Source organism: Heterodontus francisci, chromosome 14 (genome assembly GCF_036365525.1).
Source record: "Heterodontus francisci isolate sHetFra1 chromosome 14, sHetFra1.hap1, whole genome shotgun sequence".
NCBI classification, from domain to species: domain Eukaryota; kingdom Metazoa; phylum Chordata; class Chondrichthyes; order Heterodontiformes; family Heterodontidae; genus Heterodontus; species Heterodontus francisci.
Window position 1 is genome coordinate 57115486 of NC_090384.1, and position 144179 is coordinate 57259664.

At 44.9% G+C, this 144179-nt stretch overlaps 1 protein-coding gene across 1 annotated transcript in view; it reads right to left on the reverse strand.

The window, feature by feature from the left end:
• c14h11orf58 (chromosome 14 C11orf58 homolog) overlaps positions 1-1346 on the reverse strand; it is a 13285-nt gene extending 11939 nt beyond the window's left edge. Inside the window, exon 1 of the mRNA XM_068046280.1 lies at positions 1172-1346. Within this exon, the coding sequence (XP_067902381.1) occupies positions 1172-1252 (81 nt within the window). The 5' untranslated portion in view covers positions 1253-1346. The remainder of the gene's footprint in view (positions 1-1171) is intronic.
• Between the last annotated feature and the right edge of the window lie 142833 nt (positions 1347-144179).

Consider the following 144179-nt stretch of genomic DNA (forward strand, 5'->3'; position numbering starts at 1 on the left):
GGTGGTTGATGGTCGGCACAGACTCGGTGGGCCGAAGGGCCTGTTTCAGTGCTGTATCTCTATCTCACAGTTCCTGTGACACTTTATAGGCAATTGCATTCCACGTCGGTTGCACATAAAAACTTCATTTATTCCACACAATTACCAGACATTATTGTTTGATACAAAATATATCAAAAAACATTTTTCTTACAATTTCATAACAAAAGCTTGCTATTTAAAAGTTTAACTGTTAAGACAGTCATTAAACATTGCTATAAAGGAAATCCAGCATTCTTTCAATAATTCAGTTATTATATTTGTAGCTACTATCTAAATTAGTTGATGGCACTGATGTCAAAACAGGGTGGTCAAAAAAATCCTACAATTTTACCTTAATATCAAAAGCTTTGGTGGGGGGAGAAGAAAAGAGAAAGTGGTGAAAAAGAAAGGCTGTGCATTGTGCCTAACTCCAATTGTTATTCAGTGGTGCATGTTCAAAAGTGCACAAATATATACATCAGAGTGAAGTTCAACTTTGTGGTCAAATAGTCTCTGAACAGGCAGAAGGTATTTTGACAAAAGAGGCATGGACAAAATAACATATCCATGGAGTAATACCAGTGATGCAAATGGACAGGAAGGTGGAATAAACACAGCTCCACCTGTTTAATTGGTTTACAATCTCATGTACAGCTCCAATCTCATTCGACCCACTGACAGCTCTGCAATTCCGCCAAAACTCATCAAAACACACCCCTTTCCCAATCAATGGGAATATCGGTGAGGGGTGGGGGTAGGAATTCAGCACCCATATAAAGCAACATCCCTTCTTTGGATGACAAGTTGGATTTGGCCAAATTTGAGGTCAGAGTAGGAGCCAGGCTCAATGCACGTCGTTCCAGTTTCCGATTTTAACTTGCTTAGAAACAAAAGGTGGAAACAAAATAACCCCCAGGAGTTAGGGCAAGGGAGAGCCCCGAGACACAGCCTTAAAGCCGAGACAGTAAAAAGGGTCTTGAGCCCCTCCAAGAGGCACAAAGAGACTGTGAGCTCCTCCCCCTACAAATATAACTGTCGTGAAATCCCCGGGATTTACCCCCGGCCCGACCTGAAATCACAGGCCTCAGGCTCCCAGTGCCACCCCGAGCTGAATTGAACCGCGCCCGCCCGAGTAGTAAAGGTGCATTACATTGGGTGAAGCGGGCCTCTTAGCGCCGTGTTGCTCGGCTTGGGCCCGTTGTCTCGGTTTATCACTATCTGCCGAGCTCATGGCGTATTCGTGTCTTTATCCGCGTCCGTCTCAAACGCAGTGCCGGAGCCGCGGCCTGGCCCCGCCTCCCCGCGCGCCTCGCTTTAAGCCTGGGCTCGCTCTCCCGCCGGCCTCAGCGCGCCGCTCGGCCCGCAGAGCACCTTGGGAGTTGTAGTCCCACTTTCCCCACACTGCAGCCGAATCGCCCCTCTCCAGCACTACAATTCCCAGCTGCACAGGATGAGGCTGCTGTGTTTGCAGCCCAACACAGGTAATGTGCAGAGTGAGCCACATTGCCAACTTCAAATTAACCAATAAGACTGATGTTGGCTTGCAACAATGTCACGAAAAGAAAGACAACTACGTAAGTGTGCCTCCAAACTGAGGAGGCAGAGCGAGTGTAGTTAATCTTAAAATCTAATTAAGCTGGAATAAACTCACAATTTAAATTAGAACTGTATCAATGTTGATAAGACACTCTTATGCCTTGTTCTTCTACTACAGGTCGCAGAAGGCCGCAAAATATGTTGCAAACATTTCTGTGAAGTTCCGAGGGACATTTTGTAACGTTAAACGCGCCGTATAAATGTGTTTTGTGACCCAGTTTGCAAAGCAATTTAACACATAAAACTGTTAATTATGTAAAAATACATGGAACTGAAAGGGAAACAAAGTTTTATAAATTTGATTTATTTATCTACCTATCTTTTTCTTTCTTTGGCCTCCTTGTCTCGAGAGACAATGGGTAAGCGCCTGGAGGTGATCAGTGGTTTGTGAAGCAGCGCCTGGAGTGGCTATCAAGGCCAATTCTAGAGTGGCAGGCTCTTCCACAGGTGCTGCAGATAAAATTGGTTGACAGGGCTGTTACGCAGTTGGCTCTCTCCTTGCACTCCTGACTTTTTTCCTGCCAACTACTAAGTCTCTTCGATTCGCCACACTTTAGCCCCGCCTTTATGGTTGCCCGCCAGCTCTGGCGATCACTGGCAACTGACTCCCACGACATGTGATCAATGTCACAGGACTTCATGTCGCATTTGCAGACGTCTTTAAAGCGGAGACAAGGACGGCCGGTGGGTCTGATACCAGTGACGAGCTCGCTGTACAATGTGTCCTTGGGGATCCTGCCATTCGGCTCACATGGCCAAGCCATCTCAGGCGCTGCTAGGTGTATATGCTGGGGATGTTGGCCGCATCAAGGACTTCAGTGTTGGAGATACGGTCCTGCCACCTGATGCCAGGGATTCTCCGGAGGCAGCGAATATGGAATGAATTGAGATGTCGCTCTTGGCTGACGTACGTTGTCCAGGCCTCGCTGCCATAGAGCAAGGTACTGAGGACACAGGCTTGATACACTTGGACTTTTGTGTTCCGTGTCAGTGCACCATTTTCCCACACTTTCTTGGCCAGTCTGGACATAGCATTGGAAACCTTTCCCAAGCGCTTGTTGATTTCTGCATCGAGAGACAGGTTACTGGTGATAGTTGAGCCTAGGTAGGTGAACTCTTGAACCACTTCCAGAGTGTGGTCACCGATATTTATGGATGGGGCATTTCTGACGTCCTGTCCCATGATGTTCGTTTTCTTGAGGCTGATGGTTAGGCCAAATTTGGTGCAGGCGGCCGCAAACCTGTCGATAAGTCTCTGCAGACCCTCTTCAGTCTGAGATGTTAATGCAGCATCGTCAGCACCTATCTACACCATTGTTTTTGGAGCGGTGTGTTTTTTAAGAGTAACATATATCAATAATGCTATTTTTCCCTTCAGCTGACGGTACTAACTCTTGTTAAGGTATAGTTTCACAGGTTCTTGCATTTCCAAATCAAAATTAGTGGTTGTGTCCCCGGTGATAAATAAAGCTCATTTTGAATTGTTAGAATTTTCTCTGTTTGAATTGCATGACTTAAAACAATTCATGTTGGTTTTAGATTTTGCAACCAAGTTTTTTCTTGAGGGGATAATGTTGTCTTTCACAAAAATCTTGACATAAAACTACATTTAGCTGGAATTTACTAAAGTCAAGGGTGAGAAAAGCAATTCAGATCATCAAATCTATTCCCTCAAGTTCATTAACTCTCACATTGTGACATCTGATTGTACTTGAATAGCACCAATGTTTTTACTCATAATTCCTTACTTGAAAGATTGTTCCAAACATTCATCATTCTTTGGGTATAGAAACTTTTGCAGATAGTTCATTCTAAATTTACTTTTGAAATTTCTTTTAATAGTTTCAATGCGACAAATCTTTTATGCCAGTGAGTTAAAGATATAGCCAATTGAGGGCCCAATTAAATGCTTGAACTAATCTCTAGTAAAATAGCATCTTGAGAATGTCAAACTTAGACTAGAACTTAATTTTGCATTAATAAAGGAAGTCAGTTCTCACTATTCTGCTAAATGTAATGGTGAAAATGATGGATCACACAATACTGATGAATGTGCAGTTATAATTCATCTATGAATGTCATTTTACACTGCTTTACAGTACATAAACCTTTGTGCATTACAATGAAAAAAACACATTAAAATGGATAAATGTACAACAGGTGCTTGAAAAAATAATTGGGCTTTTACAATTGGCATCAGGTGGGACACCCTTCATGAGTAGATTGTCATCAATATTCCCAAAGGAAAAGTCCACGCAATCAAACTGAACAGTCCTAAAACAGTTAATTCCGCCCTGGAGAGTAAATGGCTATTGAAATAAAAGGGCCACACAATATACAAGGGGAGTTGGAATGCTGCATTGAAGCACAAAAAATAATGAAGGTGTAGATGAGAAGGAAAATATCTTTACCTCAACAAACATCACAGAAAAATAAAACATTGCTATTGCGATGAAAAGTAATATATACTTATTTGTGATTATAGAATCACAGAACTGTTACAACACAGAAGGGGGCTATTTGCCCCATTGTGTCTACACTGGCTCTCTGATGGAGCAATTTACCGAGTGCCACTTCCCCACCACCTCCCTGTAGCCCTGCACATTCTTCCTTTTCAGATAACAATCCAATTTCCTCTTGAATGCCTCGATTGAACCTGCCTCCACTACACTCTCAGGTAGTGCATTCCAGAATCTTTAATCAGAATAAGTTTTTCCTCATGTCACCATTGCTTCTTTTGCCAATTACCTTAAATCTGTGCCCTCTTATTCTCGATCCTTCCACCAATGGGAACAGTTTTTGCCTATCTACTCTGTCCGGACTTCACCTGATTTTGAATACCTCTATCAAATCTCCTCTCAACCTTCTCTTCTCCAAGGAAAGCAGTTCCAACTTCTCCAATCTATCTACATAACTAAAGTTCCTCATTCCTGGAACCATTCTCGGGAATCTTTTCTGCACTCTTTCTAATGCCTTCACATCTTTCCTAATCTAATCTAATCCTCTCCTCCCCTTCCCCTCCTTCCCACTTCTCACCCCAGCTATACAATGTTCACTATAATAATTCTATGCAAGTGTGTGTTAAAAAAATTGTTTGCTACCTTTTGCAACCCCTCCTCTTCCCGCTCGCCATTACTTACCTCCCTTCCCTCCGCTTCTGCCTATTCTATCTTCCTTCCTGCCTCTCTTTCCATACAATCCTCCTCTCCTTCTGTCCTCTCCCCATTCCTCCCCTTCTCACTTCCCCTTCCATCCCACTTATCTTTTCTTTCCTCAATCCCCTCTTGCCTGCTCTTTTCCTCCCCTCCTCTCTTTCTTCTTTCCTCTTCTTCCTCTCACCCTGTCCCCAGTTTCCTTCCTCATTTTCATCCTCTTCTCTCCTCTCTCTCTCTCCTTTCCTCTCTCCTTTGCCATGCCCCCACAATCCAAACTTATGAATTATAAACTGAACTTATGGAAGTACGAAACAGACACTTTTGTAAAACAAAATGGAGTAAGAGGTCAGGTGACCTTTCCTTTTCTGCTAATACACACAGAACAACAAGAACCCTGAGCTAATTTTCATCAACAACAAAAACAAAAAGTGCTGGAAATACTCAGCAGGTCTGGTAGCATCTGTGGAGAGAGAAGCAAAGTTAATGTTTCAGGTCTGTGACCTTTCATCAGAACTGGCAAAGGTTAGAAAAGAATTAGGTTTTATGCAAGTGAAGGGGAGTGGAGTGGGGGAGAGAACAAAGGGGAAGGTGTTTGATAGGGCAGAGGGAGATTAAATAAAAAAGCTGTCCTGGGAAAAAGGCAAAGCGTGTGTTAATGCTTGTGGTGAAAGACAAATCATTAGTCCAGAGAGACTGTTAATAGCAGAATAATGAGCAGCTCTGACTACATGAAAAGCAGGCACATGGTTAAAAAATAAAACATTAAAAAAAGGCCTGTCATGCTCTGAAGTTATTGAACTCAATGTTCAGTCCACAAGGCTGTAGAGTGCCTAATCCAAAGATCAGGTGCTGCTCCTCGAGCTTCCTTTGATGTTCACTAGAACATTGGAGCGGGTCAAAGGCAGAAATGTTGACATGATAGCAGGAGGGAGTATTGAAATGGCCAGCAACCGGAAGCTTGGGGTCATGCTTTCAGACTGAGCGGAGGTGTTCAGCTAGGCAGTCACCCAATCTGCGTTTGGTCTCCCCAATGTCGAGGAGACTGCATTGTGAGTAGCGAATACAGTATACTGAATTGAAAGAAGTACAAGTAAATTGCTACTTCACCTGAAAGGAGTTTTTGGGACCTTAGATAGTGAGGAGAGAGGAGGTAAAACTGCAGGTATTACACCTCCTGCGATTGCATGGGAAGGGGCGAGTTGTCGGGGGTAATGGAGGAGTGGACCATGGTGTCACGGAGGGAATGATCCCTTCGGAATGCTGACAGGGGATTTCATGTCTGGACAAGTCTTGGAGAAGTCATTAAAATATAAATGACCTTTCTCGATACATCCCTGAGAAATCATTAAAATACAAATGGCCCTTTCTGTAGTAATGGCTGCTTTTCTCCAACTGATTGGGTTAACAATGATGTTGCAGACTTTTTGACTCCAAACCAAATTCCAAAGAATAGGTGTGAAAAGCTTTACTTTATCAAGGTGAGATGAGGATAAATGACACCTGGACTCCATTGTCTAACAATAGCCTCACCATCAGAAACCATTTATGAGGACAATGGAAAGAGAAACTATGGTCGCATGACAGAAACTAGGTTTCTGATAAGGAACTTTAATGAAGGTATATTCTGTGCAGACAAAGGAATCCATCTATGTCATCGAAGAGAATGGACCCTGCCTAAGATTACCAGTTTTGTATTATATGTAGGCAGTGACCGGAGTTGACCTTGAACTCCCTACCAGAGAAATCGTTTCAGGACTTCACCATTGACATATGGCTGGAATATAACAAGTGTAGTCTGCAACAGTGCATCCATCTTTCTGAACTTCCCAAGACTATCGTCAGTGAACAACGGAAAAGATTACAGACCTGCTCCGTTTCAAGTCTGCACCCCGGGTAAAAGCAAGTTTAGCAGAGAACTCTTCAAAATCATCAAAACTAATGCATGTTATCTTTATAATCTCGATCTTTCCTTGAGTGTGAGAGTGGGTGTTGTTGCGTAAATTTTGCGTGTTGTATAATAAACATTGATCTTTCTTTTAAATGTTAAAGAAAACCTGTCATTTGTCTGTTCTTGATAATTAAAGCACTCAGGTTAAAAAAAACTTTTTTAAAAATAAAAGTGAAATATTTCAGATGCTGGACATACCCAGCAGGTCTGGCAGCATCTGTGGAGAGAGAAGCAGAGTTAATGTTTCAGGTCAGTGACCCTTCATCAAAACTGGCAAATATTAGAAATGTAAAAGGCTTTAAGCAAGTAAAGTGGGGGTGGGGCAAGAGATAACAAAAGGGAAGGTGTTGACAGGACAAGGTCATAGAGAATAACTGACCAGAAGGTCATGGAACAAAGGCAAACGGTATGTTAATGGTGTGCTGAAAGACAAAGCGGAAGTACAGAGAGGGTGTGAATAGACTGTAAAATGAACAGCCCTGCTCCAAGCACAAACATTTAATAAAACAATAACAGTGGGTAGGCACAGTAAAAACAAATTAAACAAGCTAAAATAAAATAAACAAATAAAAAATAACTAAAAATAAGAAGGGGGACCAGTCATTCTCTGAAATTATTGAACTCAATGTTCAGTCCGGCAGGCTGTAGCGTGCCTAACTTATTTCTTCCTATCTTGACTCTATCTTTTCTCCCCTGATCCAGTCTCTTCCTACCTACATCTGTGACTCTTCTGATGCCCTACGTCATTTTGACAATTTCCAGTTTCCTGGCCCTAACTGCCTCCTCTTCACAATGGACATCCAATCTCTCTGCACCTCCATCCCCCACCAGGTTGGTTTGAGGGATCGCCACTTCCTCCTTGAACAGAAGCCCACCCAGTCCCCATCCACCACCTCCTCCACCTTGCCGAACTTGTTCTCACATTGAACAACTTCTCCTTCAACTCCACTCACTTCCTTCAAGTAAAAGGTGTTTCTATGGGTACCCGCATGGGTTCTAGTTATGCCGGTCTTTTTGTGGGATATGTCGAACATTCCTTGTTCCAGTCCTACTCAGGCACCCTCCCCCAACTCTTTTTCTGGTACATTGATGACTGTATCAGTGCCATTTCCTGCTCCTGTCCGGAACTAGAAAACTTTATCAACTTTGCTTCTAATTTTCAGCCTTCTCTCACCTTCACATGGTCCATCTCTGACACTTCCCTTCCCTTCCTTGACTTCTCTGTCTCCATCTCTGGGGATAGGCTGTCTACTAATATTCATTATAAGCCCACCGACTCCCACAGCTACCTCGACTACACTTCTTCACACCCTGCCTCCTGTATGGACTCCATTCCATTCTCCCAGGATCTCCGTCTCCGACACATCTGCTCTGATGATGCTACCTTCCACGACAGTGCTTCTGATATGTCTTCCTTTTTCCTCAACCAAGGATTCCCCCCCACTGTGGTTGACAGAGCCCTCAACCATGTCCGGCCCATTTCCTGCACATTTACCCTCACCCCGTTCCCTCCCTCCCAGAAACGCGACAGGGTTCCCCTTGTCCTCACTTTCCACCCCACCAGCATCCACATCCAAAGGATCATCCTCCACCACATCCACCACATCCAGCATGATGCCACTACCAAATGCACCTTCTCCTCCCTTCCCCTGCCACATTCTGAAGGGATCGTTCCCTCCGTGACACCCTCATCCACTCCTCCATCACCCCCACCATCTCGTCCCCTTCCCACGGCACCTTCCCCTGCAATCACAGGAGGTGTAATACCTGCCCATTTACCTCCTCTCTCCTCACTGTCCAAGGCCCCAAACACTCCTTTCAGGTGAAGCAGCGATTTACTTGTACTTTTTTCTATTTAGTATACTGTATTCGCTGCTCACAATGTGGTCTCCTCTACATTGGGGAGACCAAACGCAGATTGGGTGACCACTTTGCTGAACACCTCTGCTCAGTCCGTAAGCATGACCCCGAGCTTCCGGTTGCTGGCCATTTCAACATCCCTCCTCCCTGTTCTCATGCTCACATCTCTGTCCTGGGATTGTTGCAATGTTACAGTGAAAATCAATGCAAGCTTGAGGAACAGCATCTCATTTACCGATTAGACATGCTACAGCCTGCCGGACTGAACACTGAGTTCAATAATTTCAGACGGGCCCCCTTTTTATTTTTAGTTATTTTTTCTTTTTTCTTTTTATTTGTTTATTTTATTTTAGTTTGTTTAATTTGTTTCTACTGTGCCTACCCACAGTTTTTATTTTTGTTAATGTTTGTTCTTGGAGCCAGGGCTGTTCATTTTACAGTCAATTGACACCCTCTCTGTACTAACGCTTTGTCTTTCAGTACACCATTAACATACTGTTTGCCTTTATTCCACGACCTTCTGGTCAGTTATTCTCTGTGACCTTGTCCTATCAACACCTCTTTTGTTATCTCTTCCCCCACCTGCGCTTTACTTGCTTAAATCTTTTACATTTCTAATATTTGTCAGTTCTGATGAAGGGTCACTGAGCTGAAACGTTAACTCTGCTTCTCTCGCCACTCATGCTGCCAGACCTGCTGACTATTTCCAGCATTTCTTGTTCTTATTTCTGTTTTTTAAAAACACTGTCTTTGGTCAGTCGAGAGGTGGAAAAGGGGGGAACCATCACTATCATCTCTCACCTGTCTGTAACACCTCTTCTCCCACTTCCACTTCCTCTTCCTTACCCACTGTCTCTCCACACATCTGTTGCTCTTTTCTTTCCTCCCTCTCCCATCTGCCTACTCCCCTCCTTATTTTGTTCAGTTATATCCCTGCCCTCAAATTCTGCCTGACCTGAAAGGCACCCTGGGTCTTGCCTCCCTATTTGCAACACCACAGAAGATAAACTACAGCTTTAAAAAAAACTAATCAAGCATTCACTCCTTTTTTTCCACAAGTCCAAGAGGGAATGCAACCTGTAACACATTTATTCACCACAGTATCACAGAATTGTTACAGCACAGAAGGAAGTCACTCGGCTCATCATGTCAGTGCTGGCTATCCTTAAGTGCAATTTCCTAGTGGCACTCCCCTGACTTCTCACCATTGCCCTGCACATTCTATCCTTTCAGATAACAATCCCATTCCCTCTTGAATGCCTTGACTGAACCGCCTCCCTCTACACTCTCAGGCAGTGCATTCCAGATCCTAACCATGCGCTGTGTGAAAAGGGGTTTCCTCCTGTCGCTGTTGCTTCTTTTGCCAATTACCTTTTTTACGGTCAAGTGAGGAGAGGTTGAAGGCCTTCCCTCGTTTCCCTCTCCTTGTTAGACCACAACAGGTTTAATTCTTCCTTAAAGTGGATGTACTGGCCAATTCAGTTGATGCTTGCCATGATAATAACAAGAACCAATTGGACAGGTTTTCTTGAGTTAACAAAGAAAGAGGTTAACTTTATTGTACGTAAATTGAACTAATAATGAACACGCCAACCTTCACTCACACCCACTCTGGAGGTCTACACACACACACACACAAATAGGTTACAGAGTGGGGAAAGGTAGATTGGTTGAGTTAGTGTTCATAAAAAAGGTATACAGTCTGTGGAGTTTGGTGATTTGGCTGGCTTCTAGCTGAATTCAGTGGTCCTGAGGCTTTTAGTTTGAAGAGGTAGATGACTGGCTCGTTGATTTCTTAGAGATAGCAATGTGGATGATTTCCTCCAACAGGGTTTCTGATTGTAGCCGGAGTATGGAAAAATGCTTAGTCACCAAGCAGGATTTGAAAGTTTCAACCTGGAATGGAGAGAGAGAGAGAGACCCCTACTTAGGGTCTGCTCATGTCAGAGTCCAGTTGCATCTCCTTTGCTACAGAGAAAACACCAGCTTAAAACCACAGATGGGGTGGGGCTTGTCACATGACAGTCACTCAGTGATTCAAACATAGCAGTTAGCAGTATTTCTCTGCTTGTTGAGAGATCAGGTAGTTCCTTTAAACCTCCTGGGTCTTGGTTCTTGCTGGGGACTGAACAGACGTTTCGTCTCTCTCCTCACAGTCCTTTGCAATGTAGGATACAGTGTAGCAAATTAGGTGATCATCTTAAGTAGAAAGGATGACTTTGCTGGCAGCTTGTCTTTTAAAAATGTCTTTGAAAAAAATACAAATTCTGATCTCCAGCCAGTGGACCAAAGAAAATTATCATTCAACAAAACACATTAGCGTAACACGTTAATCTGTGCCCTCATGTTCTCGATCCTTCCACCAATGGGAACAGTTTTCCCCTATCTACTCTGTCCAGACCCCTCAGATTTTGAATACCTCTATCAATACAACCATACAACCATATGAATTAGAAGCAGAGTAGGCCACTTGGCACGTCAAGCCTGCCATTCAACAAGATCGTGGCTGATCTGATTGTAACAATGACTCCACATTCCCGCCTACCCCCGATAACCTTTCACCCCTTCCTTATCAAGAATCTATCTACCTCTGCCTTAAAAATATTCAAAGACTCTGCTTCCACTGCCTTTTGAGGGAGAGTGGTCCAGAGACTCATGACCCTCTGAGAGAAAGAATTTCTCCCCATCCCTATCCTAAATGGGCAATCCCTTATTTTTAAACGATGACCCCTGGTTCTAGATTCTCCCACAAGAGGAAACATCCTTTTCACATCCACCCTGTCAAGACCCATCAGGATCTTATATGTTTTAATTAAGCTGCCTCTTACTGTTCTAATCTCCAGCAGATACAAGCCGAGTCTGTCCAACCTTTCCTCATAAGACAACCTGCCCATTCCAGGTATTAGTCTAGTAAACCTTCTCTGAACTGCTTCCAATGCACTTACATCCTTTCTTAATATTGTACACCGTACTCCAGATGTGGTCTCACCAATGCCCTATATAGCGGAAGCATAACCTGCTTACTTTTGTATTCAATTCTCCTTGCAATAAACAATAACATTCTGTTAGCTTTCCTAATTACTTGCTGTACCTGCATACGAACCTTTTGCGATTCATGCACTAGGACACCCAGATCCCTCTGCATCTCTCACCATTTAGATAATATGCTTCTTTGTTATTCTTCCTGCCAAAATGGACAATTTCACATTTTCTCACATTATACTCCATTTGCCAGATCTTTGCCCACTCACTTAACCTATCTATATCCCTTTGTAGCCTCCTTATGTCCTCTTCACAATTTACTTTCCTACTTATCTTTGCGTCATTAGCAAATTTAGCAACCTTACCTTCGGTCCCTTCATCCAAGTCATTTATATAAGTTGTAAAAATTTGAGGCCCCAGCACTGATACCTGTGGCACATCACTCGTTACATCTTGCCAACCAGAAAATGACCCATTTATGCCTACTGTCTGTTTCCTGTTAGCTAGCCAATCTTCTATCCATGCCAAAATGTTACCCCCTGTACCATGAGCTTTTATTTTCTGCAATAACCTTTGATGTAGCACCTTATCAAATGCCTTCTGGAAATCTAAGTATAGTGCATCCACAGTTCCCCTTTATCCACAGCACATGTTACTTCTTCAAAGAACTCCAATAAATTGGTTAAACATGATTTCCCTTTCACAAAACCATGTTGACTCTGCCTGATTACCTTGAATTTTTCGAATTGCCCTGCGATAACGTAATTAATAATAGCTTCCAATATTTTCCCTAAGACAGATGTTAAGCTAATGGGCCTGTAGTTTCCTGCATTCTGTCTTCTTCCCTTTTGTGAATAAAGGAGTTACTTTCGCCATTTTCCAATCTAATGGAGCCTTCCCCAAATCTAGGGAATTTTGGAAAATTAAAAGCAATGCATCAACTATCTCACTAGCCACTTCTTTTAAGACCCTAGGATGAAGTCCATCAGGACCCAGGGACTTGTCAAGCTATAGATCCAACAATTTGCTCTTCCATTTCCTGATTTACAGCTAATTCTGGGTTATTAATTTTATCCTCTCTAGCAAAGACCGATGCAAAATACCTGTTCAATTCATCCTTATTTTCCATTATTATTTCCCCATACTCACTTTCTATAGGACCAATGCCCACTTTGTTAACTCTTTTCTTTTTAAAATTTCTGTAGAAACTCTTACTGTTTATATATTTCTAGCTAGCTTTCTCTTGTACTCTAATTATTCTCTCCTTATTAATCTTTTAGTCATTTTATGCTTTTTTAAATATTCTGTCCAATCTCTGACTGTCCACCCATCTTTGGACAATTATATGCTTTTTCTTTAAATTTAATACTATCTTTAACTTTTTTAATTAACCATAGATGGTGGATCCTCCCCTTGGAATTTTTCTTTCTCTTTGGAATGCATCTATTCTGTGTATTCTGAAATATCCCCTTAAATGTCTGCCACTGCCTCTTTATTGACCTATCCCTTAACCTAATTTATCAGTTCTCTTTAGCTAGCTCAGATTTCATGCCCTCATAATTGCCCTTATTTAAGTTTAAAATACTAGTCTGAAACCCACTCTTCTCTCCCTCAAACTGAATGTAAAATTCAATCATATAATAATCACTGCTGCCTAGGGGTGCCTTCACCATGAGGTCATTAATTAATCCTACCTCGTTGCACAATGCCAGGGCTAGTATAGCCTGATCTCTGGTTGGTTCCAGAATGTGTTGTTCTAAGAAACTATCCCCAAAACATTCTATGAACTCTTCATCCAGGCTACCTTTTTCCATCTGATTTTTCCAGTCTATATGTAGATTAAAATCCCCCCATGATTATCACTGTACCTTTCTGACAAGTTCCCATTATTTCTTCCTTTATACCCTGTCCTACCATGTGGTTACTGTTAGGGGGTCTGTACACCACTCCCACAAGTGACTTCTTGCCTTGATCATTTCCCATCTCCAACCAAACCACTTCTACATCCTGGTTTCCTGAACTTAGGTCATCCCCCTCTATTGTGCTAATACCATATTAATTAACAGAGCCACCCCCTCCACCGTTTCCTAGCTTCCTGTCCTTCCTAAATGTCATGTACCCTGCAATATTCAGGTCTCAATCATGTCCTGCAGCAGCCATGTCTCTGTAATTGTACTTATTTATTTCTATTTGCGCTATCAGTTCATTTGTTTTGTTTTGAATGCTATGTGCATTCAGATACAGGGCCTTTAGTTTTGTCATTTTATTATTTTTGTAACCTCTAGCCTTATCTGCTGATTTACTCTTAGATTTGTACTCTCTGTCCCTTCCTGTCACAGTATGTTTATCATTTCCCATGTTAATACCTTTCTCTCTTGCCTTGTCTCTGCTCTCTAGTTTACCAGCTCTTCCCAAATTTGATCCCTTGCTCCAACTATTTAGTTTAAAACCCTTTCTACTTCCCTAGTTATGCAGCTCGCTGGAACACTGGTCCCAGCATGGTTCAGGTGTAGACCATCCCAACGGTACAGCCTCCACTGTCCCCAGTACTGGTGCCAGTGCCCCACGAATCAGAACCCACTTCTACCACACCAGTCTTTGAGCCACGCATTCATTTCTCTAATCTTATTTACCCTAAGCCAATTTGCATATGGCTCAGGTAATAATCCAGAGATTATTACCTTTGAGGTTCTGCTTTTTAATTTAGACCCTAGCTGCTCATACTTCCTCAGCAGAACCTCTTTCCTAGTTTTACCTATGTCTTTGGTACCTACATGGACCACGACCATTGGACCCTCCTCTTCTGACTATAAGTTCCTCTCCAGCTCGGAGCAGATATCCCGAGCCCAGGCACCAGGCAGGCAACACAGCCACCTGGACTCTCGCTCTCGGCTGCAGAGAACTGTGTCTATTCCCCCTGACTATGCAATCCCCTACTACCACTACATTCCTATTTACTCCCCCCGCTTGAATGGCTTCCTGTACCATGGTGCCATGCTCAGTTTGCTCATCCACCTTGTAGCCCCCGCTTTCATCCATACAGGTTGAGAGAACCTCAAATCTGTTAGACAATTGCAAAGGCTGAGGCTTCTCCGCTTCTACGTTCTAGGTCCCCATATCTGCCTCACTCACAGTCACACCCTCCTGTCCTTGACCATGGACCAAATCAGAAGACCCTATCCTAGGGGTGTGATCACCTCCTGGTACAAAGTGTCCAGGTAACTTTCAACCTCCCTGATGTGTCGCAGTGACTGCAGCTCGGCCTCCAGCTCATTAACTCTGAGCCGATGTTCCTCAAGCTGCAGACACTTACTGCAAACATGGTTGCCATGGATCACACTGGTGTCCACTAGCTCCCACATACTGCAGCTGCAACACATCACCTGCCCTGTCATCCTTATTGTATTTTAAATAACTAATTAATTATTTACTTAATGAATGTATTACTTGATGGCTGTCCTCACCAGTACTTACTATGACAGTTTAAACCTTGGTAATACAATAAACCTTACTGCTTAAAAATAAAACAGAACAGTAACTCACCAGCTTCTTACTTCCCTGATGTCTGTGTACCTTATTTAATTATAAGGTAGATACATAAATTTTAGCAGTGTATTAATCTAGCTATTTACAGATACGCCCTAACACAGTTACTCACCAACCAATCACCTTACAACTTTCCTGTGATGTCACTGTTTGAATTTTTTTCAAACTCAGTCAGCATGCGCCGACTCCTGAAGAGGTCAAACTGGTCTCAGCTCCCGAAGGTAAGTGAAGGCCTTGAGCCTGGCACTGTATTTATTCTCCTAATTCTGGGTGCTCCCTTACAGGTCCGACTGCTCTCCACTCCTGAAGCCTGTCTCAACCTTCTCTTCTCCAAGGAAAACAGTCCCAACTTCTCCAATCTATCCATGTAACTGAAGTTCCTCATCACTGGAACCATTCTCATGAATCTTTTCTGTACTCTCTCTAATGCCTTCACATCTTTCCTGAAGTGTGGTGCCCAGAACTGGACACAATACTCCACATCACTTCCTTGCTTTTGAACTCTATGCCCCTATTAATCATTCATGGGCTGTGGATGTTGCTGGCAAGGCCAACATTTAATGCCCATCCCTAATTACACTCAAGAAGGTGGTGGTGAGCTGTTTTCTTAAATTACTACAGTCAATGTGGTGAAGGTACACCTGCAGTGCTGTTAGGGAGGGTGTTCCAGGATTTTGACCCAGTAATGATGAAGGAATAGTGATATGTTTCCAAGTCAGGATGGTGTGCGATTTGGAGGGGAGCTTGCAGTGGTGGTGTTCCCACACGCCTACTGCCCTTGTCCTTCTAGGTGATAGAGGTCATGGGTGTAAGAGCAGCTGGCAAAGGAGACTTGGCGAGTTGCTGCAGTGCATCTTATAGATGATATACACTGCAGCCACGGTATGCTGTTGGTGGAGGGAGGGAAGGTTTAAGGTGGTGGTTGGGGTTGCCAATCAATTGGGCTGCTTTGCTCTAGATGGCAATCAGCGTCTTGAGTGTTGTTGGAGCAGCAGCCATCCAAGCAAGCAGAGAGAATTCCATCACACTGCTGACTAGATGGTGAACATGCTCTGGGAACTCAGGAGGTGAATCACTCACCATAGAATACCTAGTCTCTTGTTAAACTCCAGAAAGCTGGCTATGGAAGGATAATGCTGGAGCCTATCTTTACTGAGTTTCACATTTATTGTACTGAGTAAAAGGATTAAAAACATGTAGCTCCTCACTCAAAACCGTCCACCAGTCTCAGTAAATGTCTGCTTATAAGTGCTCAAGTAAGACCCCAATTAACACCCTCAACCTGCATAATAAGTGATACACAATTAACAGATTAACATCTCTAACCTGCTTTTGTAGCCACAGCATTTATGCAGCTGGTCCTGTTAAGTTTCTGGTAAATGGTGGCCTCCAGAGTGTTGATGGTGGGTGGTTCGGTGATTGTAATGCCATTGAATGTCAAGGGGAGATGATTCGACTTTCTCTTATTGGAAATGGCCATTGCTTGCCACTTGTGTGGTGTAAATATTACTTGCCGCTTATTAACCCAAGCTTGAATGTTGTCCAGGTTTTGTTGTGGGTGGGCACGGACTACTTCATTACTTGAAGAGTTGCAAATGGAACTTAACACTATGCAATCATCAGCGAAGATCCCCACTTCTAAACTTATGGTGGAGGGAAGATCATTGATGAAGCAGATGAAGATGGTTAGCCCTAGGACACTACCTTGAGGAACTTCTGCAATAATGTTCTGCAATAACCTCCAATAACCACAATCATTTTCCTTTGTGCTCGGTATGATTTCAGTCAGCTGAAAGTTTTCCCCCAATTCCCATTGAGTTCAATTTTACTATGGCTCCTTGATGCCACACTCAGTCAAATGCTGCCTTGCTGTCAAGAACAGTCACTGTCATTCACGTCTGGAAATCAGCTCTTTTGTCCTTGTTTGGACCAAGGCTGTAATGAGGTCCAGAGTTGAGTGGTTCTGGCAGAACCTAAACTGAGCATCAGTGAGCAGGTTATTGATGAGTAAGTGCTGCTTAATAGCACTGTTCATGACACCTTCCATCACAGATGATGGGACAGTAATTTATTGAATTGGATTTGTACTGCTTTTTATGGACAGGACACACCGAGGCAATGTGCCACTTTGTGGGTATTATGGACAGGTGGGTAATGCGTGGCTGGTTTCCACTGTTCACCTCCCAACTGACGCAGAGTTTTTGTGTTTCTAGTGTTTCAACCCCTGTATTTTACTTGCCAAATAAACAGACAGCAACAGGTTTTCTTGCAGATTTAAAACAGAAGATTAACTATTTACTAAACAATATTCATTCCCCGAAATATTTGCAACACAACTCAAGCACGCATTCACTCCCACATGCACCCTCGAGACTGTTCTTCCATTTTTTGTTAAATTTTTGAAGACTTATATTTAAATTGTGGAATTGGATTCTTTTTTGGAGGCTGAAGATTTCATAGTTACTGAACCTCTGTTTAAAGTTCATCGAGGGGATACTTGAGATGTTGTTGTTGAAAACAACTTTTTGTTGGAAATTATGTGATTTAAGATAAATAAACAACAGAAACCTTGGACTCAGGTGAGATGTTTTCAGAGTTGACAAGGCAAGATTTATGAGGGTCAGGGGTTTATGACCATCTGTTTGAAGTTTCACTTTTGGAGAGATTGTTTTTGGTTTCGCTTTGGACAGGGTTCGGGGTGTGGACAGTATTTAAAAAAACAGTTGGAGAAAACTTGCCAAGGGAACAAACCCCAACTCAGCTTGTTCCATCTCTTTGAAAAGGCTACCAGATTTTTGATCTCTTTGAGAAGCTCTGAGAAGCAAGTGTAAGAAACAGACTGAAACTGTTGCCGCATTCCTCCTGAAAGGCCTGCTAAACTAATCCTCAACGCGCCTGAAAAAAACTGTTCTAGGAAGATCCCAGTGACCAGCTGTCTACGCATATTTGGGTTGCCAAACCAGTGAAAGGACATCTGACATCTTTCCATATCTTTTTTTTATTCAAGAATTAGCACGTATTTTGCCAAAGTATTCTTTTTCTGCATTTTTGTAATAGACCTCTAAAGAGAAAATCTCTATTTTTCAGTTAACTGGTGTGCGTGTGTGAGAGTCTAAGGTAGAAGGGAATTTTCATGTTTCAATCTGTGTGTTAATGCTTTGCTTCATTACTGGTTATGTCTTGTTTTATAATAAACTGATAATTTTGATGTGTATTTTCTTCAGGGATAAAGAGTAGAGTCTATGATTGTCTGTATCCGTAACTGTGTAAACATTTAAAAATATGTTGTGATCTGTGGAGAAGTGGAACTAGAAAAGACTGTGTATTCCTCCCACCTCGGTCGTAACATATAATTGGGGGCTCTGCGGGATAACCCAATGCTGCGACGTGCAATTGTAAGTGGGATAGTAATAATTGAAAAGAGGAAAAGTAAAAAAATACCTAGGTTTCTTGTGCATTAAAGTTTACACTACCGGAATCTCTTCGCTAGTTGCTAGACCTTTCTGGGGATGGAGGACGTATCCCCAAGTGATTTGAGAAACTTAACCGAGGTTAGACTAAAGGATTTGGCAGAAAACTTGGTGTTAAAGTTAAAACCAGGAGCTAAGAAAGCAGACAAAATTGAAGTAATAGCACAGCATTTGCAATTGGAAGAAGAAGGCAAGTGCAGTTGAATTAGCTAAAACTCAGTTACAGATGAGGCTTATTGAACTTGACAAAGAAAAAGGAATAGAATTGGAAAAACCTAAGCTTGAGCAGGAAAGAGGTTGACCATGAAAAAACATGAAATTGCCAGAGAGGAAAGGGCAAAAGAGAGACCATTTCAAAGAGAAGAGAAGAAAGGGAATTTGAAGTTAAAATGCTGGAACTATACCAAACAAGTGGCCTTGGCTCCAAGGAAAATTCTGGTGAGGAAAGATCTGACTCCAGCCCAGGACCCAGTGGAGACCTGTTTAAATTTGTACAAGCCCTCCCAAAATTTGAGGAAAGAGACGTAGAGGCATTTTTCATTTCTTTTGAAAAGATAGCCTGACAGATGAAGTGGCCGAAGGAAATCTGGACACTGCTTACGCAAGGCAGGTTGATGAGCAGAGTTCATGAAGTCTATGCCTTGCTTTCTGAGGAGGCTTTTGCAGATTATGCGATGGCAAAAAAGGCTATTCTCGCTGCTTATGAGTTGGTCCCTGAAGCTTACCGGCAGAAATTTTGGAACCTCTGGAGACAATCTGAGAAGACATATATAGAATTTGAGCGGGTAAAGCAATTAATTTTGATCATTGGATGCAGTCACTAACGGTAGATGCCACGTATGAGAATCTTAGGGAAATAATTCTCCTGGAAGAGTTTAAAAATTCACTCTCTCTGTTGGTAAGAATCCATGTAGAGAACCAGAAGAATCAACAGCCAGACAGGCAGCTGAGATCGCTGATGATTAGGAGCTTGTTTATAAGCCCAAATCCTTTGTCCATCACCCCCACAAACCTGAAAAGGATAGAAGGTACGAGGGTGAAAGGAAGGCAAGTAGCCGGCGACAAGAAGGGACAGCTAGGATCGCCCTGGGATCTCTTTCTCAGGCCAGAAAGGAAGATGCTGAGGGTGGAAGTGAAGTCCGCAAGCCTAAGTGTTACCATTGCCACAAGGTGGGACACCTTTGTGCAGAATGCTGGAAGTTGTGGGGTAAACCCATTGGACTTATTGGGGTACACGAAGCCAATGCAGAGAAAGGGGCCCTGACCGAGAGTACGACAGATCAGGCTGTAGCTCTGACTGCAGCTGTAAGGCCAAGTACAAAAACCGCTGTGAGTGTGGGGGTGTGAATAAGATACCTGAGAGTTATAGGGAATTCTTATCAAAAGGAAAAGTAACTCCTTATCCCTCAAGTGAGGCAGATAAACCTATAGTTATACTTAGGGATACAAATGCCACCCAAACTCATTTGTTGGGAAAAGGCATAACCTTTCCACCAGAGAGCGCACTGAATGCTAAGGTTTTAGTGAATGGTATTGGTGGGAGTATATACCTGTACCTTTGTATCGGGTGTACCTAGAATGTGACTTACTGTCTGGAATGTTAACTGTAGGAATTGTCCATAGTTTGCCTGTAGACGGAGTTAACCTACTCCTGGGGAATGATTAGGCCGGAGTGAAGGTAGTAGCTTCACCAGTCATCACAGAAAAACCAAGTGATGTTAAACAGACAGAACAGTTGGAGGAAATGGTTCCAGGAATTTTCCCTTCATGTGTAGTGAGCCGAGCAATGGTTGAACAAGTTTCATTGTCGGAGATAAAATTGGCACCACAGTCAGATAGTCGAATATCTGAAACATTCTTCGGGGATTTGGATACTCCGAAGGAAATGTTCAGCAATCTTCTCTGATCAAGGCTCAGCAAGCTGATCCAGAGTTAAATAAAGTAGCACGATCAGCTGTAATTGAAGCTGAGGCAAAAGGAGTTCTGGAAGGATACTGTATTAAAAATGGGATTCTGATGAGGCAGTGGAGACCGCCTCACAGACCTGTGGATGATGAATGGACGGTTGTTCACCAGATAGTGGAGACCGCCCAAGAATTGCCAGGAAATATTAAGGAGAGTGCATGTAATTCTGATAGCAGGATATGTGGGGATCCGGAAGATCCAGTCATGTATAAGTTGACATTTTTACTGGCCAGGTCTTTCCAAGGACATGGTCCAGTTTTGTCATACGTGCCAGATTGTGGGAAAACTTCAACCTGCCATAAAACCGGCACCTCTAATTCCCATATCAGTTTTTGGGGAACCATTTAGCAGGGTGTTGTTAGACTGTGTAGGACCTTTACTGAAAACAAAAGCGGGACACCAATATATACTCACTATCATGGATATGGCTACTCAATTTCCATAGGCCATTCCCTTGAGAACAATTTCTGCTAAGGTAGTGGTAGAGAAGTTAACCCAGTTCTTCACTAGATATGGATTACTGATTGAGATTCAGTTGGATCAAGGTTCCAATTTTATGTCTAAAATTTTCAGGAAGTTATGGGCAATTTGGCTGTAACAATATGCCTTCAGCATACCACCCACAGACACAAGGGGCTTTAGAAAGGTACCATCAGACACTCAAAACGATGATCACGGCATACTGCCATGAATATCCCCATGATTGGGATAAAGGGCTAGAATTTCTTTTGTTTGCCACTTGGGATTCACCGAATGAATCTATTGGTTTTAGTCCTTTTGAATTAGTTTATGGACAAGAGATAAGAGATCCTCTAAAGCTAATTAAAGAAAGGTTTTTAGAACAGAGGGACGAATCTTCTGTGTTAGATTATGTATCTGTTTTCTGTGAATGGCTCACGCGAGCCTGCAAAGTGGCTCAGGAACACCTAAAAGCTTCCAAAAAATTATGAAGAAATGGGCAGGCAAGCGTGCCAAGACCCGAACATTTCAACCAGGGGATGAGGTATTAGTATTACTGCCTTTATAGGGGGAACCACTGAAAGCATGGTTCAATGGTCCATATAAAGTGCTCAAAAGAATTGGTAAAGTAAATTATTTATTGACACCCCAGATTACTGGAGAAAGAATCGGCTGTGTCATATCAATATGTTGAAACAATATCATTGCTGGGAGAATAAGCAAGCACAGGTATGTCAGGTAATAGGGACAGTAAAGGATGAAAGGAATAGTGAGGATGAGGATGAGGCAGAAGGAGACTTAGACAATTCTCAAATTGAACCTCCTACTATCCAGTTAGCTAATACTGAATTGTTAGGGAGATTGGACACTATGCTTTCCTATTTAGATGCAGAACAATAGGAAGACCTAACAAGGCTACTCATGGCATTTATAGGAATCTGTAGGGACAAGCCAGGTGGTACAACCTTATGTGGATGTGGATGTAGGGGAATCCTTTCCTATAAAACAGAATCCTTATTGCTTAAGTCCAGAGAAACAGGCCCAGGTAAAAACAGAAATGCAATAATGCTGGAAAACCACCTAATTGAACCCAGTCAAAGCAGGTGGAGTTCCCCAGTGGTGTTAGTGCCTAAATCTGGTGGTTCAACTGGGTTCTGCAGAGACTACAGAAAGGTTAATGTGGTAACAAAGGCAGACTCCTACCCAATTCCTCGCATGGAAGACTGTATTGACAGAGTGGGCAGTGCCACATTTCTTACAAAAATAGATTTGTTAAAAGTATACTGGCAGATTCCTTTAACACCCTGAGCTAAAGAAATATTGGTCTTTGTCACACCAGACGGTCTTTTACAATGTTGAGTGATGCCATTCGGGCTACAAAATGCCCCAGCCACTTTTCAGAGACTAATGAACCAAGTGCTAACCAGTGTTCCTAACAGTGTGGTTTACCTTGATGATGTGCGGACATACAGTGACACTTGGAAGGATCACTTGGAACAACTAGAAGCTTTGTTTAGGCTGATTTAGTGATAAACCTTGCCAAAAGTGAATTTGCAAAAGCCAGAGTAACCTACCTCGGGCATATAGTAGGGCAAGGACAAGTGTTGCCAAGAACAGCGAAAGTGCAAGCATTGGTGGAGTTCCCCATCCCTGTGACTAAGTGAGAAATCATGAGGTATTTGGGGATGTGTCATTTCTACTGCAAGTTTGTACCAAATTTCAGTACTATAGCTGCTCCACTGACAGATTTGCTACAAAAAAAGAAAACCAAGGTAGAGTGGATAGGGGAATGCCAAGCATCTTTTGAGAAGCTGAAAGCCATTTTGATTTGTTACGACCCACCGCTCCTGTCAAAGCCCACAATCAAAATCTACAATTCTGATTGTGGTGGGACCAATGGACTGTTAATTCAATCCCGACGTTCCACAGATAGGCTAACATATCATTTAAAACTTTCCAAATTAAAGAAAGACCAGCCAAATTGTACCATCTATTAACCCCCGAATGAGGCTAACCAAACCAGGTGTCTTTAAATCAATAAATTAACACTTTAATTGGAAGAACTAAATTCTTAAACACTATGAAGATATAAACAACATTTAGAATAGAAAAAATTAGAGTCCTTGCAAATTTATAGTCCAATGTTGCTTGAAATCCTCACAGGATGTTGCTCGAAGTCCTCATAGGATGTTGCTCAAATTTCTCACAGAATGTTGCTTTCCTTCTCCAGTGAATTTCAACAATTAACGACTCGCAAACACTTTCAACAGAATCAATCTGACTTTAGAGTTTTTGAGGGATAAAAGATTGTCACAGTCTAACTTCCCTTTCTTCAATTTAAATTACCAGAGATCTCTGTTTTGGCTTGACCTTTTTAAAATTTTGAGAGATAATCATTAAACAGACTAAAATCCTTTTCCTTCAGTTTAAATGGTTGAGAGCTCTTTTTCAGGTGTGCTCATCACAGCTGTGTCCTCTGTGTCTGTGTGTTAGAATGAACTGTCTTTCACCAAAGCCAGTTCAAAAACTGAATTGTAACAAATGTATCATGAGTCTCACTCCCAGTGGCTGTTTCCATGGTATCAAGAATGCACCCTTTGAATTGCAGACTCCAAATGGCTGTTTTTAAGGCAACGAAAATGCACCTTCCTATAACTTCTAAGGCTTGCCGGCTCTTAAAGCAATACTGATCCCTTGCAAGCCTTAAAGGCAAACCGCATATTGTGAAAAAACTACAGGACCATGACAGATTAATTAACCTGTATTGGCTGCATCAAATTTCACTAAGCCCCTCAAGGTAGTGATTGATGCTAGTGACCTGGGGGTTGGTGCACTCATACAAACATGCGAATTAGGAGCAGAAGTGGGCCATTTGGCCCCTTAAGCCTGCTCCGCCATTCAATAAGATCATGGCTGATCTGTTGTGTCTCGAATTCCACACTCTCATCTACCCCTGATAACCTTTGATTCTCTTGCCTAACAAGAATCTATCTACTGCCGCCTTAAAAATATTCAATGACCCTGCCTCCAACACCTTCTGAGGCAGAGAGTTCCTGTTACAAGACAATGAATCAGGCATAGAAAGGCCAGTGGGATACTTTTCCAAAAAGCTAAATCGACACCAGAAAAGATATTCAACAGTGAAAAAAGAAACCCTGGGTTTATTACTGGCTCTTAAGCATTTTGAGGTCAATGTCAGCCATGGCTACACTGGTATATACTGATCATAACCCCCTAGCATTTGTGGAAAAATTCAAAACCAGAAGGCCAGACTATTCTGATGGAGTTTACTATTGCTACCCTATCACTTAAAGATTATCCACATTGCGGGGCAAAATAATGTGATTGCAGATGCTTTATCCAGATTTTAACGTTGCTTTGAATTATCTGAGTCCAAAGATCATACAAAGCAGAACTGTATTGGCTACAGGTAAAGAATGAATGAGAATGAATGTGTAAATATGTTTTAAAATGTTTCATCTGTTTTTGCCATACTTTGTAATGAAATGCATTTGAAAATGGCATTTTTTTCCTCCAAGGATGGAGGTGTTATGACAGTATTTCCATTTTTTGTTAAATTTTTGAGGACTTATATTTAAATTGTGGAAATGGATTCATTTTTTTTGGAGACTGAAGATTTCATAGTTACTGGACTCTTTTTAAAGCTCACCAGGGGACACTTAAGATGTTGTTGTTGAAAACATCCTTTTGCTGGAATTCATGTGATTTAAGATAAATAAACAACAGAAATCTTGCACTAAGGGGAGATGTTTACAGAGTCAACAAGGCAAGATTTATGAGGGTCAGGGGGTTTATGACCTGCTGTTTGGAGTTTTGCTTTTGCAGAGATTGTTTTTGTTTTTGCTTTGGACAGGGTTCGGGGTATGGACAGTATTAAAAAAAACAGTTGGAGAAAACTTGCCAAGGGAGCAAACCCCAACTCAGCTTGTTCCATCTCTTTGAAAAGGCCTGCCAGATTTTCGATCTCTTTGAGAAGCTCTGAGAAGCAAATGTAAGAAACAGACTGAAACTGTTGCCGCATTCCTCCTGAAAGACCTGCCAAACTAATCCTTAATGTTGCCTGAAAAAAAACTGTTCTAGGAAGATCCCAGTGACCAGCTGTCTACACGTATTTGGGATGCCAAACCAGAAAAAGGACATCTGACATCTTTCCATATCTTCTCTTTTTTCTTCAAGAATTAGCACGTATTTGGCCAAAGTATTCTTTTTCTGATTTTTTGTAATAGCACTCTAAAGAGAAAATCTCTTTATTTTTCGGTTAACCGGTATGTGTGGGTGGGGGGAGGGGGTGGTGTGGCTAAGGTAAAAGGGAACTTTCATATTTCAATCTGTGTGTTAATGCTTTGCTTTGTGACTGGTTATGTCTTGTTTTATAATAAACTGATAATTTTGTTGTTTATTAAAGAAACCTGGTTGGCGTATTTTATTCTGGGCTAAAGAGTAGAGTCTATGATTGACCATATCAGTAACTTGGTAAACATTTAAAAATATGTTGTGACCTGTGGAGAAGTGGGACTAGAAAAGACTGTGCACTCCTCCCACCTTGGTTGTAACGATAGATGGTAAAAGGTAAGAGTTCAAGGTGTAAAAGTCTGTTGTTTCAGGTAAAAACTGTGATATCCTCAAGATGAATTTTACAGTTTCAGGCCTGGTGCTGATTGTCATGTAATTGCTGGGCTGTTGTAGCCTTCTGGTAGTCCACTTTGGCTTGAAGGTGGTGCTGATGGCTTAGTTCAATTCTCACAGGTAGAAGAGTAGTTTTTATAAAGGAACTCTCTTGTCTCTGTTATAGTTGACTTCCTACTTGTCTCAACAGCATTCAACTGTGTTGACTGTGATACAACCAGGTGACAAGGGGTCTAGAGGTTCCCTCTCAGCCCTTCCCTGGTTTAATTGTAACTGGGTTTAATTTTAGAAACACCGTGTTTTTAACTCTCCCTCAGTGAATCCTTGTTCACTGCTCCAATTGTACGGCAAAGAAATCAGACAAGTTTCCTTAGATTTAAACAAGAAAGGTGGAAGTTTATTAATTTTAAACTCTAATCCAGTTAACGACTATGAATATGCGACGCAACCATGCTAGCATGCATATGCGATGAACATACATACAGATAGAGACAGAAAAGGTAGAAAAAAATAAAGGGGAAAGGTTTGAGGCAATAGCTAGATTATAATTACAGTCCTTTAAGTTCAATGTGGAATTGTTGGTTGCTGGTAAGTCCTGCAATTCGTTGGGGCCCAGTGCACGCTTCAACCTGTTTCGATGTCAGAGTCATTTCTCTCTTGAGGTTTACATGTCTTCCGTGGGTCCGGTGGCTTGGGAGACAGCGAAAGAGAGACAACCAGGAGAGAGGCTTCCTTGTTCCAGCTTCAGTTGCAAACAGCAGTCTCAATTCAAACGGTCCTATCTCTCATTCAAAAGCCTGGATCAGCTGGTTAGACATGTGACCAGCTGGTTTAACCAGTCCTGCCTTTTGTGGATTGAATCATTTTAGCAGTCCCTGGAATACGCTTCCTTACACCTTCAATGTCTGGTGATCAAAATCCATCTGGGTTAATTGGCCCAGGGAGTAGTTCATTTGTTTTCACAAGCACCGTCTGTTAGTATGCAAATGTTCTCCAGTCAAAGGTCTGGTGATCTCTTTAGCAAGTCATTTCTTCCTCCAGCAAAAGTTTAAAATCAATGTTCATATGACGAAATGAATATGCTTCATTCTTGGCAGGTGGGGGTCTGCATGACAACTGGAACTGATCTCTCTCTCTCTCTCCTCTCTCAGTCTTGCTGGAATTCAAGATGGCTTTAGCTGTTTTTCTGTGTGGCTGAGGAGAGACCAAACTGATCTTGTTACCTGAAGTTCCATACTGGCAAGACCTCCTTTGTTCCTCAAAACGATTGCCTTTTAAGGTGAACTTACAAGTGTTAGTTTTGCCCATGTGACTTTAGGTTTCAGTTCTTGTTGGGCTGTACAATTGCCTTTTGATGACCCTATTTTGAGGATATGAGGACTGTTTACACTCCATTATGATGAAAGTTAGTTGGAGATGAAAAGTCTGGGGAAGGCCTTTGTCTTAGTTTGTTTGACTACAGCTCACATCCATGTGTGATTATCTGTCTTATTTCCATGCAGACAGGTTTGATTGGTTTTCAGTCTTACAAGACAATGGATGTGGATTACAGTGCAGGAGGTGGTATGAGTCATGACTTGTCTTCCATTTTGTTGACAACTAAGGTCCCAATCTTTTAAAATTGTTCTAAATTTTATAATTTTTCGGTTTGTTTCTGTATTTTCATTGTTATACTTCTGGTGAGTGTGACAGTTGGGTAGATTCCATAGTTGTAGCTTTACTAGAACATCTTGGCTCGAGGCACATCTAGTTTTGGAGCACAAATCTTCAACACTATAGCAGGTATGTTGTCTGGGCCCATAGCCTTTTCTGTATCCAGTGCACCGAGCAGTTTATTGATATCAAGTGGAGTGAAACGAATTGGCTGAAGATTGGCTTTTGTGATGGTGGGATCCTCAGGAGGAAGCCGAGATGAATGATCCACGTGGCACTTCTGGCTGAAGGTAGTTGCAAACGCTGTGCCATCATTGAGGATGGGGATATTCATGAAGGCTCCTCTTTCTGTTAGTTAGAGTCATAGACTCATCGAGTTATACAGCACAGAAACAGGCCCTTTGGCCCATAGTGTCTGTGCTGGCCATCAAGCACCTATCTATTCTAATCCCATTTTCCAGCACTTGGCCCATTGCCTTGTATGCAATGGCGTTTCAAGTGCTCATCTAAATATTTCTTAAATGTTGTGAGGGTTCCTGCCTCTACCACCCCTTCAGGTAGTGTGTTCCAGAAATTGTTGAATTGTCCAACACCATTCACAACCATAATGCCTTTAACGTAATAAAACGCCCCAATGCATATCACAGAGGCATAATAAAACAAAATATGACACCGAGCTGCATAAGGAGATATTAGGGCAGATGACCAAAAGCTTGATCAAAAAGATAGGTTTTAAGGAGTGTCTTAAAGGATGAAAGCGAGGTAGGGAGGCGGAGAGGTTTAGAGAGGGAATTCCAGAGCTTAGGGCCTTGGCAACCACAGACATGACCACCAGTCATGGAGCAATTAAAATTGGGGATGCTGAAGAGGCTGGAATTAGTGGTTGCAGATATCTTGGTGGGTTGCAGGAGATTACAGAGATAGGGAGGGAGCAGGCCCTGGAAGGCTTTGAAAACAAAAATGAGAATTTTAAAATTGAGGCATTGCTTAATGGGGAGCCAATGTAGATCAGTAGGCACAGAGGTGATGGATGAACAAGACTTAGTGCGAGTTAAGACACAGGCAGCAGAGTTTTGGATGGCCTCAAGTCTACGGAGGGCAGAATGTGGGAGGCCAGCCAGGAGTGTGTTAGAATAGTCAAATCTGGAGGTAACAAAGGCATGACTGAGGGTTTCAGCAGCAGAAGAGCTGAGGCGGGTAAGAGTCGAGCGATGTTACGGAGGTGGAACTAGGTGGTCTTAGTGACGGCATGGATATGTGGTTGGAAGGTCATCTTGGAGTCAAATATGACACCAACATTGCAAACAGTCTTATTTAGTCTCAAACGGTTGCCAAGGAGAGGTATGGAGTCGGTGCAAGGAAGTGGAATTTGTGCCGGGAAAATCATGGCTTCAGACTTTCCAATATTTAATTGGAGGAAATTTTTGCTGATCCAGTACTGGATGTCAGACAAGCAGTCTGATAATTTAGAGACAGTGGAGGTGTCAAGAGAGGTCGCAGTGATGAGGTAAATCTGGGTGTCGTCAGCATATGTGTGAAAACTAACAGTGTATTTTTGGTGATTTTGCTGAGGGGCAGCATGGTAGACAAGAAATAGGAGAGGGCCAAGGATGGATCCTTAAGGGACACCAGAGGTAACAGTACAGAAACAAGAAGAGAGACCATTGATGGAAGTTCTCTGGCTACAATTAGATAGATAAGAATGGAACCAGGCGAATGTAGACCCTTTCAGCTAGATGATCGTGGAGAGGCATTTAAGGAGGATGGTACGGTCAACTGCGTCAAAGGCTGCAGACAGATTGAGGAGGGATCGTTTGCCTTTGTCACAGTCAAAGGATGTCATTTGTGACTTTGATGAGAACTGTTTCAATACTGTAGCAGGGCAGAAACCTTGGGCATAAATTTGGGAGGTAACAACACGTTTAACAGGTTGGGGCAGGTCTATAGAGCTTTGATCTGATCCGTTGGTTGTGGGATCTGCTCTGCTATAGAATGCTGCTTCTGCTGTTTAGCATGCATGTAGTCCTGTGTTGTAGCTTCACCAATTTGGCATCTCCATTTTTAGGTACTCCTAGTTTTGCTCTTCTACACTTCTCACTGAACTAGGGTTGGTCCCTTGCCTTCATGGTAATGGTAGAGGGATATGTCAGGCCATGAGATTACAGATTGTGATGGAATACAATTCTTTTGTTGCGGAATGAAACCGGACGAACCACCCGGCATCGACCAAGGCACCGGAAACAACAACGGCAAACCCAGCCCTGTCGACCCTGCACAGTCCTCCTTACAAACATCTGGGGCTTGTGCCAAAGTTGGGAGAGCTGTCCCACAGACTAGTCAAGCAATAGCCTGACATAGTCATACTCACGGAATCATACCTCACAGACAATATCCCAGACACTGCAATCACTATGTCTGGGTATGTCATGTCCCACCGGCAGGACATAACCAGCAGAGGTGGCAGGACAGTGGTCTACAGTAGGGAGGGAGCTGCCCTGGGAGTCCTCAACATTAACTCCGGACTCCATGAAGTCTCATGGCATCAGGTCAAACATGGGCAAGGTAACCTCCTACTGATTACCACCTACCGCCCTCCCTCAGCTGCTGAGTCAGTACTCCTCCATATTGAACATCACTTGGAGGAAGCACTGAGGGTGGCAAAGGCACAAAATGTACTCTGGGTGGGGGACTTCAATGTCCATCACCAAGAGTGGCTCAGTAGCACCACTACTGACTGAGCTGGCCGAGTACTAAAGGACATAGCAGCTAGATTGGGTCTGCGACAGGTGGTGGGGGAACCAACATGAGGAAAAAACATACTTGACCTTGTCCTCACCAATCTGCCTGCCGCAGATGCTTCTGTCCATGACTGTATTGGTAGGAGTGACCACTGCACAGTCCTTGTGGAGACGAAGTCCCGCCTTCACATTGAGGATACCATCCATCGTGTTGTGTGGCACTATCACTGTGCTAAATGGGATAGATTTCGAACAGATCTAGCAATGCAAAAATGGGCATATATGAGGCGCTGTGGGCCATCAGCAACAGCAGAATTGTACTCAACCACAATCTGTAACATCATGGCCCGGCATATCCCCCACTCTACCATTACCATCAAGCCAGGAGACCAACCCTGGTTCAATGAAGAGTACAGGAGGGCATGCCAGGAGCAGCACCAGGCATACCTCAAAATGAGGTGTCAACCTGGTGAAGCTACAAGACAGGACTATCTGCGTGCCAAACTGTATAAGCAGCATGCAATAGACAAAGCTAAGCAAACCCATAACCAACGGATCAGATCTAAGCTCTGCAGTCCTGCCACATCCAGCCGTGAATGGTGGTGGACAATTAAACAACTAACTGGAGGAGGTGGCTCCACAAATATCCCCGTCCTCAATGATGGGGGAGCCCAGCACATCAGTGCGAAAGATAAGGCAGAAGCATTTGCAACAATCTTCAGCCAGAAGTACCGAGTTGATGATCCATCTCTGCCCCCTCCTGAAGTCTCCAGCATTACAGATGCCAGACTTCAGCCAATTCGATTCATTTCGTGTGATATCAAGGAACGACTGATGGCACTGGATACTGCAAAAGCCAAGGGCCCTGACAATATTCCGGCAATAGTACTGAAGACCTGTGCTCCAGAACTTGCCGCGCCCTAGCCAAGCTGTTCCAGTACAGCTACAGCACAGGCATTTACCCGACAAAGGGAAAATTGCCCAGGTATGTCCTGTACACAAAAAGCAGGACAAGTCCAACCCAGCCAATTACCGCCCCATCAGTCTACTCTCAATCATCAGTAAAGTGATGGAAGGTGTCATCAACAGTGCCATCAAGCAGCACTTGCTTAGCAATAAACTGCTCAGTGATGCTCAGTTTGGGTTCCGACAAGGTCACTCAGCTCTTGACCTCATTACAGCCTTGGTTCAAACATGGACAAAAGAGTTGAACTTAAGAGGTGAGTTGAGAGTGACTGCCCTTAACATCAAGGCAGCATTTGACCGAGTATAGCATCAAGGAGTCCTAGCAAAACGGGAGTCAATGGGAATCAGGGGGAAAACTCTCTGCTGGTTGGAGTCATACCTAGCGCAAAGGAAGATGGCTGTGGTTGTTGGAGGTCAATCATCTGAGCTCCAGGACATCACTGCAGGAGTTCCTCAGGGTAGTGTCCTAGGCCCAACCATCTTCAGCTGCTTCATCAATGACCTTCCTTCAATCATAAGGTCATAAGTGGGGATGTTCGCTGATGATTGCACAATGTTCAGCACCATTCGCAACTCCTCAGATACTGAAGCAGTCCGTGTAGAACTGCAGCAAGACCTGGACAATATCCAGGCTTGGGCTGATAAGTGGCAAGTAACATTTGTGCCACACAAGTGCCAGGCAATGACCATATCCAACAAGAGAGAATCTAACCATCTCCCCTTGACATTCAATGGCATTACTATCGCTGAATCCCCCACTATCAACATCCTAGGGGCTACCATTGACATGAAGCTGAACTGCAGTAGCCATATAAATACTGTGGCTACAAGAGCAGGCCAGAGGCTAGGAATCCTGAGGCGAGTAACTCACCTCCTGACTCCCCAAAGCCTGTCCACCATCTACAAGGCACATGTCAGAAGTGTGATGGAATACTCTCCACTTGCCTGGATGGGTGCAGCTCCAACAACAGTCAAGAAGCTCGACACCATCCAGGACAAAACAGCTTGATTGGCACACCATCCACAAAAGTTCACTCCCTCCACCACCGACGTACAGTGGCAGCAGTGTGTACCATGTACAAGATGCACTGCAGCAACACACCAAGGCTCCTTAGACAGCACCTTCCAAACCCATGACCTCTACCACCTCGAAGGACAAGAGCAGCAGATGCATGGGAACATCAACACCTGCAAGTTCCCCTCCAAGTCACACACCATCCTGACTTGGAACTATATCGCTGTTCCTTCACTGTGGGTGGGTCAAAATCCTGGAACTCCCTTCCTAACAGCACTGTGGGTGTGCCTACCTCATATGGACTGCAGCGGTTCAAAAAGGCAGATCACCACCACCTTCTCAAGGGCAATTCGGAATGGGCAATAAATGCTGGCATAGCCAGCGACGCCCACATCCCATAAATTAATAATTAAAAAAAAGATGGCCCACAGCACCTCATGGATGCTCAGTTTTGAGCTCCTAGATCTGTACTGAATCTATGTCATTTAGGATGGTAGTAGTGCCACACAACTCGTTGGAGGGTGACCTCTGTGGGAAAATGTGGCTCCGTATCCACAAGGACTGTGAAGTGGTCACTCCCACCGGTACTGTCATGGATAGATGCTTCTGTGACAGGTGAAATGAGGTCAAGTATGCTTTTATCTGCTGCAGGTCCAGTCTGGCAGCTATGTTCTTCACTACTTGGCCAGCTTGGTTAGTTGTGGTTCTATTGAGGTTCCCCACCCAGAGTACATTCTGTGCCTTTGCTATCCTCAGCGTTTCTTCCAATTGGTGTTCAACATGGCACATGATTGATTCATCAGCTGAGGGAGGGTGGTAGGTGGGAATCAGCAGTGCCCATGTTTGGTTTGATGCCATAAAACTTCATGAAGTCTGGACTCAATGTTGAGAACTCCTTCCTGGCTGTGAATCACTGTTCCACTACCTCTGGTGGATCTGTCCTGTCGGTGGGACAAAACATACCCACTGATGGTAATGGAGGAGCCTGGGAAGTTGGTGGAAAGGTATGATTCTGTGAGTATGACTATGTCAGGCTGATACTTGATAATCCAGTTTTGTTTCATGCTCACCCCTAGCTTTTTATTTCAGATTTATTTAATTCACTGGAATTGAATTCATATTTGCTGTGGTGGGATTAGAACTCAAATTACTGAGCCATTAGACTAGGCCTCTGGGTTATTAATTTAGTAACATAATCACTATGTTACCATACCTGTTATTCAGTTGATGTTGTAAAGCAAATCAGTGAGTAGCACACTCCACAATAGAGCCAACTTCTCAGAGAGTGCTTTGTCTCACTTTGTCACCTCCTTCCCCATAACATGTTACAAATTGGGAAATCAGTGGACTATTTCTAAACCTCTATCCTACCTCTGAAACACAGCATCCAGATCTTCTGATTTACTTCAAGTCATTTTTGAATGATAGTTTAAGGATTCCGCTGACAGTGTAGCACATAACTATTTGAACAGTGGCAGTTCTTAAATAATAACAGGAAACCTACAGTACATGACAATCCATCAGAGCCACACTTGTGAATGATGATGAATAAGGCCTTAGATGGTACAGTGGCTGGGATATTATCGTGCCACCTCGGCCCTTTATCAGGCCCCTGTTGGAATCTCACAGGCAGGCAATTAACTGCCTGTCTTAGGGGACACGTGTCCTTAAGGAAAGAGCTCCTGCCTCTAGAGCTGCCGGCCAATCAGTGGGCTGGCAGCTCTGCAGTACGAGCAGCACCACTAGGAGCCATGGCCACTGCCAGTATTGCAGGACACTTGCAGTGGACAAGTTGTCGGAGACCTTGGGATGTAGGTAAGTGGGGTGAGGTCTGCCGGGGCCATGAGACAGGCTCTGGCAAGGGTGACGGGGGTTGTTGGGGGGGGGGTGGTGTTGGTGAAGGGGGTCTTTCCATGGGGCGACCTTTGCTGTCAGGGCAGCCCTGGAGGGGCCATGGATTGCTCCCAGAGGAGGGACCGCTCCCCCAAGATCCCACTAGGAAGCTGCCAGGTCTCACCTGGCAGTGTCTCCATGTGGCAGCGGGCCCCTCCAACTTCAGTAAAATTGGAGTAGAGGCAGGAAGGTCATCCTCGGCCTTTCCAGCCCCAGACAAATGGCATGGGGCGAGGACAACGGCGGGCACACCGCCCAACCCCACCCCTTACAAGTTTGTGTGCCCCCCCACCTCTGTTCCCATCTCCAAGGGCAGGATAAAATCATGCCCAATGCCTCTGCCAATGGTTTAAATCTGTCCCCATATTTTAGGCATTCACAGTTGCATTTAGGAACTTATTCAAATTGAGACATCAATCAAGCTCACGCCACAGCTATGGCACCAATCGAAGTGTGCTGTCATCTGCTCTGAAGGACCCTGTCAGCACCTTGACTGTGCCTACATGCATCTCTATGTTGCCTTTCACTCTCCAGTGGGCCCATTGAGGCTCTGTAGCTTGCTATGGATCTTCTCTTCATTGGTGCTGAACTCTGAGCTCTTGTGGTGGAAGGCGAGTGTGTTCCCAACCCCATTAGGCACCATGGCATCAGACACCGTCACAGCAAGACGGAAACCAGCGACTATACCACTGCCATACTTTGCTCAAGCTAATGACGTAAGTGCCTGGAGTAATTGATTTTATTTTAAAAAGTTTCCCAGTGCTGTGCTCGTGCTCAGGAAAACAAAGATGATATATTAAGATAAACTTTCCCCATGGAGCTCAGAGACACTCAGAAGCTAAACCTTTATAACATTAAAAAAATCCATCGAGCTTCAGATCTAGGAACATCGGAACTGTAGTATGCTCTTCATCCCCTAGAGTCTGCGCTGCCATTCAATTCAGCATGGCTGATTGATATTTAACTCCGTCTACCTGTCTTGGTTCCGTAACCTTAAATATCTTTGCCCAACAAAGAAAATCTATCAATCTCAGTTTAGAACTTTTCAATTGATCTATTTTCAGCTGCTTTTTTTGGGGGGTGGGGAGTCCAGATTTTCACTACCCTTTATGTGAATAAATGCTTTCGGACACCACCTCTGAATGGCCTAGCTCTAATTCTAAGGTTGGGTCCCATTATTTGTGATCCCCCACCAGAGGAAATAGTTTCCATCTGCCCTATCAACTCCTTTGATCATCCCAAACACATCAATTAGATCACTCCTTAAACTTCTATCATCAGGGGAATGCAAGCCTAGTCTATACAAGTCCTCATAATTTAACCCTGATGAATCTGCTGGATCTGATATGCAAATATTAAAATAATTTACAATATGGAACTCCACAGACTCTGAGGTAGGCTGACTTAAAAATAATAGTTTTCTCTGGGATGTATTCAGTTGTCGGAGGTGTTGCTGTGTATTCATGGTCAGTGTGCTGTTGTGTAGAACACTCACAAAAGAAAACTCTAAAAGTGCTAAAACAAGCTATTCATTAAAATGACAGTTTATTTTATGTGGACTTAGACATCTGTTTTAATGACATTTTAATACAAAGGTTTCTCTTTTAGACTTAAAGTGTTGGACCCTACCAGTTCAATTACACCAACTGTGTAGGATACTAGGCTGGCTCAATCTGTGTCAGGCAAAGTATTGCACCATTAACACCACAGGGCCAGTGGTTCAGAACTAGATATGTAAGCAGGCAGTGGAAACATTATGGATATGATTAAGAAATAGAAAATGATTTGAGACTGTATTTGGATTTTTGTAAAGGCCACCTGGTAACTGTTGTGAAGCAGCAGAATACATAAATGCAGAGATCAGTCAAGCGTGTAGCAAAGGCAGACTGGTTTTAATGGGGTTTTTAACTTTCATTTAGATTGGATAAGCAGACTAGCTTGGGTCAGAAAGGTAGAGCTGGATTTTTCTGATTTTGTCGGCACCCTGACATCAGGACCTCATACTTTTAAACTCTGCTGCTCTGGCTCTGCTCCCTCACAGGCCCGCTCGTTTTAGCTCTGCCACTCTAAAATTTATTGGGGGATTAGCACCACTTCCATATCTTGCCTATTATTGCATCCCGAGTGTCAACTCACCCTTTCACTTGCCTCATGGTGGATGTTAATACAGTAATAGGGCTCATTGGGTGGATGAGCAATAGGTGGCTGTGTGGTTGAAGGACTACTCAGTACAAAGGCAGGGGGATAGTGGGGTTGATGTGGAAGGCCTTGTGGCCAGAGTGAACTGCCGGATTACCTTTCTTATGTTTTGCTGCGTAAGCCAACGTTAGGTGAATCTTTGGAACGTTAGGGCATCCTGGCATCCTGGTCAGCAATGTAAGTGTCTAGTCTAGTGATGGGTGCCCATATTTATTCTCATCTTCATCCTGCTCCTTCTCTTTCTCTATGTTCTTCTCAGCTGAGGATGAATGATGAGCCCTTTCATCCTAATTCACCTCAACCCCTCTGCTCTGCAATGTTGTGCAGGATGCAGCACACCACTATTATCCTGTACACCCTCGCCGGTGAGCAGGGCTCGGCACTGACATGGTGCACCACAGACATCTGGCAAAATTATTGACTCAGCCATGGACACGGAGGCAATTAATCTGTATATAAGGTGTATAGCCCATCTAATGCCATCAAAACACAGTCCGATTTAAAACACATTTCTCCCTATAAATAAAGTAGCTAAGCATACAAACTTGAATGGAGAGCAGTACAACTCTATTAGCCAGCTAGCAAGCAAAATAGTATGCAATGCCAATGCAAATTACTTTCGTTGGCAGAATAGAGCTAGCTACATTATGTCGTGGGGTGGTAGATGGACCTTATTGGATGACCTTTGTGGATTCATACTGTGTCAGGAGTGCAAGTTCATCAAATGAACCATGAAACTCAGGGAGAGGATTGTTATTGTGGTTATTGAGGTGAGGCAATAGAAAAATCAGCAATAGGAAGCCAGACCATTTCTCACACTGCTGTTGTCATAAGACAATTTAACCCGTGGTCAATGTTTGTGCAAATTCTCCACCTGCTTGTAATATGTGTCTGAAGACAGGGCAGCCAACAAAAGAGCAGTGATTTCCAAATCAAGAGAATTTTATAGGATGGAGCAGATAGTACTTCAGAAGAGTCATGTAAAACAGAAAAGAAGAGTGGGACAGGAAGGGGCAGAGAGATTAATGTTAGGTTGGCAAGACTAGCTTATTCATCTTGACTGGCTGTTAAATCAGGTCCTGGATTCTAAGATGCAGAAACAACAGAATCTCTCATGGACAAAATCTCATTTTCTCACCAAAGCTAGTGACAAAATTAGATACACACAATTACAAATAAAGAGTGCCTTTCAGTTCCTCCAATAAAGTGATTCTCTTAAATTTATTTATGCCTAAATCTCAGTTCATCACTGTCAATTCCAATTCAGCTCTGACAAGATGATTATTAACAAAAAGCTTTTCTGCAAAAAAGTTGAGCGGTTGGTACTGCATGTATTATTCAATTACAAAATGTTTAATCACTATCTGTGAGATTGTACTCCAGACTAACCAATTTATGTCCAAGCCAAATCTCATACCTGTTGGCAAAAATGCACTTATAACTTAGTGTCACTATATGATACAGACAACTTTCAAATGAAATTGGACACTCAGGTTATCTTCTCTCAAACTGGATAGTAATTGATGCACATTGCAGTTACTGATCTTTGACATATTTGTGAAACTTGTCCATTAATCCAATTTGCAGCAAAAAAAATCAGTTAATGACTGTTTCTAATATGCTCATTGAAATATAATAAATTTTTACTATGTCCTCCCTGACAGCTTTTAAAACTACAAACGCAGCATGGATTTTGTTAAGGAATTGTAAACAATTCATCATAGATTAAGGTTTATTAAAGCTATGTTACATTGTATTTACTAACTATTGTATATGGGTCATTAGCATCCTGTTCTTGTCACTATTACTCAGCCCTAATACATTGTACTCTTTTATTCATGAGGTACTTATAATGTTGACTTCTGGATATTCCTTGGATTTACTTGCCTGTTTTCCCCTCAATGAATTTCTGGAACAATGTGATTCCAAATGGATAGCAGCAGAATTGTGACATTTATATCGAAATAAAAGTCCAGTAACTTTCGACATGTCACTGAGCTTGTGTCCCAATTGAAAGTAAAGCGTGCCTGAGTGTAGAAATTGAGATATTCCGTAAGTGACTTTTGCCATTTTAATATGAGTTTACATAACATAATCCTTTAAACTTATGTTTTAAAATAACTTACCTGCTGAGTTATTTTAAAACACAAGGTTAAAGACTTGGAGCAGGGTGTCCAACATTTTTGCACGGGGGTGGGGCCACAGGTTGCCTTTGTCGGTGGGAGAGGTCATTGCATCCCACTGGACAGCTACCGCCCACCTCAAACCGGGCAGCCCCCGGTCAGAAAGGTTCTGTCCCGCCACAGTCCACCTGCTTCAATGGGTGCTTGGAGCTCAGGGTTATTGGCCGACAAGTGGACTGTAACACCGCACCAAACAGCACGACCAAAAAAGGAAAGAAGCCCTTCGTTTTGCAAGCTGAAACATCAGAACTATGTGTCCTGGCCTGTCGGAAGACCTTACACAAATCAACGACTCTCAGAAGACCGCCATCATTAACAACAAGCTCAGTGGACTCAATGTGGACATTGCAGCACGTCAGGAGACATGCCTCCCTGCAAGCGGATCGCTAAGAGAGCAAGACTACACATTCTACTGGGAGGGTAGGGATCCTGAAGAACCAAGACAGCATGACATGGGCTTCGCCATCAGAAACTCTTTGCTCAGCATGATAGAGCCACCTTCAAATGGCTCGGAACGCATACTGTCCATCCGACTGCTCACTGCCTCTGGCCCAGTACACCTACTCAGCATCTATGCTCCAACACTCTGCTCCCCACCTGAAGTTAAAGACCAGCTCCATGAGGAACACAATAATATCCTTCGTAGCATTCCTAATATCAAACATTTGTTCCTGCTGGGGGACTTTAACGCCAGGGTTGGGGCCGACCATACTCATGGCCCTCCTGCCTTGGGCGCTATGGCATTGGAAGGATGAATGAGAATGGACAGAGACTGCTGGAGTTGTGTACCTATCACAACCTCTGCATCACCAACTCATTCTTTCATACTAAACCCTGTCACCAGGATTCATGGAGACACCCAAGGTCACGTCGTTGGCACCAGCTGGACCTCATCATCACAAGGCGAGCCTCTATAAACAGTGTCCAAATCACACGCAGCTTCCACAGTGCGGACTGCGACACCGACCACTCCCTGGTGTGCAGCAAAGTTAGACTCAAACCAAAGAAGCTACATCACTCCAAGAAGAAGGGTCACCTGCGCATCAACACTAACAGAATTTCTTATCCACAGTTGTGACATAAGTTTCTATATTCACTTGAAAAAGCCCTTCAAAACATTCCTGCAGGGGATGCAGAGGGCCCACATCAGAAATGCCATCTATGACTCAGCAATGACCACCTTTGGCAAACGTGAGAAGCAGAATGCAGACTGGTTTCAATCTTACTTTGAGGAGCTGGAACCTGTCATAGCCGCTAAGCGCACCACATTGTTGAAGTACAAGAAAGCCCCCAGCGAGTTAACATCCGTAGCACTGAAAGTAGCCAGAAGCACTGCACAAAGAACAGCCAGGCGCTGTGCAAATGACTACTGGCAACATCTATGCAGTCGTATTCAGCTGGCCTCCGACATTGGAAATGTCAGAGGAATGTATGATGGCATTAGGAGAGCTTTTGGGCCAACCATCAAGAAGATCGCCCCCCTCAAGTCTAAATCAGGGGAAACAATCACTGATCAACGCAAGCAAATGGACCGCTGGGTGGAGCACAACCTAGAACTGTACTCCAGGGAAAATGTTGTCACTGATACCGCTCTCAATGCAGCCCAGTCTCTGCCAGTCATGGATGAGCTGGACAAACAGCCAACAAAATCGGAACTCAGTGATGCCATTGATTCTCTAGCCAGTGGAAAAGCCCCTGGAAAGGACAGAATTACCCCTGAAATAATCAAGAATGCCAAGCCTGCTATACTCTGAGCACTCCATGAACTGCTTTGCCTGTGCTGGAATGAGAGAGCAGTACCACAGGGCATGCACGTTGCCAATATCATCACCCTCGATAAGAACAAGGGTGACCGTGGTGACTACAACAACAACCGTGGAATCTCCCTGCTCAGCATAGTAGGGAAAGTCTTCGCTCGAGTCGTTTTTAACAGACTCCAGAAGCTGGATGAGCATGTCTACCCTGAGGCACAGTGCGACTTTCGAGCAGAGAGATCCACCATTGACATGCTGTTCTCCCTTCGCCAGCTACAGGAGAAATGCCACGAACAACAGATGCCCCTCTATGTTGCATTCATAGATCTCATCAAAGCCTTTGACCTTGTCAGCAGATGTGGTGTCTTCAGACTACGAGAAAAGATCACCAAAGCTACTAAGTATCGTCACCTCATTCCATGACAATATGAAAGGCACAATTCAGCATAGCGGTGCCTCATCAGACCTCTTTCCTATCCTGAGTGGCGTGAAACAGGGCTGTGTTCTCACACCTACACTGTTTGGGATCTTCTTCTCACTGCTGCTCTCACATGCGTTCAGGTCTTCAGAAGAAGAAACCTCCACACAATATCAGATGGCAGGTTGTTCAGCCTTGCCCGTCTCAGAGCGAAGACCAAAGTACAGAAAGTCCTCATCAGGGAACTCCTCTTTGCTGACGATGCTGCATTAACATCCCACACAGAAGAGTGTCTGCAGAGACTCATTGACAGGATTGCGGTTTCCTGCAATGAATTTGGCCTAACCATTAGCCTCAAGAAAACGAACATCATGGGACAGGAGGTCAGAAATGCTCCATCCATCAATATTCAAGAGTTCACCTGTCTAGGCTCAACTGTCACCAGTAACCTGTCTCTCGATATAGAAATCAACAAGCGCATGGGAAAGGTGTCTGCTGCTATGTCCAGACTGGCCAAGAGGGTGTGGGAAAATGGTGCACTGTCATGGAACACAAAAGTCCGAGTGCTTCAAGCCAGTGTCCTCAATACCTTGCTCTATGTCAGCGAGTCCTGGACAACATATGTCAGCCAAGAGCGACGTCTCAACTCATTCCATCTTCGCTGCCTCCGGAGAATCCTTGGCATCAGGTGGCAGGACCATATCCCCAACGCAGACGTCCTTGAGGCGGCCAACATCCCCAGAATGTACACCCTACTGAGCCAGCGGCGCTTCAGATGGCTTGGCCATGTGAGTCGCGTGGAAGATGGCAGGATCCCCAAGGATGCATTGTACAGCGAGCTTGTCACTGGTATCAGACCCGCCGGCCGTCCATGCCTCCACTTTAAAGACATCAGCAAATGTGACATGAAGTCCTGTGACTTTAGATTCATAGAGTCATAGAGTCGTACAGCATAGAAACAGGCCCTTCAGCCCACCGCGTCCATGCCGACCATAATGCCTATCTATACTAATTCCACCTGCCTGCATTAATTCCATATCCCTCTATGCCTTGCTCATTCAAGTATCTGTCCAGATGCCTCTTAAATGCTGCTACTGTTCCTGCCTCTACCACCTCCTCGGGCAGCTCATTCCAGATACCCACTATTCTTTGCATGAAAAATTTACCCTTTTGATGCCCTTTAAACCTCCTTCCTCTCACCTTAAATCTATGCCCTCTAGTTTTAGTCACCCCTACCATGAAACAGACTCTGGGTATCGACCCTATCTATGCCTCTCATAATTTTATATACCTCTATCATGTCCCCTCTCAGCCTCCTTCGCTCCAGGGAAAACAGACCCAGCCTATCCAATCTCTCTTTATAACTCAAGCCCTTCAAACCAGGCAACATCCTTGTGAATCTTTTCTGCACCCTCTCTAGCTTAATCACATCTTTCCTGTTGTGCAGTGACCAGAACTGCACACAGTACTCCAAATGCGGCCTAACCAACGTTATGTACAACTGTAACATGACGTCCCAACTGTTGTATTCAATGCCTCGGCCAATGAAGGCAAGCATGCCATACCCCTTCTTCACCACCCTGTCTACCTGTGTTGCCACTTTCAGGGAACTATGTACTTGCACCCCAAGGTCTCTCTGCTCAACAACACTCCCCAGGGCCCTGCCATTCACTGTATATGTCCTGCCCTGGTTTAACCTCCCAAAATGCATCACTTTGCACTTGTCTGCGTTGAATTCCATTTGCCAATCCCTTGCCCACTTTCCCAGTTTATCTATATCCTGCTGTAACCTTAGACAACCTTCTTCACTGTCCACTATACCACCAGTTTTGGTGTCATCTGCCTCCTACATTCACATCCAAGTCATTAATATATATGACAAACAACAGAAGGCCCAGCACCGATCCCTACGGCACACCACTGGTCACCGGCCTCCAATCGGACAAACAACCCTCCACTACCACCCTCTGCCTCCTATCACCAAGCCAATTTTGTATCCAATAGCTAGCTCACCCTGTATCCCATGTGTTTGAACCTTCTGGACCAGCCTACCATGCGGGACCTTGTCAAAGACCTTGCTAAAGTCCATGTCGACAATGTCCATCGCCCTGCCCTTGTCAATCCTCTTGGTCACGTCCTCAAAAAACTCAATCAAATTCGTGAGACATGATTTCCCACGTACAAAGCCATGCTGACTATCCCTAATCAGACCTTGCCTTTCCAAATGCATATAAATCATGTCTCTCAGAATCCCTTCCAATAACTTTCCCACCACTGATGTAAGGCTCACCAGCCTGTAGTTCCTTGGCTTATCCCTGCTGCCCTTCTTAAATAAAGGCACAACATTACCTATCCTCCAGTCTTCCAGTACCTCACCCGTGGCTAACGATGATACAAAATCTCTACCAGGCCCCAGCAATCTCCTCCCTTGCTTCCCATAGCATCCTAGGATACACCTGGTCAGGCCCTGGGGATTTATCCATCTTAATGCACTTCAAAACCTCCAACACCTCCTCCTTTGTAATGTTGATATGCTCCAGGATATTGCTGTTCCCTCCCTTGAACTCACTAGCTTCCATAACCTTCTCCACGGTAAATACAGACGAGAAGTATTCATTTAAGACCTCGCCCATTTCCCGTGGCTCCACACATAGATTACCACACTGATCCTTAAGGAGACCGACTCTCTCCCTAGCTACCCTTTTACTCTTAATATACTTATACAATCTTTTAGGATTCTCCTTTATCTTATCTGCCAGGGAAATCTCTTGGCCCCTTTTCGCCCTCCTAATTTCCTTCTTAAGTGTACTCCTACATCCCCTGTACTCCTCGAGGGATTCGCTTGATCCCAGTTGCCTATACCTGACATATGCCTCCTTCTTTTCCCTGACCAGACCCTCAATATCACTCCTCAATCAAGGTTCCCTTGCTCTTCCATCTAACAGGAATATGCCGGCCCTGAACTCTTCCTATCTCACTTTTAAAAGCCTCCCACTTGCCAGACGTCCTTTTACCTGTAAACAGCCTGTCCCATTCAACTTTTGAGAGTTCCTGTCTGATGCCATCAAAATTAGCCTTCCCCCAATTTAGGACTTCAACCTGAGGACCAGTCCTATCCTTTTCCATAACTATCTTGAAGCTAATAGAGTTATAGTCACTGGTCCCAAAGTGCTCCCTAACTGACACATCAACCACCTGCCCATCCTCATTTCCTAAGAGGAGGTTGAGTGTAGCCCCTTCTCTAGTAGGGCTATCTTCATACTGCTTCAGAAAAGTATCCTGGACACATTTAACAAATTCTTCCCCATCTGATCCCTTAGCACTAAGGCAGTCCCAGCCAATATTAGGGAAGTTAAAATCACCTACTATTACAACCCGATAATTCCTACACCTATCTGTGATTTCCCTACATATATGCTCCTCCAATTCCCTCTAACTATTGGGGGGCCATAGTATAATCCCATCAACGTGATCACCCCTTTCTTATTTCTAAGTTCTACCCATATGGCCTCGTTGGATGTTCCCCCCGGGATATCCTCTCGAAGCACTACCGTGATGTCCTCCCTAATCAATAGTGCAACTCCCCCTCCTCTCTTACCTCCACCTCTGTCACGCCGGAAGCATCGATACCCCGGAACATTGAGTTACCAGTCCTGCCCATCCCTCAACCACGTTTCCGTAATAGCTATAATATCACAATCCCATGTACCGATACATGCCCTGAGTTCATCTGCCTTACCTGTAAGGCTTCTTGCATGAAAATAAATGCAGTTTAGCCTACCAGACCTTCCACGCTCCCTGTCCTGCCCCTGCCCGGCCTGCCTACTGGACTTGCTTGCTTTAACTTCTACATTTGCCTCAACGATCTCATTGGAGAGACTACTACTTTGGGTCCCACCCCCTTGCAAGACTAGTTTAAACCCTCCCGAGTAGTACTAGCAAACCTCTCCGCAAGGATATTGGTCCCCTTCCAATTCAGATGCAACCCGTCCTTCTTGTACAGGTCACCTGTGCACCAGAAGAGATCCCAATGATCCAAGTAGCTGAAGCCCTCCTGCCTACACCAGCTCTTCAGCCACGCATTCATTTGCCTTATCCTCCTATTCCTACCCTCACTAGCACGTGGCACAGGGAGTAATCCTGAGATTACAACCATTGATCACAAGTCGTGGGAGTCAGTTGCCAGTGATTGCCAGAGCTGGCGGACAGCCATAAAGGCGGGGCTAAAGAGTGGCGAGTCAAAGAGACTTAGCAGTTGGCAGGAAAAAAGACAGAAGTGCAAGGAGAGAGCCAACTGTGTAACAGCCCCGAAAACCAATTTTATCTGTGACGCCTGTGGAAGAGTCTGTCACTCTAGAATTGGCCTTTATAGCCATTCCAGGCGCTGCTCCACAAACCACTGACCACCTCTAGGCGGTTACCCATTGTCTCTCGAGACAAGGAGGCCAAAGAAGAAGGAGAAGAAGAAGATTAATGATTTAGACTCAAATGTAGGGGGCATGCTAAAGAAGTTTGTAGATAATACAAAAATTGGCTGTGTGGTTGGAATTGAGGAGGAAAGCTTTAGACTGCAAGAAAATATAGATGGCCTGGGCAGAAAAGTGGAAAATGGAATTCAATCCGGAGAAGTATGAGGTAATTTTGGGAGGTGAAACAAGGCAATAAATGGGAGGATACTGAGTAGTGTGGAGGAACAGAGGAACCTTGGAGTGTATGTCCACAGATCCTTAAAGATAGCAGGATGTGTCAATAAGGTGGTTAAGAAGGCATATGGCATGCTTTCCTTTCTTAGCTGAGGCATAGAATATAAGAGCAGGGAGGTTATACTAGAACTGTATACAACACTAGTTAGATCACAGCTTGAGTACTTCGTACAGTTCTGTTCACAACATTGCAGAAAGATCTGATTGCACTGGAGAGGGTGCAGAGATGTGGAAAATTTTAGCTATGAGGAAATATTGGAAAGGCTGGGGTTATTTTCCTTGGAACAAAGGAATGTATAAAATTATGAGGGGTCAAAATAGAGCAAATGGAGAGGACCTATTTACCTTAGCAGAGGTGTTAAGTACCAGGGGGCATAGATTTATAGTAATTGGTGGAAAGATTAGAGAGGAGATGAGGAAACATTTTTTTCAACCAGAGGGTGGTGGGGGTCTGCCTGAAGGAGTGGTACAGGCAGATGTCTACTTGAAGAGCCGTGATCTGCAGGGTTACGAACCTAGTGCAGGAAGGTAGGATCAGGCTGAGTAGCTCTTCATCGACCGGCACAGACGCAATGCGACAAATGGCCTTCCTCTGTGTCATAAAGTTTCAGTGATTTCTAGGTGGCATTAGGCAAGTTTGACGTGGATTCCCTTGTCTTCTATCTGTCGGCCCTTAAGTCTACTTTCTGGAATGAAAACGACTGGAATGTTAAACTGCTACAGTATGAAAGCATCATGGCAGCTCCTAGGGAATCTGGTGCAGACCTCTTGAACCTCTTATGATTACACACCAGCTGTGCATTGGTGGACAAATAGCTCTTGTGGTTTATAAATGCTCCTGATTGTTGTGGTGTTGCTCAGTTTGCCACGTGTGTGCAATTGATGGTACCCTAAACCTGCTTGAATCTGCCAGAGGCAAATTCAAGTGGCTGCTCAATCTGGCTATTGTAATCACAGGGGAAGTTTAATAACTCCCAGCCTTGGCAAACAATCCATCCATGCATCACCTGCCTTGTGCACTTTATGTGCAGTGGACTGCGAGATCCTCCAGATGTCTTGGGTACTGCCCTTGAACGAACCAGCGGCAAAGAAATTGAGAGCAGTCGTTACTTTCACAGCCACTGGTAATGCATGTATGCCAGGTCTAGCATGTAGTAGGACTTCTTCCAGGAGGCTGTAGATGTCTGTTACCACCTGACTTGACAACCTGAGCCTGCAGAAGCACTGCTGTTCTGAGAGATCAAGGAAGCTGAGCCTCTGTCTGTAGAACCTGTGAAGTAGATAGTACCTTCTGCAACCTTGGGCTCTCTCCTGTGCACCTCTCTTATCTGCATGTGCTGATCCCACCATAGCAGGTCACCTCTGCCATGGATGGTGATGGTCCTCCATCTGATGTGCTGTCAAACACACCCAATGTACCTCTTTCTTGATCTTGTCAGTTTGAAAGCCTGAAAAGTTTTTTTGAAAACTGTATCTATACAAGGACTCCCTGCCAAACATTTGCCAGAGGGATCTGAGACAAAGGCTGTAATCAGTGAGTTTTTATTTACGTAGGGCAAGCACAAGTTTAATTACCCACCTGAACTGTGGTTTGTGTGGATGGCCTTTGTAATGAGATCTTTATGTTGTCTTGTGCAACATAAATGAGATGCGCTCATTTATAACAGGTTTATTAACAGCTAAACTAGAATGTACAGCACAGAGCAAACTATTTACAGGACCTTCATTTAGGTATTACAGTTGCAGAGTGGCTCTGGCTTGTAGTCATATGACTACATACTGGGACTTAGCTCATTAGCATTGTGACAGAAATCACACCTGCCCAAATGGAAACATATTAATTTTGTCACATGGGCCACTACTCGAGCCTTTTTTACTGGACATTGCACATAACTTGTTTAAAAAAACAACAGAGCTGAACAGTTGAAAGCATGGTTGCACATTTGCATTCTCAGAGACAGTTGAATGGAGAGTGCTTACTGATTCAATTAACAAGATTGGCCTGGGCAATAGTGATAATCAATGTTCTTTGTCTGTGTAAGAGCCAGAACTCCAACCTCCACCGAGTGTGTCTGGAAAGCTTTGAAAGCAAAAACCCTCCCAGAAGCTACTGTCTCACACAAAGAGAGGGTCACATGACCTACCTGCTGGCCAAACTGGCGCTTTTTGGAATTGTGCCACACAGAAAGGGACAGATTGCAATTTGAAGACCAAAGAGAAGGAAGGTTTCTTTCTATCTCTCTCCATCTCCCTCTGTCTCTCTCTCCAGCAAAGTCCCAGGAAACCACGGTGGCAGTTTCTGCGCTTTAAGATGACAGATAAAGCATATCTTTGGCCTTCTGGTACCAGAGAAGCAAGTGTGAAATTGTGCACCAGGCCCCAGTGAGAACACCAAGACCTCAACTTCAATCAAGGACATTACATCAAAGACAAAAGGCAGTACCTATATTCCATTTATTACGAACTCGACTTCAACCGCAACCCACCCGCCCCCCCTGCACCAACCCCAATTCTTTCTTCCCCTCTGTATCTATTTGTGTGTCTGTTTCTCTTGTATGTATGCTAGCATGGTTGCATCACATATTTTAGTAATTTTAACTGGGTTAGATTGGTAAGGCTAATTAACATACATCTTTCTTGTTTAAACCTAAGAAAACCTGTCTGATTGGTTCATTTGCAATTACAATTAGGGAGCAGTGAGCAAAGATTCACTGAGGTGGTAAGCTAAAATCACTGTGTTTTAAAAGATAAACCCTGTTACAGCCAAACCAGGAAAGGGGCAAGAGGGGAGCCTGAGACCCCTTCCTGAACTGGTTGTAACAGAAATTTGGGGGCCAGCATTCGGATTGGATCCACAGACAAACGATAAATTGGAAGTGGGAAATCAAATTGATCCCAATCAAAAAGCGAAAAGACTTCAATACAGGTTTTCTTGTGGTTGTGTGTGCTAGAATAGTAACATATCCATGACTGAAGCCAGTACCTCCCCAAGCCAGGATGAAGTAACTTGGGGAAAATTAAAGGCACTGTTGAGGGAAGATTTGAGAAATATGGCTGAACAGTGTGGGATAACTTTCCATGCCAAGGCTAGGAAGTCTGAACTCCTAAGACTAGTGGCCAACCATTTTCCACTCGAACCCAAAGAATCAGAGACAGGGTTAGAATTAGAGGGTAATGTTAGCAAAGATACAACTGGAACAGAGGAAACTTGAATTAGAAGATAGGGAAAGAGAGAAAAAGAGAGACAGGAGAGAGAAAAAGAGAGAGAGAGAAAGAAAGACAGGAGAGAGAGCGTGAGAAAGAACCTTCCAGAAGGAACAGGAGGAAAGGGAGCTGAGGCGGATTGAATTAACTAGGGGCTGATGGTGTAACCTCAGTGAAAGCAATGCCAATATGGAGAACACAAGTAATGCTGGGCTGTGTGCTGAGCTTTTGAAATTTTCCCAATTGATTCCAAAATTCAATGAGGGAGATGTGGAAGCATTTTTTATAACTTTTGAGAAATGTGCAAGACAGTTAAAATGGCCGGCAAAGAGCTGGACTCTCCTGCTGCAAAGCAAGTTAACCGGAAAAGCCCATGAGGTTTATTCCCTGTTGCCAGATGAGAGTTCATCAAATTATGAACTGACTAAGAATGCTATCCCCAGGGCAAATAAGCTAGTACTGGAAGCCTACCGCCAGAAGCTCCGAACCCTCTGGAAACAAGCTGATCAAGCATACTTGGAGTTTGAGAGGAGAAAGCAGCTGGCTTTTGACCAGTGATTGAGGATTGTTACAGTACAGCCCACATATGAAAACCTCAGTGAGGTCATTCTCCTCGAGGAATTTAAAAACTCTCTCCCCATCTCCTTAAAGATCGGCGTGGAGGAACAAAAAGCTACATAGAGCGATGCAAGCCACTGTTCTAGCTGATGAGTTTGCTTTAATATAACAGTCGGGTCCCCAGGGGAAAACCTTTCCTAGTCACCCCCACAAATTCAAAAAGGACAAAAGGTGGGAAGGTGATAGGAGCCCAAGCAGTCCTGGGAGAGAAAGAAAATTTGGGCACACAGGGGGCCCTCTTCCAGTCAAAAAGGATAGTGTTGAAAGTAGGAGTGAGACCTGGATACCTGTGTGCTCCCATTGTAATAAGGCAGGTCATCTAGGAGCTGACTGCTGGAAAACCTGTAGGGTTAATCAGGGCACACCCGCTCAGTGCAGGAGACGGGACCCTGATGGAAAGCACAGCCAAGAAGGCTGTGGCTTTAATTGCAGCAGCAGTAAGACCCAGAAAATATACTGCTGTGGGTGCAGGAAAATATAATAGGATCCCTGAAGCTTATCAGGATTTTGTGTCTGAAGGGAGAGTAACTTCCCTCAAGTTGGGGAAGCAAGCCCATAGTAATACTCAGGGACATAGGGGCCACCAGATCTCTTTTGCTGGGAAAAGGCATGACCTTTCCCCCAGAGAGTGCAGTAAATACCAGAATGGTGGTGAATGGTATTGGAGGGCAGTGTACGCCTGTACCTTTACACTAGGTGCACTTAGAGTGTGACCTAGTTTTGGGACTGGTGACCATAGGGATTGTCCCTAGTTTACCTGTGGACATGGTTGACCTACTACTAAGTAATGATCTGGCAGGGGTGAAGGTGGTAGCTTCCCCGGTAGTGAAAGAGAGTCCAAAGGAGGTCAAGGAGACAGGGCAGTAGCAGGAGATGGTCCTCTGCAATTCCCCTGATTGTGTAGTGAAACAGGCCACAGCCAAACCAGTTACCCCAGAGGAGACTGAATTGACACCACAGACAGCTGACCATGCTGTCTATCTATCTGAAACTTTCTTTGGAAAGTTAGAGGACCCAGGGAATGAATTAAATGGATCTTCCCTAGCTGAGACTCAGCGAGCCGACCCAATATTAAGAAAGTTAGCACTGGCTGTCCAAACTGAAATTGAAGCAGAAGAAGTCCCTGATTGCTACTATTTAAAGAATGAGGTACTGATGAGGAAGTGGAGTTCTCCTCTCAGAGGACAAAGAGTGGACAGTGGTTCACCAGTTAGTGGTGCCACAGAGGTACTGGAGAGAAATATTAAGAATGACCCATGAGATTACAGTGACTGTACATGTCGGTATACGAAAAACCAAAGCCCGCATAGTTCGACTGACCAAAACTCCACAAAGATGTAGTGGAGTACTGTAGGAGTTGCCACATGTGCCAGGTTGAGGGGAAGCCCCGACCTGCAGTGAGATCTGCACCCTGAATTTCTGTACCGGCGTTTGGAGGACCCTCCAGCAGAGGGCTGGTGAATTGTAAGGGACCCCTGCCGAGAATAAAAAGGGGACAGACAAGCATAGGTCTGGCAGAGAGTAGAGAGGAAAGGTACAAAAAGGACAAAGAGGACAGGTTAAAGGAGGTCTGGGAGGATTCCCAAATAAAAACCTCTACTGTCCAGTCAGCCAACCCCAAAATGTTGGAAAAATTAGACTCTACATCCTCCTATGTAAATGCCGTCAACAGAAGCACCGTACCAGGGCTGCTAACAGCATTTGCAGAAATCTGCAGGGACAAAGAAAGTCAAGAGGGCAGAAAAACAATGAGGGTGATGCCTCACCTAGTCAAAGTGCCACAGGGAAGTCCAGTGGAATCTGGACAAATACCTGCAAGCAGTAACGTCCCAGAGGACAAAGGGAAGATTATCAAAGGATTTCCCCCCCCCACCCCCAACAGTCAGGAGAAAAGGGAACCAACAATACCCTGAAGTGAACAACACTTGCATGACTCACCAGAGCATTGAAAGTGAGGTCAGAGTGGATCCACTCACTGCTGACTCCCATGATCAGAGCTCCAAACCAGGGCTAATTAAATCTAACCATCCCCCAGCAGACCCCAACAGGAACAAAGGCACCCTAGACAATCATGGAAATGTGCAAACCCCAAACCTCCCCAAAAATCACATGTTTATTGGTTTGCCCATTCCCAATAGTGAAGAAACTTTAAACCCCTTGGGCAACAGATAACTATCTCAGACCCACCGCAAGGAAAAGGGGCAGTTTAAAGCAGCAGTGCTACAAGCAAAAGACGGGCTTAAACTATTTCTAAGATTTCTGAATGAATGAGAGAATTGCATGTGTGCTTTTCTGTACTTTCTCTTCCTTTTAATTTATAATGAAATGCTCCCCTAACGTCGCATTTCATTATTAAAATAAGTGACGCATTTGGGCAGGTGTAATTCCTTGGGCACATCTTCGGCCTTCTGGTACTAGGGAAGTAAGTCTGAAATTGTGCACCAGGCCCCAGTGAGAACTCCAAGACTTCAATTTCAATCAAGGGCATTACAGCAAAGACAAAAGACAGTACCTGTATTCCATTTATTACGAACTCTACTTCAAACCACCTCCCCCAATTCTTTCTTCCCCTCTGTATCTATTTGCGTGTGTGTTTCTCTCTTATGCATGCTAGCATGGTTGCATCACTTATTTTAATAATTTTAACTGGATTAGAGTGATAAGGCTAATTAACATACATCTTTCTTGTTTAAACCTAAGAAAACCTGTCTGATTGGTTCATTTGCAATTACAATTAGGGAGCAGTAAGCAAAGACTCACTGAGGTGGTAAGCTAAAATCACTGTGTTTTAAAAGATAACCCCTGTTACAGCCAAACCAGGAAAGGGGCAAGAGGGGAGCCTGAGACCTTTTCCTCACCTGGTTGTAACAGCAAACTGAGATCTTAAAGGGACATCACTCTTAAGGCGATCACACAACATCCCTTCTTTCCAAAGATAAATTTTGTATGTTACAAGAAAAAACACATAACATTAGATAACATCAAAATTAGTTATACAGTCTGTAAATTATAATATTTACTGGTACAAGGATAGGGATTGTGAAGTTTACAAGTGCAGAGGCTTAATAGTCCACATATGATTTCAGTGGTTTGACAACTCTTCAAGGTCTGGTTATGGTATAACCTTCTGGGGGTGTGGATTTTGCCCTTGGCTGTTTTTGGTTTGCAGGCTTGTTGTCAATGTGTTGGTTGTTGTCCTGTTGTTCTGTCACACTGTCATCGTCAGATTGTGTTCTTTTAAGTCAGCTGTGTGCAATTGGAGTATTGCACACTTTGCTTAGTTGGCTTCGATTCCTTCTCAACACTGCTCGGGTTTCGTAGCGTGGGCAGCCGGAAAATGCCTCCTGGAGAGGGCCACAGCGCACCTGGACACCGGGAGGACCTGACCCAATATTACCGGCGGCGGCAAGGCCTCGTGGTGGCCTCCACCCCCCGCCCCCCACCGCCGCTCAGCGACGGGACCCCAATTTGAATATTTAAATAAATTAAAATGATTGATTTAATTAAGCTCATGTCGCCGCTTGATGTCCTGCTGCGATCTTTGGTCCGGCAGCCAGCACTCCTGTGCCTTTGGATCCCCATCCGAGGAAACGAGACACAACACTAGAGGGGAGGGTCAGGTAAGTTTATCAGCGCGGTGGGGGAGGAATGGGGTCAAATTAACGTCATGGGTGTAGGGGATGGTGGGAAGAGTTGTAATTGAAAGTTTGTGCAGTTTAAGGGGGGAAGGTCAGATTGTTAAAGGTAAATGTTCTGGGGGGACAAGGGCAAATGATTAATTTAATTGCTATTGGGGTTGGGAGAGGGGTAAAAGAGATGTATTTATTTATTTTAATTCAATTTACCTTTAAATATTTAAATGAGCCAGTAGGGCTGACAACCCTTTAAAAATGGCATCAGTGCCTGCGCACAGGCAGCTGATGCCATTGCCGGCAACAGACAGTCTGTCCCCTCCATGTGATTGGGGGGGAAGCGGCGGGGGGGGTTGCAAATGAGTCACCGCACGGAGGTTTGCGGCGGCTCTCTGGCGTGCAGCTGCGTGGGTGGGCTGCCGATTTCTCATTGGCGGCAAGATTATAAAATCCAGCCCTTGGCAGAATTGTTCACACTTGTCTGCCAAACATGATCTCTGCTGGTCACAGTAAGCCCATATCCATAGGTGTAGCTCTGCGGTGGAGCATGGCAACATGAAAATCATGTTTTGTTGTCCTACACTTCAGGATAAGTGATTTGACTGTCCAAACCATTCACTTGGCAAGACCCTTAGATCTAGGGTAATGTGGTGAGGATGTCACTTGGTTTATTCCCCATTTGGATCACATATCCCTGAAAGGTTTGCCTGTATACTGTGACCCATTGTTAGAAATGATTTCTTTAGGTGCACCGAATAGACTGAATATGGCACTCGATATATCTGCGATGACTATGATTAAACTGTCTTTTACCTGTCTGACAATTGGAAATTTTAAGAAATACTCAGTGACTGAGATAAAGTCGATTCCATTAACGCAAAATAGATAAGTGATGATTTTGGACCAAGGGACTGACAGAATCTCGTGAGGGTGTAGAGGTTCTTTGTGTTGTTGTGGCTGGTGGCTCTGGCATGCCTCGCACATCCTCACTAATCTTTCAATGTCATTGTTGATACCTGGCCAATAAACAGTGTCTCGTGCCTGTTTTCTTGTTCACTCTATGTCCATATGGCCTTGGTGAAATTGTGACAAGATGTCCTCTCAGAGAGCATTGGGCGCAATCACTTCTTTTCCCTTGAAAGTGATGCCTCTCGAGATACCAAGTTCATCTTTATAAGGCCAAAAGCATCTGAGGGTTTCTGGCACTGCTTTTATCACATCAGGCCAACCTGCTATGAAGACTCTTCAGAGTGCCTTCAGTTGTGGGTCATTTGCTGTTTCTGATTGTAGTTAGTCACATTTGTGCTGACCAAAATGCAATAAATCAATTTTGAGCACATCTTCCACCTCGATGTCCATGCTGTCTACTTGTAGATCTAGTGGAATTTCTTCATTCTTGCTCGGGTTTGGCAATCTGCTCAGCATATCCAAGGTGACCATTTCAGTACCCGGTTTGTAGCAGATGTCAAAGTCGTACCCCTGTACTTGTACTAAGAGTCGCTGTAGTCGAGGTGATGTGCTTGTCAATGGTTTGCGCCAGATCATCTCCAGTGGTTTGTGGTTGGTTTCCACAGCTCTCATTCAAACGAGGCAGCACAGTGGCGCAGTGGTTAGCACCGCAGCCTCACATCTCCAGGGACCCGGGTTCAATTCTGGGTACTGCCTGTGCGGAGTTTGCAAGTTCTCCCTGTGACCGCGTGGGTTTTTGCCGGGTGCTCCGGTTTCCTCCCACAGCCAAAGACTTACAGGTGATAGGTAAATTGGCCATTGTAAATTGCCCCTAGTGTAGGGAGGTGGTAGTGAATATGGGATTACTGTAGGGTTAGTATAAATGGGTGGTTGTTGGTCGGCACAGACTCGATGGGCCGAAGGGCCTGTTTCAGTGCTGTATCTCTAAATAAAAAATAAAAAATCTGCCATCATCACCCCTCTCCTCAAGAAACCAACCCTTGACCCCTCTGTGCTTGCAAACTGCCACCCCATCTCCAGCCTTCTTTCCTCTCCAAATTCCTTGAAGCTATTGTCATTTCCCAAATTTGTGCCCATCTTTCCCAGAACTCCGTTTTTGAATCCCTCCAATCAAGTTTCTGCTCCTGCCACAGTACCAAAAACAGCTCTTATTAGAGTCGCAAATGATATTCTATGTGACTGTCAGCAGCCATTTACCTAGTTAATCACAGCATCCTCCTCCAATGCCTCCCCACTGTCATCCAGCAGGGTCGGATTGCATTCACCTGGTTCCATTGTAATCTTAGCCAGAGAGTCACCATCAATGGCTTCCCTTCCCCTTCCTGCAGAGTTATCTCTGGTGTCCCCCAAAGATCTATCCTTGGTTTCGGCCTATTTCTCATCTACATGCTGCCCCTTGGCAACGTCATCTGAAAACACAAGTCAGTTTCCAAATGTACATTGACGATACCCAGCTTTATCTCACCACTACCTCTCTTGATCCCTCCACTGTTTCTAAATTGTCAAATTACTTGTCTGACGCCCAGTTCTGAATGAGCAATAATTTCCTCCAATTAAATACTGGGAAAATTGAATCCATTGTCTTCAGTCCCCACCACAAACTCTGCTCCCTCGCCACCAACTCCATCCCTTTCCCTGGTAAATGTCTGAGGCCAAACCACACTGCTCGTAACCTCAGTGTCATACTTGACCCAGAAATAAGCTTTCAACCACAAATCCATGCTGTCACTAAGACTGCCTATTTCCACTTCTGTAACATCACCCAGCTCTGCCCCTGCCTCAGCTCTTCTGCTGCCGAAACCTTCATCCATGCCTTTGTTAGCTCCAGACTTGACTACTCCAATGCACTCCTGGCCAGCGTCACAGATTCAACCATCTATAAACTTGAGGTTATCCAAAACTCTGCTGCCCGTGTCTTAACTAACACCAAATGTCGTTCACCCATCACCCCTGTGCTCGCTGACCTACACTGGCTCCCAGTAAAGCAGTGCCACAATTTTAAAATTCTCAACTTGTTTTCGAATCTCTCCATGGGCTGGCCCCTCCCTATGTCTATAATCTCCTCCAGCCCCACAACTCTCTAAGATATCTGCGCTCTTCTAATTCCGGCCTCAGGAAAGGTCAAAGTGTCATTGAACTTTTATGCGTCCATGTCCTTCCAGGTGGGAAAAGAAAACGTCTCCTACATATCCTAGTATGCTGCCCATTGGAGCATTCAACAAAAACAACAACATATATTTATTATGGCACCCTTAATATAATAAGACATCCCAAGGTGCTTCACAGAGGCTTTATAAAACAAAATATGACACCGAACCACCTGAGCAGATATTAGGGTAGACGACCAAATGTTTGGTCAAGGAGGTAGGTTTTATGCATCTTAAAGGAGGAAAATGAGTTCGAGAGGCAGAGAGCTTTAGGGAGGGAATTCCAGAGCTTAGGAGCTAGGAAGCTGAAGGCACGGTCACCAATGGCACAGTGATTAAAATCGGGGATTCCCACAATACATCGCAGTACTTCCACACCCAGCCTAAGCAGAAGTAAGTCAGAAGCACCTCACCTGAAAGTTGGTGCCTGACTCTTTAAATAGAGCTTTTGCAGGGAGGGGGGCCCTCATGCTGCTGAACACCTGATTATCTGGGAGTGATCAGCACAGCCATTGTTTGAACATGCACAGACTAAGTTCCTAAAAACCACCATCAAATCAGTGGGAACAGTGCATGCACGACACGCCTGCGCTAGTGCCCTTCCCAGCAGGACCGCAGCGGAAGCACGGGCTTCCATTGTGCCAGTACCAGTGGTGCGACAGAGCTCAATTTTGTACCCATTAACTTTAAACCTGAGTAAAATTCAATTAAAAAAACACCTCATTTACATCTACTAAGGATATTAATTGCAGCAATAATTACCCCCTCACCTTCACTAACACTCCAACTTCAGTGAGTAGGTTACTCGTAGGCATCCAAATGTGCCTCTATTAAACACAGATGCAGGTGTACTGGAACCAGTTGCAGCTGCAGTCCAAAAATCAATTATTTTAACTTCCCACCTGTCCCCAGTCCAACCACTCTTCCCCCCACTCCCACCCCGTTAACTGATTTTCTCTCCCCACAGATGACTTGCTGAGTGTTTCCAGTATTTTCTGTTTTAAATTTCTGTATTTGTTACAATTGTTAATGGTAGCCCAGTGAGTCACTATCTGGCTGTATGAGTTGATATTTTCCTGCAGTAGAAGGGACTGTGGCCCAATGACATGATTGTACATAAATATTCTGGTGAAAGGTCACAGACCTGAAGCATTAACTATGTTTCTCTCTCCACAGATACTGCAGAGTATTTCCAGCACTTTCTGTTTTTATTTCAGACTTCCAGCATCCACAGTATTTTGCTTTTATTACACAAATTTTCTGAATCCAGTTCTATTTATTTAGAGACACAGCACTGAAACAGGCCCTTCGGCCCAACGAGTCTGTGCCGACCATCAACCACCCATTTATACTAATCGTACATTCCTACCACATCCCCACAATTCCCCTACCACCTACCTATACTAGGAGCAATTTATAATGGCCAATTTACCTATCAACCTGCAAGTCTTTGGCTGTGGAAGGAAACCAGAGCAGCCGGCGAAAACCCACGTGGTCACAGGGAGAACTTGCAAACTCCGCACAGGCAGTACCCAGAACTGAACCCGGGTTGCTGGAGCTGTGAGGCTGCGGTGCTAATCACTGCACCACTGTGCCGCCCTATGCAGGATAGTACTAATTTGCAAGTGTATAATATTCCATGGGCTCTTTCAGTGGCTTGGATGATAAATGTGCTGTGAACGATGGAGCAGGACCAATAGGGTCCCAGATTTGATACTTTGTCAGTCATAGAGTGTTGAGTTAAGTGATCTCAGCCAAGATAGCAGTAGAAACTCCAGTTGCTCTCAGCTTTAAAATAGAGGTAACGCTGAACAGGGAGCAAATGTTGGTCAGTGAGCACAGGTGTGATGGGTGAATGGGACTTGGTGCTGCTGACACAGTGTGAGGTTGTCCATAAAGAATGACCACTTAGCCTAAGGTCTGAGGGTGGCAATTGGATTCAGGTGGCAATTGGATTCAGGTGGCAATTCGGGAAAGGAGAAAGAGAAATTGTTGGAGAAGGAAAGACATTAACGGTATTTAGTAAGGACTCTTGCTGTTTCTTTCCCAGGGTGTCAGGGCCATTTGATGGATGATAGTAGAGAGGCAGGAAGGCTTAATATTCCTTGTGCTTTGGTCACCATTCCTTCTATCTAGTATCCCTCAGATGTTTTGATGGGACAACATCAAGATGGCTCCTGGGCTGGAAGCTCCCTTGCTGTTCAACTCTATCCATGGCCATCTGCTCCCATCCCTAACGTTTTCTCCCCCAATCTGCCCTCTTAAACTGTTTAAATTCCCCTGGCTCTTTAAATCAGTTCATTTTAGCCCTATCTAAAAGTTAACAGTTAGTTTTAGTGTATGTTACCTGGGCCCACTGCCCTCCCCCAGCCACACCTGCTCTTTGTTTTCTCAATGAAATTGATCCGGATGAAACTGACGAGAACAGCTGCCGATACTTTAATCTCCGATCCTGCTGTCTTCACAGTCCAGAGTGTCTGCAGCCACGGCATGCGGTAAGTCCATTGAGGTGAAAAGGAGCTGCGGGACCCGAGAGAAGTCCTGTGAAAAGGTGCCCCGAACACCCAAAACATCCACGAGCGGCCCCCCCGGCCGCAACTTCAAAGCGCCCGCGGGAGATGGCTCGGAGAGCATCTGCAGCGCACTGTCGGCAATGCTGCATGCCTTTATTTAAACCACTGCAAAAAAAAAAACCCTTAGCAAATGTAATCACCTCTAAGTCTGCCAAATGATGCTTCACCTCCCGAAGGACGTAGATGAACTTTCCGGACGTCGATGGTGGGCACTGAGGAAATGGCTTATTACCTGCACCAGATTCCACCCCCCCTCCCCCCCCCCCCCCTTTACCCCCCTTCCACCCCCCCCCACCCCCGTCCCCTTCCCTGCTCCACCCTCTCAGCTCACCCCCTCACAACCCCGTCCCAGCCCGCCCCCCCCCGCACCATCTTCACCCCGCACCCCCTTCCCCTGCACCCCCCCCCACCCCCTCCCTCTACCCCTCCCCCTTGCATCCCCTCCTCCCACCGGCACCATCCTACACCTGTGTAGGGGCCCCAACAACCCCACTGCCTTGTGGGCGTCTCGGGAGAGACCAAGGCTAAGGGAGTAAACCCTAACAGAAAATCCGGAGCGGAACCCCGTAGGCGGTCATGTGTCACCTTTGGCATGTTTCCGGCAGTTCCTGCAGCCATACTGGTGCCAAACGTCGTGTCCTGCACTCCTTTGGACCCCACCAGAAAGGCCGAGAGGGGGGTTTTGACGACTGGGCAACTCTCAACCTCCATAAATTTGCCCAGGCATGCGCCATGGAGAGGTCACTCCATAGTTGCCTCACAGCGACTGAAACAACACGGAAGGCAGCAGTTACGGGTTATAAGTCCAGATAAATTGGCGTAGAAACTGGGCGCCACGGGTTGCCTTTGTCGGTGGGAGAGGTCATTGCACCTCACTGGACAGCTACCGCCCGCCTCAAACCGGGCAGCCCCCGGTCAATAAGGTTCTGTCCCGCCACAGTCTGCCTGCTTCAATGGGTGCTTGGAGCTCAGGGTCATTGTCCGAAAGGTGGACTGATACACCGCACCAAACAACATGAAAAAAGGAAAGAAGGTACCAGCCCTTCGCTTTGCAAGCTGGAACGTCAGAACTATGTGTCCTGGCCTGTCGGAAGACCTTACACAAATCAACGATTCTCGGAAGACCGCCATCATTAACAACGAGCTCAGTAGACTCAATGTGGACATTGCAGCACTTCAGGAGACTCGCCTCCCCGCGAGTGGCTCTCTAGCAGAGCAAGACTACACCTTCTTCTGGCAGGGCAGGGATCCTGAAGAACCAAGACAGCATGGAGTGGGCTTCGCCATCAGAAACTCCTTGCTCAGCATGATAGAGCCTCCCTCAAATGGCTCGGAACGCATACTGTCCATCCGACTGCTCACCACCTCTGGTCCAGTACACCTACTCAGCATCTATGCTCCAACACTCTGTTCCGCACCTGAAGCTAAAGACCAGTTCTATGAACAACTCCATGACATCATTAGCAGCATCCCCAACACCGAACACCTATTCCTGCTGGGGGACTTTAATGCCAGGGTTGGGGCCGACCATGACTCATGGCCCTCCTGCCTTGGGCGCTATGGCGTTGGAAGGATGAATGAGAACGGGCAGAGACTGCTTGAGTTGTGTACCTATCATAACCTCTGCATCACCAACTCGTTCTTTCACACTAAACCCTGTCACCAGGTTTCATGGAGGCACCCAAGATCACGTCGTTGGCACCAGCTAGACCTCATTGTCACAAGGCGAGCCGCCTTAAACAGTGTTCAAATCACACGCAGCTTCCACAGTGCGGACTGCGACACCGACCACTCCCTGGTGTGCAGCAAGGTTAGACTCAGACCAAAGAAGTTGCATCATTCCAAGCAGAAGGGCCACCCGCGCATCAACACGAGCAGAATTTCTCACCCACAGCTGTTACAAAAATTTCTAAATTCACTTGTAACAGCCCTTCAAAACACTCCCACAGGGGATGCTGAGACCAAGTGGGCCCACATCAGAGACGCCATCTATGAGTCAGCTTTGACCACCTACGGCAAAAGTGCGAAGAGAAATGCAGACTGGTTTCAATCTCATAATGAAGAGCTGGAACCTGTCATAGCCGCTAAGCGCATTGCACTTTTGAACTACAAGAAAGCCCCCAGCGATTTAACATCCGCAGCACTTAAAGCAGCCAGAAGTACTGCACAAAGAACAGCTAGGCGTTGCGCAAACGACTACTGGCAACACCTATGCAGCCATATTCAGCTGGCCTCAGACACCGGAAACATCAGAGGAATGTATGATGGCATGAAGAGAGCTCTTGGGCCAACCATCAAGAAGATCACCCCCCTCAAATCTAAATCGGGGGACATAATCACTGACCAACGCAAACAGATGGACCGCTGGGTTGAGCACTACCTAGAACTGTACTCCAGGGAGAATGCTGTCACTGAGACTGCCCTCAATGCAGCCCAGCCTCTACCAGTCATGGATGAGCTGGACATACAGCCAACCAAATCGGAACTCAGTGATGCCATTGATTCCCTAGCCAGCGGAAAAGCCCCTGGGAAGGACAGCATTACCCCTGAAATAATCAAGAGTGCCAAGCCTGCTATACTCTCAGCACTACATGAACTGCTATGCCTGTGCTGGGACGAGGGAGCAGTACCCCAGGACATGCGCGATGCCAACATCATCACCCTCTATAAAAACAAAGGTGACCGCGGTGACTGCAACAACTACCGTGGAATCTCCCTGCTCAGCATAGTGGGGAAAGTCTTTGCTCGAGTCGCTCTGAACAGGCTTCAGAAGCTGGCCGAGCGCGTCTACCCTGAGGCACAGTGTGGCTTTCGTGCAGAGAGATCGACTATTGACATGCTGTTCTCCCTTCGTCAGATACAGGAGAAATGCCGTGAACAACAGATGCCCCTCTACATTGCTTTCATTGATCTCACCAAAGCCTTTGACCTCGTCAGCAGACGTGGTCTCTTCAGACTACTAGAAAAGATCGGATGTCCACCAAAGCTACTAAGTATCATCACCTCATTCCATGACAATATGAAAGGCACAATTCAACATGGTGGCTCCTCATCAGAGCCCTTTCCTATCCTGAGTGGTGTGAAACAGGGCTGTGTTCTCGCACCCACACTTCTTGGGATTTTCTTCTCCCTGCTGCTTTCACATGCGTTCAAATCCTCTGAAGAAGGAATTTTCCTCCACACAAGATCAGGGGGCAGGTTGTTCAACCTTGCCCGTCTAAGAGCGAAGTCCAAAGTACGGAAAGTCCTCATCAGAGAACTCCTCTTTGCTGACGATGCTGCTTTAACATCTCACACTGAAGAGTGCCTGCAGAGTCTCATCGACAGGTTTGCGTCTGCCTGCAATGAATTTGGCCTAACCATCAGCCTCAAGAAAACGAACATCATGGGGCAGGATGTCAGAAATGCTCCATCCATCAATATTGGCGACCACGCTCTGGAAGTGGTTCAAGAGTTCACCTACCTAGGCTCAACTATCACCAGTAACCTGTCTCTAGATGCAGAAATCAACAAGCGCATGGGTAAGGCTTCCACTGCTATGTTCAGACTGGCCAAGAGAGTGTGGGAAAATGGCGCACTGACACGGAACACAAAAGTCCGAGTGTATCAGGCCTGTGTCCTCAGTACCTTGCTCTACGGCAGCGAGGCCTGGACAACGTATGCCAGCCAAGAGCGACGTCTCAATTCATTCCATCTTCGCTGCCTTCGGAGAATACTTGGCATCAGGTGGCAGGACTATATCTCCAACACAGAAGTCCTTGAAGCGGCCAACATCCCCAGCTTATACACACTACTGAGTCAGCGGCGCTTGAGATGGCTTGGCCATGTGAGCCGCATGGAAGATGGCAGGATCCCCAAAGACACATTGTACAGCGAGCTCGCCACTGGTATCAGACCCACCGGCCGTCCATGTCTCCGTTATAAAGACGTCTGCAAACGCGACATGAAATCGTGTGACATTGATCACAAGTCGTGGGAGTCAGTTGCCAGCATTCGCCAGAGCTGGCGGGCAGCCATAAAGACAGGGCTAAATTGTGGCGAGTCGAAGAGACTTAGTAGTTGGCAGGAAAAAAGACAGAGGCGCAAGGGGAGAGCCAACTGTGCAACAGCCCCAACAAACAAATTTCTCTGCAGCACCTGTGGAAGAGCCTGTCACTCCAGAATTGGCCTTTATAGCCACTCCAGGCGCTGCTTCACAAACCACTGACCACCTCCAGGCGCGTATCCATTGTCTCTCGAGATAAGGAGGCCCAAAAGAAAAGATCCCTCAGAATCAGTTGTAGGATGCAGAAGGTGGTGATGCTTACTGCAGCATATTTGCAAATTGATTTCTGTGCTCCAAGGCACAAGAACGTTAATAGCGTGAGGCTGGCATCACAAGAATTTACGATTGTAAAACTGAACATCAAGCATGTTACGGTTTAAGCTTTTTTCAATTAGTTAACAGATTTTTCCTATAAAATTTTAACCAAATGTAAAAGGTTTTCATAATGACCAATTAAGGGTGACTATGCCAGAATATTTCAGTGATTACAACTCAACTTATTAGCTAAATACTTTGTCAGAGCTTGCAAACAGATTTGCAGGTCCCATGCCACCATTCATAATGTACTTTACCCTCATTATAACAAATTGTAGCTGTAATTATCATGGCATTCACAGGAAGTGTGGAACGTGCCATGAAAATCTCCCAGCCCCAGTATTCTGAAGTAAAGGAATAAAATCGGGAGAAAATTCAAACTTCAGTGAGAAGTACTTCCTGAAGCCCTTGAATATATAACAAGAAAATGAAAATAACATTTTTTGTGTGTGTGTGTGTTATAATTACAGTTGCACCTACCAGACTGAGATTACAGTAACAATAGTCCAGGTTTCATCCAGCCACTACTCTGGATTGCCTGGATGAAACTTGAATTCTATGGCCTGGGAGAGAGTTGTCTGCCTGAATGTTTACACACATGTGCAACGGCCTCTCCCAGTTAAAATTTTAATGTTTAGATAGTGTCTGCACCCTCTTTTCATTTAAATTAATTGAAAGTAGGTTTAAAAAGTGATCTGGAGATCCAACAGACAGCGCTCTTTTAAAATCTGGTTTGGCACCTGGATGGATTTGCTCCTCCAGGGAATTTTACTTTGCTTCTCACCTGAATCACATAGGAGCCTGACTTTAAATTTGCATTGCAATGATAGCGTCAGTGAGAAGCGGAAATCACTTCATAGCAGCACTAAAGTTGGAATGTAACTGCACCCGTAAATACAAAAATTACTGGATGACAATACTGTAATTACCATTCCCATTTAAGAATGCTAATGTTAAGATTCTCTGATGGCTCAGTGGATAAATAGATCTTGTTTTGTTGCAGACAGATTACAAACATCTGAAGTTTAATCCCCAATCTCGGCTGAGTTAGTTAATCTCAGCCAGGGTGCTAAAATTAGTCTTGGCATCCCTGAGCTTAGTAGGGGGAGAAAAAGACATCAATCAGGGTTGCCAGCCTGATTGCTATTCAGTAACTCCCATTTTGCTATAGAGTGCAGCAAAGGTTTAGAATTAGAATTAGAATTAGAATTAGAATATTACAGCGCAGTACAGGCCCTTCGGCCCTCGATGTTGCGCCGATCATCTGACCTACACTATTCCATTTACATCCATATGTCTATCCAATGACCACTTAAATGCCCTTAAAGTTGGCGAGTCTACTACTGTTGCAGGCAGGGCGTTCCACGCCCCTACTACTCTCTGCGTAAAGAAACTACCTCTGACATCTGTCCTATATCTTTCACCCCTCAACTTAAAGCTATGTCCCCTCGTGTTTGCCATCCTCATCCGAGGAAAAAGACTCTCACTATCCACCCTATCTAACCCTCTGATTATCTTGTATGTCTCTATTAAGTCACCTCTCCTCCTCCTTCTCTCTAACGAAAACAACCCCAAGTCCCTCAGCCTTTCCTCGTAAGACCTTCCTTCCATACCAGGCAACATCCTAGTAAATCTCCTCTGCACCCTTTCCAAAGCTTCGACATCCTTCCTATAATGCGGTGACCAGAACTGCACGCAATACTCCAGGTGCGGCCTCACCAGAGTTTTGTACAGCTGCATCATGACCCCGTGGCTCTGAAACTCGATCCCCCTACTAATAAAGGCTAACACACCATATGCCTTCTTAACAGCCCTATTAACCTGGGTAGCAACTTTCAGGGATTTATGTACCTGGATACCAAGATCTCTCTGCTCATCTACACTACCAAGAATCTTCCCATTAGCCCAGTACTCTGCATTGCTGTTACTCCTTCCAAAGTGAATCACCTCACACTTCTCCGCATTAAACTCCATTTGCCATCTCTCAGCCCAGCTCTGCAGCCTATCTATGTCCCTCTGTACCCTACAACACCCTTCGACACTATCCACAACTCCACCGACCTTCGTGTCATCCGCAAATTTACTAACCCACCCTTCTACACCCTCATCCAGGTCGTTTATAAAAATGACAAACAGCAGTGGCCCCAAAACAGAACCTTGCGGTGCACCACTAGTAACTAAACTCCAGGATGAACATTTGCCATCAACCACCACCCTCTGTCTTCTTTCAGCTAGCCAATTTCTGATCCAAAGCTCTAAATCACCTTCAACCCCATACTTCCGTATTTTCTGCAATAGCCTACCGTGGGGAACCTTATCAAACGCCTTACTGAAATCCATATACACCACATCCACGGCTTTACCCTCATCCACCTGTTTGGTCACCTTCTCGAAAAACTCAATAAGGTTTGTGAGGCACGACCTACCTTTCACAAAACCGTGCTGACTATCGCAAATGAACTTATTCTTTTCAAGATGATTATAAATCCTGTCTCTTATAACCTTTTCCAACATTTTACCCACAACCGAAGTAAGGCTCACAGGTCTATAATTACCAGGGCTGTCTCTACTCCCCTTCTTGAACAAGGGGACAACATTTGCTATCCTCCAGTCCTCCGGCACTACTCCTGTCGACAATGACGACTTAAAGATCAACAGCAACGGCTCTGCAATCTCCTCCCTGGCTTCCCAGAGAATCCTAGGATAAATCCCATCTGGCCCAGGGGACTTATCTATTTTCACTCTTTCCAAAATTGCTAACACCTCCTCCTTGTGAATCTCAATCCCATCTAGCCTAGTAGGCTGTATCTCAGTAATCTCCTCGACAACATTTTCTTTCTCTACTGTAAATACTGACGAAAAATATTCATTTAACGCTTCCCCTATCTCCTCTGATTCCGCACACAACTTCCCACTACTATCCTTGATTGACCCTGTTCTAACTCTTATCATTCGTTTATTCCTGATATACCTATAGAAAGCCTTAGGGTTTTCTTTGATCCTATCCGCCAATGACTTCTCGTGTCCTCTCCTTGCTCTTCTTAGCCCTCCCTTTAGATCCTTCCTGGCTAGCTTGTAACTCTCAAGCGCCCTAACTGAGCCTTCACGTCTCATCCTAACATAAGCCGCCCTCTTCCTCTTGACAAGCGCTTCAACTTCTTGAGTAAACCACGGCTCCCTCGCTCGACAACTTCCTCCCTGCCTGACAGGTACATACTTATCAAGGACACGCATTAGCTGCTCCTTGAATAAGCTCCAGACTGATTCCTGGGATGGTGGGACTGACGTATGAGGAGAGATTGAGTCAGTTAGGATTATATTCACTGGAAGTTCAGAAGAGTGAGGGGGGATCTCAAAGAAACCTATAAAATTCTAACAGGACTTGACAGGGTAGATGCAGGAAGGATGTTCCCGATGGTGGGGGAAATCCAGAACCAGGGGTCATAGTCTAAGGATACGGGGTAAACCTTTCAGGACTGAGATGAGGAGAAATTTCTTCACCCAGAGAAGAAAGCCTGTGGAATTCGCTACCACAGAAAGCAGTTGAGGCCAAAACATTGTATGTTTTCAAGAAGGAGTTAGATATAGCTCTTGGGTCTAAAGGGATCAAAGGGTATGGGACGAAAGCGGGAACAGTCTACTGAGTTGGATGATCAGCCATGAGCATAATGAATGGCGGAGCAGGCTCGAAGGGCAGAATGGCCTACTCCCGCTCCTATTTTTTATGTTTCTATTTTGCAAGTGTATTAAACAATTAAGCCACTAGGGGAGCCAGCTGGAAGAAGATTTTTGAAACCATTTGGCTTTCAGTCCCAGAACACAAACAAAAATCTACAACAATTGTGAGCATTACTGCTTTGCATGTAATTATCCCAATGGGTAAACTAACTGACTATTTATTTATTAATTTTAGTACACCTATTCTACATTTCAGGCATTTAAGATCTGCCAATTTATGCATTTAGGGTAAGAAGAAGTAGAATTAACTGAGGCTGGCATGATAAGATAGACCATTGATGCTCCTACATCATACCTTGGAGTAGTATTTCACTGTAGTTTGTTTACATTGCAACACACCTAATTTATATTTAAAAAACGCATCCTTTTGAGAACTGCAGTGGCTGCTGTAGCCAACAGTCTTTAAAAACATAATCAGTTCCAGATAGTGGTTCACATATGTCCCATCATGGTGTGGGGCAGGCCAGATGGACCTACTATTCTTTTCCTTCCCATCAATTTCATATGTTCACATGTCCAAATATTTCCTATTTCTTCTTGGAAAATGCTCTATGTAGGAGGATCAGGTACTGCAGAGCAGCATAGGTAATATAAACTGCGTGAAAAAAAATTCTCAGAAGTGCCTCAATGATTGTCAATCATGAAGCAGGAGTGATGGAAACCATTCATAAATCTCCTATCCAAAATACATATCCTCCCAACTGAAGGATACCCTGTGAGATTAGATAGCAAAATTAAGCTTTAATTAGTTTACTTCAGCAAAGCAATTAATGATAAATACTGAGGCAACCTGCAATGTTGACTTGTCCTTTCCTTTCAAAGATGCTGACAGACCTGCTACATATTCTCAGCATTTTGTATTTCTAATTTCAGATTAATAATATTTGCAAGTGTTTTCCTTTTTACTTATGATAGTGGCCTTTGAGAACTGATGGTGGCTTTGATACTTTATTTTATGAAGTGTGGTCACTGATGTAATGTTGGGAAGTATAGATTTGGTTATAGCATGTGCTATGACCAAGGCGGGAGGAGTGCACTGTTAATTCAGTCCCACTTCTCCACAGGTCACAACATATATTTTACATTTTCCCACTTACCAAAACATTCAATCATGTACTCTACTTTTCCCCAGAATAAAGCACACCAACCAGGTTTCTTTAATAAACAACAAAATTATCAGTTTATTATAAACCAATTTTTAACCAATCATGAAGTAAAACATACATACAAATTGAAATGCTGAAGCCCCTTATTTATCCTTGCCCTCACACACACATACACAATCGGTTTACCAGGAAAAAAGGGATTTTTGTTTACAGCTGTTACAAAAAAATAGAAGGAATGAAAAAAACACCTTGGCCAACAAAAATGGATGGAAGGAAGTCCTTTGTTTTGGCAGGGTGTCCCAAAGGCGAATCAGCAGCTGTCAATGGGATCTTCCTAGAACAGTTCTTTCCAGGCGATGTTAATAGTCAGTTTGGGTAGGCTTTCCAAGAGGTGCAGCACAGGAAGCTCCAGTCAGGCTTTACAGCAGGAAGCAGCAACAAGGATTTTCTTAGGTCTCATAGCAGCAACATAGCTGTAAAGATTTCTTCAAATATAGGAGGAAATAGTAAACACACTTGATGCAGGAATTCTTTTCGAGAAAGTTATCAGCTGTCTTCTCCTGGCAGGCACACAGCAACTGATTTTTTTGTAACAGTTCAAAATGAAACCAAAACTGTTCAGAAGCAAGTCGCATGCCAACTATAAATCTAGGCCTGTCACTCTTTGCAAACATTTTTCCCAAGTCAAAAGCACAATCCCTGCTGAGTTATTTGGACACAGGTGCCTTCCAGTCTGTTGACATTTTACTCAGTCCCAAATCTTCTGTTGACCTTCCTTTTTTAAAAAAAAACACAAAGTTCAGCAATCTCCAGATGAATCAATATCCACAATTCAACCACAAGTTCTTTAAAACATATTTTACAAAAGAAACAGAAGAAATCTCATAACACATGGTGCCACAAACAGTAATAAAACAAATGCTGACTAGAAACTGAGAGAGGGTGAATGCTGGATCCACTGGGGAGCTGGCCATGATGTGCTCTGTCATGTTTTCTAAAGAAAATGGTAGCTGGATTAAAATGTGCTGCAAATAATGGGATGGACTTTACCAGCCCCTTGATGTCAGGGGTTGTGGCAGGGAGGCCCGTAAAATACTTACGGGAGCAGCCCACCATGACCCCCGATGCCGAGAAGGCCCCACCACATTTTGCCGGTGGTGGCGAGGCCTCAGTGCAGCTCCGTTTCTATTTACATATTTTAATTAATTAAAACAAAATGCAAATAAGCTTAACTAGTCCTGGCAGCCGTCCCACGCTGATTTTACGGCCGCCAGCTGCACCTCGTGCGCCTTCAGAACTCCATTCGGAGTTCCAAGGTGAGACACTAGTGGGGAGGGGGGGAGAACTGAAATTATCAGGGTGGGGGGGGGGGGGGGGAAAACACTTTTTATTGGCTCTGGGGATAGTGGGAAAGGGTTGAAAGGCAAATGTGAGAAGGTTAGGGGAGAAGTTCGGGTTGGGAATCAAATACGTTTTCTGAATATAGGGCAATTTAAAAAAACATTGGAGGTTTTGGGAAAGGGCCTCCATCTTCTAATTATTTTTTATAAGCAAATGAAAAGTAATATACCTTTAAAAATTTAATTTGTTGCTAAGGGCGTGAAGCCCTTTAAAAATGGCGCCAGCGCCGGCACCTGCGCAGTGGCGCCGGACGCCATTGCCGGGGATGGACGGGCCAGCCCCTCTACCTCATCAGGGGCAGCTTCTCTACCTTCTCCATTTAAGTGAGCCCCCGCACGAAATATCGCAGGGGCTCAGCAGCAGCACTTCAGTGTCGGAAGGCCACCGAGTTCAAAGGTGACGCTGCGATGTGCGGCATGCTAATAAAATTCAGCCCAATGAGTTTGGGCGAAGGTGATATCACCCATTCTGAATCTTGTCAATTCCACCTTAATACCCGCCTGCATAATGAACCCTTGTACTTAAGATGTGTTTCTGTCAAGGCCTGATGGCATGGTTGGAAGTAATTTCTTTATGATGAATTACAGGCTCTAACTTTGCTTTGGCATTTCTCGAACTGTTTTTCAAGGCCGCACCTTGGAGCTTCATGATACAGTATTTTGGGAGACACCATTTCCACACAGTAGCTTATGAACATACGAGCAAACGAATTAGGAGCAGGAGTAGGCCACTCGGCCCTTCGAGCCTGCTCCGCCATTCAATAAGTTCATGGCAGAACTGATTACTCCACATTTCCACCTACTCCCGATAACCTTCCACCCCCTTGCTTATCAAGAATCTATCTACTCTGTCTTTAAAATATTCAAAGACTCTGCTTCCACAGCCTTTTGAGGAAGAGAATTCCAAAGACTCACGTCCCTCTGAGAGAAAAATATTCTCCTCATCTCTGTCTTAAATGGGTGACCCCTTATTTTTAAACAGTGACCCCTAGTTCTAGATTCTCTCAAAAGGGGAAACATCCTTTCCACATCCACCCTGTCAAGACCCCTCAGGATCTTATATGTTTCAATCAAATCACCTCTCACTCTTCTAAATTCCAGCGGAGACAAGCCTAGCCTGTCCAATCTTTCCTTGTAAGACAGCCCGCCCATTCCAGGTATTAGTCTAGTAAACTTTCTCCGTACTGCCTCCAACACATTTACATCCTTCCTTAAATAAGGAGACCAGAACTGTACACAGTACTCCAGATGTGGTCTCACCAATGCCCTGTATAGATGAAGCATAACCTGCCTACTTCTTTATTCAATTCCCCTCACGATAAACGATAACATTCTATGAGCTTTCTTAATTACGTGCTGTACCTGCAAATTAACCTTTTGCAATTCATGTACTAGGACACCCAGATCCCTCTGCACCACAGAGTTCTGCAATCTTACACTATTTAGATAATACGCTTCTTTTTTATTCTTTCTGCCAAAGTAGACAATTTCACACTTCTCCACATTATACTCCATTTGCCAGGTCTTTGCCCACTTACTTATCTTATCTATATCCCTTTGTAGCCCCCTTATGTCCTCTTCACAAGTTACTTTCCTACCTATCTCTGTTTCATCAGCAAATTTAGCAACCATACCTTCGGTCTCTTCATCTAAGTCATTTATATAAATTGTGATAATGAGGCCCCAGCATAGATCCCTGTTGCACACCACTCGTTACATCTTGCCAACCAGAAAATGACCCATTTATGCCAACTCTTTGTTTCCTGTTAGCTAGCCAATCTTCTATCCATGCCAATATGTTACCTCCTACACCATGAGCTTTTATTTTTTGCAATAACCTTTGAAGTGGCACCTTATCAAATGCCCAGTACAATACATCCACTGGTTCCCCTTTATCCACAGCACATGTAACTTCCTCAAAGAACTCCAATAAACTGGTTGAACATGATTTCCCTTTCACAAAACCATATTGACTCTGCCTAATTACCTTGAATTTTTCTAAATGAAATTCTATAACATCTTTAATAATAGCTTCTAACATTTTCCCTAAGTCAGATGTTAAGCTAACTTCCATCCAATGGACATTCCTTTGAATATGCTCAACATAATGGAAGAGTAAGAGGCTGTCATGGAAGCCAGGACAATCATGCAACACTAGAGATGAGCCAGAATCTATGTTTTGCCCCTTGCTCCTGCAGCTTTGACTTAAATAGTAGCCCTTCTTGTGAAACCTTATCAAAAGCTTTTTGGAAGTCTCAGTACCCAATGTCATAGGGTTTACCATAGTTGTCACTTCCTCACAGAAATCAAAGAATTTGGTCAGGCAGGATTTTTCCTGTTTAAAATCATTTTGCCTGCTGTTAACTAGGTTGTTGTTGTATAGGTCATCTTCAAGTTTACTCTTAATGTCACGCTCACGCAATACAAACTTATGAGCTATAAAATGAACTTATAAAATAAATCCAAAACAGACACTTTTCTTGTAAAACAAAATGGAGTTGAGAGGTCAGGTGACCTTTCCTTTCCTGCCAATACACATGAAACTGCAAGAATCCTGAGCTAATTTTCATGTCTGGACAAATCTTGGTGAAATAATTAAAATACAAATGATCTTTCTCAACATTTCTTTGAGAAGCCATTAAGATGCAAACGGCCCTTTCTATTGCAATGACTACATCTCTCCAACCAATTGGGTTAACAATACTGTGGCAAACTTTTTGACTCCAAGCTGGAACTCCAGACAAGGGGTGTGAAAAGCTCTACTTTATCAGGATTGTATGTGATTGAGTGACACCCGAATGCCATTGTCTGACAATGGCCTAACCATCAGAAACTATTTATGAATTCAATGGAAGAGAAATGCTTGTCACATGACAGAAACTAGGGGCTGGATTTTATAGAGTCCTCAAAGTCGGGATCCGTGGTGAGGAGGCCTGAACATGACCCCAGATAAGGCCCGCCATGGACCTCGACGCTGGCAGAGCCTGGCCCGATATTTCTGACAGTGTCAAGGCCTTGTGGCAGCCCCCTGCTGCTCGGCGATGGGACTGCAATTTAAATATTTAAATAAATTAAAATAACTGCATTAATTACTCTCCCATTGCCTCCTGAAGTTCCATTGCGATCTTCACCCTGGCACCGGCATTGCTGCACCTTCAGATCCCTGTCCGGGGTAATGAGGTGGAACACTGGTGGTGAGGTGGGAGGAGGTGAGTTTCTCTGTGCGATGGTGGGGGAGGGGGAGCGGGGTCAAGTTAACATCATGGGTGTAGGAGAGGGTGGGAAGGGTTATAGTTTAAAGTTTGTGCAGTTGGGGGGGGGGGGGTAAGGTCAGATGGTAAAGGTAAGTCTTTTTGGGGGGGAAGGGAAAATAATTAACTTAATTGTTATTGGGGGTGGGAGAGAGGCAAAAGAGAGGTATTTACTTTTTAATGTCATGTAACTTTAAATATTTAAATTTGCCAGTAGGACTAGCAGCCCTTTAAAAATGGCTTCAGCGCCTGCACACAGGCAGCTGACGCCATTGTTGGGGTGGACAGCCCACCTCCTCCATGTGATCGGGGGCGGGGGGTGGGGGGGGGGGCGGCTCGCCCCGACTATTTAAATGAGCCACCGCGCTTGGAATCGTGGCAGCTCTTTGGCGTATGGCCCATATGGACGGGCTGCCATTTTTTTCTGGGGGTCTTATAGAATTCAGCCCTAGATTTCTGATAAGGAGTTTCATTAAAGGTATTTTCTGGGCAGCCAAGGACAGAGAAAAAACATCTGTCATCGAAGAGAAAGGACCCTGCCTAACACCACAAGCTTCGAAGCTACATGTCGGCAAAGACTGGAGTTGGCCTTGAGCTCTCCACCTGAGAAATCGTACCAGGGTTGCATCATGGAAGTTTGACTGGAAATTAACAAGAGAAATCTGCAACCTTACATCCATCCTCCTAAAACTCAGTTTTCTCTTCAGTGAACAATGAAAAAAATTACAGACCTACACTGTTTCAAGTCTTCACCCCAAGGAAAAGCAAGTGTAACGGAGAACTCTTAAAGTCATAAGACCAAAATGCATGTTACTTTATAATCTCTATCTTTTCTTGAGTGTGTGTATCTGTATGAAGGTGAGAGTGGGTGTGGTTGCATATATTTAGATTGTACAGTAAACATTTATCTTTCTTTTAAACCTTAAGAGAAAATCTGTCATTTGTCTATTCTTGACAATTACAGCACTCAGGGGTAAAAACACCTTTTTAAAAAAAGCCTTCAGTCAGTCAAGAGGTGGAGAAGCGGGAGCCATCCCTATCAACTCTCACCAGTCCATAACACTGATAATCAGTTCCATTATTTTACACAGAATTTAAATAAGTCTAACAGGTCTGTAGTTGTCTGTGTCTGTTAGATTTACCTGTCTGTTTCTTGCAAATGCTGAAAGGCCTGTGTGCATGTCCAGCATATTCTGTTTTAATTTCAGATTTACAGCATTTGTGGTTCTCCTTTTAACCTAACTTTACAAAGCATTATCTGTGGAAATGTAGACATTTTATAACTTTTTGTATTATGAATTTTATGTACTTTTTTGTCAGAGGCTAGGAATTCTGCAGCGAGTAATTCTCCTCCTGACTCCCCACAGCCTGTCCACCATCTACAAGGCACAAGTCAGGAGTGTGATGGGATACTCTCCACTTGCCTGGATGGGTGCAGCTCCAACAACACTCAAGAAGCTCGACACCATCCAAGACAAAGCAGCCTGCTTGATTGGCACCTCATCTACAAACATTCACACCCTCCACTACTGACGCACAGTGGCAGCAGTGAGTACCATCTACAAGATGCACTGCAGCAATACACCAAGGCTTTTTAGACAGCACCTTCCAAACCCATGACCTCTACCACCTAGAAGGTAAAGGGCAGCAAATGCATGAGAACACCACCACCTGCAAGTTCCCCTGCAAGCCATCCTAACTTGGAACTATTTCACTGTTCCTTCGCTGTCAGTGGGTCAAAATCCTGGAACTCCCTTCCAATAGCACTGTGGGTGTACGTACCCCACATGGACTGCAGCGGTTCAAGAAGGCAGCTCACCACCACCTTGAGGGCAATTAGGGATGGGCAATAAATGCTGGCCTAGCCAGTGTTGCCCACATCCGATGAACAAATAATATATATATGTTTTGCATAAGCTTTTGGTAAATGAAGAGTTAATTTTATATGTATGCCTTGCTGGAAAAATTGCTGCCTGTGCAGGTTGGGTCAAGCAGAATCACATTGTGCCAACCAGAATCACATTGTGCCATGGACTAATAACATGAACAGATAAAGGGAAGGAAAAGAATAGATATCAAAAACTATGGCTGCAATTTTTCCCTTGGCAGACGGGAGCCGTCCACCGACCGAAAAATCCGTGGCAATCCATCCCCCAACTGGTGTGGGGATCCAGTCCGGATTTTATGGTCCCCAGGCCCTTAATTCAGCTTAGGATGGACTTCCACCTCATTGAGGAAGGAAGTCCCGCCCAATGAAGCTGACAGCTAATCAGTGGGCGAGCAGCTCTTAGTCTCAGCAGCACCAAAGGGAGTGGTGGCCACTGCTGGGACTGCAACCCAGTTTCCACAAGAGGAGGAACGATGGCCCCAAATCGAAGGTCAATTTTTGGGGCCTCGCCAGGGGTGATCGGTTGGGCCCTGACGAGGCAAGGGGGGTCGATTGGGGGAACGGGGGGCTTGATGGGTGTTCGGGGTAGTTGGGGCATCAGGGGCAGCCCTCCATTGGGAACAGGGTGCCTGACCAGGAGGACGCCCCGCCTAGGCTGTCAGAAAGCTGCCTTCTTTTGTCAGGTGGCTTTTCTCAGGCCTGTGCCACCAGACCAGCCAAGGGTAAAATCCCAGTGGCAGCAGGTGGAGATCCTTAAGTGACCATTAACTGGCCACTTAAAGGTCTTGATTGGCCTGGCGGTGTTGCTGGGAGCGGGTCGGGAAGGGCCCCCCGAGCCTCCCACTCCATCTTATGATCCCCTGCTCCCTTCACCACCATCCTGCTCTTTGAGGGGGACTTAAAATTCCAGCCTATCTAACTAGTTGTGATCAAAATGAAACAGAAAAGCAGAATGAGTCTCACAGGAAATGTATGAACTAATGGACCTCTAGGTTATCATGGACCATTTTTGCGCCAAGGACACATTGTTTGTGCATGTGATCATGATTAATGCATAATGCATTGACAAACAAAATGGCAGGAGCAATCAAAGCAACAATATGTATTGTAACGACCAGGTGAGAAAGAGGCCTTGGGGTTCCCTTTCAGCCTTCACCTGGTCTTACTGTAACAGGGTTTTTGTTTAAACACACTTTGTTTTGAGCTCCCCCTTGATGAATCTTCGTTCACCGCTTTCCAATTATAAGGCAAAAAAATGAGCACAAACAGGCTTTCTTAGGTTTAAAGAAGAAAAGTGAAATTTATTAAAACTTAAACTTAAAACTCTAATTTGGTTAATGCCTACGGATACATACCATGCCCCATGCGAGCATGCATATGCAAAACGCAGATGTAAATAGAGACAGAAAAGAGCAGAAGATAAATAGTGGAGAGGTTTGATGCAATCTCTGAAGAGGGGTTTTGTTACTGAGCTTCGAGCTCGCTGTAGTCCTTGCTTGTAGATAGATCTTGCTTTTCCTTGGGGCCCAGTATTCTTCTTAAACCTTGTTCACTGTAGGAGACTTTTCTCTCTCGGGGTTCATATGTCTTCAATGAATTTCGAAGCTGATGAGAGAGTTGCGAGCAGACAGGAGAGAGGTCTTCTCAGCCCAGGAGCAACCAACTTTCTGTCTTCAAACATTGTTTCTCCAATTTAAATCTCCCCTAGTTGGCCAGCAGGTGGTCACGTGACCGATTGGTTTAACCAGGTCTCTTCTGTGTATCGGAATCAAGGACTTGTTCCTTTGTTCCAACACTGCCTGCTAATATGTAAAAAATGTCTTTCCAGCCAGGGGTGGCAACCCCTTGTAACAGGCCTTCTTTTCTTCCCAGCAACAATTTTAAAGTTTAATGTTCTTGTGGCGAAATATATATGCTCATTCTTCGCAGGTGGGGGCCTGCATGACAGTATGAACCAACAGGAGGAGCCATGGCTACGAAGAATAAAGGAACAGACCTGGGGAGGTTCTGCGCACAAATTAGAAGATGACAAAGGGAGAGACTAGAGCAGAGGAGTCACGAGCCGTCTGTGGCACTAGAGCCGGTGAAGAGTAAAGGCCACCTGTACTAGGCTATTGACTGCCTTGGATTTGTTAAGCATTGCTTTTAGCCTTTATAAATCATCCTAATATCATTACATCAGGTGTCCTCTTGTCTGAATTCTTATTGTTTGGTCCAAGAACAAATTATAAGTAAGGTTCGAAATCTTACAGTATAGATCATCCTCAAGTTTAATCCTGATAATCAATTCCATTATTTTACATGGAATTTAAATAAGTCTAATAGGTCTGTAGTTGGCTGTGTCTGTCAGATTTACCTGTCCATTTCTTACAATGGCTGAACAGCCTGTGTGCATGTCCGCCATATTCTGCTTTAATTTCAGATTTCCAGCATTTGTGGTTCTTCTTTTAACCCAACTTTACCAAGAATTGTCCAACTTGAGTGACTCACAGAATGTTAAATTGGGAATAAAACATTATGCTCTTATTTTAAAAGAAGATATTTAATTTAAAAATTACTTTGGGGTCAGTACAGTGTACTGACATGCCTTTGCAAAACTAATAACATCTTGTAAAATAAGACACATTCTCTGACATTCCTTAGACTGTTGAAGTATGTATGTGTGGTTACACAGTCATTTATTAAGTAATAAGGTTACAGTTGACATTGTCTAAACTAGGTCTAAAGGTTGGGTGTGGTATGCTGTTGTCCTATCATCAGCACAGTAATATCTGACCACATGCCACTTCCCATTTATTTAAATGGGTTATTGAACTATATAAGAAGAATCGTGTCTGTGTTCCCAGTATTTGTATCGACTCCAGAGAGTCTGTAAACCAAAAACTATGTGAAATCATTAATGGAAGATAACAAATACAGTTAGCCATTTGAATGAAGTTTCAATATCAAAATAGCAGTGTCGAGACATTAAGAGTATAATAGTACAACACAGAAGTCCAAGAGGTGGCTGCATTTAATTGGAACACTTATTTTTCAGATTTTTTCCTCATGTTCTTCTTTTAACTCCCTTCTTTTCCTGAAGGTGATGGGTCTGCTGGGTTACAGCCCTACAGGTGCTGGCAGTAGGATTGCCAACCCTTCAAGATTAGTGAGAAATATTGAAAATGAGTAAAAAGGCTGTTTGAGTGGGTAGATAGTTGGAGTCTGGAGGCCATATGATGAAATCTCCAGGAATACATAGAACCAGTGTTGGCATAAGCAGTTCCCAGCAGGATCACTGAATAGCAATAAAGAGTGGGAGCCATGGACCCTCTCTAGAAACCCTGCTACCCACCCTTGCTGACAGCAGCTAACTCAACACAGACCAGAGATTGAACCTGGGAATACAATAGTAGTTTAGCAATTCAATTTGTGAATTCCTGCACTCACACCTATTACAGCTCTGTCTCTGAACTAAATCCACACTTTGAAAGGAATGCCAAAAGAATTATAAAAATGCAAAATGTTACTGAGCAGTACATTCATGATTGAAATAAAATATGTGTTGGAATCCTGATACCAAAACAATTGATCATTATCTCAGTTCTGTATTCACTTTTGGGTTATGTGATTGGGTCAGTCATATTCAATATTCAGCCCTCTTTGTTTACGTTTTTAGAAGTGAATTAGTGGGTGAAATCATCTTTTAATGAAAAATGGAAGTCTATCTAATTTTCCTTATAATTAATGGCCCACTAACAAAATCACATTTTCAGAAAGCACATGTTTTAATGCTATAAATTTGTGCACTTTCATTAGCAGTTTGTTAATTTTGTAAACAAAAACAGATATTCTCCCATTTCTCATTAAAAGAAGAATTTTGAGCTCATTTGGTGTTTTATTTTCCTTATAATAACATTTCTCCACAAGCATCCTGAGAGACAGAAATGTAGAGGTGGATTTTCCTGTTAATAGGTGTGCGTAGGTAGCTGCACACAATTTTCCTCCCCCTAGTCATGTTAATGTCCAGGGAAAATGTAGGTGCCAACCTGCCCCGTGCTGGGGCCTGTGCCTAGTAAAACAGTAGCAATCGTAATGACCCATCTCTGCATATCAAGCCTTTGAGATCGGAGTCTTCTGACTGTTGATGGAGATAGCATTGGAAGTGCCTCTGTGCGTGACAGTGGAAAATCTACAGTTGACTCATCAACAGCTACTTGGACATGTACATGAGAACAGTAAATTGCAATAATCCCTCTGATCCCTTCCCCTCTTTGTCAGAGGAAGTGCCTTATTTTAGCTTACTGCCTTCTTGGCTAGCCTGTCCAAGTGCAATTGTGGATTCACCACGTGAGAGTAGAACCCTGTAATGGGACACTAACATGTCCTCTCAGTTGAACTGATCAGCATCTGTGTCTCTGCTGGGATTTTATAGGACGATTTTGAAATCATTTGACTTTTCAAGTAAGAATAATTTTAAATATGGCAATAGTGCCACTGTGCTATTCAAAAACCAGGATTCTGCCTGAAAGGTAAAGCAATGTTAGAAGTTGGGTTCATTTGTTACCATGCTCCGGGAGTATAGTTCATTCTGTTCCACTAATGACTCAGTTTGAAAGTGCACTGCCAAATGTGGAATTGAGCCAAATGAACAGGTAAGTCTCAGGTTTACTCTGTAGTCCATGCTATAAGTTTATATCAGGGCAGCATTGAGGTGGGACAATTGATCTCAATAGCCCTGCTCCAGGGAGTGGAGGAAGCATTAACCAGGGTTCAGACATATGCTTCCTCTCCTGTGACTCCTGCATGATTGTACGAGGTTTAGTTGTGACACCATCTACAGCCAAATGACTTATTGATGGTCACTTTCTGGACACGAGGAACAGCTAATTGATGAGGTACCAGTAGGTAGAAACTTACCCCAGCTTGAGTCAGCACGTTCCAAGGGGAGTGGAGTAAAATGAGTTAATTTTTAATGTTTCTGAACTAAAGATCAGGTTGAACAAAGAAAAGGGACATCAGCTTTCATTTTTCTGTACAGTTTTTTTGAATTTGATCTGAAGTCACTGGACCTGAGCAAATTGAACAGGACCTAATTGATTAAAAATTTACAGCCCCCTTAAGCTCCAGTAAGCATTTTCAAGCAGATCTGGCTATAAAAGTACTTTTCAAACCAAATTTATATTCCTGAAATGTGTGTTATAGACACCACACTCTCCACTAACATAAGCAGCGAATGGGAAGGAAAATTGCCTGTGGCATTTACTGCTGTCTGGTAATTTCTTTTATATTCCAAACATCAGAGAACCTCTGTTTTTTTAAAATGAAGAAAGGTCTTTAATCCCTACAGAAAATGTTTATTCAACCAGACTCCCTTTGTGCTTGTGTTGCATGCTGCCAGATCTTACTTATTAGAAATAACAGCAATGTATCTTTATCCTATCTATTTTAACAGTGTGAATAGTATAAGAGGCATTCACATCACTCTGCATATATATAAATGTTATATATATATTTGGAAAATATATAGATTTTAAAATGTGATAACTTGATGACAGATCTATTTAACCTGATAGACTGCAGAGTTGGACTCTTAACGTTTTGATAGTGTGTGACAGTTAATTAGGTAACTGTTTCTTTGGCTCAGACAGTGGGTTGAGTGCACTCACTAATGTTTATTGCATGTAATAATAAAAATGAGTGATGGGTAGAATATTGATTTTTCTTGTGAAATTTTCTCCTTCTTCTCCTTAAAGCATTGACTCTTCTTGGCATGCAGTTCCCCTAGAGCTGGCTGCTCTCTGGTACTTCACCGGAGTGACCATATTTTAAGTGTGAGCTTGGACAGCATGGCCTTGAAAATCTGCCGGGGGCGATATCCCAGCATAGGTGTCAGGATTCACCCACCGGGAGCCATCAAAGTTGGCCATGGCAGATTTATTGGGACAGGTGATGGTGTTTCAATTGTATTGATCCTGCTGTGTATCCATTCCACCAGGCTGTGCCAAACAGAGCAGGCTGGTAATTCTGGCAGAAGGTGTTCATTAGTTGAGGGGCTGGGTGAGGAGAGGGTTGTTGGCAGCCCAATCCCTCAACAGAAACATGCTGGATTTGCCAATGTAAAGGTGCTGAAAAAATCGTGGACCCATTTTCACCGATTAACAGCTGTTTGCCTCTTCTCAATGGGCATCCTGGCCTGCCAGGGGATTAAAGGCTGAGGCCAAGGAAATTCCCAGCCTGGAAGGTGCCTGCCCCTGAGCATGCCCCTCTGATGTAGGTGATCTTGTTTTGGTGTTCGAAGTTTTGATTCAAAACAGCGTTCCCCCAGTAACTGGCATAATTACCAGCCCTTCACTTTTACTGGACTTATCATGTGCTAAAGTAGCTGTGACATGTGGGGTCCTAACTGTGTAGAATTGAACGCAAAGGGCATCATGGGTTGAGCCAGTTTCTGTCCTGATCTGATGTCCACACACACGTTCCCATAGGGATCAGTGTATAATAACCAGGAGTGAAAAGTGTGAATTATTTCACCCCCCACCCCCCAGCCCCCCCATCTCCAGCTCTAGTTAAATAGAGCACCCATACCGTCTTCCTAAGATCATCTAAATTAGCACAAAATCTTTCTGTACCACTTTGGGTGATGTGTTAATTCAGTAATCCATCGGGAGAACAATTTCTTGACCTTTTTATTTTCTCTCAATTCTCTTTAAATTCAGTCCATTACCCATTGTCTATACTGCATCAGGCAAGAGAATACAGAACATTGTCAGTTTCTGGATTTTAAAAAAACTGATTTGTTTCTGCAGGATTCCCACCTGTTGAGAATTTTTTTTACCTGGTTTCAATCTGGTAGACTGTAGCTTTGGGTCTTAACTACAGGTCAGAATAAAGCAAAGGAAGAGTTAGTATAATCACCTGAGTGCTCGTTCACCAACCAGAGAAAAAAGTACAATTTTCAGAGTACCTGCCGCCCAACTCTGCCTGTTGATGAGGTTCACTAGATCTAAAGGATAGAGAACCAGAATCAATACCATCGAGTTTACCTCATTTGAATAGTGTCTTATGCTGGCTAATAATACAACAGCATTGATGGTCATCATGGAGAGCAGTCAAAGAGAAACAGAGTGCTGCTGTGAGAAAGTACACCCCCAAAATGGAAGAGAAACGAAATGGAAAAGAATAAAATATAAATAAACATATTAATTTATCCATAAAATTTACTTACCAGACTTGTTGATTATTGGTGAGAAGGCCCAATTTTACAACAGTATAATTATAGAAAGAAAAAGGATATGCTTAGTCCTTTGAAGACTTCAGTCACCTGAGCTGGATTTTACCGACCCCCGATGTCGGGTATTGTGGCGGGGGGTGGGTGGGGGGGGGGCTGGAAAATGCCTCCAGGAAAGGGCTTCCATGCACCACACGCTGGTAGGGTTGGCCTGATATTCCCGGCGGCAGTAAGGCCTTGTGGCAGCCCCCCTGCCACTCAGCTACGTGACCCCAAATTTAATATATAAATAAATTACAATGATTGATTTAATTAAGCTCACTTGGCCGCCTGGTGTCCCACTGTGATCTTCAGCCCGGCAGCCAGCACTCCTGTGCCTTCGGATCCCTGTCCGGGGAAACGAGGTGCAAAACTGGTGGGGAGTGGGGAGAGGTAAGTTTATTAGTGCAAGGGGGGAGGGAACGGGGTCAAATTAACATCATGGCTTTAGGGGAAGGTGGGAAGGGCTGTAGTTGAAAGTTTGTGCAGTTTGCGGGGGAAAGGTCAGATGGTGAAGGTAAGTATTTTTGGGGGGAAACGGTAAATCATTAATTTAATTGTGATTGCACAGATGGGAGAGGGACAAAAGAGATGTATTTAATTATTTACACAAGTGCCAGGCAATGACCATCTCCAACAAGAGAGAATCTAACCATCTCCCCTTGACATTCACCATCGCTGAATCCCCCACTATCAACATCCTAGGGGCTACCATTGACCAGAAACTGAACTGGAGTAGCCATATAAATACCATGGCTACAACAGCAGGTCAGAGGCTAGGAATCCTGCGGTGAGTAACTCTCCTCCTGACTCCCCAAAACCTGCCCACCATCTACAAGGCACAAGTCAGGAGTGTGATGGAATACTCTCCACTTGCCTGGATGGGTGTAGCTCCAACAACACTCAAGAAGCTCGACACCATACAGGACAAAGCAGCCCGCTTGATAGGCACCCTATCCACAAACATTCACTCCCTCCACCACTGACGCACAGTGGCAACAGTGTGTACCATCTGCAAGATGCACTGCAGCAATGCACCAAGGCTCCTTAGGCAGCACCTTCCAAACCCATGACCTCTACCAACTAGAAGGACAAGGGCAGCAAATGCATGGGAACACCACCACCTGCAAGTTCCCCTCCAAGTCACACACTATCCTGACTTAGAACTATATCGCCGTTCCTTCACTGTCACTGGGTCAAAATCCTGGAACTCCCTTCCTAACAGCACTGTGGGTGTACCTACCTCACATGGACAGCAGTGGTTCAAGAAGGCAGCTCACCACCACCTTCTCAAGGGCAATTCTGGGTACTGCCTGTGTGGAGTTTGCAAGTTCTCCCTGTGTCTGCGTGGGTTTTCGCCGGGTGCTCCGGTTTCCTCCCACCACCAAAAGACTTGCAGGTTGATAGGTAAATTGGCCATTATAAATTGCCCCTAGTATAGGTAGGTGGTAGGGGAATAGAGGGACAGGTGGAGATGTGGTAGGAATATGGGATTAGTGTAGGATTAGTATAAATGGGTGGTTGATGGTCGGCACAGACTCGGTGGGCCGAAGGGCCTGTTTCAGTGCTGTATCTCTAAATAAAATTTAAAAAATAAAAAATTCGGGATGGGCAATGAATGCAGACTGAGCCAGCGACGTCCACATCCCATGAATGAATAAAAAAAATTTACCTTTAAATATTTAAATTAGCCGGTAGGGCTGACAGCCCTTTAAAAATGGCATCAGCGCCTGCGCACAGGCAGCTGATGCCATTTCTGGAGATGGACAGCCTACCCTATCCACATGTTCGGGGGAAGGGGTAGCCCACCCCGGGGATGCAAATGAGCCACCTCATGGAAGATTGTGGCAGCTCTGTGGCGCTGTTTTTTTATCTTGCCGGCACAATTGGCGGTGATATTATAAAATCCAGCCCCTTTCTACAGCATAAATTCAGGAGCAATGTGCATTGAGAAAGTGATGCCTATTTCTGTTGAAAGGTCACAGGCGTGTTGGGCTGAATTTTACGCTGCCCCAGCAGGTTGGATGGTGGCTTGGGGGTGGCATAAATTGAGCAAGAGACTCCGGGAGGCCTACCTGCCCTGCTTCCGCCTCCAGTCAACTTTAAGGTGGTCGGGCGGGGGGGGTTGGGGAGCGCGGTGAAACGGCCCGCTCGCCCGAAGTCAATCAAGGCCCTTAAGTAGCCATTTCACAACCACTTAAGAACATAAGAACATAAGAAATAGGAGCAGGAGTAGGCCATTCAGCCCCTCAAGCCTGCCTCGCCATTCATGGCTGATCTGATGGGGCCTTCGCCCGCCTCCACGGGTATTTTACCCGTGGTGAGCGGGCGTTCTGGGGACGTGAAAGGCCACCCAGTGAAAGCTGCCGGCCTTTCTGAGCCCCAACTGGGGGTGGGGGGTGGTGCCATGGCAGTCAGGCACAGGGTGCCCGATTGAGGGCCACCCCCGCCTCCCAACCTACCCCCGGGGCCCAAGACGCACCCCCTTCCCCAGAAATGTCCACTCCAGCCTCACCAGTGAAGGACCGATCTCGCTGGTGAGGCAAGCCCAACTTACCTTCATTCCTGGAACCCTGTCGTCGGCTGGACTGCAGTCCCAGCAGTGGCCACTGCTCCCAGTGGCGCCGCTGGGACTAAGAGCTGGCGGCCCGCTGATTAGCTGGCAGCTCACTGAGGCAGGACCTCCGCCCTCAAGTGGGTGGATGTCCCGCCACGGGACAATTAAAAGCCCGGGGACCTGTAAAATACGGGACGGATCCCCGGGCTAGGCGGAAGCGGGTTCGCCACCGACTTTTACGTCGGTGGAGAATTCCTGTCCGCCTAAAGTAAAAGCCTGTTAAGTCTGTCTCTTTCTCTACAGATGCTGCCAGACCTGCTGAGTGTTTCCAGCATTTTCTGTTTGTATTTCAGTCATTAAGTGTTTTCAAGACAGAGATTGATAGACATGTAGATATTAAAGATATCAAGGGATATGGGGATCGTGTGGGAAAATGGCATTGAGGTAGAAGATCAGCCATGATCTAGTTGAATAGCAGAACAGGCTTGAGGGGCTGAATGGCCTACTCGTGTTCCTATTTCCTATGTTCCTATTTCTGGCACCGATTGTATTTTTCTTTTATCTAAGTGATACCTATCGGTTTGTTCCAATGCTACTCACATTATAGCCACGGGGGCATTTGCCTGCCCTTTATCTGTGCTGCTCAGCAGACTTTGGCGTACATATGCCTGTCCACTTGGGGGACATTGACTCAACTGGGATTCAGTGTTATTCTGTTCCCTTTTCTTGCTGTCATGAAATGAATGCTGGAACAAGGTGTGGTCATTCTAGATTCCATAAAGCAAGTGAAAATAAAATTTTTGATTGGATATCTTTTTTCTTTTTTCTTCTGTGGGGAAGTGTGAGGCCTCTACTTGGAAATAGCCCACAATGGCATGACTAAAATCAAGAGCTCACCTTGAGAGGAGTCAGAGATCTGTGTCCAATTATACAGTAGCAAATGTTACAAAAGTGCTTCCATTTTTTAATATTTTATTTTTTGAAGACTTGTGCTAAAACTGAAAAGATTGCATGGATGTGTTTTTTTTTACCAAGTTCACTGAAAGGATACTTGAAATGTTGTTTGCAAACAACCTGTGCTGGAAATCATGGGCTTTAAGCTCAATAAACAACAGAAACCTTGGTGACCTGGGGGAGATGTTTACAGAGAAGCCACATGTCAAGGTTTATGGAGGTCAGGAGGTTGACTTTCTGTTGGAGTGTGAACTGTTTTGAAGACAGTTGGTGTTTTGCCTGCCAAGGAAAAAGAAACATCCAGCTCACCTCTTTCCCTACCTCTTTGAAGAAACCCTGCAAAGATCCAGTGTGGGAGAGCTAAAATCCCTGGTGCTGCATCTCTCCTGAAAAGCTGGAAAAACCTGCCAGATTAATTCTACAATGCCGCCTGAAAATAACTGCTTTAGAAAAGATCCCAGTTACTCGTTTCCGTATACCCGGATGCCAGATCAAAAGGGACAACTGACTTCCTTCCGTATCTTCCTTTTTTCTTCAAGAATTAGCAAGTATTTGGCCAAAGTGTTCCTTTTATGACTTTTTTGTAACAGATCTCTGCAGAGAGAATTTCTATACTTTTTTAGAGTGTGTGTGAGTGTGTGTGTGGGGAATTTAAAAAGGGAACTTTCATATTTCAATCTGCGTGTTAATGCTTTGCTTCTTTACTGGATGAGTCTTGTTTGATAATAAACTGATAATTTTGTTGTTTATTTAAGAAACCTGGTTGGTATATTTTATTCTGGGATAAAGAGTAAAGTATTTGATTGATCAAATCGGTAACTGGGTAAACATTTTGAAAATATATGTTGTTACTTGCAGAGAAGTGGGACTAGAAAAGACAGTGTACTCTTCCCACCTCGGTCATAACACAAAGCATGTCACAGCATTCCTAAGAGTGGTCCTTGAGGTTGGGATTGTGGCTTCCAACAAAAAATCTAGTAATACTGGGATTCCCTTTTATTGGGGTGAATTTTACCAGTCCTCTAGGGATGGGCTGGGAGGTGATGAGGAGGGAGGGGGCTGCAAAATGGCAGGTGGTTGGAGTGCCCATCGCATTCCTGATGCCATGAAATTTTATCAGTGGAGGGGAAGGTGGAGGACGACCTTCTTGTCCAGAGGCCAATTGAGGCCCTTAAATGGCCAATAAACATTTTGACAGTGGCTGGTGGGGCCACCCCCGCCACATGGGGGGTCCTCCCAGTAAAACCAGGTGGCCTCCATGTGACATTGAGGGGAGCCTTCTTGATTGGACACTCTGTAGCCCACGGAGGGACCCCAGCAGCAATGGCCTCCCCTTCAGAAATCCTCACTACTGCTCTCGTCAACCCCCCACCCCATCCCTTGCCGGAGCCTGCCTGATTGGCCCTGGTGACACCTGACCCTACTGACCTTGTGGGGAGGTCGGCATCCAGTGTTGAATCTCGCGACTGGGCACTCCCAGCAGGGTCCACCGCTTCCAGTGGTGCTGCTGAGCATAAGGAGCTGCCAGCCCTCCAACTGGCCGGCAGCAGTTGAAGGCAGTCTCCTGCCTTTTCAAGGGATGGGCGCCCTGGCACTAGGCAGTTAATTTCCGAGCTGAGGTGAGGTTGCCCCTGACTTTCCAGCCTGGTATCAGGACTCCCGCCGCGGGGACCAAATTCAGCACATCATGTGTGCTCCAGACCAGAAACAGGCTGGTATGCACCACCTAGTGGATAGTTATGCCAAATCTCAATGCTATAAATGTCCATGAGGCAGAGATTTGGGAGCAGGTTGGCTGGCAGTCTATTGGTGAGGAACTGTGTGGTGAAAAAGAAACCTAAAAAGGCATGAAAATTCAATCTGAATAAAGAAAACAAATGTCTACTTTAAAAGTAATCTGAATTTTCTTTTACATCTGTGCCTTAAGCAAGACAATTGTTTTACTAGCCTGGATTTTACTTTCACTCTGGTTATAAGCCTTTTGCAGGGCATGATCTCAGAAAACTTTGTTATTAAAAATCATTGATTTTCTAGATACAAAAAAGTCTTCGAGACTGAAAGAGTCAATAATATGCTGGGGTAACAACACAATATTTATTACAACCAATTTAATTCACGTTCCTAGGTTTAGATCTATTGACTTTATTCATATTTCCAAATGTATATTCCTTCCATTTCATGCATTTTGTAATATGGATACAAACTAATGAGCACTACTATGCCCATTGGAAAATGTGTTTTTAATTTTGTTCCTTAGGTTTTCTGTACTTAAATACATTTGCAGTAATATAACACCAAACATTGACAATTGTTAATGTTATTTGGAAAAATGTGGTTAAACAAATTTTAATACAGTTCTACCATGGACAATCCGAGAAGCTCTCCACCCATCCCGCCCACCAGCACTCGCACAGAGGGCCAAAATTTGGCTGGGTCAGCTTCTTGGTAGATGTGTCACCATTCAGTTTTGAAATTTTCTTTCCCCTGCTTGGCATTATCCTATAAAAAACAGAGCAATCTCTGACCCTTAGGCTGGAAAATTCAGCCCATAGTGCCACATCTGGGGCGGCCCACACAGTGCACCATGCTTATAAGGGCGCATGCTGTGTGTGCGCTGGAAGTATGCAGAGAGGGCAGATCATGATGTCAAACAGAGTCTAACACTGAGTGGGCTCCTGATCTTCCATTTTGAACCTTGCAAGTCCTGTTAATGCCTTCTATTAAATTGTCCAAACTGAATATATGTTCAGCTGCCCAAGGGATCCCACCCTCACCCCCACTGGTGCTATTTAAAGGCAACAGGTTGGGACTTGAAGGCGAGGCGATTTTGACTTTCAGAGTGAGTGAAAGTACTCAGTTCAGTGTTGTTGAAGGAGTTTGGAAAATTTGTTGGACTTTGTCAAAGAGGTCAGAGAAGTGGCCACGCAAGTGGCCACTGAACTGTGAACTGTCTTGCTTCCTACAATTGGACATACAGCCATACAGCAGGTTGAAGACAGCTTTCCAGTGGGCGTTATGATCGCTGTCATCTTCAATTTCTAGGCAGACTGGATTTGGGGTTGGAGTTTAGGAGGTGCATGTTTGTAATGTGTATCTCTGTGAATAAATGCTTTTAAAAGCGTGTAAAGATTGGCTCCTGTTTTATCCTTTGCTACCAGACTTTCTGGAGAGTAAAAACCAGCACTCACTGGAGCGTGGTGGTCTGTTGTGTCCTCCACGACCTGGCTCTCTTGAGGGCACAGCCCTTGCCACCAGACCTTCGGCAGGTTCCTCGGGAGGAGGAGATTCAAGAGGAGGTGAAAGGAGAAGAAAGAAGATGATGAAGAGTAGGAAGAAGGAAGAAGAAATATGGATGCATGGTTGGTGGAAGACTGCTGATTTTCACTGGAAGTGACTGAAGATGGCCTTGCAGGATGAGCTCGAGCAGCTCTGGACTTTGCGGGCCCGGTATCAGACTGCACCACCTTGGCATGGGCAGCAGCAGTCTAGGCTGTCTGACTGAAAGGCAACAGTAGGGGCACTGGCAGAGCGGCAGTCATAGAAGGACAAACGCTGTCACCCTGAGAGAGGAGAGCAAGTTCATAGAGCCACTGCCATTCCCTAAGGGCGACACCTCACCAATCCTAGTAATCTGTTGGAAGGCAGATTGCTGGGCTGCTGTGAGAGCCTTCATGCCCCTTTGAACACTAATATCCACAGACATGACAAAAGCAGTCTGGGCTTGCATGGCACCAAGCTGGGTTTGCAGGGCAACAAGCATCAATTTCATGACCTTATTCCAAGCTTCCACTGCAGCAAAAAGATGTTGGGCAGCTTCTGACTGAAAACTGAGACATTAAGGTGGGACTTTTAAGCCAGCCAGCCGAGCCGGATGGTGGCAGGGGGAGGGGGGGTGGCGTAAGATGGAGCGGGAGGCTCCAAGAAACCTTCCTGACCCGCTCCAGCCTACTTTATGCAGGGCAGCGGCGGTGAGAAACGACCCGCCCGCCCCAGGCCAATCAAGGCCCTTAAGTGGTCACTTAACGGCCACGTAAGGGCCTTCGACGGCCTCCACGTGGACTTTCCGCGCGGCAAGCGGGTATCCTGGAGCTGAGAGAAGCCGCCTAACAAAACCAGGCGGCTCTCGAACATTCCTGGGGGGGTGCCCTCATGTTTGGGCACCCTGTGCACAATGGAGGGCCGCCCCCACTACACCAAACACTCTTAACACCCAGCACACCACAATTCCCCTCAATCGACCACCCTTTCCTTGCTGGGGCCTGACCAATTACCCCGGCAAGGCAACCAAAACTTTCTTGCCTTCCCTGCTCCCAGGCATCTTCTCTTCATGCTGGGCTGCAGTCCCAGCAGTAGCCACTGCTCCCGGTTAGAGCCGAATTCTTCTGCGCTCCTCGACAGTGGCAACAGGCTCTATGGCAGGCCTGACAAGGCACCAAGCATCTCTGTGTGCATGCCCATCAGTATTCTCCTGTATGACTCCCCACCAAAGTCGTGATCTGATTCCTCTGCAGCAGAACTTGCCTGTGACCTCACCTTCCAGAGAGCTGGTAGACACACTATCCTTTTTAACTGGCTTGGCTGCAGCCCACTCATGCTCGGTGAATCACCACATGCTGATCCTATACTACCCTCTAAAAGGTGTGTTGTGCCAGTATCTGAGCTTGTGCCAGTGAGTGTCAGAAAAGTGATAGTGCTTCTACATCAGATGTCTGCTGGTGCTTGTGCCCATCATGGTGAGGCTGCACTAGTTGGCCAGGTGGTAGTTCTTGGGTATTTGAAAGCAAAAATGCAGAAAGGGAAGATTAGGGTGAGTGAAGGAGGGCATGGATTGGAAATCAAGAGATCCATGGTCACACTATCTGGAGCTTGCACTTCATGCCAGGTAACAGCGTGCAAGTGAAATGCTATTTGAGAAGGTGCACAAAACAGAAATGTACCAACATCCCGAATATTCTTGGCAAGGCTGGATGCAACGGCCTCAGTCATTGTGGCTGTATAATGCAGAGCACCGTCACCTCAAAAAGGCTCAAGTTATGCAGGTGTGCCTCACCCCACTGGTTTTATCCTGCTGCCATCTGTTATGTGTGACATTTTTTTGCATGAGGGAGGGAAAAGTGTTAGTGAGTGTCTGCAATGTTTTTGAGTGATATGCCTGTCATGACTGAAAGCTGGGAGTATGTGGAAGCTGTGACATGTGGGTGTGAGGCTTGCAGCAGTGGTAAATATATGAGAGTGAGTTGGAGCATCTGAGTGTTAGGAAGGAGTCCTGATTGCTGATGGGTGAGTGATGGGGCTGTGGTGCACTGAGCAGCATGAGAAGTTAGTGATGCGGTGGGTAGATTGGAAGATGCATTCACTGACTTTGACCACTCGTGTGAGATCATTGAACTTTTTCCATCACTCCAGCCAGATCCTTGGGAATTCACTTCTCTGGCTTCTTCCTGCCCTCAAAGACTTTCAGAATTCAGAATTTATCCATCAAGATGCAGCCTTCAAGTGGGGCAGGCTGCCTTTTGCAGGTTGGCTGTAAGTCATGCTAATCATGTACACACTTGGGTCCCCTCCTGAGAGAGCAGCCAGTCAGCAGCATATTTTGTGATGGTTTGCATGCCATAATCATGTTGAAGAGCAGGCAACACAAAATTTGCGTGCTGCCTGCCTTGTTTCGATGGGACGTGGAATAATCATGTATCATAATCCCTACACCCACAAATGGGCCTTATCAAATTTCTAACCTTTAGTGTGCTGATATTTTATTATGTTATGATGAATTGAAAAATTAGGATGACACATATATTATTTTTATTTGTTTGGAGGATGTGGGCATCACTGGCCAGGCCAGCATTTATTGCCCATCCGTAATTACCCTTGAGAAGGTGGTGGTGAGCTGCCTTCTTCAACCTCTGCAGTCCATGTGGGGTAGGTACACCCACAGCGCTGTCAGGAAGGAAGTTCCAGGATTTTGACCCAGAGACAGTGAAGGAATGGCGATATAATTCTAAGTCAGGATGGTGTGTGGCTTGGAGGGGAACTTGCAGGTGGTGGTGTTCCCATGCATTTACTGCCCTTTTCCTTCTAGTTGGTAGAGGTCGTGGATTTGGAAGGTGCTGTCTAAGGAGCCTTGGTGTGTTGCTGCAGTGCATCTTGTAGATGGTACACACTGCTGCCTCTGTGCGTCAGTGGTGGAGGGTGTGAATATTTGTTGATGGAGTGCCAATCAAGTGGGCTTCTTTGTCCTGGATGGTGTCGAGCTTCTTGAATGTTGTTGGAGCTGCACCCATCCAGGCAAGTGGAGAGTATTCCATCACACTCCTGACTTGTGCCTTGTAGATGGTGGACAGGCTTTGGGGAGTCAGGATGTGAGTTAGTTGCCTCAGAATTCCCAGCCTCTGACCTGCTCTTGTAGCCACAGTATTTATGTGGCTGGTCCAGTTCAGTTACTGGTCAATGGTAACCCCCAGAATGTTGATAATGGGGGATTCAGCGATGGTAATGCCATTGAACAGCAAAGGGAGATGGTTAGATTCTCTCTTGTTTGATATGGCCATTGCCTGGCATTTGTGTGGCACAAATGTCACTTACCACATATCAGCTCAAGCCTGTATGTTGTCCAGGTCTTTCTGCATATGGACATGGGCTTCTTCAGTATCTGAGGAGTCACGAATGGTGCTCAGATTGTGCAATCATCAGCGAATATCCCCACTTCTGACCTTATGATGGAGGGAAGGTCATTGATGAAGAAGCTGAAGATGGTTGGGCCGAGGACACTACCCTGAGGAACTACTGGAGTGATGTGCTGGGACTGAGATAATTGACTTCCAACAACCACACCATCTTTCTTTGTGCTCGGTAAGACTCCAACCAGAGGAGAGCTTTCCCCTGATTCCCATTGATTCCAGTTTTGCTAGTGTTCCTTGATGCCACAATCAGTCAAATGCTGCCTTGATGTCAAGGACAGTCACTGTCACCTCACCTCTCGATACCAAGGCTGTAATGAAGTCAGGAGCTGAGTGGCCCTGGCGGAACTCAAACTGAGCGTCAGTGAACAGGTTATTGCTGAACAAATGCCGCTTGATAACAGTGTCAGCGACCTCTTCCATCACTTTGCTGGTGACTGGCAGAAGACTGATAGGGCAGTAATTGGCCGGGTCGGATTTGTCAGGCTTTTTGTGCACAGTACATACCCGGGCAATTTTCCACATTGCCAGGTAGATGCTAGTGTTGTAGCTGTACTGGAACAGCTTGGCTAGGGGGAGAGGCTAGTTCTGGAGTACAAGTCTTCAGTACTATTGCCGGAATGTTGTCAGGGCCCGTAGCCTTTGCAGTATCCAGTGCTTTCAGCCGTTCCTTAATATCATTTGGAGTGAATCGGATTGGCTGAAAACTGGCATCTGTGATGCTGAGGAACTCAGGAGGAGGCTGAGATGGATCATCCACTCAGCACTTCTGGCTGAAGGTGGATGCAAATGCTTCAGCATTGTCTTTTGCACTAATGTGCTGGGCTCCCCCATCGTTGAGGATGGGGATATTTGTGGGGCCTCCCCTTCCTGTTAGTTATTTAATTGTCCACCACCATTCACAACTGGATCTAGCAGGACTGCAGAGTTTAGATCTGATCCGTTGGTTGTGGGATCGCATAGCCCTGTCTATTGCATGCTGCTTCCACTGTTTGGCACGCAAGTAGTCTGGTGTTGTAGCTACACCAGGCTGACACCTCATTTTTAGGTATGCCTGATGCTACTCCTGGCATGCCCTCCTGCACTCTTCATTGAACCAGAGTTGGTTCCCCCGGCTTAATGGTAATGGTAGAGTGGGAGATATGCCAGGCCATATGGTTACAGATTGTGGTTGAATACAATTTTGCTGCTGCTGATGGCCCACAGCACCTCATGGATGCCCAGTTTTGAGTTGCTAGATCTGTTTGAAATCTATCCCATTTAGCACAGTGGTAGTGTCACACAACACAATGGTGGGGTACCTTCAATGTGAAGACGGGTCTTTATCTTCACAAGCACTGTGCAGTGGTCACTCCGACCAATACTGTCATGGACAGGTACATCTGTGACAGGAAGATTGGTGAGGACAAGGTCAAGTAGGTTTTTCCCTCTTGTTGGTTCCCTCACCACCTACCACAGACCCAGTCTTGCTGCTATGTTCTTTAGGACTCGGCCAACTTGGTCAGTAGTGGTGCTACCGAGCCACTCTTGGTGATGGACATTGAAGTCCCCCACCCAGAGTACATTTTGTGCCCTTGCTACCCTCAGTGCTTCTTCGAATTGGTGTTCAACATGGAGAGGCACTGATTCATCAGCCAAGGGGTGGCAGTAGCTGGTAATCAGCAGGAGGCTTCCTTGCCCCTGTTTGACCTGATGCCATGAGACTTCAATGTTGAGGACTCCCAAGGCAATTCCCTCCTGACTGTATACCACTGTGTCGTCACTTCTGATGGGTCTGTCCTGCCGGTGAGAGAGGACACAGCCAGGGCTGGTCATGGTGGTGTCTGGGACGTTGTCTGCAAGGTATGATTCTGTGTCAGGATGTTGCTTGACTAGTCTGTGGGACAGCTCTTCCAAATTTGGCACAAGCCGCCAGATGTTAGTAAGAAGCACTTTGCAGAGTCGACAGGGCTGGGTTTTCCATTGTGGTTTCTGGTGCCTAGGTCGATGCCAGGTGGTCTGTCAAGTTTCACTCCTTTTCTTAGACTTTGTAGTGGTTTGATACAACTGAGTGGCTTGCTTAGCCATTTCAGAGGGCATTTGAAGTCAACCACATTGTGATGAGATTCCATTTATGTATACCATCTTTATCACCTCGGCATTAGGCATTATCTGGCCAGGGGACAGAATGAACAATCTGGAAGGGAGGATTGCAACCTCTCTTGCAGAAACTGCTGGGTTTTCCTTCCCTAAGTAACAATGAATGTATAAAGCTCCTCACCAGATTTCCCATCTTTTCTGTGCTGAACTGAGATGATACTTAATATTCAGGCAGTAAGGACATACATCAACTCCAATGTAGTTCCCATTTACTGTCCTATTCTCTGATATTATGCTTGAATCCAGCAAACTTTGTAAGATTATAACTAATGCACCACAATTTCCTTGCTTGTTTCTTTTAATAGCGCAGGGGGGAAACTATATGGGCCTGCAGTTTTGCCTGGCTTCAACCCTATTAGTTTATCCATCTCTAAAATTTCTTCCCTTCACTAATCGCTTATCTTTTCTATATTGCTGGTGTATTACTCTCCTTTTTTGCTGCAAAAGACTGCAGCAAAATATTCATTTAGCACATGAGGAATGCCCTTATGCTCTACCATCATACCTACATCTATTTTTTTAATTGCTCCACCCCCTCTTTTGACACTTTGAGCTGGATTTTCAATGTGGAGGCGGGAAACATGAACCTGGTTTGATTTTTGGTCTGAAACCTTCCACCTCTGGGAAGCTGATTTGGATTGCAATTTTCAAGTGGGAAAGCCTTAATTTGTATTGGGAAGGTTTCCTCTCCTCTTAGAGCCAGTGGGATTGAAAATGGCAGAGGGTCAAATCAAGTATGGGGCTCATGTAGACTTCCAAGGCAGCCATCAGAGGTTGTTCTGAGGGAGAGATCTGTCTTCCACCACACCAGAGGGAGAAGAGATGTCACAGGGAACAGGAGTCATTGCACTAGGGTTAGGCAGACCCTCATTTCATCGATGCCAACCTGGCTCTAATGCTGCAGGCCATGAGGGAGAGGAAGGGTTCCTCTTCCTGGAGGGTGGCAGGAGGAGGCCATATTGTCATACAGAAGGGGCACCTCTCTATTCGGTGTTATCCCCCTCTGCCTCCTCTGCCCCATCTTCCTCCTTCTCTCGTATCTCCTGCTCCCCACCACACCCCAATGAACTCTTTCATTCCAGGCTCTCACTGTCCTCAAAGTTCACACCTCTCTGGAGGACCATGTTATGGAGAGCGCAGAAGACCATCACAATGACCGAGACTCTCTCAGGAGGGTATTGGATGGTGCCACCCGACCGATCCAGGCACCAGAATTGCATCTTCAGAAACCCGATGGCCAGCTCAATGGTTGGCCTGCTGAGTGGGTGGCATTGGCTTAGTCGCCTCTGTGCCTCTGTCTAGAACTCCCATATAGGGATCGGTAGCCATCTCCTCAAGGGATTTCCCTTGTCTCCTTGGAGCCAGCCATGCACTTTGGGAAATGGAGTGAAGGACCAAAGCAGCCTAGATTGGCATAGGATGAAGGAGTCATGGCAGCTGCCACAAAAGTGAGTGCACATGTGGAGGAAGGTCTTGTTGTGGTTGCAGACCAGTTGGACATTGAGGGAGTGGAAGCCCTTCCTGTTGATGGATCTCACGGCCAGTCGCTGGGTGCCTTGATGGCCACAAGGGTACAATCGATGATGACCTGCACCTGAAGGAATACATCGATGCATCAAAATGAAATGCCCTCTGTGCCAGCACAGGCCCATCTGTGTCAAAGTGGGTGTATTCCCTGCCCTCCTGAAAAAGACATCCATGACCTGCCTGATGACCTAATGAGATGCCGGCTGCGAGATACCACCTAGGTCAACAGCTGATCCCTGGAATGACCCATTTGCATCGAGGTTCAGAGCACCTGAGACCTTGATGGCTACAGCCAGGGGACTGCCATGGGGGCCGTGAGGCCTCAGATCATTGGCACATAGGACCGAGGCCATTTGCCTGGATAGACGCATGCCTCCTACAGCACTGACACTCTGTCATTTGCTGGTAGCTGATTCTTGGGCTGTGCACCCGATGTCTTGGATAGCACCTTCCTCCCCCTGCTGTGCTTCTCGGGCCTGTTGTTGTCCAGGAGGTTGCATCTGTCACCACTCATCCTTGCTGCTCTGCCCAATGTCAGAGTCGCCTGTTCCCATCTGACAATCGTCAGCTGGGCATTGAACATCACCAGACCTTCCTGTGCCAACCCTAGGTGCCACCGTGATGCCAGAGGGCTTACTTCCCTCTTGGATTCATGGCACTCTCCAATGTAACTTTAACTCTTTCAGCTTCAACAATATCCAAATGAAGACAATTGAGGCAGCTAAGCTTCATTTACTGCCTCTGCTTTAAACAGCTAGTTCCATTGTCATTATCGCCCTCCACAATGCTCACTTCCTCACTACCCTGTCGTGTTCCCCCCATGGCATAATAGCTCCCTGCTCCTGACCAGCCTGTTAATGAGCTCTTTAATGAGATCAACAGGCAATTAGTTGGACATGGGCACCTGATCCAGCCCTTCCCTGCCATCTGAAGTTTAAAAATAGCTTCGCGTTCCGGAGTTGGTGAATGATCCAAGAACATGATCTTCAAAAAGCACTCGCTGCTGTTCCCGCTCTCGGGGGGATTGAAAATCTGGCCCTTTTTTTGACATGCTTCTAAAAAACATGGTATTACTCTTGATAGCATCTAGAAGTTTTTTTCATACTCCATCTGTGCCCTCCTCCTTACTTGCTTGATCCCTTTTTGCTACTTTAGATAACCTTCCAGTTCTCATCCTTACACTTTCCTTTGCCCTTACACATCCTTCTCCTTTTGTTTAACACTGGCCTTAAAACCGTGATTGCATCACCCAAAAATTCTATACTTGTTTCTAATTGCCTGCTTAAATAAACTCATTCTGGATCCGTAGATGTACTAGCTAAAAATATCTCCCAACCTATTACAGTTAATGTCTTCCGCATCCATTCAAAAGTGGCGTTAAATCCAAAGCTTGGTCTTTGGTCCTCTTTTCGCCCCTTTTTGATAATCTCTATGACCGCTGCCACACACTATCCCTCTAGTTATATTAGTGCTTAAGCCTCCTTTATACTACTTCTAATATCCCTGGCATTGGTGTCTAGGAGTTGACTACTTTACTTCTCTCAGATTACCTCCTTATTTGTCTCTTTGCCTCTGTCAACTTAAAATCTTGCTTAACTTGTGTGAAAATTTGTGCATCCACTTCTCCTACCTTTTCTATTCCCTATGCTATCTATTTTAAAATCTTGAATCCCCCACTTCATTCCTTTCCACTTTACTAATTGAACATTCTCACCATTCTGTTACTTACCATCTCTACAAGGGCATCTACAAGGGCATTGGTACCAATGGATTTAGATGAAACTATCCTTTTTGCCCCTGCATCAGAACTTGTCCCAATTCCTTATGAATATGAAAATCTTCTTTCTCCACCTATTTGATGTGTTTAAACTGCTTCATTTGAAAAGCAATTTCATATTGACACTGGTTAACTTCATTTGACAAGAGAATAATGTTCATGTGCAGGCTCCCTACACAGGTATCATTAAAACCAGCTCCTTTACTCCAGTGGTAGAATCGTCCAGCCGTAGTCTTAGGTTAAGTTTTGGTAATATAATGAAGGGAGCTGATGTACAGACATCAACTCTTGTGATCCAACTAACCAAGCAGCAAAGTAAAATCATGTTAATTAGCTTGAGCTTGAGGTCTTGCAATTTAATTTACCACTGAACTCCCCTTGAAAGATCACTAATGGTGATTTTTTACTTATGGTTTTGATTTCCATGTTAGTCATGGTTGCTGGCTATTCTCCCTCCTTTTCCAGAAGCTTGTCCACCTATTCCATTATCCTGGCATTGCCACACAACCCACCATTTAGCTTCCCAGTCAAAACAGAAAAAGAGGCTATTTCTTCAAGTTACATGATCTCTCTCAACTATCTATTCTTGTGAATATATTTACTTCGTCTGCATGGGAAACCATTTATTTCATGGTACAATTATATTGCTTGTGATTATCCTTTTCGTGTCATGGCCATTGTCCAATTCATAGACATCCATCACTGCATATCCACTGGACAATTTCAGACTCATGGTATCTCAGTACCTGCTCTTTTGGTCTTCTCTCCACTTCTCAATTGATGGTCAACCATTGCCCATCCTCTACCTCATTCTTCCCCTCTATTTGTTGGGTAACCATCTTCTGGCACGTACATTTCAGAAACTCTCCCTCATTGTGATTTTGAGGTTGAGTGAGTCTGTTTGGAAGCTTTGTGCCATGTCTGCTGTTTAAAATTGGGGAGAGGTTCTCACAGCTGAGGTATTTTGCTAAACCCTAAAAGCATATAAGATTGTAAATTCCAGAAAGCTTACAGTGGTTGTGAGAGCAACAGTGAGATTGAACTGAGGAACAACATTGATCTGAGCAGGAATAAAAGCAAAAGATTGCAGATACTGGAGGTTACAGACCTGAAACGTTAACTCTGCTTCTCTCTCCACAGATGCTGCCTGACCTGCTGAATATTTCCAGCACTTTTGGTTTTTATTATTGATCTGAGCAGGAGCTGATGCTGAGAGAGAGCTGGTCCATCACACCAGGTCTGGTAAAAGATATGTTGCCACCTAGCTTAGCTCATCACATTTACTAAGCCCAAATAGGAAAGTATGATGTGGGAATTCCTGGAAGCCAAGCATATTCTGGATCTAGCCACTCAGTGCCAATTTCAACACGTGCAGTTGTTGGTTCCTATCTTCCACTTTCCGTTTCTTAGCAAACTGAAAGATAATTTTTTAACCAATATTATTCCCCACTGAAGCAGATGATACAAAGGTTGGTGGAGTTGTGGATACCGAGGAGGGCTATTGTCGTCTGCAAAGGGACTTGGATAGGTTGCAGTGCTGGGCTGAAAAGTGGCAGATGGAGTTTAACCCTGAAAAGTGTGAGGTCGTCCATTTTGGAAGGACAAACACGAATGCAAAATACTGGGTTAACGGTAGGGTTCTTGGGCATGTGGAGGAGCAGAGAGACCTTGGGGTCTATGTGCATAGATCGTTGAAAGTTGCAACTCAAGTGGATAGGGCTGTGAAGAAGGCATATGGGGTGTTAGCGTTCATTAGCAGAGGGATTGAATTTAAGAGCCGTGAGGTGATGATGCAGCTGTACAGGACCTTGGTAAGGCCTCATTTGGAGTACTGTGTGCAGTTCTGGTCGCCTCATTTTAGGAAGGATGTGGAAGCCTTGGAGAGGGTGCAGAGGAGATTTACCAGGATGTTGCCTGGAATGGAGAATAAGTCTTACGAGGAAAGGCTGAACATTCTAGGCCTCTTCTCATTAGAACGGAGAAGGATGAGGGGTGACATGATAGAGGTTTATAAGATGATCAGGGGAATAGATAGGGTAGACAGTCAGAAACTTTTTCCCCGGGTGGAGCAAAGCGTTACAAGGGGTCATACATTTAAGGTGAAGGGTGGGAGATATAAGGGGGATGTCAGGGGAAGGTTCTTTACCCAGAGAGTGGTCGGGGCATGGAATGCCTTGCCTGGGGAAGTTGTTGAGTCAGAAACTTTAGGGACTTTCAAACGGCTTTTAGATAGGTATATGGATAAAGGAGAATGATGGGGTATAGATTAAATTGTCCTTGACAGAGGACAAAGGATCGGCACAACATTGTGGGCCGAAGGGCCTGTTCTGTGCTGTATTTTCTATGTTCTATGTTCTATGTTCTATGAAGTTCCTAAAAAACCTAGGTCTATATCATTCTGTTGGTCCTTACATTGTTGCTCTTGCACCTTTTTGCATTTTGTTGTTAATGTAATACCATTTGGTCGATATCGAACTACATTCAGTGCTATGTTTGTAATTTTGTTGCCTCCTTTAGCTCACTGTCAGTGGTGGAGATGTTGGCCTCAATTTTATTTGCTGTTTCCCTGCACTATAGTATGACTGACAAAGTCCTGTCATACTGTTTGTACAAAATGTTTGGACATATCTGCATTTCTTGTGTTCTTGTGTTTAATCTGTAGTTGTTTATTTATTTTGGCTATGTGACCTATTATTTGTTAGGTTACTGAACCAAACAGTAGCTTTTGACACCTAAATGTAATTGTCTGTGGTAGTCAATGAGAAAAATGTAAAGAAACAATAAATGTCACATTGAGTATGGAGAAAGCTTAGAAGAGTCTTCTTTTCCTAATGTTCTGGACTTCCAACTTTCTCAACTGCAGTAGCTTTCAGACTGGTTACTAACTCCTTCTGTACATGCCTACAAATTTGGCTTAAATCCTTAATTGATGGGTAGAGGCTTTAATCTCCTCTTCATTGCGGTTTGCTTTTATCATGTAATGGCTTTATGTCACAAAAGAGTGAGCATACCAGCTGTGACTTGGAGAATTGGAATTTAGAAAACCTTTATCTGAATTCAAACCACAATGAGCACATGTTTTCATTAAAATGCACTAGTTGATCTCTTGTGAGTTTTACTGGCATCAAGACCAATTGCATCCTTCAGGTGGTGGGGTTACAGGTTGTAGATAATTGGACCAGGGCACACAAATGTCATTCAGTCTGTCCTGTTTGTTATATAATAATTTGATTTAATGTTATTTAGTTAAATAGTAAAGCTTATGGCAATTTGGGAAGCAGAGTTGTTGAGTTGTTTGGAGCATAGGAACTTGTGTGCAGTAAAGACTAAGGAGCTAGGAAATACCAAACTGAGACATTGCAGTTTCACCACTGGTGGGACAGTGTGACATTGAGTCCATTGCTTCTATTGACATTTTATTTTTCTCTTGGTCCCTCTTTTCTCCCATATTCTCAGGTACTTTGGCCCCTAATCCCTATCCACTTTCACACTACTCCTCTACCTTCCTATTCTCCTCAAACATGTTGTTGCCTCCCAAATCCTTGCCCATCTTTCTCAGAATTCCATGTTTGAAGCTCCCCAACCAGGTTTTCACCCAGCTATTGTATTGAAATGACCCAAATCAAAGTCACAAATGACATCCTCCATGATGATGATCATGGTCCATTTTCCTTCTTCAACTTCTCTGAGCCTTTGTCACAGTCGACTACGTTATCCTTGATGCCATTTCTCCATTGTCCACCTCAGAATGATTGCCTTCACTTAATTCCTTTCTTACTCATTCAATCATAGTCAAAGCATCTTCAGCAATGGCTTCTCTTCGCACCCCATCATTGTTACTTCTGGAGTCCTCCAACAATCTCGCCTAACCCCTTTTCTTCTTCATATAGATGCTGCCCCTTGATAACATCATCCAAAGACGTAAGGTCAGATTTTACACCCAGGTCTACCTCTCCGCCATCTGTCTATACCGTCCACTGTCAAAGGTTGTTTGGTATCCAGTCACTGATAAGCCACAGTTGTTTTCAGTTAAATGCAGGGAAGGCTGCAGCCATTTCCTTGGCCCCCACCTCAAAATGTGTTCCCTTGCCATTGATTCTACTCCTGCCGCACTTTTACCACAGTCTCTGCTTGAATCAATTGTTTGCAGTCTCAGTGTCTTGTTCGATCCTATGCTGAGCTACCGACTTTCTATCTTCTTATTACAGAGACTGCCTATATTCATTTCCATAACATAGCTTGCCTGCGTCTTCACCTCACCCCATTTTCTGTTAAAACTCTCAACTATGTCTTTGTCACCTCCAGAATCAACTATTCCAAAGCTCACCTGGCATATCTCTCATCCTCCATGCTCTGTAAACCACAGCTCATGCAAAATTTTTCTGCCCATATCCCATTCCACACTGAGTCCTACACACCCATCACTCATATCCTTGCTGAGCCACATTGGTTCCCGGTCCTTCACATCTGACTTGCACTCACTAGCAGCTGTTCAACCATGACAGCCACATCACCCAAACATATTGCAGGACACTCACTAATACACTTTTCTCTTTCTTGCAGGTGGTGCATAACAGGAGGCAGCAGGAAAGAACTGGAGGAGGACAAGCATGTCTGCTTATTTCTATCCCCATGCAGGAGACAGTGCTGGCCATCATGGGAATGGGCATCATTGAGGCTGTGGCCACTGGCGGCGTGGAGGGATTGATGATGAAGGTATCTGCAAACCTAATCCTCCTTCTCTCAGCCCATGTTTCTCGTATTGCACAATCCCTTCTGTCTCACAAGTTTCTGATGTTGTAAGCACGCACGTGTTACTTTCTCCTCTCCCCTCACCACAATCCTTGTTTCTTTTCCATTTCCAATTCCCAAGAACTGGAACTTTCTCAGCCAGAGGAAGAAGATAGTGAAGGTGAAAAAACACCATTACTAATTCTTACACACACAGCCACCTGCTCAGAGACTGCATGCATAGAGGCAAGGATAGAAGAAAGTTCTGCACATGGTGAGACACCAGGCACAAATGTGCAGGAGCCAGTGTGGGTGGAAAGGATAGCACAGGTACCAGCTCTCTAGAGGGTGAGGTCACACACTAGTTCTGCTGCAGAGGAATCGGAAGAGGACTTTAATGAACTGACCTACAGAAGAAAGCTGATGGGTGTTTATGACCAAATGCTTGGTGCACTGAGAAGCCTGTCAGAAAACCTGCACACAATGTCAACAAGCATGGAGGAGTCCAGCACACCTGGTAGGACATTGGCTGGAGTATAGGTATATTGGAGTGTGTAGTTGGAAAATGGCAGAGCTGGTGTCAAATCACACTGATTGAAGTCATAATCTGCATGCTCTGCAGGCTGCCGGCAGTCATTAGATGTGCATGTGCAAACCCTTTTACCAAGATGGTATCCAGTTTGAAGTGTGCACGCACAGGTTGGATCCCATTTTCGAGCATTAGGTGGCTGTGCAGATCCTAATAAATGGATATTACACTGTTCAGTTTAACCTCCACTAAGCCCTCACATGATTATTGTTTGATTTTGCTCTGAATCAGTATTGGAAAATGAATCATTGCAATTTAAATTTATAATTTTCAGTACTAGGGTATATTGGATTATGTGATTTACAATCATACTAATGTAATCACAGCTGTTCTTTGTAAGAGGGCTAATGTTTGGGCTATTGGCACCCCTTGAAGGAAGGTTATATGGGCCCTCTTCCAATATTTCATGTGCATGCAGATGAATAGCATATATTGTTCAAAAGAAGCCAGGCTGCACATGAATTTCGAATCACATGTAATTTCCAGCAATGTCTTTTGATTTAACTGTGCAGTTATGTGGTAATTGTTTTCTGTCTTTCCCTGAGGGGAAGCTTGATGCCTCTCACTAATTTTTATTTTTGCCTTAATTCTTGAGCATCTTGGAACAGTACACAGCCCAAAACCATCCCTGCTCTGTAGAGATCCTTGGACCTATTTTCAACAGAGATTGTCGATTCAGAGGCACCTGATATGGAGCTACAAAAATGCAATCCATTGATTCGCCTGCAAATTGATAGACCTTTTACTTGCATCTTACTAAACTTATTTTCAAAGCTTCTCCAATAGTTTAGTTGAAAATCAAAGAAAGTGCTTGCATTTATGTAGCCCCTAAGGACGTCCCAAGGCGCTTTATATGCTGATGTACTGTTGAAATGAAGTCACCATTATGATGTAGGGATATGCGGCAGCCAATTTATGCACAGCGAGATCCCACAAGCAGCAATCAGATAATGACTAGATAATCTGTTTATAAGTGGTGTTGATTGATGTTTAGTTGTTGAGTGACTGAAGAAACTGACCAGAGAAGAACTAAGTTTTTTTTTGTCACTTACTTTAATGTGGAGTCAGGAAGATCAGAAGAGACCCTCCGAGCTCTACAGTAACACAATGAGCTACTGTGCTCCGGTACTGAGGGTACTGTGTACCCTCCCATTTGTCTCCCTGCCCTAGTACTTGCCTACAGACTAGCTCCATCTTTGGTCACATGTTCTGGATGCATCACCCATTTTGCATGGTTGCTGGTGATAACTGAGTTTCTCGACTAATAATTTTAGTCAACGCCAATTTTCTTCCCCAATTCAAGTAACTGAAATAATGATATTAATTACAGGGAATCAACAGAGTTTGATATTTGTTATCATTTTCAATAATTTTTCTCACTCCTTCCACCTGATCTGAACCTCTTGACTTATACTGAAACCAAGTGATACCTTGTCCGAGTGGCCATTGTTCATTTGTAACCCTGCACATTGAAGCCGGGGTTTTCAGGCTCAGTCTCACCTGCTTTCTGGTGGATCTGAAGTGTATGGCACTGGAACTGTTCTCAGAAACTTTCTCTTTCACATCCTTACCTTCCTTCTTTTTCCAGAGGGCAGGCCCGGTGACATAAAACACAATTTACATTGCAATGAGAGAAGCATAGGCTCTGTCATGTATCCTACCATTTGCACTGTTCAAACACTGGGCAGCCTGTTGTGTCCAGACATTTAGTATTCAGCGGGTAGCGGAAGGGAGGCCATAATGTCTATATGCAGCTACAATCTATGGAAGCTCTCAGGGAGTGCTGTCTTGCATGGACCTCATGGGGAGGGTGAAAATATTGTAAGAAAAATATGTCACTTTGTTGATGGTATAGAGACCACCTGCACCCTGATATTGTAGCACGTCTAACATCAAAACTTCACGTACTTTTCAGTGGCCAGGGAGACTCACTTCCAATATCATAATGCTCCTTTGGCTGGAAGGCAACCTCATGACAGGTGGAATTACTAGCCCCCTAGAGGTCTTCCTTTTTGGGAAGGGGGCTGAGTGTCTAGTGGATGTCTGGGTATCTTACAAATGGGGTAATGTAAGTGACCATCACACATACATACATGTCACAGGATATCAATCAAGAACAAGAACAGCGGCCAATTTCCCAGCCGATTTTAACAACAGGGCCACATCTGAACTAATATTTACAGAATACTGCCAGACACGTGACCAGATTGACTACCTGGCCGGTACTTTGCTCTTGTAGTAAATCATTTGAGCATCGCTGGAAATATATCTATCTTGCTTTTGGAACAAATACATTGTGGACCTCCATTCCTGCAGTTCAAACAGAAATACTGTTACCATTTTTTAATTACTACAAGCTGCTACAACTAGTGGGAGGATACAATATAGCTAAAATGTCATAAACCCACAGATTTTATATGTCCCTCCTCCATTTCCACTGAGCATTTTGCACTGATTTACAGGTTTGTACAACCATTATAGAAATTTACGTACCTGTAATTTACAGGATCCTAACATTGGTAAAATTGCTCTGCTGGAATTGTTGTAACTATTGGTATAGTCATCTTAGTATGTGTTTATATTCAGGATAATACTTCTAGGATGTGTTTAGATACTGGTATTTAAGTGTGAAGCTGTGTTTAGATACTGATGAATGATATTGTTATCTTAGAATGTGTTTAGATACTGGGATAAAAGTGCAAGATACTGGTTTAAAGTATGTTTAGATGGTGGTGAGGGAGTAGGGCCATGTAGCGTGTGCTTAGATACTGATATTACAGTGTGAGATTGTGTTTAGATGCTGTTATGGTTGTTTCAGAGAGTGTTTCAATGCTAGTAGTGCAGTGTTGGGGAGTGTTTAGATACCTCTTTGACAAAGCTTTTGGTTAATGTTACGACCAGGTGAGGAAGGGGTCACAGGCTCCCTTTTGCCTCTTCTCTGGTTTGATTGCAACAGGGTTCATCTTTTAAACACAGTGGTTTAACTTACCAACTCAGTGAGCACTTGCTCCTGTTACTTTAATTACAATTGCAAATGAACCAATCAGGCAGGTTTTCTTGAGTTTAAACAAGAAAGATGTAAGTTTATTAACCTTATCACTCTAAACCGGTTAAAATTACCAAAATATGCAACACATCCATACTCACATTCATACGAGAGGCACGTACACTCACAAATAGATATAGAGGGAAGAAGAGTTGGGAGGTTGAAGTAAAGTCTGTAATAAATGGAATTCAAATACTGAGTTTCAATGTTATTTGTTGAAGTTAAATCTTGAAGTCCTCGTTGGGGCCATATGCACAATTCAGGCTTGCTTCTCTGGTTCCAGAAGGCTGAAGAGAAGTTTTATCCATCTTCTTGATTATTGCCTGTCAGGGTCTGTAGAGTTGAGGTTTAGCTGCAGCTGAAGTTCCCCTGGGACTTTGCTGGAGAGGGAGACAGAGAGAGAAGTGTTTTCTTCTTGGAGTTCAGTTACAGTCTTTTTTCTTTCAAAGGCACAATTCACAAAACTCAGTGTTACACCAGCAGGTATGTCATGTGATCACCTCTGTTTGAAAACAGAAGTTTCTGGAAGGTTGTATGAAATTCAAAGATCTTCAGACACACTTGGTAGGTGGCGGTTTGGCTCTTTCAAAGTCAAAGTGTGTTGATGGCTTTTGATCACTACTATTGGCAAAACCATTCTCGTTAATTGAATCAGAGAGCACCCCCATTGTTCTAGCTAGACTGGGTAATTTATCTCTGTCTCCCAGCCAGCCTTTTGGCTTCACATATGCAAATTATCCATGGCCATCTTTAGCTGTTCTGTTCTGCTGTTTTTAACAGTTATTTGTGATAATGTCCAGTAAAAAGATCTCAATCAAAGTTTTATTTGACAAAATTAACATTTTCCATTTGGCATGTGGTTTTTCCATTACAGTTACCTATCCCAATATCTCCTTATGTGACTCAGTGTCAGATTTTGTTTGATAACGCTTCTGTGAAGCACCTTGGAACATTTTGCCATGTTAAAGGTGCTGTTCAAATGCAAGTGAATGTTTAGATACCAATAGAGAAGTATTAGGGAACACAGGAACAGGAGAACAGGTGTAGGCCATTTAGCTCCTCAAACCTGTTCCACCATTCAATGAGTTCATGGCAGATCTGTGATGTAAATCCATATACCTGCCTTTACCCTTAGGTTAATCTATCAATCTCAGATTCAAAATTAACAATTTACCTAGCATCAATTGACATTTATGAAAGAGCGTTCCAAACTTCCACCATTCTTTGTGTGTAAAAGTGTTTCCTAATTTCAATGCTGAATGGTCTGGCTTTAGTTTTTAGACTGCCTCTAATCCTAGACTCCTCAACCAGCGGAAATAGTTTTGCTCTATCTACCTTATCTGTCTTCCTTAATATGTTGAAAACGTCAATCAAATCACCCCTTAACCTTCTAAATTCCAGGGAATCAAATCCTAGTTTGTGTAATCTCTCCTTGTAGTTTAATCCTTGAAGTCCTGGTATCGTTCTAGTAAATCTACACTGCACTCACCCCAAGACCAATATATCCGCCCTAAGGTGTGATGCCCAGTCTGCTCAAAATACTCCAGGTGTGATCTAACCAGTGCTTTGTATAGCTGCTGCACAACTTCTACCCCCTTGTATTCTAGTCATCTAGATATAAAGGCCAGCATTCCAAATGCCAATTTGACTATTTTCTATACTTGTTCATGACATTTTAATGATCTACATGCCTGGACCCCATGTCTCTTTGGACCGCCACTGCTTTTAGCTTTTCGCCATTTAGAAAGTATCCTGATCTATTCAATTTAGGTCTAAACTGGATGATCTCACATTTGTCGGCACTGAAATTCATTTGTCACAGTTGTGCCCAGTCATGTGAGATATGAATATCTTTGTAATTTTATGATTTCATCTACACCGTTTACAATACCGCCTGTCTTTGTGTCATCAACAAATTTGGATATGTAGTTTTCTATCCCATATTCTAAGTTGTCAATAAATATGGTAAATAGTTGAGACCACAACATAGATCCTTGTGGGACATGGCTAGTCACATCCTTTATTGAAGTCAATTGGAATCAGAGGGCAAACTCTTCACTGGTTGGAGTCATATCTAACACGAAGGACGATGATTGTGGTTGTTGGAAGCCAATTATGTCAGTCCCAAGACATCGTTTCAGAAGTTCTTCAGGGCAATGTCCGAGGGCCAACCACCTTCAGCTGCTTCATCAATGACCATTCTTCCATTATAAGATCAGAAGTGGGGATGTTTGCTGATGAGTGCACTGTATTCAGTTCCCTTCGCGTTTTCTCAGATAATTTAGTTTAGTTTAGAGATACAGCACTGAAACAGGCCCTTTGGCCTACCGAGTCTGTGCCGACCATCAACCACCCATTTCTATACTAATCCTACACTAATTTCATATTCCTACTACATCCCCACCTGTCCCTATATTTCCCTACCACCTACCTATACTAGGGGCAATTTATAATGGCCAATTTACCTATCAACCCGCAAGTCTTTGGCATGTGGGAGGAAACCGGAGCACCCGGAGGAAACCCAGGCAGACACAGGGAGAACTTGCAAACTCCACACAGGCAGTACCCAGAATTGAACCCGGGTCGCTGGAGCTGTGAGGCTGCGGTGCTAACCACTGTGCCGCCCTAATGAAGCAGTTCCTGCAATATTGCAGCAAGACCTGGACAACATTCAGACTTGGACTGATAAGTGGCAAGTAACATTCATGCCACTCAAGTGCCAATCAATGACCATCTCAATCAAGAGAGTCTAACCACCTCCCCTTGACATTCAGTGGGATTTCCATCACTGAATTTCCCACCATCAACATCCTGGGGTCAACATGGATCAGAAACTGAACTGGACCAGAAACATAAATATTGTGTCTACATGTATTCTGCTGCAAGTAACTCATTTCCTGACTCCCCTAAGCCTTTCCACCACCTACAATACAGGAGTGTGATAGGCTACCCTCCACTTGCTTGGATGAGTTCAGTTCCAACAACACTCAAGAAGCTTGGCACATTCCAGAACAAAGCAGCCCACTTGATTGTTACCCCAAACACCACCTCAAACCTTCACTTCCTCCACCATCACTGAAGAGTGGCTACAGTGTGTACCATCTACAAGATGCACTGCAGCAACTTGCCAAGGCTTCTTCAACAGCACTTACCAAACCCAAGAGCTCTACCAGCTTGAAGGGTAAGAGCAGCAGGTGCATATGAACACCACCATCTGCAAGTTCCCCTTCAATTTATGCACCATCCTGACTCGGAAATATGTTGCCGTTCCTTCATCATCACTGGATCAAAATCTTGGGACTCACTAACTAACAGCACTGTGGGTGCAGCTACACCACAAGGACTGTAAAGGTTCAAGAAGGTTCTCAAGGGCCCACATGCCATGAATGAATAAAAACAAATTAGAGCACCTGCCCATTATCCCTACTATCTGTCTCCTATGCCTCAGCCAATTTCTTAACCAGGCCAATACTTTGCCTTCAATTCCATGAGCTTCAACTTTGGCTAACAGTCTATTATGAAGAACCATTAGGTTTGTTAGCCTTTACAAATCCATGCTGGCCCTCTATGATCAGTTGAAAATTTTCAAGGCGCTCAGTCAATTAATTATAGACTCTAGTAATTTCCTGAAAACAGATGTTAGGCTAACAAGTTCCTAATTCCCTGATTTTCTTCTCTCACCTTTCTTAAATATTGGAGTAACATGTGCAATTTTCCAATCTAAATGAATGGTTCCCAAATCGATAGAGAACTTTGGAAAATTGTAATGAGGGAATCTGCAGTGTTCTCACCTACTTCCTTTAAAACCCTGAAATGGAAAACATCTTGTTCTGGGGATTTGCCACTCTTTATGCTATTATTTTCTTCATTACTGTTATTTTGCTTACATTAATTTTGGTGAGTCCCTGTCCATGATTCAATATCAGTTTCCTCAGGATTTACAGCATGCTGAACTTTTCCTCTCCTTTAAATACTGATGCAAAGTAATTATTTAGCATGCCCACTATTTCCATATTTTCATTGACAATGTCACCATTATCAATTTTCAAAGGGTCCACGCTACTCCTGACTATCCTCTTTTGCCTAATATAATTTAAAATTTTTGTGTTTATTTTGATATCCCTTACAAATTTCTTTTTGTACTCCCTTTGTTCTTCTTACTATCTGTTTTATTACTCTTTGCTGTTTTTTTGTATTTTTCACATTTGTCAGAATCTGTGTTTTTCTTCTGCATTTTTGTCTACTTTTTCTTTCAGTTTTATGCTCTCTTATCTTGTAAGTCACCCATGGCTGTTTATTTGGCAAGTAGAGCTGTTGACTCTTAAGGGTTTAAGCTGGTTCAGTATCACATTAATTTTTTTGAACACCTCCTACTGATCTTCTGTTGTTTTACTCATTGACATTCTTGGACTGCCTGTTTCATCACATTGAAGTCGGCCTTACCTAAATACAGAATCTTAGTAGCTATTTCATGCCTCTCCCTTTAAATCACTACATTGAACTTGATCATATTATGATTGCTATTAGATAAGTGATCGCGCACTGTTGGGCTGTTAACTAAATCTGGCTCGTTATTCATTACTAAATCAAATATGACATGCACCCTTGTTGATTCTATGCCATATTGTTGAGGAAAACTATCCAGGACACACTCAAGAAATTCATGACCTTCCTGACATGTGTTTGTATACTTGTCCCAATCTATATGAAAGTTCAAATTCCCCATTATGACCACCCTGCCTTTGCTGCATGCGTGTCTGATCTCTGCATTTCTATCATCTACCACTACAGTTTTAAATACCTTTCTATTTCTTAATACTACCCATAAAGTCTCTAATCACTATTTACCTCCTGTTATATCCTCTCTTACCCTTAATCACTAAGGCTACTCCTCTCCTTTTACTATTTTTCCAATCATTCCTGTAGACCCTATAACCTGGCATATTAGGTTCACAGTCTTGACCATCTCAGTAGTGGCTACCATATCATACCCTCCAAGTTGAATTTGCTCCTACAATTGATTCAATTTGTTCCTTATACTCCATGCATTTGTATAAAGAATGCTTATTTGGGTCACACACCCTAGCCTTTTCTTCAGCTCTGATGCTTTACTCACATTTCTTATATCTCTCTCATGGTTTAATCACTTTACATCATTTAGTTTTCTCTTTACCTGTAGTGCCTAAAACATAATTTATGACTGTTAATTTACTCTCTTCTCTTTCATTTGTTTTTGAGTTATTATTAATACTACCTTTTCCATAGAGCCTTTCCCCACTTGCTGGTTTAAAATCCTTGTCACTGCCTTATTTATCGTTCCTGCTAGGACCCTGGTTCCAACCTGGTTCATGTGGATCCCATCACAACAGTGCAATTCCTTCCTGTTCCAATACTGTTGCCAATGTCCCATGAAATAGAAATCCTCTTTCCCACAATACTCCTTCAGCCATGTGTTCACCTCCTTAACCTTCTTATCCCGACACCAATTTGCACATGGTTCTGGTAGTAATCCAGGGATTATAACCCTGTGGTTCTATCCTTTAATTTAGCTCCTGGTTCCTGGTATTCTCCAAGCATAACATCTTACCTATTCTTTCCTATGTTGTTAGTCCCAATATGGATCTCATCGACTGGATCATTCCCCCTCCCTCTCCAATGACCTTTCATGCTGGTTTAAGATGGCATCAGGCAGTCAACATATCATGTGGAACTCTCGATCCGTCTGACAGAGGATGTTATCTGTCCCCCTAATTATGAATCCCCGACAACTACACTTTAGTCTTCCCCTTCTCTTCACTGACCCTCACCCCTTGGACAACCTCCTGTTCCAAGGCGCTATAGTCTGCATTTTGGTTGTCTTCCGACAGTCAATATCTTTATCCTCAGGTGGCAAGTACATATTACCTATTGAAAAGGATCAGTTTCTGCAGTTCCTCATTCTCTATCTCTCCTGGGTTCTCCATACTTAGTGCAGCATCAGTCACACCAAACTGTTCTGAACCTGCACTTTTCTACAAGGTGTGACCAAAGTCTGGAGCAAACACTTCAGATATTTCTCCTTCTTCCTTATGTGTCAGAGTGTCTCCAACTTGCACTCCAGCTCAATGACTCTGAGCTGGAGAGATTCAAGATATCTATTGCAAATGTGCTCACTGCAGCGGTTCAAGAAGGCAGCTCACCAGCATCTTCTCAAGGGTAGCTGGGAAGGTCAGTTTAAAGGAAACTTAATTTCTTTTTGTTTTCGGCGGAGACCAGGGGGCTGCTGGGTAAGTAAAACCCTATATATTTGGGCCGTTTAAAATAACTTGCCTTTCATTGCAGCAGCTTTCTCAGGAGCAGAGAGTGCGAGCGAGTGAGCAGCTGGGAAGGTCAGTTTAAAGTAAACTTAATTTCTTTTTGTTTTCGGCGGAGACCAGGGGGCTGCTGGGTAAGTAAAACCCTATATATTTGGGCCGTTTCTGAACCCAAGACACTACACGGGTAGTGTCTCCCACCCGCCCTCCTCCTCTAACCAAAAAAAAGGACTCAGTGGTGTGTAGATAAGGCAAGGCTTTTTCTATTTCTCTTTTTTTTTATCGTGTGATTGGTTAAAAACTTTTCGTTCCTTTTTCATTTAACTAAGTTTAAGCTTAAGATTAAAAATGGCAGGAGATCTCAGACCCGTGACATGCTCCTTTTGCTCAATGTGGGAGCTCAGGGACACGGCTGATGTCCCTGACTCCTTCACGTGCAGGAAGTGTGTCCAGCTGCAGCTCTTGTTAGACCGCATGACGGCTCTGGAGCTGCGGATGGACTCACTTTGGAGCATCCGCGATGCTGAGGAGGTCGTGGATAGCACATTTAGCGAATTGGTCACACCGCAGATTAGGATTGTTGAGGGAGAAAGGGAATGGGTGACCAAAAGGCAGAGAAAGAGCAGGAAGGCAGCGCAGGAGTCCCCTGCAGTCATCTCCCTCCAAAACAAGTATACCGTTTTGGATACTGTTGAGGGAGATGGCTCACCAGGGGAAGGCAGCAGTAGCCAGGTTCATGGCACCGTGGCTGGCTCTGCTGTTCAGAAAGGCGGGAAAAAGAGTGGAAGGGCTATAGTCATAGGGGATTCGATTGTAAGGGGAGTAGATAGGCGGTTCTGTGGTCGAAAACGAGACTCCCGAATGGTATGTTGCCTCCCAGGTTCACGGGTCAGGGATGTCTCAGATCGGCTGCAGAACATTCTGAAGGGGGAGGGTGAACAGCCAGTTGTCGTTGTGCACATAGGCACCAATGATATAGGTAAAAAACGGGATGAGGTCCTACAAGCAGAATTTAGGGAGTTAGGAGCCAAGTTAAAAAGTAGGACCTCAGAGGTAGTAATCTCAGGATTGCTACCAGTGCCACGTGATTAGATTAGATTAGAGATACAGCACTGAAACAGGCCCTTCGGCCCACCGAGTCTGTGCCGAACATCAACCACCCATTTTTTATACTAATCCTACACTAATCCCATATTCCCAACAAACATCCCCACCTATCCCTATATTTCCCTTCCACCTACCTATACTAGTGACAATTTATAATGGCCAATTTACCTATTAACCTGCAAGTCTTTTGGTTTGTGGGAGGAAACCGGAGCACCCGGAGAAAACCCACGCAGACACAGGGAGAACTTGCAAACTCCACACAGGCAGTACCCAGAATCGAACCCGGGTCCCTGGAGCTGTGAGGCTGCGGTGCTAACCACTGCGCCACTGTGCCGCCCTAGTCAGAGTAGAAATGAAAGAATAGTCAGGATGAATGTGTGGCTTGAGAGATGGTGCAGGAAGGAGGGGTTCAGATTTTTGGGACATTGGGAACGGTTCTGGTGGACGTGGGACTATTACAAATTGGACGGTCTATACCTGGGCCGGACTGGAACCAATGTCCTTGGGGGTGCTTTTGCTAACGCTGTTGGGGAGGGTTTAAACTAATGTGGCAGGGGGATGGGAACCAAATGAGGAGGTCAGTGGACAGTAAGGAGGTAGTAACTAAAGCCTGTAAGGAACTAGATAATGAAGTCAGTGTGCCTAAGGGGAAGACTAGGCAGGGAGCAGATGATGAACACCAAGGGACTGGTGGTCTGAGGTGCATTTGTTTTAATGCAAGAAATGTAGTAGGTAAGGCAGATGAACTTCGGGCTTGGATTAGTACCTGGGAGTATGATGTTATTGCTATTACTGAGACTTGGTTGAGGGAAGGGCACGATTGGCAACTAAATATCCCAGGATATCGATGCTTCAGACGGGATAGAGAGGGAGGTAAAAGGGGTGGAGGAGTTGCATTACTGGTCAAAGAGGATATCACAGCTGTGCTGAAGGAGGGCACTATGGAGGACTCGAGCAGTGAGGCAATATGGGCAGAACTCAGAAATAGGAAGGGTGCGGTAACAATGTTGGGGCTGTACTACAGGCCTCCCAACAGCGAGCGTGAGATAGAGGTACAAATATGTAAACAGATTATGGAAAGCTGTAGGAGTAACAGGGTGGTGGTGATAGGAGATTTTAATTTTCCCAACATTGACTGGGATTCACTTAGTGTAGGAGGTCCAGATGGAGCAGAATTTTTAAGGAGCATCCAGGAGGGTTTTCTAGAGCAGTATGTAAATAGTCCAACTCGGGAAGGGGCCATACTGGACCTGGTGTTAGGGAATGAGCCCGGCCAGGTGGTTGAAGTTTCAGTAGGGGACTACTTTGGGAATAGTGATCACAATTCCGTAAGCTTTAAAATACTCATGGACAAAGACGAGAGTGGTCCTAAAGGAAGAGTGCTAAGTTGGGGGAAGGCCAACTGTACCAAAATTCGGCAGGAGCTGGGGTATGTAGATTGGGAGCAGCTGTTTGAAGGTAAATCCACATGTGATATGTGGGAGGCTTTTAAAGAGAGGTTGATTAGCGTGCAGGAGAGACATGTTCCTGTGAAAATGAGGGATAGAAATGGCAAGATTAGGGAACCATGGATGACAGGTGAAATTGTGAGACTAGCTAAGAGGAAAAAGGAAGCATACATAAGGTCTAGGCGGCTGAAGAAAGACGAAGCTTTGAAAGAATATCGGGAATGTAGGACCAGTCTGAAACGAGGAATTAAGAGGGCTAAAAGGGGTCATGAAATATCTTTAGCAAACAGGGTTACGGAAAATCCCAAAGCCTTTTATTCATATATAAGGAGCAAGAGGGTAACTAGAGAAAGGATTGGCCCACTCAAGGACAAAGGAGGGAAGTTATGCGTGGAGTCAGAGAAAATGGGTGAGATTCTAAACGAGTATTTTGCATCGGTATTCACCGAGGAGAGGGACATGACGGATGTTGAGGTTAGGGACAGATGTTTGATTACTCTAGGTCAAGTCGGCATAAGGAGGGAGGAAGTGTTGGGTATTCTAAAAGGCATTAAGGTGGACAAGTCCCCAGGTCCAGATGGGATCTATCCCAGGTTACTGTGGGAAGCGAGAGAGGAAATAGCTGGGGCCTTAACAGATATCTTTGCAGCATCCTTAAACATGGGTGAGGTCCCGGAGGACTGGAGAATTGCTAATGTTGTCCCCTTGTTTAAGAAGGGTAGCAGGGATAATCCAGGTAATTATAGACCGGTGAGCCTGACATCAGTGGTAGGGAAGCTGCTGGAGAAGATACTGAGGGATAGGATCTATTCCCATTTGGAAGAAAATGGGCTCATCAGTGATAGGCAACATGGTTTTGTGCAGGGAAGGTCATGTCTTACCAACTTAATAGAATTCTTTGAGGAAGTGACAAAGTTGATTGATGAGGGAAGAGCTGTAGATGTCATATACATGGACTTCAGTAAGGCGTTTGATAAGGTTCCCCATGGTAGGCTGATGGAGAAAGTGAAGGCGCATGGGGTCCAAGGTGCACTAACTAGATGGATAAAGAACTGGCTGGGCAACAGGAGACAGAGAGTAGCAGTGGAAGGGAGTTTCTCAAAATGGAGACGTGTGACCAGTGGTGTTCCACAGGGACCACTGTTGTTTGTGATATACGTAAATGATTTGGAGGAAAGTAGAGGTGGTCTGATTAGCAAGTTTGCAGATGACACTAAGATTGGTGGAGTAGCAGATAGTGAAGGGGACTGTCAGAGAATACAGCAGAATATAGATAGATTGGAGAGTTGGGCAGAGAAATGGCAGATGGAGTTCAATCAAGGCAAATGTGAGGTGATGCATTTTGGAAGATCTAATTCAAGAGTGAACTATACAGTAAATGGAAAAGTCCTGGGGAAAATTGATGTACAGAGAGATTTGGGTGTTCAGGTCCATTGTTCCCTGAAGGTGGCAACGCAGGTCAATAGAGTGGTCAAGAAGGCATACGGCATGCTTTCCTTCATCGGACGGGGTATTGAGTACAAGAGTTGGCAGCTCATTTTACAGTTGTATAGGACTTTGGTTCGGCCACATTTGGAATACTGCGTGCAGTTCTGGTCGCCACATTACCAAAAGGATGTAGATGCTTTGGAGAGGGTGCAGAGGAGGTTCACCAGGATGTTGCCTGGTATGGAGGGCGCTAACTATGAAGAGAGGTTGAGTAGATTAGGATTATTTTCATTAGAAAGGCGAAGGTTGAGGGTGGACCTGATTGAGGTGTACAAAATCATGAGAGGTATAGACAGGGTGGATAGCAAGAAACTTTTTCCCAGAGTGGGGGATTCAATTACTAGGGGACACGAATTCAAAGTGAAAGGGGAAAAGTTTAGGGGGGATATGCGTGGAAAGTTCTTTACGCAGAGGGTGGTGGGTGCCTGGAACGCGTTGCCAGCGGAGGTGGTAGACGCGGGCACGATAGCGTCTTTTAAGATGTATCTGGACAGATACATGAATGGGCAGGAAGTAAAGAGATACAGACCCTGAGAAAATAGGCGACATGTTTAGAGAGAGGATCTGGATCGGCGCAGGCTTGGAGGGCCGAAGGGCCTGTTCCTGTGCTGTAATTTTCTTTGTTCTTTGTTCTTTGTCAATTAGGGATGGGCAATAAATGCTGGCCTTGCCAGCAATGCCCACATCCCATGAGTGAATAAAAAAAAACTCAACACTCCCACATACTGCAATCCAGACACGCAACCTGCTGTGCCATATTTTAGTCGAGATTATTTATATCATTTTTATCTACTTTTTATTTAGATGTTCGTTATTTTTTCTTTTTCTATACACTAACTTGCACAATGCACTGAAACACTCAACAAAAATTTTAAGTATTTACTGCCTCAAGCTTACATGAACCATTGCAAGTATTGGAGGCAAAAGGCAGCACCTCCTTCTCCTTCTGTATTGAATTCCCAATTTTCACATTCTCTTTAAGCTCCTTTTACAACCGCTTTATGCATTAGCAGATACTGTTTACTTTTACAAACCTTTTTGAGTCACATCCAGTTACAAGTGCTGACTCAGCTTCCTGCTCACAGTTGGCATGTACTCAGGCAATCACTTCCAATTAATTGACAGTTAACTGCCACTGACAGGCAGTTTCTGTTAACTGGCACTGACAATTTCTTTCACAGTTTTGAAAGTAATAAATTCAATTCAAAATATTAAACTAAACTTCAGTTTAAGATACACTCACCAATACTTACCAGAGAAATCCCATTCTGTTAAGTATTCAACTTTCACACTCTTTTTACGCTGCACTCCTTTTTCGACCACTCTGTGTGTTGTAGTATTAGGGAGTGTTTAGATACCAGTATCGTAGTGTTAGGGAATGTTTAAATGCTGGGACAGTAGTGTTGGGTTATATTAATACTGTAGTTGCGAGAATGTTAATTGTAAATTGGTTCCACCCAGGCAGTACTTTGCTTGTGCAGCCTTGCTCCTGTCTGGCACTGATTTAAATTTTCACAGCCAGCAGACAGCTCTGCACACACACCTGTTTTCTCAAAACATTTAATACTACTCTAAGTTTACAAAGTGTTCAAGAGGCCCAAAAGACCCCTCAGCACTTTTAAACCAGATTTGATACCACACTGAAGTCATATGCCATGCAGTGACAAATCCAAGCAACATGACACTGCATCCTCCAGAGGCTTTCACACTGCTCCACTACAGATTCATGTCATGGCATAGCTCCAGAGTTATATTGTCACTACCGTGTTCGTGCGAAGTGGAAACCACTTCAAATAGCAGAGAATGAAATTATAGAAATCATAGAAAGTTTACGGCATAGAAAGTGGCCACTTGGCCTATCGTATCTGCATCGGCTGAAAAGCAAGCCACCCAGCCTAATCCCACTTTCCAGCATTTGGTCTGTAGCCCTGCAGGTTGCAGCACTTGAGGTGCATATTGAGACAACTTTTAAATGAGTTGAAGGGTTTTGCCTCTACTATCCTTACAGGCAGTGAGTTCCAGACCCCTACTGCCCTCAGGGTGAAAAAAACTTTTCCTCATCTCCCCTGTAATCTTTCTACCGATCATTTTAAATCTATGCCCCCTAGTCACTACCTCTCTGAAAAGGTAAATAGGCCCTTCCCATCCACTCTATCGAAGCTCCTCACGATTTTGAACATCTCAATCAAATCTCCCCTCAGCCTCCTCTGTTCCAAGGAGAACAACCCCAGCCTATCCAATCTTTCCTCATAGCTGCATTTTTCCAGTGCTGGCAACTACCTCGTAAATCTCCTCTGTACCCTCTCTAGTGCAATTACATTCTTTCTGTAATGAGGTGACCAGAACTGCACACAGTACTCAAGTTGTGGCCTAACTAATGATTTATACAGTTCCAGCATAACCTCCCTGCTCTTATATTCTATACCTCAGCTAATAAAGGAAAGGATTCCATATGCCTTCTATCAACTTTATCAACCTGTCCAGCTACCTTCAGGGACCTGTGGCCATTCACTCCAAGGTATTTCACTTCCTCTACACCTCTCCGTCTTCTCCCATTAACTGTGTATTCCTTTGTCTTGTTTGACCTCCCCACTTCAACTTCTCCGAGTTGAATTCCATTTGCCACTTTTCTGCCCACCTGACCAGTCCATTGATATCTTCCTGCGGTCTACAGCAATCTTCCTCGCTATCAACCACACGGCCAATTTTTGTGTCATCTGCAAAGTTCTTGATCTTGCCCCCTACACTTACATCCAAATCGTTACTATATACCACAAAAAGCAGGGGACCTAGTACTGAGCCCTGTGGAACACCACTGGAAACTGTCTTCCAATCACAAAAACACCCGTCAACAATTACTCTTTGTTTCCTGCCACTGAGCCAATTTTGTATCCAGCTTGTTACATTTCCCTGGATCCCATGGGCTTTTTTTTAACCAGTCTGCTATGTGGGACCTTATCAAAAGCCTTGCTAAAATCCATGTAGATCCACATCAGCTGCACTACCCTCATCAATCCTCCTTGTAACCTCTTCAAAAAATTCAGTCACGTTAGACAGTCACGTTAGATAGATCTTCCCTTAACAAATCCCTGCTGACTATCTTTGATTAATCCATGCCCTTCTAAGTGACAGTTTATCCTGTCTCTCAGAATTGATTCCAATAATTTGCCCACTACTCAGGTTAGACTGACTGGCCTGTAATTATTTGGTCTATCCCTTGCTCCCTTTTTATACAGAGGTACAACGCTAGCAGTCGTCCAATCCTCTGGCACCACATCTGTATCCAGTGAGGACTGGAAAATGATGGACAGAGCATCCACTATTTCCTCCCTGGCTTCTTTTAACAGCCTGGGGTACATTTCATCTGGCCCTGGTGATTTACCCACTTTTAAGGATGCTCATCCCATTAATACTTCCTCTCTCCCTATGTTTATCACATTCAATACTTCACATTCCTCCTCCTTAACTGCAATATCTGCATCGTCCCCCTCTTTTGTGACTTCACTTGGACAAGTGAGGATTAATTAAGGGAAGGCAGCATGAATTTGTTAAAGGCAAATTGTGTTCAACTAACTTGATTGAGTTTTTTGATGAGGTAACAGAGAAGGTTGATGAGGGTAATGCAGTTGATGTGGTGTATATGGACTTCTAAAAGGCATTTGATAAAGTCTCACATAATAGGCTTGCCAGCAAAATTGAAGCTTATGGAATAAAAAGGACCGTGGCAGCATGGATACGAACTTGGCTAAATGACAGGAGGAAGGTATACAGTGGATTTCCCAAGGGATCAGTACTAGGCCCACTGCTTTTCTTGACATATATTAATGACATAGACCTGGGTGTACAGGGTTCAAATTCAAAATTTGCTGATGACACAAAACTCAGAAGTATTATGAACCATGAGGAGGATAGTAATTGACTTCAAGAGGACATAGACAGGCTGGTGGAATGGGCGGACACGTGGCAGATGAAATTTAAGGCAGAAAAGTGTGAAGTGATACATCTTGGCAGGAAGAATGAGGAGATGCAATATAGAATAAAGGATACAATTCTAAAAGGGGTACAGGAACAGAGAGACCTGGGGGTATATGTGCACAAATCATTGAAGGTGGCAGGGCAGGTTAAGAAAGTGGTTAAAAGGCATATGGGACCCTGGGCTTTATAAATAAAGTTGGAGTACAAAAGCAAGTTATGATGAACCTTTATAAAACACTGGTTTGGCCACAACTGGAGTATTGTGTCCAATTCCAGACACCGCAATTTAGGAAGAATATGACGGCTGTGGAGAGGGTGCAGAAAAGATTGACAAGAACGTTTCCAGGGATGAGGGACTTCAGTTAGGGGGATAGATTGGAAAAGCTGGGGTTTTTCTCCTTCAAGAAGAGAGGTTGAGAGGAGATTTGATAAATGTGTTCAAAACCATGAGGGGTCTGGACAGAGTAGATAGAGAATAACTGTTCCCATTGGTGGAAAGATCAAGAACCAGAGGACATGGATATAAGTGGCAAAAGTACCAACAGCGACACGAGGAAAATCTTTTTTACGCAGCAAGTGGTTAGGATCTGTAATACACTGCCTGAGAATGTGATGAAGGCAGATTCAATTGTGACTTTCAAAAGGGAATTGGATAAGCACCTGAAGAAAAAAAAAATGTAGGGCTACAGGGAAAGGGTTGTGGAGTGGGACTAGCTGATTTGCTCTTGCAGAGAGCCGGCAAGGACATGAAGGACTGAATGGCTTCCTTCTGTGCTGTAACCAGTCTATGATTCTAAAGTGCAGTATTTCTGCATCCTCACACAGGTCTGGATCAGTGTACTTATTTATGGCGATTCTGTGGAGAGGGATGTGGAACCATAGACAGTTCTGCACAGGCATTGTCCTACCTTGTCAATGATGCACTGCAGCCACCTTTGCTCTTGTAACAGCCTACACCTCCCTTTAAGGATCATACCATGGAATGATATTATGAAGTTAGTAATTAGGGTCTTATTGTCTTATTCCAGTGCAGACTGCTTGGAAGTCAACCTCAACGACTTCCAATAAATGCATCTCTGGTTTCCGATGCCCCATCACCATTTTCCATATACTTTGTGCCATATAAAGATCATCTTTACTTCAGCCATTTCCCTGCTGAGTCAGAGGGCAGGTTCTATTTTGTGACCGCCTATGAGGGATTGCTGGAAATCATTGGGTGATTCACCAGCCAATTTCCACTCCCTTGCTACTATTCTGCATCATAGTTGGTTCCAATGTCAACACACAGTGTTGCCATGAAACTACTCACATTTTGAAAACAAAACTTTTTATTTCACTTATTATAAAATAGAAATGAACTCTAAAATAAAACTAGCAATAGATGGGATGAATTTTTTGGCAAGGCCTGAGGCCCCACTGGCGAGACTGGAAGTGCTATCCACTGCCATTTGGGCAGAGGACCAGGCTGGGGACCGGTATTCTGTACCAGTCAGCCAATTATCTGACTGCCAGTGGAGGAGGCACAAAATAAAGCATCCGTGGTAACGTGTGGTCACACTGCTGGAAGTGCTGGCACCATATTTAAAGGGCTGCCAGCACTCTTTTAAATTGATCCAGCCACAAAGAAGCCTGAGTGGAAGATCTATGAAAGAAAACCTGTCAAAGAATGGCAGTGGCAAGATCCCAGGTAGCCCCACTGTGCCTCCCTGTAGGTTCTCCTCCAGGCTGCTCGGGCAAGGTGGGAGCTCCTCTTCCTCTGGGACGGGAAGAGGAGACCTGCCTGCCAGACCAAGCAAGCCTTGACAGAGCTCGCAGAGGTGGTCAGCAGCTGTAGGGTCATCTCCAGAACCTGGCTTCAGTGCCACAAGTGTGAGAAAAACCTCGCGATCCTGCAAGTTGAGTGTATAACACATTGCTTTCCTTCGGGGCTGACATGTGGCTATGTGTGAGGGTGAGCTTGCTAGAAAAGGAATGGCAACCGCAGTCACTAGCAATGGTGCCAGATAGCAGCATTACCTGCCGTATGCATGGCAGCATCTCAGGTGAATTGCCCCAGTCCATCAGAGTTGACTCCTGCACTGCTGCTTCTGAGTAGCGCATGCAGGAAGGATTCCAGTGGCACCTTGGACAGTCAGGCGGCCACCAGCTTAGGACTTGTGCGTGTCCTTGTTGGGTGACTAACAATGCTCATCTATGTGCATGCAGGAGTAGACAATCCACAATGCAAAGAAAAGGGCGAAGACCAGTCCTGTTCCTTGCAATCCTGACCCCCATGGAGGGGAAGGCACAAGAGCTTGGAGGACAGCACGAGGGCCATTCCATCACAGCTGGTGAGACAGGAGTGGAGGTACAAGAGAGCGGCCAGATGGATGAGCACAAGAGAGCCTCTGGCAAACACAAGGCATAGTGCTCATGTGTCCACCACAGGCCACATGGAGCTCCACACTAGAAGTACTGTGAAGGGAGTGATGAAAGGCGCATCACCGCCTAATGAATCTTCTCTCTCATGGAGGTCAAAGGCAAGAACAGACAGCTCCTGCAACCAGGGGTCAGCCATCCACCTTTTAGGAGGGAGAGGGAGCATCAGAGGACGCACTGTCACATCGATCCCCCACAGCCTCCACCAGCGCAGATACTCTCACGTCAGTGAGTATTCTTTCGCAAGTAGATTCGGGATCACAATCTGGTGAGCATACCACAAATGCGCCTGCTCAGCTGCTGGGAGCTGTGACATCCGAGGCCACTGACACTTGGAGGACTGTGGAAGGGCCTGGTGATGCTGAGCCTCAAGATGATGACATGCCTCTGGAGTTATCAGCGAAGCGGCAGATGCTGGAGATACAGTGTGAGGTGAGGGAACATCTGGCAGAGCTTCCAGAGGCCATGCGCACCCTGGCATTGAGGATGGAGGGGTCTATCCAGGCCATGAGTCCCACCATGTCTCTGGCCTGTGCATTTTTGGCTACCACCATTGAGAGATTGGAGACACTCATGAAGAGCCGTATCCAGTAAGTCACCCAGTGGATGCCAGAGATGCGTACATACCTGCATGCCATGGTGAACTCCATGAACTTTGTGCAGCAATGGCTGGGTGAGGGGGAGGTGGATGAGGCACTTGGACTCATCGCCAGATCCTTGCACTCCTCCGGTGAGCAAGGTGGTACAGGTGTGCCTTGAATGTGCAGAGAAGTGGCTGGCTAATACATCTGGGGACTTCTCTCAGGGCGCTCTGGCATGGGCAGCGGTCCCTCAGCTGTTCTGTTAGTGACACCAGCCCCTCACTTGGCCTCGATGACGAGGATGTTCCTGCACCTATGCAAGAAGCCCTCAATATACCAGGGACCTTCAGGCCTCAGGCAGCCAGAGGACGACAGCCAAGGTCATCTCAAGCCATGGGGCAGCAAAGCCAGCAGCCTGCCTCCACCTCAGCTGATAGAATGGGGGGCCCATCATGGAAGCACACATATGAGATTTAAGAAGACAACCATCTGCACTTAGAGTTAATTTCTTTTTGAAGCATGCAGCCTTGCAATTATTTTGGTGGCAAATAAATATGTGTTGTGACAAGGCATTAGGTTTCCTTGCATTTCTTGTGGGCCACTGGGATTACAGGAGCACCCTTGCTCCCTCAAAGGGTGTGATAGGTGGGACCCCCACACCATGTGAGTTCGATGCATTCCCCGTGCCTCAGTGTAATGTCTTACTGGGTGCAGGTAAATGACAAGGTCAATGAAGGATGTGGCAACAGGGCTGCAGAGTGCTGAAGCTTTATTGAATTTCATGGATCTGTCACAGAGGATTATGTGAATCATGTATTAACGTGTCCCGAGCTTCCCTTAGGTGTATTTCATGGCACCTTGCCTGTGATCCCTGGGGTTCTTCAGCATCCTGCACTTGGTCATCATCTTCCTCCATCTCGTCAATGTCAGAGGAGGCATCGCGCTCAACGATATCATCACTTTTCAAGTGCTCTCCCTTCTGTCATGCCAGGTTGTGCAGAGCACAGCAAAATTCCACAATACGTGAGACCCTTGCTGGGGCATAGGACTCCACCAGATCGATCAAGGCATTTGAACCGCATCTTCAGAAGCCCTATGGCCTCCTCGATGGTCGCTCGTGTTGTTCTGTGGCAGTTGTTGTACCACTCCTCTACATTAGTGCTAGGGTTCCGCACAGACATCAGCAGCAATGTCTTCAATGATAGCTCTTTTCACCCAATATCCATCGTTGAAGGTGCATGGGGGGGATGTAAAAAGGTCTGGCACCTGGAACTGCATTAGTACGTACGTGTCATAGCTGCTTCCCAGCACAAGTTGCAGGAAGTGCTTGTGGGGGGTCGCAGACCAGTTGCACATTGAGTGAGTGGAAGCCCTTCATGTTGATGAAGGCTGCAGGTTGTTCTGTGGGAGCCTTGATGGTCACATGTGTGCAGTCAATTACACTCTTTCTCTGGGGAAATCCAGCAATGGCCCTGAATCCTATGACCCTCTCAGCCCGGCTGTCTGTATCAGTGAAAAAGTGCACGTACTGGCCGGCCCTCTTGAAGATAGCATTAGTGACCATCTTGATGCAGCGATGAGCTGCAGACTGGGAGGCTCCACACATATCGCCAGTAGATCCCTGGAATGATCCTGAGGCACCACGGTGACCTTCAGCGTCACTGGCATTGAACAAAGAACAAAGAGCAGACAACAGTACAGCACAGGAACAGGCCATTCGGCCCTCCAAGCCTGCACCGATCTTGATGCCTGCCTAAGCTAAATCCTTCTGCACTTCCGGGGTCCGTATCCCTCTATTCCCATCCTATTCATGTATTTGTCAAGATGCCTCTTAAACGTCTCTAATGTACCTGCTTCCACCACCTCCCCCGGCAACAGGTTCCAGGCACTCACCACCCTCTGTGTAAAGAACTTGCCTCACACATCCCCTCTAAACTTTGCCCCTCGCACCTTAAACCTATGTCCCCTAGTAACTGACTCTTCCACCCTGGGAAAAAGCTTCTGGCTATACACTCTGTCCATGCCACTCATAATTTTGTAAACCTCAATCATGTCGCCCCTCCACCTCCGTCGTTCCAGTGAAAACAATCTGAGTTTATCCAACCTCTCCTCATAGCTAATGCCCTCCAGACCAGGCAACATCCTGGCAAACCTCTTCTGTACCCTCTCCAAAGCCTCCACATCCTTCTGGTAGTGTGGTGACCAGAATTGCACGCAATATTCTAAGTGTGGCCTAACTAAAGTTCTGTACAGCTGCAGCATGACTTGCCTATTTTTATACTCTATGTCCCGACCAATGAAGGCCAGCATGCCGTATGCCTTCTTGACTACTTTATCCACCTGCGTTGCCACTTTCAGTGACCTGTGGACCTGTACGCCCATATCTCTCTGCCTGTCAATACTCCAAAGGGTTCTGCCATTTACAGTATACTTCCCACCTGCATTAGACCTTCCAAAATGCATTACCTCACATTTGTCCGAATTAAACTCCATCTGCCATTTCTCCGCCCAAGTCTCCAACCGATCTATATCCTGCTGTATCCTCTGACAATCCTCATCACTATCCGCAACTCCACCAACCTTTGTGTCGTCCGCAAACTTACTAATCAGACCAGATACATTTTCCTCCAAATCATTTATATATACTACAAACAGCAAAGATCCCAGCACTGATCCCTAAGGAACACTAGTCACATCCCTCCATTCAGAAAAGCACCCTTCCACTGTTACCCTCTGTCTTCTATGACCGAGCCAGTTCTAGATTAGATTAGAGATACAGCACTGAAACAGGCCCTTCGGCCCACCGAGTCTGTGCCGAACATCAACCACCCATTTATACTAATCCTATATTCCTACCAAACATCCCCACCTGTCCCTATATTTCCCTACCACCTACCTATACTAGTGACAATTTATAATGGCCAATTTACCTGTCAACCTGCAAGTCTTTTGGCTTGTGGGAGGAAACCGGAGCTCCCGGAGAAAACCCACGCAGACACAGGGAGAACTTGCAAACTCCACACAGGCAGTACCCGGAATCGAACCCGGGTCCCTGGAGCTGTGAGGCTGCAGTGCTAACCACTGCGCCACTGTGCCGCCCTGTATCCATCTTGCCAACTCCCCTCTGACCCCATGTGACTTCACCTTTTGTATCAGTCTGCCATGAGGGACCTTGTCAAAGGCTTTACTGAAGTCCACATAGATAACATCCACTGCCCTTCCTTCATCAATCATCTTTGTCACTTCCTCAAAAAACTCAATCAAATTAGTGAGACACAATCTCCCCTTCACAAAACCATGCTGCCTCTCGCTAATAAGTCCATTTGGTTCCAAATGGGAGTAAATCCTGTCCCGAAGAATCCTCTCTCATAATTTCCCTACCACTGACGTAAGGCATTGGTGGCCATCATTTCCCATGTGGCTCAACTCGTCCTCCATCATGGAACACAGCTCTGTGATGGCCTCCCTGGAGAGGTGGAGTCTTCGGCGACACTGCTGCTCTGATATTTGAAGGTGGCTGAGCCTCATTCTGTAGACCTTCTGTGGCAGGTAAGCTCTTCTTCACACATGAGTCTGGGTGCGTGCCCCTCTGCGCCCTTCTCCTCCTTCCCTCCCCACCAAGGCTGGTGCTACTACGACCCCTCTGGTTGCTGCTGCCCCACTGCTTATGTCTGCAGCTTCCTCCTTCTCTGATGTTCTTCCTCACTGAAGGACACAAACCCTGAATGTAAACGAGTTGCACGGCAGGTAGATTCACTCCGTCTCCAGGGCCTCTGCTTTACCCACACAAGTGCCAGCTCTGAGATGGCACTCTAGCTGAATGCCTCTGCAGTTAAGGAACATAGGAACAAAGGAACATAGGAGCGGGAGTGGGCTATTCAACCCATTGAGCCTGCTCCGCCACTCAATTAGAACATGGCTGATCATCTACCTCAACGCCACCTTCCTGCGCTATCCCCATATCCCTTGATGTTATTAGTATCCAGAAGCCTATCGATTGAACATGCTCAATGACTGAGCTTTCAAAGCCCTCTGGCAACTTTTTCTTTTCTTCTTCCCTTCTCTTCTCCAGACCGACAGAGCCAATGCCCATGCTATTCCACCCTCCCTGCCTCATGCTAGGATTCACGATGGCTGCCATTTGGAGCCAGAACTGACATCCCGCTAACTCACTGCCTCTTATACCTGGAGAGGCTCTGAAGTTCCATGGTTCCCATGCACTTCCGGAAAAATCAGAAACTTCTGGTAAAATTGAAGTTAATTGCCTGTTTAACAGCTTAATTACCTGCCTGCTGCACGTATACACAAGGTCCTCCCACATTGATGGCCATCCTTTTAAATATTGGTTGCAAAGTGAAGACATCGGGCTTCCGTCCCAAGGCCTTCTGTCCCGATATTCTGACCCCTGCCCCTAAGTGGCATTGGTTGTATCGCTTCTGTGCTTCTGTCTGGGGCTCCCACAGAGGGGTCAGTAGCCATATCTTTAAGGTATATCCTTTGTCACCTGAGATACACCCATAGACCTTGGGGATTGGAGTGAAAATGTGAGGCAGCCTGGACTGCTGGAGGATGAAGAAATCATGGCAGCTGCCAGGAAAGTGAGCACACACATAGAGGAAACTCCGAGGAAGGGTCGCTGACCCGAGGCGTTGACTCTGCTTCTCTTTCCACAGATGCTGCCAGACCTGCTGAGTGATTCCAGCATTTCTTGTTTTTGTTGTAGAGGAAACTCTTGTTGTGGTTTCAGACCAGTTGAACATTGAGGGAGAGGAAGTCCTTCCTGTTGTTAAATCTCATTGGCCAGTCACTCAGTGCCTGATTGGCCACATGAGTGCAATCGATGGTGCCCCGCACTTGGGGGAATCCAGCGATGGTGCCGAAATCAACTACCCTCTGTGTCTGCGAGGCCACATCTATCGTGAAATTAATGTACTGTCCAGCTCTGGCAAAGAGGGCATCAGTGACCTGCGAGATGCAGTGGTGTGCAGTCATTTGTGAGATACAACTAAGTCTGCAGCTGATCCTTGGAAGGAGTCAGAAGCAAAGAAGTTCAAAGTGATGGTGACTTTGATGGCTACTGGCAGGGCATGGCAACCAGTGCTGTGAGGTGTGAAGTCTCTCCTCATGAAGTCACAGAGCTCTCTGAACATCTGCCTGGAGAGCCGCAGTCACCTGCAGCACTGGTTCTCGGTCATCTCCAGGTAGCTCCATCTTCGGCGGTAGATCCTGTGTTGAGAGTATGGCCTCCATTGCCTTCCTGCCTCTCTTTCTTCTCACGTGCCTGCCTGATGCTTGGGGTTCTCCCTTCCTATGTAGGGTTTTCCCTCTAATTATCACTGGGCCTACGATCTGAGAGTCGTGTCCCCAATTGCCAGCTGCAGGCTTAATTGTGGACAGCTGGCCATCCTATTGTGAATGGCAGCCTAGCTCCCCACTCTACTGCCCCCACGATGCCAAGGGTGATGCCCAAGTACTGACTGCCCACTCTCCCCACCACCTGCCAAGGACACCTCTTTCCCAAAGGCTGAGTCCCCCTCTGGCCACTGACCTCTTATGGGGCTGAGGTAATTCCCTGGGATGGCCATGACTGGCTCCCCACTCTGTACCCACCTCCCTTCCACTGGTAACCCCAGACAGTGTGTTCAATCCTTGCGCCCCCATGAAAATTTTAACCTCGCCCTTTAACAAGCTTATAATGAGCTCTTAAACAGCGTTAATTGGCCTGTATCAGGAGGCAGACAGGATCGCTGTTCCACCCTTACCCCACCTTGATGAACATGGCCGGCACTGGGAACAGCATCTTGAAACTGACATGCCGGCCGCACTGGTGTATTTGGGTCTCGTCCGCCTCCATTCCTGGACTGGCAGGGCCCGAAAATTCAGCCCAATGTATTTATACTCCAAGCATTCTGCTAACCTGTGAAGCCCAATTATGAATGCATCTGCAGGATTTCTGTGTTGTTTTCTTCTATAAAACTTAACTTTTTTCATAAATGGACATTCCTATAACATAAAAAGATGCCCATCAAACTTTCCCATCACTATGTCATACCTCTTAAGTTGACTGATGTAAGCATATCCTCTGTTTTATCACCCATGCATGAAATTAGTAAATTTACTCTTAATTTCCACTCTATCTGCCAGAACTGATGCAATATGATAGTATTCCCAATGCATTTTCCAGGCTTGGAAAAATTACATTCCACTGGAGGAGCTACAGCAACATCCATTCTGTGCAAGTTAGTTTTGCTCAACAGTTAACTCATATTTTGAAACATTTTAGCAGTATCTCAATTGAGGCCTATCAATTCCCTGCCTTGATTCTTGTACTGGCTTGTGATTTCCCCCCTTTTTCCTTTTATTTACTGACAATAATTTGGCAGCTTAGACTGATAGCTTTCTTTTGCTTTCAATGGTTACAATCTTACTTCTGACAATCATAGAATCATAGAAATTTACAGCACGGAAGGAGGCCATTTGGCCCATCGTGTCCCTGCCAGTCGACAAGGAGCCATCCAGCCTCATCCCACTTTCTGTCTGTTGGTCCGTAGTCTTGTAGGTTACGGCACTTCAAGTGCATACCCAAGTACTTTTTAAATGTTATGAGGGTTTCTATCTCTATCACCCTTTCAGGCAGTGAGTTCCAGATCCCTATCAACCTCTGCATGAAAAAATTTCCTCTTGAATCCCCTCTAAACCTCCTACCTCTTACCCTAAATCTATGCCCACTGGTTATGGCCCCCTCAAACAAAAGGAATAGGGAATAGGGCCTTCCTAGCCACTTGATTTAGACTCCTCATAATTTTATACAGTTCAATTCGCTCTTCCCTCAGCCTCCTCTGTTCCAAAGAAACCAACCCTAGCCTATTCAATCTTTCCTCATAACTAAAATTCTCTAGTCCAGGTACATCCTTGTAAATCTCCTCTGTATCCTCTCTCGTGCAATCGCATCTTTCCGATAGTGCTGTGATCAGAACTGCATGCAGTGCTCCAGCTGTGGCCTAGCCATTGTCTTATACAGTTCTGGCATGACCTCCCAGCTCTTATGTTCTATGCCTTGGCTAATAAAGGCAAGTATCAAGTATGCCTTCTTGACCACCTGATCTACCTTTCCAGCCACTTTCAGGGATCTGTGGACATGGAATCCAAGGTCCCTTTGTTCCTCTATACTTTTCAGTATCCTACCATTTATTGTATATTCTCTTGCCTTGTTAGCCTTCCCTAAATGCATTATCTCACACTTCTCTGGATTGAACTTCATTTGCCACTGTTCCATTCACCTGACTAGTTCATTGATATCTACCTGCAGTCTAAAACTTTCTTCTTCATTATCAACCACATGGTCAATTTTTGTATCATCTCAAACTTCTTAATCTGAACCCCTACACTCAAGTCCAAATCATTGATATATATCACAAAAAGCAAGGGACCTAGTACTGAGCCTTGTGGAATCCCACTGGAAACAGCCTTCCAGTCACAAAAACACCCATCACCCTTTACCCTTGACTTCCCGCCTCTGGGCCAATTTTGGATCCAACTTGTCACTTTGCCTTAGATCTCATGGGTTTTTACTTTAGTGATCAGTTTGCCATGTGGGACCTTATCAAAAGCTTTGCTAAAATCCTTATAAATGACATCAACTTTACTGCCCTCATTGACTCTCCTTGTTACCTCCTCAAAAATTTAAATCATGTTAGTCAAACAGGACCTTCCTTTAACAAATCCCTTCTGACTGTCTTTGATTAAGCCGTATTTTTCTAAATGAAGATTTATCCTGTCCCTCGGAACTTTTTCCAATAATTTTCCCACCACCGAGGTTAGGCTGAAAGGCTTGTAATTACTCAGTCTATCCTTTCTCCCTTTTTAAACAATAGTATAAAGTTAGCTGTCTTCCAGTCATCTGGCACTACACGTGTATCCGGTGAAGATTGGAAAATGATGGTCAGAGACTGCTATTTCTTCTCTTGCTTCCCTTAACAGCCTAGGATACATTCCATCTGGGCCTAGGGGTTTATCCACTTTCAAAGATGTTAAACCCCTTAATACTTCCTCTCTCACTATGTTAATTTCATCGAATATTTCACACTCCCCCTCCCCGATTGCAATGTCAGTATTGTCTTTCTCTTTTGTAAAAACAGACACAAAGTATTCGTTAAGAACCATTCCCTTGTCCTCTGCCTCCCCAACAGGTTACCCTTATGATCCCGAATAGGCTCTACTCTTTCTTTAGTTATCCTCTTGTTCTTTACCAAATTATAAAAAATCTTTGGGTTTTCCTTAACTTTACTTGTCAACATTTTTTCATGGCCTCACTTTGCTTTCCTAGTTTCCTTTTTATTGTTACCCCTACACATTTACACTCCTTTAGGTTTTCTGCAGTATTGTTCCCTCACTATCTGTCGTAAGCTTCACTTTTTTTCTTTATCCGCTCCTTTAAGACCCTTGACATCCAGGGTGCTCTGAATATTTTTCCTTTAGGGAATATACTTGCTCTGAACCCTCACTATCTCTTCCTTGACTATCTCCTCCTGATCTGGCATTTATTTACCTTCAAGCAGCTGTTTCCAGTCCACTTTAGTTAAATCGCATCCCAGCTTAGTAAAATTAGCTTTTCTCCAATTGAGAACTTTTATTTCTAGTCTATCTTTTTCCTTTTCCATAAATACCCTAAATCTAACTGAATTCTGGTCACTTCCACCAAAGTGCTCATCAAGTGATACCACCTGCCCAGCTCCATTCCCTAAAAGTAAGTCCAGAACCATGTCCTCTCTTGTTGGGTTTGTTACATACTGGCTAAAATGCATTTTAAGAATTCTGCTCCCTCTGTGCCTTTCACACTAATTCTATCCCAGTTAATATTAGGGCAGTTCTCCCACCATTACTGCCCTATTGTTTTTGCACTTCTCAGAGATTTGCCTTCATATTTGCTCTTCTATCTCCCTCTGACTGTTTGGGGGTCTGTAGTACACTCCCAGAAATGTGATTGCCCTTTTTTGTTCCTTAGTTGAACTCATATGGCCTCATTTGATGATCCTTCTAACATGTCATCCCTCCTCACAGCTATAATTGTTTTTAATCAATATTGCAACCCCCGCTCCCCTGCTCCCCCCAACCCTGTTTTATCCCCTTCTCTATCTCGTTTGAAAACTGTGTAACCTGGAATATTGAGCTGCAATTCCTGCCCTAGTTTCAACCGTGTCTCAGTAATAGACATAGAAACATGTAAGGTTTTCAATTTTGAATGATGCACACATGGCATCATAATAGGAAGTGACTAATTTTATTTTCAAGAAAAATTAATCAATCACAGAAACAGATTAAACCAATGGATCATAGAAACACATTAATGTTGATAGATCCATTTTACCTACTTGCTGACAGACATCATGACTAGTTTTCTTTAGCTGATATATCACCTCTAGTGAGGGCAGGGATCCTCTATTTTCCTGTTCTCACATGTTTCACTTGGGTTTTGTACCTCTGCAATAGAAAGGACAGGGAGCAAAGCAAGACCTATACAACATAACTAATTATATTCATTGATGGAGAATACCAATAATAGATATTGGATATATTATAGCAGTCTATGTGCACTATTGATCGGATAGCAACAGGATACCTCAGAAACTAATGTGACACCACTCAGCCTCTCATAACATCTGTGCTATATTTCTCAAATTGAAACTGAACAGTTCTGCTGTTACATACTTCATGCAGAGTACTTCAGAAATTAGAAGCATGTCAATTCTGAATGTTCCTGTTATTTTAGTTAACATTAGTATGTGAAAAGATCTCTAATTCATGAGTTGTGGCCTGTGTTGCTTTATGATGCTGCCTAGAAAATTGTTTGTACATAATGTACAATTTCTCCTTTTTGGAAAAACATTTCATGTAAATATAAAACAGGGGGCATTATGTGCAAAATTCACTTTAATGTGTGTTGTAAAAGTATGAATACTTAAATTTCATATCTGGGTTTCAGGCCACTTCTTGTTAAAAAAAAAGGATGCATGTTGTGTACAAAGAGTTACAGTACATCAATATTAAACTCTTTCCAGAGCATAGACATTGAGAAAAAACATCTTGAAATCTATTACATGTGGGATCACCAAGCATTCTCGTGGTATTAGCTTCTGTAATTCTAGACACCAGGCTCGGTCTTTAGAAAAGTAGTTTTCACAAAGTGAAATGACAAAATATTTACCTTAAAAACATTGCAATTTTTGTTTTCAATTTATTTCATTGAGGGTTGTGATTGTAAAAAAAGTCACTCTCAACCTCCATCGTTCAACAAAAGCTGCAGAGATGGCACGAGCTCCTGCTGGTTATACCAAAGGTCAAACCTCAGATCTGTTTTAAAGAGGCCATTTCAAACATGAGGATGTAGGGTGGGAATAGTACTGATACATAAACCTCAGTTTTACAATTGCAAGTTTTTGTGTTCAAATCACTTCATGTTGCTGCTGTTTGCTTGTGATTTTCCACCTCCGCATGATTGGTGGATGTTGATGTTCTCCTGCAACAATAGTTTCAAATGATTGTTTCTGAGCTATAATCTTACTGGAAGGCAATCAGTACCTCTGGTATCATATGCCAGTATGAGTCAGTATTTTCAGAGAGAGGGGAGAAAGTATGAGCAGATGATGATACGTAACTAACTTTTCTGCTAGTTTTCTGGGAGATTTCTCTTAATGTGTTTCTGTGAGTTTGTCCTTGCACAGTTGTGAACTATCAGGCACTGCAGACACTTAGAAAAGAGTTCTGATGAAAGGTTTAGGCAAGACCTAAAACGTGGGCTGAATTTTAAGGGGCCATTTAAGATGAGAACTGAGGCAGAAGGGGGCATAAAATAGGGGCGGAAGACATCGGGCAGCAAGTCTGACATTGTGATGTCCTTCCGGATTTTACCATTGCCGGCCAACATAGAGGGTGGGCTTCACACTTTCACAAGGTGGGAAGCTAATTAAGGTAATTAACAGCCCAATACACGGCAATTTTATTTGGAGTTTCAAATTTTCGATAGTGCACAGGAACCATGGGGCTTCAGGGCCTTGCCTGGTGAAAGGAGAAGGGAGCTCGGCGTTGGCTTTGCTGGGAAGCTATCAGGTGAAGCAGCGTCACTTGGCAGGAGGAGGGGGGGTGGGGTAACACTGTAAGGAGTGGGGGCTAATGTGCCAGCACTGCGGGAGAGCCATACAAGGGTGGCATCAGGGTAGTGCCACCTCATTGAAGGTCACAAGTAAGTGGGGGAAAGGTCTGCTTGGCCTGAAAGTCGGGCACTCAGGGAGAGATAACCTCGCATGGGCCTCATTCACTTTGGCTTTGAGGCCCTCATGGAGTGGGAGGAACAGCATAAAGAGAGGGTGGTTCAGGCACAGGCAGGGGAATGCCAGCAACTTGGGGGCCCACAGGAGGGCCAGATTGCTGCGGGCACAGGAAGCTGCAGAAGGTTGCAGAGGGGCACAGAGACTACCCTCCAGAGACTTTCTACGGGTCGCAGCTCAACTACCTGCAGATATTCAAGCAGCAGAGTCTCCGAAAACTGCACCTCTCCAGGGAGGCCATCAGTGATCTATCTCCCATGATACAGGATGAACTGAGGCCCATGGGACTTGGTGGGTACCCGATGCCAGTGATGCTGAAGGTCACCGTGGCACTAAACTTCTACATCACCGGATCGTTCCAGGAATCCACTGGAGGTATGTGCTGACTCCCAGTCTGCGACGCATTGCTGCTTCAAGGAGGACACCAATGCCATGTTCAGGAGGGACGGCAAACTGTGTGCATTTCTGAACCAATCCAAACCAAGTCAAGCTCAGAGGGCTATAGGATTCGGGGCCATTGCTGGATTCCCCCCAATGCAAGGTGTCATCGACTGTACGCATGTGGCCATCAAAGCTCCCATAGACCAGCCTGCTGCCTTCATTAACCAGAAGGGTGTTCACTCCCTCAATGTACAACTGGTCTGTGACCACCGCAAATGGATCTGACAGGTGTGAGCATAAGTCCCAGGAAACAGCCACAATGCCTACATACTAAGGCAGTCCTAGGTGCCAGACCTTTTCAATGTCGCCACACACCTTCAAGGATAGACCCTTGGAGACAAGGGCTACCCACTGAGAACATGGCTCCAGACGCCTGTGAGGAACACACACATGGATGCAGAGGAGACGTACAACACTTTCAGCCTGAATGACCATTGAGCAGGCCATTGGTCTGCTGAAGATGAGATATAGGTGCCCAGAGCGATTTGGTGGAGCCTTTCAGTATGCCTCGATAAGAGTTTTGCGTATTGTCTGCTGTGCATTGCACCACCTAGCACTAGAGAGGATTGAGGCTTTGACCAGTGAGGATATCGTGCAGCAGGATGCCTCCTTCACTGATGAGGATGCAGAGGAGGATGCTGCCCAGGAAGTGCAAGATGAAGGGCCCCAGGCACAGCAGGAAAGGTGCCATGAGATACACGCAAGAAAGGCACAAGATTCCTTTATACAATCACAGTTCCTTTGAGCCTTACCACCTTCTGGAAATGCAACAATAAAGTCTTACCTTTAAACAGCCCTGTTGTTGCCTCCTTCCTTCTGTGCTGCAGCACCCAGTGCACTGCACACAGTGGCAAGTCTGAAGCTTTGAGCACTCGGCGCTTGGTCCCTCGCCTCCAACCTTTGGGGAGGATGAGTTCAAATGAATTCCAAAAGGGCATCAACAACAGAAAGGAGAGTGAACAACATAATTTTATTCTGCATCACAACCAATGCACAAATATTTATTTTGACTGCATCTCCAACTTTGATCCTCTAAGAGCATCTAGCTGCTCTTTTTACTTCTTTTTTGGGTACTCGTACGTGGTGCTCCCCCTGCATTTTCAGCTGAGGTGGAGGCAGGCTGCTGATCTTGTTGCTCCATGGCATGGGATGACCTTGGCATCCATCCTCTGGCTGCCTGAGACCTGGAGGGCCACAGCACAGTAAGAGTGTCATGCAAATGTACAGGAACAGTCTCAGTCAGCGAGGATGATGGAGACATTGGCATCACTGGCAGAGGGGCTTTGGAGCCACCCTGAGAGGAACCCCCTGATGTGGCAGGCTGCCGCTCCTCCCCCCTTATAAGGCAGTCTTGTACCTCCCTGCTGAGCTGAGAGGGTCATGGACCTGATGGAGACTCCAGGTGCCTCATCCCCCTCTCGTATTGCCACTGCTGCATAGAGATCCTGGTCAAAGCATTGGAGTGCAGGTCTGCTTACTTCTCTGGCAGCCACTAATTGGTCTGCTGGATGTGGCTGTCCAAAACAATAGCCATTCTCTCAATGGAGGAAGCCAGGTGTGCAATCGACAGAAACAGTGCAGCACCCAAAACCTGGATGGACTCCTCCATCTTCCATGCTTGGATACACATAGCCTCTGGCATCTTTGCCAGATGTTGCCTGACCTCTCGCTGCAGCTGCAACATATCCCGTGTTGCCGCTGACACCAGAGGCACAGCATCAGCCTGGGTTTCAGCATCTCCCACAGTCCTCTAACTGCCAGTGGCCTGGGCTGTCACAGCCTCCATCAGCTGCCCTGGTGCGTCTGTGCTGTGCTCACCAGGTTGTGTGCCCAACTCTAAATGCGTGCAACTACCCACTGATGTGAAAATATCGGCGCTGGTGGAAGGTTTTCTTTTTATTCATTTCATGGGATGTGGGCGTTGCTGGCCAGGCCAGCATTTATTGCCCATCCCTAATTGCCCTTGAGAAGGTGTTGGTGAGCTGCCTTTTTGAATCCCTACAGTCCATGTGGGGTAGGTACACCCACAGTGCTGTTAGGAAGGGAGTTCCAGGATTTTTGACCCAGCAGGGGAGTGATATGATGGTGGACCTTCTGAGACTACCTCCTCCTCCTCACAGGTGGCCGATTGTTCCCCAGACTCTTCAGCTCCTCTCCCTTGTTGTTCATCTTGACCTGCATGAGAAATCAAAGACATTGAAGGATTAGGGATCTCCCCATCGTGACACTACCTGCAAGTTCCCCCCCAAACCACACACCACCCTGACTTGGAACTATTTCGCCATTCCTTCACTGTTGTTGGGTCAAAATCCTGGAACTCCCTTCCTCACAGTAGTGTTGGTGTACCTTCCCCACATGGACTGCAGCTGTTCAAGAAGGTGGCTCACCACCACTTTCTCAAGGGCAATTAGAGATGGGCAATAAATGCTGGCTTAGCCAGCGATCCTCACATCCTATGAATGAATAAAAAAAAATTCCTACCACCCCAAATGTGCTTCTCCATTGATGCAGATGTGATGGCATTACATGTGCTACGTGGCTCTTTGGTACCAGTTGCACTCTTGTGCACCAGACGATGCTCACTCATTCTTTTGGGTGGGCACCACTTCTCGCCATCAGGCACTGCCACCCTGTTCCAGTTCCATGGCCTCCATCGGGGTTAGGACATGGAAATAAGGCACTCCGCTGCTGGTCTTGGCACACTTCTCCCTGTTGTGGGCAGTCTTCTCCTGCAGACACAATGATGAACAAAATTACTCTCCCAGTGGGTAAAAGCCATTGACATCTGGTGATTATAGTCCAACGAGCCATGATGGCGGCACTCATATGCCTCCTGCTTGTAACCACCCTCAAGGGACTATGCAGGGAATGCATTGACAGACAGGCACCTCTGACTGAGGTCCAGCCATGCCTCAGGCCCCATTGACATGGCTGGGTGGTCACTTCCTCTCCACCAAATGCAGTCTCTCGCTCTAACACAAGCTAGACCCAAAAGGTTGGAAGTGAATGGAACACTCACCTTGGCAGACCAGTTCATTGACCCTTTTCTGGAACTGGATCCAGGTCCGTTGGGTGACCCCACAGCTGCTGATTTCTCCACTCTCTCCCTCCAGTCTTGCTTGAACAGGTGTGCTGGTCTCCTTCTCCCATCCCTGGGGGAGAGGACCTGCCTGCTTTCCCTTGCAGACAGGAACAGAGCCTGGAGGGAGGCATCATTGAACCATGGTCTTCCTTCTGCCATTCTGCTTGCAGGCTTCCAATCTGATCATTGGCATTACTGAATGCAGAGGCTGTGTCACACCAGACAGCAGTCAGGCAGGTACTGTGGTACACCAGGCAGCAGTCAGGTAGGGACTGTTTTACATAGAACATAGAACATTACAGCGCAGTACAGGCCCTTCGGCCCTCGATGTTGCGCCGACTTGTGAAACCATCTGACCTACACTATTCGATTTTCATCCATATGTCTATCCAATGACCACTTAAATGCCCTTAAAGTTGGCGAGTCTACGACTGTTGCAGGCAGGGCGTTCCACGCCTCTACTACTCTCTGAGTAAAGAAACTACCTCTGACATCTGTCCGATATCCATCACCCCTCAACTTAAAGCTATGTCCCCTCGTGTTTGCCATCACCATCCGAGGAAAAAGACTCACTATCCACCCTATCTAACTCTCTGATTATCTTATATGTCTCTATTAAGTCACCTCTCCTCCTCCTTCTCTCTAACGAAAACAACCTCAAGTCCCTCAGCCTTTCCTCGTAAGACCTTCCCTCCATACCAGGCAACATCCTAGTAAATCTCCTCTGCACCCTTTCCAAAGCTTCCACATCCTTCCTATAATGCGGTGACCAGAACTGCATGCAATACTCCAGATGCGGCCACACCAGAGTTTTGTACAACTGCAGCATGACCTCGTGGCTCCGAAACTCGATCCCCCTACTAATAAAAGCTAACACACCATATGCCTTCTTAACAGCCCTATTAACCTGGGTGGCAACTTTCAGGGATTTATGTACCTGGACACCAAGATCTCTCTGCTCATCTACACTACCAAGACTCTTCCCATTAGCCCAGTACTCTGCATTCCTGTTACTCCTTCCAAAGTGAATCACCTCACACTTTTCCGCATTAAACTCCATTTGCCATCTCTCAGCCCAGCTCTGCAGCCTATCTACGTCCCTCTGTAACCTACAACATCCTTCGGCACTATCCACAACTCCACCGACCTTCGTGTCATCCGCAAATTTACTAACCCACCCTTCTACACCCTCATCCAGGTCATTTATAAAAATGACAAACAGCAGTGGCCCCAAAACAGATCCTTGCGGTACACCACTAGTAACTAAACTCCAGGATGAACATTTGCCATCAACCACCACCCTCTGCCTTCTTTCAGCTAGCCAATTTCTGAACCAAAGTACTAAATCACCTTCAATCCCATACTTCCATATTTTCTGCAATAGCCTACCGTGGGGAACCTTATCAAACGCCTTACTGAAATCCATATACACCACATCCACGGCTTTACCCTCATCCACCTGTTTGGTCACCTTCTCAAAAAACTCAATAAGGTTTGTGAGGCACGACCTACCCTTCACAAAACCGTGCTGACTATTGCTAATGAACTTATTCTTTTCAAGATGATTATAAATCCTATCTCTTATAACCTTTTCCAACATTTTACCCACAACCGAAGTAAGGCTCACAGGTCTATAATTACCAGGGCTGTCACTACTCCCCTTCTTGAACAAGGGGACAACATTTGCTATCCTCCAGTCTTCCGGCACTATTCCTGTCGACAATGATGACATAAAGATCAAGGTCAAAGGCTCTGCAATCTCCTCCCTGGCTTCCCAGAGAATCCTAGGATAAATCCCATCTGGCCCAGGGGACTTATCTATTTTCACACTTTCCAAAATTGCTAACACCTCCTCCTTGTGAACCTCAATCCCATCTAGTCTAGTCGTCTGTATCTCAGTATTCTCCTCGACAACATTTTCTTTCTCTACTGTAAATACTGACGAAAAATATTCATTTAACGCTTCCCCTATCTCCTCTGATTCCACACACAACTTCCCACTACTATCCTTGATTGGCCCTAATCTAACTCTAGTCATTCTTTTATTCCTGATATACCTATAGAAAGCCTTAGGGTTTTCCCTGATCCTATCCGCCAATGACTTCTCGTGCCCTCTCCTCGCTCTTCTTAGCTCTCCCTTTAGATCCTTCCTGGCTAGCTTGTAACTCTCAAGCGCCCTAACTGAGCCTTCACGTCTCATCCTAACATAAGCCTTCTTCTTCCTCTTGACAAGCGCTTCAACTTCTTTAGTAAACCATGGCTCCCTCGCTCGACAACTTCCTCCCTGCCTGATAGGTACATACTTATCAAGGACACGCAGTAGCTGCTCCCTGAATAAGCTCCACATTTCGATTGTGCCCATCCCCTGCAGTTTCCTTCCCCATCCTACGCATCCTAAATCTTGCCTAATCGCATCATAATTTCCTTTCCCCCAGCTATAATTCTTGACCTGCGGTATATACCTGTCCCTGCCCATCGCTAAGGTAAACCTAACCGAATTGTGATCACTATCACCAAAGTGCTCACCTACATCTAAATCTAACATCTGGCCGGGTTCATTACCCAGTACCAAATCCAATGTGGCATCGCCCCTGGTTGGCCTGTCTACCTACTGTGTCAGAAAACCCTCCTGCACACACTGGACAAAAACTGACCCATCTAAAGTACTCGAACTATAGTATTTCCAGTCAATATTTGGAAAGTTAAAGTCCCCCATAACAACTACCCTGTTACTCTCGCTCCTGTCGAGAATCATCTTCGCTATCCTTTCCTCTACATCTCTGGAACTATTCGGAGGTCTATAGAAAACTCCCAACAGGGTGACCTCTCCTCTCCTGTTTCTAACCTCGGCCCATACTACCTCAGTAGATGAGTCCTCAAACGTCCTTTCTGCCGCCGTAATACTCTCCTTGATTAACAATGCCACACCCCCCCTCTTTTATCATCTTCTCTGTTCTTACTGAAACATCTAAATCCCGGAACCTGCAACATCCATTCCTGTCCCTGCTCTACCCATGTCTCCGAAATGGCCACAACATCGAGATCCCAGGTACCAACCCATGCTGCAAGCTCACCCACCTTATTCCGGATGCTCCTGGCGTTGAAGTAGACACACTTTAAACCAAGTTCTTGCTTGCCAGTGCCCTCTTGCGTCCTTGTAACCTTATCCCTGACCTCACTACTCTCAACATCTTGTACACTGGAACTACAATTTAGGTTCCCATCCCCCTGCTGAATTAGTTTAAACCCCCCCGAAGAGCACTAGCAAATCTCCCCCCCAGGATATTGGTACCCCTCTGGTTCAGGTGAAGACCATCCTGTTTGTAGAGGTCCCACCTACCCCAGAAAGAGCCCCAATTATCCAGGAAACCAAAACCCTCCCTCCTACACCATCCCTGCAGCCACGTGTTCAACTCCTCTCTCTCCCTATTCCTCGCTTCGCTAGCACGTGGCACGGGCAACAACCCAGAGATAACAACTCTGTTTGCTCTCGCTCTAAGCTTCCACCCTAGCTCCCTGAATTTCTGCCTTGAATCCCCATCTCTCTTCCTACCTATGTCGTTGGTGCCTATGTGGACCACGACTTGGGGCTGCTCCCCCTCCCCCTTAAGGATCCCAAAAGCACGGTCCGAGACATCACGAACCCTGGCACCTGGGAGGCAACACACCAACTGTGAGTCTCTCTCGTTCCCACAGAACCTCCTATCTGTTCCCCTAACTATGGAGTCCCCAATGACTAATGCTCTGCTCCTCTTCCCTTTTCCCTTCTGAGCAACAGGGACAGACTCTGTGCCAGAGACCTGTACTCCATTGCTTACCCCTGGTAAGTCGTCCCCCCCAACAGTATCCAAAACGGTATACCTGTTGTTGAGGGAAATGGCCACAGGGGATCCCTGCACTGTCTGCTGGTTCCCTCTCCTTCCCCTGACGGTAACCCATCTACCTACTTCTTTTACCTGAGGTGTGACTACCTCCCTATAACTCCTCTCAATAACCCCCTCCGCCTCCCAAATGATCTGAAGTTCATCCAGCTCCAGCTCCAGTTCCCTAACGCGGTTCTCGAGGAGCTGGAGTTGGGTGCACTTCCCGCAGATGTGGTCCCTGCCGTTCACAATGGGATCAGCCAGCTCCCACATCATACAGCTACAGCACATCACCTGCCCAGCCATCTCTACTTCGTTAATTACTTTATTAATTTATATAAATTTATGAGCTAAATATTTTGATTCTTCTCTGCTGTGGTCTTTTTCAAATAACCAATTAATAGGTAAGTCAAAAAAGTAAAAGAAGAAAGTACATTTTTACCAATCAAACGATACAGAAGAAATAAAATAAAAAGCTTACCTTATCAACACACCATAGTCCTTTTTTTTTGGTTAGAGGAGGAGGGTGGGTGGGAGACACTACATGTGTAGTGCCTCGGGTTCAGCCACTGCCCAAATATATAGGTTTTGACTTACCCAGCAGTCCCCTGGTCCTCCGAAACAAAAGGGAATTAACTTTAACTTTAAACTGAAACTGACCTCCCAGCTGATAGTTCGCTCCGCACTCTCCAGGCAGCAGTCAGGTAGGGACTGTGTTACACCAGGCAGCAGTCAGGCAGGGGCTGTATTGCACCAGGCAGCAGTCAGGCAGGGGCTGTGTTAACCCAAGCAGCAGTCAGGCAGGGGCTGTTTTACACCAGGCAGCAGTCAGGCAGGGGCTGTGTTAACCCAAGCAGCAGTCAGGCAGGAGCTGTATTGCACCAGGCAGCAGTCAGGCAGACGCTGTGTTACACCAGGCAACATTCAGGCATGGGCTGTATTGCACCAGGCAACATTCAGGCAGGAGCTGTGTTACACCAGGCAGCAGTCAGGCAGGGGCTGTGTTACACCAGGCAGCAGTCAGGCAGGGGCTGTATCAGACCAGTTGAATGCAGGGCTGTCAGCCCTTTAAATATGGCACCTGGAGCTTCAACGCTGCTTTTGCCACCTCCAGCCTCTCAACGAACAGCCCCCTTACATCCCAAACCTTAATATGTTTACCCACCAACAGAGGAGAAGCTTTTTTAAAAAAAATAAAACAACCTGTCTGGATTACAATTATCAGCCAAAGGGCCATGGCAGAAATTGTGAGATTTTATTATTATTATACTTTGTGTGATGGTAACTAAACAGCCGACTGAAATTGTCATGTATCTTGGAGCATGTCTTATATTTGAAGAGGAAAAATTAAATTCTGGGCTCAGAAAGTAATTTTTAGACAGCTGCTTGGGCTTAAAATACCAACCCAACACCGACCCAACAAAAACAAATCCTGACAACATGAAGCAAGGTGGATTGTAGAAAGTAACTAACTGACCTCAAAAGGGCAACTGCAGTGAAGGTGTCCTATGTTTAATGTGCTTTTTATTTTTAAAAAATCCATCCTTTCTTTTAGCATTTCCCTCCTACATTCCAAGTGTATAGTTCAGCCTGCCGGCAATTGGAAAAGAAGACAGTTGCTAGAGGTCATTGGAGGTAGTGGAGAAAAACATGAGTAGGAGCAAAGCAGAGAGTCGGCCTTTGATGGTGCGAGAGGTGAGCACACTATACTCTCATTCCTGGCATCTGAGTGTGAACCCACTTCACCTTGATTGAATTACAGGCCAGAATTTAATATGACCCAGTGGTGTCATGGGATTGGAAATGGAAGGGGGTGACAAAGGCCGTCCTGTTCTGACCTCCACTCCTGCCGCAATCATAGTTGGTTGGCCAATTAGCAGCCGGCTGGTGGAGTTGATGAAAGCACTTGATATGGCTCTCAGACTCGGCATGTCATTACTGTTCAGTTCTGTGCATAATCATTAAAGACCTCTGAGCTCCAATCAGCACTGCAAACCACCCTCCTGCCTAATCAGACCACCTCTTCATTGGAACACCAGCACTCCATCTTCAGTCTAGGACCATTCTCCAGTCCACTCGGACCACCCCCTCATCTGTCTGTGACCACACGGCACGCCACCGAATCCACAGCACCCCACCACAAGACCTTGAAGCCTATGTAACTATGTGCCAAGGCAGAGGCAATAACCCAGGTGGCCCCACGGGGATTGTAGAAAGTAACTAAATGACCTCAAAAGGGCAACTGCAGTGAAGGTGTCCTATGTTTAATGTGCTTTTTATTTTTAAAAAATCCATCCTTTTAGCATTTCCCCCCTACACTCCAAGTGTATAGTTCAGCCTGCCAGCAATTGGAAAAGAAGACAGTTGCTAGAGGTCATCCAAGTGATGACTCCTTGCATGTCCTCCTCCAGGCTGCTGGGACAAGGTGGGACGTCATCTTTCCTCAAGAGCAAAGGATGAGACCTCTTCAGTGAACCAGGCAGGCCTGGATGGAGGTAGCAGAGGAGATGAGCAGCCATAGGGTTATTCGGAGAACCTGGATCTAGTGCCACATGTGGTCAATTATCTTTTCCATTCTGCCAGGGGAATGGAAAAGCTCAGTCTCCCTTAGGTCGAAAACAAATGGGTGGGTGTGTGAGTGCGGATGTTGCGACCTGGAAGCCAACCAGGTGGAGGGAATGGCTACAGCTCTGTCGGGGATACGTGTCTTTTTTTTATTCATTCATGGAAAGTGGGAGTCGCTGGCTAAGCCAGCATTTATCGCCCATCCCTAATTGCCCTTGAGAAAGTAGTGGTGAGCTGCCTTCTTGAACCGCTGCAGTCCAGAGGAATGTAAGTGTCCTGACTGCTCCCAGG